Source organism: Ochotona curzoniae, unplaced genomic scaffold (assembly GCF_017591425.1).
Source record: "Ochotona curzoniae isolate NIBS_2020 unplaced genomic scaffold, NIBS_Ocur_1.0 patch336, whole genome shotgun sequence".
NCBI lineage: Eukaryota > Metazoa > Chordata > Mammalia > Lagomorpha > Ochotonidae > Ochotona > Ochotona curzoniae.
Window position 1 is genome coordinate 2,172 of NW_024466902.1, and position 144,179 is coordinate 146,350.

Consider the following 144,179-nt stretch of genomic DNA (forward strand, 5'->3'; position numbering starts at 1 on the left):
CTTGAGTGCAGATGAATCCAAGGCCTCTGAGAGAGGAGTCAGACGCCATGTCAAGCGGTCTTTTATTCATCTGAGTTGGAACTAGTTCAAACACTTGCATGTGTGCCCCCAGATTCCAGTCGCAAATCAGAGGTGACGTGCACACTGCCTGGCATTTGCCGTTGTGCATAAAATGACAGCAAGCCATCATAGGCTGTGCTTTATCTGCTTCAAATGGAACACCTACAAGTCCAAATGGGCCAAATGCAGAGTCTCTTGAGCCTTGTGTGGCTGGGCTATAGAAGGAGGCCCTTTCCTGCTGCTGCTTGGGGAGTGGAGTATGGAAGAAGTTGGTGGAGGAATTTACACACAGCCTCCTGGGAGATCTGTTCACAAGATCTTCCAAGTGTCAGGGAAACACCTCTTTTCTATAACAGGCTTCTAGTTTTACACCTAAGATGAAAAGTTTAGAGGCCGACAGTGTGACACAGGAGGTTAAACCACTGCCTGTGATGCCAGCATCCCATGAGGGAGACAGTTTAAGTTCAGGTTGTTCCATGTCTGATTGACTCTACTAATGTGCCTGGGAAAGTAGTGGAAGGTGGCCCAAGTACTTGGGACATTGCCATTGATGTGGGAGACTAGGATGAAATTCCAAGGCTCTTGGTTTCTGCAAAGCCAGTCTTTGGCTAATGTGGTCATTTGGGGAATGAACCACATGATGGAAGATATCACACTCTCTGTAATTCTGCCTTTTAAAAAGTAAAAAAAAAATCTTTTTAAAAAGCTTTTTAAATTTTGTTTGAAAATCTGAGTTATAGAAGGAAACAGAGAGGGAGAAAGAGAGAAATCTACTATCTGCTGATTCACCCTCCAAATGAGCACAATAGCCAGGGATTGGCTGGTTCAGACATGGAAGCTATCATAACCAGCTTGACATGAACAGGGTTGCAGAGGGGGTGACATGCAATTGAGAAAATAAGAGACAGATACAAGATAAAGACCACAGAAGCGGGCTGCCAGAGGGAAGCCCTCCTTCTCTGAGGAGTGAGACTGACCCAGAAGGCTTGCTACCTCATTCTTCTATTGAAATGCTTGGGGAGTCAAACTGACAAGAATTGATGTGGCACAAACATTGATAGCCACATCTCATAGTGATGTTAGCCAGTGTTTAGTGGTCAGGAAGCAATAGTGTGATTCCTGTAGAGAAGTCAGCATGTGATTGTCTTAAGGATATCCTAAAGCACGTAGTCCTGTGGCCTTGGACCGTTGCCTAACTGCAGACCCTTGTCCGCAGGCCTTGGCTGTGGCCTCAGACTTCTCCCACTCAAAGACCATTGTCCACAGACTTTGACCTTGGTCTCCAGCACCAGTAGTCTGTGAACTCAAGATTCTAGGCACAATCTGCCCTGCTCTTCTTTATCAAGTCATGCTGTTATTTTTTGCAAACTGCTTGCAGGAGAAGCCAGAAGCTTCTCCAGGTCTCCCACCTGGGTCCAAGGTCTTGGGCCACCCTCTGTTACTTTTCCAACCCAGTAGCAGGAAGCTGGATCAGAAATGGAGCAGCCAGGACTAGAACCAGTGGCCATGTGGGATGCCGATGCGGCAGGCAGAGGATTAACATGCTATGTTGCCATGCCAGCTCCAAATAAAAAATAAACCTTAAAAAAAAAGGAGTTTAAACTTTACTCTCTTGCTTAGGATGTCAACAAGTTCTTCGAACTTTGTTTTCTCCCTCTGGGAAAAATTAAAGGGGCTTATCTCCTAGGCTTGTGTAAGCATATAGCAAGGGTCCTAGCACACAACAACAGTCCAGGAAATGAAGATTGTCTCTGTTGAGTCTTGTGTTGCCAGCTGAGGCACCGGCCTTCAGTATCAAAAAGGATGCAGCATGTGTGTCTGTGGTGTATAAAGCCCAATATTGATGCAGTATTTAGTGTTTCTTTGAGTAGTCCTAAGGCTTACAGCACATATAACATGCTCAGGGATCAAAACAGCTTTTTTTTTTTTTTAAAGTTTTGCTTACATTTTTATTGGAGAAGCAGATTTACAGAGAGAAGGAAAGGCAGAGAGAAAGGTTTTCCATCTGCTGGCTTGCTCCCCAAATGGCTGCAATAGCCAGAGCTGAGCAAATCTAAAGTGAGGAGCCAGGAACCTCTTCTGTGTCTCCAATATGGGCACAGGGTCCCAAGAACTTGAACCATGCTCCATAACTTCCCCAGGTCACTAGCATGGAGATGGATGGGAAATGGAGTAGCTGGGACGCGAACTAGCACCTATATGGGATGCTGGCATTTAGAGGTAGAGGATTAACCTATTGAGCCATGGTGACAGCTGAGTTTGGGGGTTTTTGTTTTGTTTGCTTGTTTTTTAATCTGAAATACAAGGTGGGAGTAATTCCTTGTTAGTGTTTGCATTAGAAACATATCCCTTTGGGGCCAATTTCTTACAAAATCTTGAAGCTGATCTGTTTATATCAGTTAGGGACTTATTCCCCTCCTCAAAACTAATTACAGATATCATTTACAACATGCTGTTAAATTATTTTGACTTGCATTAACATTAACTGTAGAGAGGTGATTCCAAAGCTTTTGAAGGCTAATGTTTCCTGAAAAGATTGTCCTTATTAACTGCATCAACAGCTATCTTGCTGTTATTCCTAAAGTCCCAAGGAGGCCAGTTGAATAAGTTGTGGGTTAAAGAGCTCACTGCTAATTTTCTTTTTCTGGTCCTGTCTTCCACATTTAAGTCAATTAAGTGCATAATATTATTTTGCTTTATGCCAAATCAACAGAAAACATCAAGTCTGAGTAATAACACAAACTCTGGGCTCTAAGGAATACGTTCCTCTAAAAAGCTCCCAGTTGATGAGTAGAGGTGGGGAGCATTGTACTGGGGGAATTGCTTAAATCCTTCCATTTAATTCTCAAAACAAACCCGTGAGGTAGGAGTTGTCCTCACTTAGCAGACAAGAAAGCCGAGGCTTGGAGATCTTCACACATTTGGACAAGACCTAGCTCTAAAGGCTGAAATAAAGAATTCAACTCAAAACTCACGCCTTTTCCAGTTTGCTCAGGGAGACAGGAAGCTAGCAACCAATTCTCACATGAAGTTGATTATTATCCAGAAAAAAAATAACCTGCTTGTAAACAAAATCATAATCTACAGTGGGATGCTTGTCCTGCATATTGTCGATGAAAGATTAATACCCTTAAGTTTGAGGAATGACAAATGGAAAAGATAAACAGCTGAACAGAAGAACCAACAGGGAATCCACCAGGATCCAGCAGAGGAGGAGATCTGAAAGACTGAAAATAAGTTATTCATCGTATATGAAGATGATAAGGTCTACTTGTAAACAAGGGAAGCAAGTTGTTGAAACCCTGGGAAAGCAGTAGAAATGGCCCAAGTGCTAGGGGCCTTCACCCCTGAGGCAGAACCTGAAGTAGCTCCTGGCTCCTGACTTTGGCTCAGCCTTATCCCTGTGGTTGTGGCCATGTAGGGAGAACCAACAGATAGAGTAACTCTCTCTCTTTCTGTCTCTCTGTCTTTTAGATAAATAAGCCTTTTTAAAAAATGAATAAGTAAACAAGGGAAGCAAATCAAAACACAGTGGTATTCTGTTTTGTTCCTACCAAAATGGAATAAGTACCTCTGATAAGGTTTGAAGGTGGTAGGCACTGCGGGCTGGTGGTTAAGATGCTCACACCCTGTATTAGAGGACCTGAGTTCCATGCCCTTGCTCAGGGCCTGGCTGCAGCTGCCTGCTAGTGCAGCCCCTAGGAGGCAGCAGCAGGTGGTGGTTCAAGCTTTTGGGTTTCTGCCACCCACGGGAGGGACCTGGATTGAGTTCTTGGCTCCTGGTGTTGGCCCAGCCCCAGCCCCATCCCTCTGGGGCGTCTGGAGAGTGATTCAGTAGGTGGATGCTCTCTGAAAACCTGAAGCTTTCTGCCTCTCAAAAAACACATTCTAAAAAATTGCCAAAAGATTGATGGGAGTAACAAGGAATTCTTTACTATACAGCTGTATTCAAAGTGGCTGCTGATTGGTTACTTTGTCCCCAGCACTGCACTTTCTGGCAATTTTTTTTTTTCTGTAGTTTCATCCCCATGAAGGAAGGGAATGCATCTGCGTTCTTCACCACTGTGTCCCCAGCGACTCAGGTCCGTGATAAGCTTATCGCTGAGGCAGGTGCTGGGTAAACCCAGGAGGAAGGTGTGGTCTCTTTCCTTCAAGGCAATGTGAGATGTGAGAGGTGGGGCCATCATCTGAACCTTTCAGAGATGTCACCAGTTTCTGAATCAAGACATTACAATGGAAAAAAAAAAAAAAGAAAGAAAAGAAATTAACACTGTATATCCTTGGCACATTGGTTGGCTCACAGGAGGAGATAGAGAGCTAAGAATGGCTTTGACAGGTAGCGTTTTTCAATCAGTGTTGACAACACTGGGACACACCAGCTTTCAGCCCCTCTGAGGCAAAATGCTATCAAATAAATAAATAAACTCTATTTTGCTCATTAGTAGATCTGCATGATGAACAATTACGTGGAATTTTATAACATCTTGGATTTCTTCCGTAAAAAAGATTGTGGAAGTTTGTCTTCTTTCTTGTTAAGCAAGGATTTGCTAAATATTCTGGATGTTTTTCCTTTAAAGATGTATTTATTCAGTTGAAAGGCAGAGTTACAGAGAGAGAAGGATGAGGACAGAAAGATCTTCATTCCATAGGATCACTCCCCAAATGGCAGCAATGGCCAGGGCTGGGCTAGTCCAAAGCCAGGAGCCAGGCACTTCCTCCAGATCTCCCACATGGGTGCAGGGCCCAAGCATTTGGCTCATGCTCCACCACTTTCTAGGCACATTAGCAGAAAGATGGATGGAAAGTGGTACAACTGGAACAAGAACTGGTACATATGTGATGCATAAAAAGTCCAAACTGCTATGCCACAATGCCAGCCCCTAAATAACCCTGGATTTGCCTCCTGGCTCACAAAATCTTATTTATGCAAGATCATTGCAGAAAAATGTTTGTTAATGCCTCCTGAAGTTGTGATCTCAGGGCCACCCAGATGTGACTGTTTCTGATGGGGTGAAAGCAAACTCCGGTGGACCAATCAAGTCTCAGGGGAGGCTTTCCACCTGCAGCATGGAAAAGTTTTGGACTTGCAGCAAGGCAATAAGACTTTTCACATTCCCCGGTCATTGTAGCAGGCCATTGCTAGTTTGTGAACATTAAAATTGGCTTAACCTTGAAGGGCAGCATTGAGGTGTAGCACACTAAGTCGTTGCCTGGGATGCCAGCCTCCCTCCTAGACCCTGGTTTGTTCTGCTCCTGACTCAGCTCCCTACCAATGTTCCAAGGCAGGCATGGATGGTAGTCTGAGTGCCTGGACCTCCGTTTTCTATGTAGAAGACTGGAATGAAACTTTAGGCTCCTGGCTTCAGTGCGGACCAGCCGCGGATATTGCAGCTGTTGAAAGGTGAGCCCACAGATGAAAGATCTCTTTCTCTTTCTGTGTCCTTCCCTTTAATTCTATAACTTTGGGTGCCTTGTTAGCACAGTAGGTAGCACATCGGTCTCATAATTCTGTAACTTTGCCTTCCAAAATAAATGAAATAATCTAAAATTAAATATTAAAATGGTTTAACTTTGATTTTGCCTACGATGACCTGCTATCCACTTATCTAGCACTATAGGTCATTGGGCAGATTATATAGTGGAAGTAAAATGACTGACTCCATGTATATCAGCTTCTGGGTCACAATTCCCTTTAAAACCTAAGCTGGATTGAGCCACGCTCTCTTAGAAGCTCAGAACCTTTTCCTACCTCTGCTAGTTCACTAATGCCTGGGCTTGCTTTTTCTGGCATCCTCCTCCCCCACCCCACCCCCTCTGTGCCTCTGAAGTCCTGCGGGCAGCTCTGGCTGCTGATGTGTGCACAGCCCACATTACACTCCTGCAGTGACACCAACACAAACCTTACTGAGGGGCCCTGGGAAATGGAGAGAGAGATTGGTACCATTTAAAATAGAAGTCAGCTTAGGATGGAGGCCTTAACGCTTGCTTGGCCATTGAGAATTCTTTCTTCTTTGCAAAAAAGATCTACTTGTTTATTTGTATTTGAAGGCAGATTTTACAGAGAAGGAGATACACAGAGGCATCTTCCACCCACTTCTTCACTCCCTCAAACAGCTCCAACAGCCAGAGCTGAGCTGATCCAAAGCTGGGGGGGCCAGGAGCTTCTTTCAGGTCTCTTATGTGGATGCAGGAGTCCAAGGATTTGAGACATCTTCAACTGCTTTCCCAGGCCACAAGCAGGGAACTGGGTTGGAAATAGAGTACCCGGGGCATGAACTGGTGCCCACATGGGACGCTGGTCATAAAAAGAAAAGGATCACCGTGATATGCCACAGTGCTGGCTCTTCTTTTGTTTAAAAAACCGTAGTTATTTATTTGAAAACAAGAGCTACAGAGGCAGCAGAGAACACACACACACACACAGACACACACACACAGGGAGAGAATCTTCCTTCGGCTGGTTCACTCTCCAACCGGCTGCAATGTCTGGAGCTAGACTGGTCCAAAGCTAGGAGTCAGGAGCTTCTTTTGGATCTCTCATGTGGGTGCAGAGCTCAAGCACTTGGGCCATCTTTTGTTGCTTTCCCCAGGAACATTAGCATAGAGCTGGATCAGAAGGGAGCAGTGTGCACAGGGCATGCTGGCACTGCAGGCAGTGATATCCTCTTTGCCACAGTGCTGGGCCTCAGGCCATTGAGATTTCTGATGGACTGGCTTTATTCTTAGACTCCCTCTCCATTGTCCCTCTCTTTTCTTGCCTACACTTTGAACTCTTCAGCCATTTTCATGACTTCAAGCCCTGACTCCCCAACCTAGTCTCGAACTTGCAGCTAACAAACTCACAGCATGAGCCATTGTCTTGCTCAGGCCGCTGAACTTCCTGTCTTTCTCTCTGCTTCCAGGCCTGGCTGTAGACATGAATTAGGCCACAAGGCAAGATTGGCTGCAATCAGTGTGTGTTTTTCATGTAAGGTCCAGTACAGTGCCTTGAATACCATAAGCACTCATTGTATGTTGATCGTTCTTTATAAAAGAATTGTTTATATTCATTTTCATTTGAAGGAGAGACATAGAGACAGTCTTCTATTAGTGGGTTCACTTCCCAGATACCCACACAAACCAGGGCTGGGCCAGGCCAAAGCCACAAGTCTGGAACTCCATCCAACCCCATGGGTGGCAGTGACTCAGGAACTTGAGCCATCACCTGTGGCTTCCCAGGGTGCTCATTAACAGGAAGCTGGAACTGGAAGCAGGGCTGGGACTTGAACCCCGGACACTCTAATACAATATGCAGAGAAATCCCAAGCATCTCTCTGCTAATGTGCCTGGGAAATCTGCTGCACCAAGTACTCACCCCATAGTGAGTGTTCTTAAGAGGGTTGAGTAAACTTGTGTGCAGTGCTGGTCCCCTTGTGTAAACTCTGGCTACGGCTGTGTTACTGTGTGGGAAGAAGGTATTGCTGTTAGCATCTTGGGAGTCCTCACTTGTTTTATGCAGAATTATTTTTTCCTTTATGCATGTCTTCATTTCCTCCTTTAATTCTTGGGGTCCCTTGTGACTGAGAATCTCGTGGAAACTCTTTCAATTCCATTGTCTGTGAATCTTTTCTTTTTTAATTTGTTTATTCCCATTGCAAAGTTAGATATACAGAGAGGAGGAGAGACAGAGAGGAAGATCTTCCGTCCAGTGATTCACTCTCCAAGTGACCACAACGGCTGGTGCTGTGCCGATCCGAAGCCAGGAGCCAGGAACCTCCTCTGGGTCTCCCATGCGGGTGCAGGGTCCCAAAGCCTTGGCCCATCCTCGACTGCCTTCTGAGGCCACAAGCAGGGAGCTGGACAAGAAGTGGAGCTGCCAGGATCAGAACCGGCACCCACATGAGATCCCGATGGGCCCGAGGTGAGAACTCCAGCCGCTAGGCCACTGTGCTGGGCCCTGTGAATTGTTTGAACTACCATGGTGCATTTCCTTCTGTCTGCCCTGAAAGTGAGTTCAGAAAGAGGGCACCAACATGAACTCTAGTGGTCAAGAAGGCCCAGAAATGACTCAGCAGTTCTATTCCTGTGAATATATCCGAGAGAATAGGAAGTATGTGTTTACACAAAACTCAGGTATGAATTTTACAGCAGCATTATCCAGTGACACTGAGATTATAACCTAGGTCAGCTTCAGCAGTTTCAGGATTGTTTCTACTCTGTTCTATGACTGCCTCGATGAGAAAATCTGGGTTTCAGAAAAACTGTGTAGATGACTGTAGATTTTTAGGACTGGTGTGTGGCTTCTTAGATATTTTCCAAATCAACAAGTACATATTAAAACCTTCTTTTAGCTATTTTTGTGTGGTTGGAATTTCAAATATGCCCTCTGTTGCTTAAACTAAATTAGAACTGATTATGTAATTATGAGAGGGAATGTTCTTTTGCAGAGTGAATATTCATATTGCGCAGAAAGAGTGGAAAAGCAGCTTCTCTAACGAATGCGTACTTGGAGGACCCTCAAGCGGAGGAGGCGGCTCCACCGGCTTCGCAACAGAAATGCTTGAATGTATTTGGGTCCCCTGGTTACAGAGTTGTTTTGGAAAATCTGAATGCCTTGGTCTTATTCCTGGACAGGGAATGTTCTTATTTATAAAAGTCAACCAGCAGCAGGAAAAGGGGCCTGTTTAGCAGATGCAACATTGTGTCTTTTGTTATAGTGAGATGTTGAAACAAGTTAACAGGACTAAGAGTATGGTCAGAGGTATAATTTGTTACAGGATAAACAGATAAGGCATGATGTTGGTAATGAAAATAAAGACTGTATATTTGGCGAGGTCATTAACTCAACCAGAAAGCAGAAGTGTTCTTAAGGGTTATTATTTTTTCTTTCAGTGTTTTACAGGAACACTGGGCAAGGGAAGTCACAGATGTAAGTTTCTCTTAGGTGATGGTTATTTTTGCAAGGAGAATGTTTTAGTTTAAAAATAGAAGCGAAGAAAGAGAAGCAGATTGGAATCTATAGGAAAACACTGTGGCTGGAGACAGAGGACAACACATGCCCACAACAGCCAGGGCGGGGCAAAGCCAGAGCCAGGGCCAGAGCCAACTTCATCTGGCTCTCCTACGTGGGTGGCCAGGGCCCAGGGACTTCATCATCTACTGCTTCTCAGGGTGCACAGCAGCAGGAAGCTGGATCTGAAGTGGAGGAGCAGGCAATAGGAACAGTCTGGTCTGAGACCTGGGTCTCCCAAGCAGCGAGTTCACCACTGCCCCAAACTCCCTCCCCAAAGTCCTAACTTCTTAGTGCCACAGCAGGTCAGGACCAGTGCCTGGGGTTTTCAGAATGTGGGTTCCTGTGTAGGGTCATGGAGGCAAGGGATGGGGTGGGGGTGTAAAAGCCCGGTGAAGGCGGAGCTGATACAGTTGGTTGCTTGATTCCTGAACTTAAGCTAGCATTCACCTTTAACTGAGATGTGTGTAGGCTGGTTTAGTGGTGCCTTGGAATAAGCATCTGCCTGCAGCACCAGCATCCCATATGGGCCCTGGTTCAAGTCCTGGCTGCTCCACCTCCGCCTTTGTGACCATTTATGGAATGAACCAGCTGATGCAAGAGTTCTTTCTCTGTGTCTCTCTCTCTCTCTCTCTCTCTCTGCAGCTCTTTATTTCCAATAAAAATGAATAGATCTTAAAAAGAACTGAGAGTGGTGGACTGGACCAGGCCTTCAGGAGATACAGCCTGGTATCCAAGGCAATAGCCCTGTACAGCCAGAGACCTGCCGAACCCTGGCCTGGCCCAGCCACCTCCTCAGAGTGCCCAGGTGTCCGACACAGCAAAGGGACAGGTCCATTCCAGAAGCCACACCTTGAGAAGAGCCTTATTCTATTTTCAGAACTGCTGCCAGTAGCTCCATCTTGCTGTTGATTTATGTATTATTCTGTTTATAATTAAGCATTCTGCGCTATTTAAAGACAGAAAAAATTATAGTATTTGAGAAAATAAATCTAATGGAAGTTACCAGTCCTCTCTTCTACCTTGTCCACATCCTGATTCATGTTTTGATGCATCTGATGACACAAGATTAAGCCAGGCCCTTGCTAGGCTGATTAATAAGACTATACTGCCTCTAACTGTACACTGGGTAATCTCCACTACCTGTTAATTAACAGGCTGAGTAGAGGCCTCATTTCCAGTTGTCAGCTTGCAGTAATTGGTTAGTTATATAAGAGGTGATTGAAGCAATGAACCATGAAAACATTCACACATATGGCCATTTGAACTGAAAATGTCTGCCGGTGCATCTTTTGGCTAATATTCTGTTGCAAATTCCCTGGAATTTTGCCTTTTTTTGTTGTTGTTGTTTTTGTTTTTCCAAAATTCCACCAAAAATTGCATCACCCGATCTAGCCAATTTTTCTTTTTAAATTTATTTATCTGATTTGAAAGAGTTAAGGAAAGAGAGACATAGAGAGCTTCCATCCATTGGTTCACTCTCTGAATGGAAGCAATGATCAATGATGAGCCAATCTGAAGCCAGGAACCAGGAGTTTTCTTCAGGTTTTCCCACGTGAGTGCAGCAGCAGCCCTAGAACTAGCATCATCCTCTACTGTTTTCCCAGGCCATCAGCAGGGAGCTGGCTCTGTGACCCTACACAGGAACCCACATTCTGAAAACCCCAGGCACTGGTCCTGACCTGCTGTGGCACTAAGAAGTTAGGACTTTGGGGAGGGAGTTTGGGGCAGTGGTGAACTCGCTGCTTGGGAGACCCAGGTCTCAGACCAGACTGTTCCTATTGCCTGCTTCTCCACTTCAGATCCAGCTTCCTGCTGCTGTGCACCCTGAGAAGCAGTAGATGATGAAGTCCCTGGGCCCTGGCCACCCACGTAGGAGAGCCAGATGAAGTTGGCTCTGGCCCTGGCTCTGGCTTTGCCCCGCCCTGGCTGTTGTGGGCATGTGTAGTCCTCTGTCTGCAGCCTCAGTGTTTTTCTGTAGATTCCAATCTGCTTCTCTTTCTTCGCTTCTGTTTTTAAACTGGATGCTGCAGCTTATTTCAGCCTAATCTGCTTCCCCCACATGTATGTTGAAGGGTATTGCCACCTTGAGCAATCTGGCTTGCCCTCAGCCCTGGCTCTGAGGCTCACCATCAAGAGCTGCAGTCCAACAGGGGAGTTAGTTTTGGGTTATTCAAAGTGGAGCACGAACTTGACACTTAGGAAGCTCTATGTGTACCGAACACCTCCAGGTGTTAGGGATTTTGTTGTTTTTTTTTTTTAACAGTTTCTTCGCCCATACCTAATGTAATACTGCTTTAAAAATAGTACAAAGTCTTCACTGACTTGGTTTTTATAGAAAAGAACTTGTTTTCTGTCTGTGCACACATTTTATGGGCTTACTTGAGTTTCACTTAAATCATTTTATTTCAGTACCTGTACACCCGATGTGAAGTGCTTTGGGAATGTTCCAAATGACTGTTGGTGAATATAAATGACCCTATCCGTTGCAGGAATGCGCAGGGAGAGAAAGCTCTGTGTGCCAATTATTCAGTTAGCTTTGTTGAGAGTATAGAGTACATCTACCGTAATCTATATTGAAGAAAAGTATCAATTAATGTGCCACATTGTAAACTGTGGGAGTTATTTTGTCATGCCTGGAAAATAACTTCCTCTAAGGAGGAGTTCACTTCAACGGAATCTGCACAGCACTGTGAGCAGGAGTAATGGACACTTGACCGGAGCAGACAGCTGGAGGGTTCCCTCAGGGGCAACTTGGTGAGATCAGCCCTCTGCCATCACAAGGATTCCACATCTTCCCCTTTACCTGCAAAGCTACTTTTTCTGCATTTAACAGAGTTCATGATAACAAATATTTATACATTCGAGGTTACATGATAACAGTTTTTGCAACTAGAAAAACAGATTTCCAATATTATACAGTAGCTTCACCTGTTCTTCTTGAAGAGATTGGCACAAAAACCTAACTTTGTGATTTCAAAGTACCAAATATGTGTAGATTGAAAGTTCAAAATCATGGGCCTGGCGGTGTGGCTAAAGCCCTCGCCTTGAATGCGCCCAGATCCCATATGGGTGCCGGTTCTAATCCCAACAGCTCCACTTCCCATCCAGCTCCCTGCTTGTGGCCTGGGAAAGCAGTTGAGGACGGCCCAAAGCCTTGGGACCCTGTACCCGCGTGGGAGACCCGGAAGAGGTTCCTGGATCCTGGCTTCGGATTGGCATATTGCTGTTGTGGTCACTTGGGGAGTGAATCATCGGACGAAAGATCTTCCTCTCTGTCATTCCTCCTCTCTGTATATCTGACTTCGTAATAAAAATAAAAAATAAATCTTAAAAAAAAAGAAAATTGAAATTCATGATTACTAGTATGCAAATACCTAAATTTTTTCAATGTCAGAAAACATGTTAATTTTTAAAAAATTGTTTCTTTTTTTTTTTTTTAAAGAGAGAGAGAGATTTTCTATCTACTGGTTCACTCCCAGATGGCTGCAATGGCCAGCACTGGGCCAAGAGCTAGACGCTCTATCAGGGCTCCAGTGGCAATGTCAGGAGCCTTAGCACTTGGACCATCCTGCTGCTGCTTTTCCCAAGCACATTAGCAGGGAGCTGAGTTGGAAGTGGAGCCGCTGGGACACGAGAAAGTATCACAAGCGGCAGACTTACCCACTACCCTACAATGCCGGCCCCACAATTGCTAGTTTTTCATGAAATGCCTTGAATTTCCAAAAATGACTTCTTGCGGTTTCTCTCAAGGTTCATGCTACACTACATGTCATCTCTGGTTTTTAGTTTAGTTTGGGCAAAGCTGAATTTCCACCTAAAGAAAGAAAGAGCATTTATGTTTAGCTGGGTTATGGCATTACTCTAAAGCTTAGTAAATGTCCCCACTTTCTTCCACAGTAATAATTTAAAAAATGTTCTCAACCCCAACATGTCATCATGGCTTTGATTCCCTGGTGTTCACATCAGTGTGAAAATGTCCCTTAGAGCTGTGTCAGTGGGGAATGGAAGAGAAGAAAGTGTGCAGTGTCTTCACCAGCCTGAAGTCTGACTAGGAAACTGAGAGCGACACACTTGCAGCAGATGCCAGCAAGCATCCCATTTGGGATCAATCGAGAAGGGAAGAAGAGGGACCCACACTGCACCCTGGAGATATGTGGAATTTGAGCTGGCTGGTGATTAAGGGCGACAATTCTGGGGAGGATGAAAAGGCCTGCTCAACATACTAGGGGCAGGATGCATTTAGCTAACAGACTGGGACGGACATTTAGCCTAGTGGTTAAGACACCGGTTAGGACCCTTATTAGAGTGTCCAGGTTGGACACCCAGGTAGAGTGGTTCAATGTGGTTGGGTCCCTGCCACCACAAGGGAAACATACATTCAGTTCCTGGTTTCTGACATCAACCTAGCCCAGTGTAGGTTGTCAGCATCTGGAGAAAGAGCTCCCACACACGAGTTTCCTTTTCCATGTCTCTGTGCATTTGTCTCTCTTTCTGTACCTCTCAAATCAATTGGAAGGAAGCAAGGAAAGAAGAAGGAGAAAAGGAAGGAAGGAAAGGAGGGAAGGAGAGGATGAAAGGAAGAAGGGAGAGATAAAACAGGCCGGAGAGCAGAATTTGGTTTTGTAACCAGAATTTCCTTGTGGTCTTTATCTGAGCTTTCACCAGCTTCTCTGAGTTTTATTTTGACACTGAATTTGACTTTGGCTACCCGGCCCCCCTTTTTTTTTCTCTCTCTATCCAAGAAATCTCCAAGAGACCAAGGGTTTTTTTTTCTGGTGTTCAGTCTCGGATGGTACAACACCAGAAGGTTCTGCAGGGTACCACCCATCGTAATGATAGCCAAGTTCGACCTGGTGCCTCTGAGGTGCGTGATCGGTCAGGACAGGCCAGGGATGCTGAGGAGCACATATCCACCTGAGTGTCCACATTCCTGATGTCAGTGGATTAAAGCAATAGGCTCTCTTTTTGTTTTGTGCCACATATCTAGTGAGGGTAGCTGGGAGTGAGGGGCCAAGCCTTGGTATTGGTCATTATTCACAGACTCAGGCTTATACAGGCACCATTGCTGTTATCTTCAAGACCTGAGGTCTCTCAGCCTAAATCCTCATGCCTGACTCAGGACATCTTCAGTGCCGCAGTAACTTTTCTTTTTTTAATGTGTTAGATCTCTGAGGGATAAAGAATTTCACAAATCTGTTATCTATCATTTTGATGGATTTTATTAGCTTAAGAAGTCACATTGACCAAAATAAAAGAATTTTTTAAAAAAGGAAGTCACGTTGGTCTTCCTTAGGAATCCCTTATAAATTGCTCTGTGGTATGTTGCATTCACACGATCAGGAACCTTGGGTGTGAAGCAGGCAGGACCTTGAGACCCAGAGGGAGACACAGTGTAGCTGAGCAAGGCTAGGGCCAATCAGCACTTCCAGCCAATCCCTGCCACCACCTACCTGTGTGCCTTCTGTAAGTCATGTCATTTCTATGAACAAAGGTTTCCTTCAACTGTAAGGTGAAGAGTTGGTCTGGCTTATCCTTATGGCCTCCTTTTTTTTTTTTTTTTTTAAAATCTTATTTAAAAAAATTTATTTTCTCAGCCCTGAGCATTGGCTCCCTGGCTAAATTGACTCTTCACCCTCTTGCAAGCACCAGAATCCCATACGGCTACTGGTTCATGTCCTGGCTGCTTTACCTCCCATCCAGCTCTCAGTTTATGGCCTAGGAAAGCAGTTGAGGATGTCCCAAAGCCTTGGAATCATGCATCCATGTGGGAGACCCAGAAGGAACGCCTGGCTTCAGCTTGGCTCAGCTCTAGCCATTATGGCCACTTGGGAAGTGAACCAACAGACAGAAGATCTTTGTCTCTTCTCCCCACAAATCTGATCTGTCTTCCCAACAAATATAAACAAACCTTTTTAAAAAGCTTTTTAAAAAATTTATTGTCTTTATTTGAAGGGCAGTTGCACACACACACACACACACACACAGGTGTGAAGAGATGCAAAGAGAGCTTCCAGCCCTCAATTCACTCATCAAATAGTTGCAGTGGCCAGAGCTGGGCCAGGCTGATGCCAGAAGCTTCTCCCAGTCTCCCATGTGGGTGGCAGGCAGCACTTGGGCTGTCCTCCACTGCTTTTCCAGGTATACTGGCAGAGAGCTGGATCAGAAGTAGTGCAACCAGGACTCTAACTAGCATCCATATGGGATGTCAGTGCTACAAGTGGTGGCTAAAGCCACTATGCCACCCCACTGGCCCCACAAATGACATGTAAAGTGAATCTGGGGTGGGGGAAGAACAGCATATCTGACTTCAAAATGCACTGCAAAATTATAATATTTAAAACTGATGTAAGAACAGGCACACAGATCCATGGAACAGAGTAGAGCCCAGAAAGTAATCCATGTATGTAAATAAATTGATTGCTAACTAAGATGTCAAGAACATACATCAGAGAAAGGATAGCTTCAATAGGTGGTATTGAAAAAAATGGCCACATATATGTAAAAGAATGAAATACAATCCCTACCTGTCTCTATAACAAGAATCAACTCATGATGGATCAAAGAGCCAAATGTTAAGATTGGAAATTGAAGCTGTTAGAAGAAAACCTAGAGGAAACACTTCAAGATGTTGGTGTAGGTGATCATTTCTTGGATAAGACCACCAAATCACAGGGCACAAATCAAAACTAGACAAATGGGATTGAATCAAACTCAGAAGCTTCTGCATAGCAGAGGAAATAATCAATAAAGAAACATCTGACAGAATGATAGGAAAGATTTGTAAGGTACTTATCCAATAGAGGATCAATATCTAGAATGTATCAACAACTCAGAAAACTCAACAATAATTTTTAAAATCCAGTTAAGAAATGGTCCAAGCACCCTAATAGACAGTTCTCAGAAAAGGAAATAGAAATGGTCCATAAATATATGAAAATATGTCAAATATCACGTGTCATCAGGGAAAAGCAAATCAAAGCCATGATGACACGGTCAGAATAGCTAATATCTAAAATACAGAAAGCAACAAATGCTGGGTGTAATAAAGGGGAATTCTTATATATTGCAGCAGGAATGCAAATTAGAGCAGTATGCAGGTTTCTTAAAAAAAAAACACCTGGCGCAAGTGGTTAAAGGTATCCCATATGAATTTTCCAGCTCATATTTGGGAACCTGCACAGACAATCCTGGCTTCGGATCGGCATAGTATCGGTATGAATCATCGGACGGAAGATCTTTCTCTCTGTCTCTCCTCTCTGTATATCCGCCTTTCCAATGAAAAAATAATAAAAATAAATCTTAAAAAAAAACACCTAGATATAGACTTGCCATATGATCCAGCAATCCCTAGTGGGTATAAACCCAAAAGTCATGAACTCCAGCAAAAAGATGCCTGCATCACCACATTTACAGCAGCATCTTCACAGTCAAGATGTAGACTCCACCAAGGTGTCCATTATCAGATGAATGGAAAAAAATACGGTACATACACACATGATGAAATGCTCAGCTATAAAAGGAATGAAATCCTGTCATTTGCAGCAAAATTGATGTAAGTGAGGTCTTCATGCTGAGTGAAATAAACCAGACGCAAAAAGACAAACATTTGGCCTAGTCTCCCTTGGATGGGTAAACACAAGTAGATAGATAACAAAGCCTCCATCTGAACACAGCCTGTTGATTGCTAGGGGCTGGAGGGATAAAACGGAGCTCCAATTTATATACATATAGGGGAAGCTGGGTATGGTTCATTCCTTGTGACAAAGCCACAAATATGACATATTAACAGGAGAAATGGGATGAGGGGTATGTTACTGTCTCACGATTTTTGTTTTATAAATTTAAAGCTATTCTTAACTGAAACGTAAAGAACATTTAAAAACATCTCCCCCACCCCCACATACACACACAGAATTCAAGATCTTTTCTTAGGTTTTCATCTTTTAGTTTCTGTAACCTTGCTTTGATAGGGTTTTTTTTGGGGGGGGTTAGTTTTTATTTGTTTATTTTATTCTTCGTGGAAGGAAGCTTGTTTATTTTTCTTTCATGCAAGGGCTTTTAGCCCTTTCCATATCCATACAGATCCACTCTGTTTATTGGCATGGTTCGCTCTATCACTGCCACTAATCCCTGTCTGAAATGGGCCAAGGGGCACTGGGCCAAGGTCAGAGCCACTTTGGCTCCTTCCTCTCCCCCTTTGAGTTCTCCATCCCGTTTACCAAATAGCCCTTAGTCCAGAGAACCGTGCAGCTGCAAACGTACCCTAACTGACCTCCAAACAGGACTGCCTCCTTCAGCACTTTTTCACATTCCCGAAAAGGGCCACTTGGCCTTAAAGATGGGCCATCTTTCATTGAGGCTCAGGGCTTCAGTGCTGTTGGTTCCACAGGAGCCCAGGTGGCCCTGCGTGCCTAGTTTTACACTGCTGGCAGCTGCCCACAGATGAAAAGAAACATTGCTGGGGCTGCCTCTGACTTGCCAGGCACTATAACTTACAGTGCATTCCAATAGAGAAAAAAAAATTTCTATAAATACAGAATCATGCAAAGAATGTTCTGGAACTGGAGTCCCATCTCTAATTTTCAGTCACCGTATCTTCATTGCTATCTAAAGGCAAGAAGCAGCAGCATGGATATGAGATGTGAGTAGAATGAAACTGACTGGAGAGTTCATGAGTAGTGAGCAGGCAGAGGTACACACACACACAACACACACACACACACACACACACACACAGAGTCATGTGCTGGCCATGACATAGCTAGTGGGAGGTGACAGCCTCACAAAGACCTGGAGACTGTTAACCATTGGGCAATCCTTGTAAAGCATGCCTGGGGTCCTGGTCTCCATGGTGCTCTTTCCCTTGGGCCTGCTGAGGGTGCAACTCCTTGTATCTTGCTTGTTCCTACCTGCTCTCCAAGGAGGTGGTTCCAGAACTTGGCTTTGGTTCACATATGGGGACCCTGTCCCCTGTAGCTGCAGTACTGTTGTCAGGCTTTGGGGTGGGATGCTGTTGCTGTGTTTCAGATGCTCTCCAAGGCCTTGTGTGTGTGTGTGTGTGTGTGTGTGTGTGTGTGTGTGTGTACGCGCATGCATGTGTGTGCACACATGCTTGCTGCCACTATCCCTATCCATTGGCTTTGGTGGCTACTCAGGATGCCAAGCATCCTCAAAATGGGTTTCTGAGCTGGTGCTGCAGGTGTTTTAGGCTGAGGGAATGCTTCAGGAACTGGTGACATTCCTGGGGATGGGGAGGATGGTCACTGATGGGAGCTCTGACTGCTGGGAGTCAGGTGTGAACTCAATAGCAGATTGCTTCAGTCTCAAGAAAATCTAGAGAACTTGCATATTTTGCATAGGCTGTGCATACATGTGAAGGGTGTGTGTGTGTGTGTGTGTGTGTGTGTGTGTGTGTGTGACAGAGAGAGAGAGAAAGGAGAGAGAGAGTGAGAGAGAGATTAGAAATAAGATGCTTTCCTGCATTCCTGTTTATTGACTTGGGGGAACATTCCTGAACTAGCCAGCTTGCAAAGCACGAGCCAAGTTCCCCATGCCTTTCCTGGTCCGTGTAGAACTGCATGCAATGCCTGACTGGACATTTGAGTCCCTGCTATGTATGCAGACATTGTCTAGTTTCGATTTCATGGAAATGAATGAATGCCTCTCGAATCTCACTGGAAATAATCCTGTTTGAGCTTCCCTTTTGCCTGCCTCTACTCAAACCTGAAAATCTATGATATTTTATCCTCTTAACCATCCCCGATGCATCTACAGTTCACCTGCCTTTGAACCATTTGGACACACAGAAAATGTGGTGAGTTGAAAGACAGCAGCTTCAGAATTAAACCCAGCTCCAACACTTTGAGGCTCCCTTTCCCATCAACTTACCAGAATAATTTGGGAAAAGAAATCTAGAGCTGAGTGTTTGGTCTTCCTTGTGCTGCTTTTTTTCCTTTTTTTTCCCCCTGCCTTCCTGAAAGTTATCAGGGTCTGCTAGAATTAGAGTGCATTTTTTTCTTGTCAGAGTTGATTTGATTTCTGGTTCCCTTGCCTCCCAGCCCACACTCTGGGAAATGCTGCAGAGGTGGCAGATTGATGGGGAAGGCGTTCAAGTTGCTGTTCCGGACTTGGATGGCAGCAGGCAAGCTGTCTGTTGCCAGAGACATTTAGCAGAGGCACTTGGGGAAATGGGGCTGGGCCTTGACAGGGGAGGGGAGCTGGGAGAAGAGTTCCCTGTGGCACGGGCCTTTTCCCACCCACCATTTTGACCCTAGCGCATGACTGAGTCTGTCCCCAGATGAATAGAGGTGCAGTTCGGGGTTGTTGTCACACTGAGCTTTCGTGTTGTGATGTATTTGCAAGGTGGGTGGGATTCTTTGCTTTTTTTTTTTTTTTTTTTTACTCAGGGGTTTCCTGAGCTGCTTACATGTTTGTGTTTATGTCTTTGATCAAACGTGGGGCTTTTTCAACCATGATTTCCTTAAATGTGTTTCCCTATATTGCATTCTTTTTCCTGCTCCTCCAAGCTATCAGTGACACGAATACTAGACTTCGTCTTGTTATTGCACAGGTACCCTATCTGAGATTCATGGATTTTTTTTTTCCTCCAAGTAATTTATTTCTCTGATTCTCCAATTCTGTTCTTTCAGTTGCTTGTCTTCAACTTCACTAACTTGTTTCATATTCATTCTGCAGTTGACTTCACCCACTGGGGTTTTTATATCAGTTATTATATCTTTCTGTTCTAAAATTCCTGTTTGGCTCTCTATACCTCCCATACATTTGCTGAGATTTCCTATCTTTTCATGGGTTTCAAGAGTGTGTATCTTGACTTCATGGAGCACTTTTACAATAGTGAAGTCTTTGTCAAAGCATTTCAATATTTGTGTCATTGCCTGCATTAGTAACTCTTGGTTATGCTTTTCTCACATCCATTGCAATTTTCAAGATCTTACAGAGGTAGCTTTTGGATTATTTCCTTGATGTTCGAAATGTTATAAGACTTTAAGGTGTTTTTAAAGATTTGTTTATTTATTTGAAAGGCAGAGTTAAAGAGAGAGGGAGAGATCTTCCATCCAGTGATCACTCCCCAAATAGCCACAGAGACCAGAGATGCAATGGTCAAAAACCAGAATCTAGGAGCTGCTTCCCCTGGGAATGCAGATGCCTTAGCACTTGGACAAGCTTTTGTTGCTCTCCCAGGCACATCAGCAGGGAACTGAACTAGAAGTGGAACAGCAAGGACATGAACTGGTGCTCTATGGGATGCCAGCACTAAGGCAGAGGTTTTACCCACTATGCCGAAGTGCCGGGCCTAAGACTCTAAGTTTTTAAAATATTGTGGAAAATGTTAATATATGAGGAGTCTTCAAAATATGCATGGAAATGTGCATTACGTGAAAACTAGATATGAATTTTTTTAAAATACGCACCAAAATAAAAATTTTTCCCCCACTAGATTTTCGAAGTTCCTTTGCATTTATTTTGACAGGCAACCAACCTGATTGGATTCAGGTCTCAAGTTCTGATAAGCCTTTTATGGGTTGTGATTTGTTTTTTGAAATAATTTTTATTTATTTCTTATTTGTTTAATTCTTAAGTTTTTAAGTCTACTCCCACTCACCTTATCAAAAATGTATGCAACAGGGCCAGTGTTCTGGCATAGTGGGTAAAGCCACTGCTTGCAATGCAGACAGCCCAGGTGGACACCATTCATGTCCTAGCTGCTCTATTGTTGATCCAGCTTCATGCCAGTATGCCAGGGAAAGCAGCAAAACATAACCCAAATATTTGTGTCCCTGCTTCCACATGGGAGACTGGAGTGGTGCTTTTGGCTCATGGCTTCAGCCTGGCCTAGTCCTGGCACTGCAGCCATCTAGAGAGTGAACCTGTGGATGGATGATATCTCTCTCTATGTCTCTTCTTCTCTCTCTGTGGAACTCTGACTTTCAAATAAATAATTTAAAAAAAAATGTGCACAACAGCCAGAGCTGGATCAGGCTGAAGCTGGGAGCTGGGAATTCAATCCTGGTCCCCCACATAGTTGGCAAAGACCCAAGTACTAGAGCCGTCAGTGCTGCCCCCTAGCGTGCACAATAGGAGGAAGTAGTATCAGGGAGCAGATTCAGGACTTGAACCCAAGATCTCTAAATACCCAAATGCCCACCCAGTTGCAACTTCAATGTCAGTTCTGTTTTCATAGCCTTGGTTTTCTGTGCTATAAGACTGGCCCTTTGTGACCACTCTGGATAGAAAGCTGCCTGTCCGTGCGGACTAACCATGGCCAGGTCTGAGCCATGTGCAGTTCTAGGGCAAACCCAGTACTTTGGATTGATTTGCTAAGTTGCTCCTTCTCTCCATTTGCCTATTACTCTCCAGTTCCTTGAGGTTCCTGAAGCCCGGGGTTGTCTGGGATTTCATTACTCCATTCTGCCTGCTCTTCCTGTAACTATGCTTGCTTGAGTCCAAGGCCAAGCTGGGGCAGGGAGGAGAGAGAACACAGGCAATGTGGTTTGCCTCATCCTCCTGAGGCCACAGTCTCAGACTGGAGGGGACGCTTCCTTCTGCCCACAGTTTCAGGAGCCTTTAGAAACCTGCTGTGGTCTCTTGGATCTCAGTGGGAATGCCTGGGATGCTAAAATTGAGAGAAGGAAAAGATGGGGGAGGAAATGAAAACAGGGGTTCCCTCCCTGATCCTGAACTCTCAGTGGGGGCCATTGCAGTCCTGAGAGGTGCCTGGGGTATACCAGCAGGACAAACTGGGATGCACTGGCTGCAGGTGCTATAAGTGCTTTGAATTCTGATCTTTCCCAGCTTGCCTGATGTGACGTGCTTTTTAGGTTACTTAGGTACTTGTGCTGAGTCCAGGTGGTTTACACAAGACTGCAAACGAGCAGGTGTGTGAACTGCACCCACCATTCCCGGCTCTCATGACCCCTGGCCACACTCAGGGAGAACCCACCAGCACCTAATGGCCGAGGTCTGCTAACTCTAGCTATGGCTGGATTCAGGAGCACCCTCCACAGCTCTTGTGGCCTGCCTTCCCCTCCTCAAGAGGGAGAAACAATTTCCTTCAGTCATGGCTTTCTGCCCAAGAACAGATGCTCCGAATTAGCTCAGAAGGGCAGCAGGATTGCTCAGTAAATATATTGGATTGGTTTGGGGCTTGTTTCTTCCGGAAAACTTGGGCTCTCACAGAATCAGCACAGCCACATTTCCTGGCGCCTGGCTGAGTGGAAGCCTCGGAGCCTTGTTCTCTCCCACGGGCACACACTCCACCCTGTTCAGGATTCCATTGTCACCAACTCGCCCAGCACTGTGTTGCTGACTTGGACCTTGCAGGGACTCGGCAGCTATGGGCATGTTAGGACTCTTTTAGACACTCTATCAAATATCCATCAAGAAATATCAGCCGGGGCTCACTGTGATGCACCAGGATCCCATCTGGGTGCTTGTGGCCTGGGAAAACAGTAGATTATCTGAGTATTTGGGTCCCTGCCACCCACATGGGAGACTCAGATGGGGTTCTAGGTTCTGGCTTTGGCCTAATCAAGTCCTGGCTATCTGAGGAGTGAACAAGTGAATGGAAGATTTTTCCCTCTTGCAATTCTGTCTTTTAAATAAATAGATCTTAAAAAAAAAGAAAGAAAGAAAGAATGCTGATGACAGCACATTGTTTTTAGTTGGACAATTTCTTCCTGAGCTGTATGAAGTCATTTATAAATGTGAAGACAACCGTTTGTGAAGAAGCGAACTGTTATTCCAAAGTTTAAGACAAAGCCAGCTTTTACACAAGGCAGAATCAGTAACTATCTTTTCTAGGTCATGGATGGTCCTGTTTTGTTTTTCATGCCACTAGCTTTGCTTAGGGCTTATGGTCTTCGTTTTCTACAAGGGAGCTTTAAAAGTTCAAGGAAAATGCACATTCTACAAAACTATGCATGCATTTCAACATTTTTTTTTGCACCAAAATCAACTTGTGCTTTAATTCTGTTTTCCCTGAGTTTTTTCAGGCTTTCGGTATTTTATGCCTAAGTGTAGGTTGGTAGGAAATGGAATATTTTAAAAGATTGATTTAATTTTGTATTATCTTTGAGGGGTGACATCCGGCAATTCTGTTTTATGGCTTAGGAGAATCACTTTCCTTTTTTTCAAGAAACAAGCTATAATGCTGAGATCACAAAGGATAAAAATACCAGGAGGCCTTGCAGTTGTGCACATTGAGATCTTATGGAGTCAGACGCCTGATCTTCTGGCAATAAAAGACTCACCTTTGGGGAAGGAAGACCTCCAACTTCAAAATCGACGCCCCCCTCCACAGGGAAGGTGTTGGACAGGCTTTCACAAAACAACACATGGTTCCTTCCAGTCCTTTGAAATTCAGGCCCCAGGCTGGCATTATGGCACAGCAAGCTAACCCAATGATGGCATCCCGTAGCAGAGCACCTGTCTTTAGTCCTGCCTACTTCCTTTGGACCCATCTCCTTGCTAATCTGCCTGGGAAAGCAACAGAGGATGGCCCAAGTGCTTGGACCCCTGATACTCATGTAGGAAACTCAAATGGTGTTCTAGGTGCCTGGATTCTCTCTGTCACTTAGCCTTTCAAATAATTTCATTAAAAAATATTTAACAACAGAAAATTCCCCTACTATATTGAGAAATACTTGTCTGGTGTGTGTGTGTGTATGTGTATGTGTGTGTGTGTGTGTATGTGTGTGCGTGTGTGTTGGGGGCTAAGCCTCCTTTATGTGAATATCTTAATGGTTTGTGGGGCAGGACCAGACAAATTTCAAAAATAGAGAGGGGTCCCCATCCCTGCTGGGGCTGATAAGCAGGTCTGCTCCATGAGCACTCACTACAAGGTTGCACCTGCTATTTCAGCTCAGGCCTGGCAAAGACAGTATAATCTGACACAGTAGTCTTTTAAGCCAGCCTCTGCCACCCACATGCAAGAAAGTTTGGATGGCAGATAAAACTGGGGATCCATATCTCCACCTGCTGGGAGCTAAAAGGGTGAATTATTAGGACCACTTGATGTTCAAAATACTTGATCAGTGTACTTTAGCAGTTAGGGAATTGTTTGAGGATAAACATTATTATAAAATAGTATTTTCACAATAATATTTAATGTTATTTTTGATGGTGTTTACATAGTTGGTTAGGGTGGGAAGGGTCAAGGGTTAGGGGAAAGATGAGACCATTATTTCCAAATTTTCTTTTTCTTCTTCCTGTATCTGGGGGAAGGAGGAAGATAAGGGGAGAAGCCACACTCAGCCTCCCAACCACTTCAGTACCCAGGGATGGGGAACAGCTACCCGATGTCATCCCAGGGTTCCCAGTGTGGAGCATGCTCCAAGGGTTCTGCTTAAATGGTTTTGATAGTTCTAAAATGCGGCCAATCTCACCACACCAAAGATGAGCAAATTCTTCCAAGGTCCAGTGACTGACATAGTCCACCTTAGAGCCTCCAATCGCATAGATACTTGATGTCAACGCCTGGCTGGTGTAGTTGACCAATTTGTTCTGTCCTTCATCCTTTGCTATGGTATCAGATGTCCTCTGCAGACTCCGATAGACTGTTATATTCTCCATGTATGTCTGTGTATGCCGTCCATTGCTCTATCTGAGCCACTGAAGAGGCCCAGTTCTGACACATGAATTCAAATACAGTGGCCTTGCTGATGGAAGTTCCCCAGAAGTCATTCCTCACCTACAACATACTGGCTTCCCTTTAGGTGGGGCACTAGGAAGCGTGGTGGCTGCATTCATCTCTGTTTTTTCTTAAGATTAGATTTTGGAAAGGCAGCGTTACAGAGAGAGAGAGAGAGAACAAGAATGAGAGAGATCTCTTACCTGCTAGTTCATTCTCAGAATGGTACAATGACCAGAGCTGGCCAGATGGAAAGCCTGAACTCCATCCAGGTCTCCCACATGAGTGCAGGGGCCCATTTTCTGCTGTTTTCCCCAAGTGCATTAGCAGGGAGTTGGTTTGGAAGTGGAGCAGGTAAGACTCACACAAGCCTCGTTTATAATAGCAGACAGTGGCTTAAGCCGCTGTGCCACAATGTTGGGTCCACTTGTGCTACTCTGTTAAATTTCTCTCCATGCCCCTTCCCCCAGGGCTTGTGTGGGCTCTCAGGTGTCACCAGCCACAGGTATTGTGTTGGTTCTCACTGATTTCTTGAAATCGTAGTAGTCTCTTTGCAGACTTCCCTCCGGTTTTAGCCAGTTTGAAGGAGCCCACTGAATCCTGCTGAGATCTGACTGATTTTTTTCTGAGTCACTCAGATTAGAAAGATGGTTATAATCTAGTTATCACAATCTGTCCTCCTTGCCTTATTCCAAGTAAACAGTCTTCTAGGCCAAGCAATTAGAATCATCTGGAGCAGGGGTCAGCAAAGTACGGCTCGCAGGCCAAGGGCAGCCGGGCGCCGCCTGTTTCTGTAAATGAAGCTTCATTGGCACGCAGCCGCGTCTGTTTGTTTTCTTGCTGTCTGTGGCTGCTCCAAGCCACAGCAGGAGGTGAGGCACTACAATCCAAGTGGCCTGTGACATCTCACTATTTGACCCAGGATTGGAAAAAAAAGAAAGAAAAAAGGAAAACCTGGCTTACACTTGAGTTAGAAGGAAACCAGAACGTGTGTACTGCATTGTTCTCATCAAGTTTTATGGGTCTGATGAAACCCTGGGGGAGCTTCAGGTTGCTGTAACTGCTGTAGCACCTACACACACCCACCCGCTGGCAGGTGCCTGTCCTGCTGCTGCATAGCGGGGGAGAGGAGACAGGAGGCCGTAACCCACAAAACCAGGATGTGCATGTGTTCAAAAGCACTTATGCTTCAGGATTGTGGCAGGAAGTTGTTTTCTGGAAAGAATGACTCTGTGGAATGTCTTAGTCTTCCTGCACACATCTAACCCCCTCACCTCCACCTGTCTGACTCTGGGAGATCTTCCTGGGGGAATCTGAGCTTGGTACAGCAAGGCTGATGCTCAACAAATATTGCTTGATGGACTGGGTGGCAGTCAAGTGCTGCCATGGTGCCAGGCACACACCCATGAGTGATCCCTGTCTTATTCCCAGTCACCTCCCTTGCTTTCTTGATACCACCCAAGGGGCTTGTGTTCCTGGTCTAACCATTTGGCCATGACACCTGTAGTCTTTACTGAAGTCAGATAGTCAGGTATTCCCCTGCTGCCTGCGGGAACTTTTGCCTGCCTTCCAGCCTGGCTCAACCACTGCTGTGAAAAGGGATTCAGAGGGTCATGCCTGACTCCTCTTCAAGGCAGTGCTTTGTGTCCCCTGTTGAAGAGAGGGCTCTGAGTTCCTTGCCCCCGCTGCACTGTCCCAGCTGCAAAATGATCAGACGCCGTCACCCTGTGCTGAGGAAGCTGTCCGGATCCACTGAGTGCTTCTTCCCACCAAGAGGCCGCTGCAGCATGACAGCACTACTAAGGACACCGCTGACCTTGGGGAGTCATCTGCCTGAAGTCCTGAATTTTGGGGACTGTAATAGACCAGTGGGCTTAACCTCTGAATGGGGACTAGCATCATGTAACATTGAAGCCACTATGAAACAAGAACCCAGGAGGGCAACTAGAGATTGCCTTTAATTCGAAGCCTTCGGTCAAACAGGGCCCCAGGACCATGGCCATCCTCTGCTTCCTGGAGAGCTGGGCTTTCTCAGGCTTCCTGGATCTCCCTGTGATTGACATGACCCAGATGCCAGCAGGTGCATTTGAGTTGATTGCTGCTTGGTCTGCTGCTGGCCACGGTAGCCTTGCTCTTTTCAACCCCAGTTCCTACCCTCCCAAGCCCCCCTTTCCTTACCACTGCCTGTATTCTCTCATCTCCCACAGGGTCCCCGATGGCACATTGAGCTGCAGCCTTGGGCCGGCCCTGCCCACTCCCTAGATGAAGAAGCCACGAGGTTCCTGAACTACATCAGCACAACACAGGTTGGCTCTGGGGGTCATGTGAGATCCGGTTGGAATTTCTGGCTCCTACTGGTTGATCTTGTGAAAGTAGGGTTGATTGAAAGAGACGTGGGGCAGATCTCAGCAACTCCTGGAGGGACAGCGCAGGGACATAGGGCACTAAGATGCTCCCCTTTTGTTCTGCCTCGCAGGAGAGGGAGGTGTTTTAAGGATTCATCTCAAAGCCTTCTGAGGATCCACTTTAGCAAACTGTTGTGGGAGGCATCAGTTCCCTCCCTGTGAGCAGGCAAGTGAGGGTGTTACCAAGCACAGGCACCACACAGAGGCCTGGGCTTCCACGTGGACCTGGAGGATTTTTGCCTTTTCAAGGTTTGGCTCCAGATGCCAGGCAGCTCGGGGATGTGTCATGTGATAGAGCACAGGAGCCTGTGCAAGCGGAAGAAGTGACTGCTTCCGAAGGCGTATTGTTTCCTTCAAGCACTTTGCAGCCTTCCTGAGTGCCAGTTAATATGAGTGACTTAACCCATCCTGGCAGCTCCTGCCAAGCTACTGGCTGTATTAGGCAGAGACATCCACTAAGTCAGAAGAGTTCATCCTTGGGCTGTCTAATCCCGGGGGAAGGAGAGACAGGCGAGGACATTTAGTCTATGAACTGCGAAGTGCTAGTAGATTAACACCTGCCTTGGAGCTGAGCAGAGGCCACGTTTGTGAAATTGCCCCCACTCCAACCCCAGTGGAGCTGAGAGAGAGGAGAGACAAGTCTGACTTCGTTGGATCTCGCTTTGGCCCCTGGCTTTGGGCATCCTTCCTTCTCACAAATCTCACTGGCAACAAAGCCAACTTTGCCCTCTGGGGAGAGAAAATGTTCCTAGATCTTTAGGTGGCTAATTTGAGGGTAAAAGGAAGTCTTCCTTTTCATATGCAATCAGACAGTCCTAGGATTTTCCTTTTTGTCACCCACAAGTGGAAGTGAAAGCTGGTGTTATTAATTATGGGGTTGGAATAATGAATTGGTCTCTGTGCTTTACATAATTTCATCTTATTTTGTAGCTGCAAATTAATTTGGTGGACTTATACAGACTTAATTAAAATGCTGAAATGTTCATCTTAGTTTGGTTTGGCAAGAAGGAAACATAGCTGGACCTGTTGACTTTGGCTTTAAAAAGCCCTTTAAGGTGTCAGAGGGGTCGGCAACATTATGGCACAATGGGTTAAGAAGCAGACATTTAGGGTATGCATATCTCCCATCTTGGAGTGCTTCGTTTTTGAGACCTGGATATTCTGCTACCAATCCAACTTCCTGCTAGCATGCCTAGAAAGCAGTAGATGATGGCTTAGATGCTTGGGTCCCTGTCATTCACATGGGAGATCCAGATGGAATTCCTGGCTCCTTGTTTCAGGCTGGCCCAGTCCCAGCCATTGCAGGCATTTGGAATATCAACCAGAGGGACAGAAGGTCTCTCTCTCTCTGTTTCTCTCTGTACCTTTCAAGTAAATAAATAAGTAAATAATTTAAAAATAAAAGGCCCCTAATCTCTCTCTCTGTTTCTCTCTCAACCTTTCAAGTAAATAAATAAGTAAATAATTTAAAAATAAAAGGCCCCTAGAGACCCCCCCAAGGAAACCAAGTGGCATCAAGTTTATGAATTGAAGTTGGGGAATATGACTTGTACTCCCTACCTCCCAAATCAGTGTACTGAATGCAAGCCTTCAGATTCCATTTTATATGTTTTTCAGGCCAGTGTTCTAGTCATGATAGAAAGTATACTGGTTTAGAAATTTCTTAAGGCATGAACTGATGGTTTCAGATTCCTCTGAGATCTTTCCCCTTGAGCTGCCGACTGAGAGAGAATTCTTTAGCCACTGCACGGCATCCTCTGATGTGATGTGACAAGATACCACGGCCCGGGTGATTTACCCTGCTTCCCCTACTCTCGCTGTTCTCCTGAAAAGGAAGCATTTGGATTAGTTTCCAAGGTCGCTCTTAGTTCTCTGATCTTGTACTGTGCAGAGAATAGAGAGTTGTTTTTAACTATATACTTTTAAAAAGATCTTTTTGTCTATTTGTGAAACAGAGGAATGGACAGACAAGCCGGCAGACAGACAACCATAAGGTGCCAGGAACTGTGCCAGGTCGTGAGGCTCTTCCTCCCAGAAGCTAGCGTGCCAGTTGTGAGGACAGATCAACGGAAGTATTATTCATTGTTCACTTTGATGAAGGCCTTAATAGACACTTGGTTGGTAGGGCCACTGAAAGGACTTTTTAAAAATGTTTATTTATTTTTATTCAAAAGGCAGATCAGATTTACAGAGGGGAAAGAGAGAAAGATCTCAATCCACTGGTTCATTCCCCAAGTGGCTGCAGTGGCTGGAGCTGAGCTGATCCAAAGCCAGGAACCAGGAGCCTCTTCCAGGTCTGCAACTTCTCTCCCAGGCCATAAGCAGGGAGCTGAATGGGAAACAGGGCAGCTGCCGGGATAGGAACTGGTACCCATATGGGATCCTGATGCTTGCAAGGTGAGAATTTAGTCATTGATCCATTGTGCCAGGCCCTAAAAGGATTTTCTTGAAAAGACTAATGGAAGGTGGAGTGACAGAGAGAGGGCTGGGGAGGAGAGAGAAGAAGAGAAAGAGAAAGTTCCATCCGTTGGTTCAGTCTCCCAAATTCCAGCAATAGTGGAGCTGGACCAGGCTGAAATCAAGAGGTAGAAACTTGCACGTGGGAGTTAGGAACCCCAAAGCTGCCTCCTGCAAGGTGCATTAGCAGAAAGCTGCACGGGAAATGGAGGCAGGGCTCTTTGGTGAGGGATGTGGACGTCCCAAATAATGACTTAATGCAGCACACCAGAACAGTGTCCCCACTGGGATTTTTGTCTTCCACAAAGAGGGTCTTATGATGGGTTTTTAATCATGGGGCCTTTTTAACCAGGGAAAGCACTGTTCTTTGTTCTGCTTCTGGGCTACGAGGAGGCCAGCTGGTAGGAGCCGTCAATAATGATGCTGAGTGGGTCTTAAGCAGAATCTTTGCCTAACCGTTACTTCCTCCCTGCCTCTATGGAATGCAGAGCCTTGGGACTGCTTTTGTGCCTTGTACTTCATTTAGAACTCATCTTGACAGGGAAAGCCTGCAATAATACTCTGAAAAAAAACCTGGTAAAAATCTTAGATCCACTGCTACCTAAAATTTTCACAGTTAGCAAGAATGAGTCATGATGGGTAAGAAAAAAAAACCCTCTGAAGGTACAAAAGCAAATTCCACCCCTGCCTCTTATGCTGTTTTAACAAAACATTATTCTCCTCAACACTGTGTTCCACAAGGCCCCGCATTTGGTACGATTACTGTTGATGTATTTATGCTTCGATTCTGCAGATACTCGCTAGGGACTGGCTTTGTGGCTGGCACTGAGCTGGGCACTGCAGCATCAGACCTGAAGCACACAGGTGCATCTGTATCCCCCAACAGACAGTGAGGGTCAAAGAGTTACATGTTTTAGGAGAGAAGAAAGGCCTGTGGACAGACAGGCCTCTGTCCACTGAGGGGGTATTGGATATGGAGGCACAGGGCCTGGGGTGGTACGGCATCGAACAGCCTTGGGCATGACACTCCTGGAGTCGCACAGGGTACGGTTGGGGTCTTTACAGAAACCCCAAAGGACAAGGGCAGAGTGTGTGTGGGAAGGAAGTTCAGGGTGGGAGGACTGAGTGCCATTGGTTTTCTAACACAGAAGACCAGGATTGCATGGTGGCAGTGTTGTGCGGTTGCTGCTGCCTCCTCTGTGGCCGACACCAAATGGTTAAGCCACAAACACAGGGCTCTGTTCTAAGGAAAGGCTCCAGATTCAGCTTTTTATGGCAACCCCCAAACCATATGCCTTCCGGAAGCATGCCTTGCAGTACAAATGCTTCTTAGCAACACTGGCTCTTTTAAAACCTAAAATATGCGTTAAAATAAACCCAGCTTTCCTATCGACCCTATCTTTCCATCAATCACCTATCTATATCTACCTACCTATCTAATTATCTGCTCATCTATCAATTTAAAAGAACAACCTAAGAACCTAGGCTCTGGAGACTTGCATTATAACTTTACAGTTATAGTTTCTGTTATACCTACTGCTACACACATAAACTTACACACATGCACACACACATTCTAGGATGAAAACAACATAAATATAATCCTGCCTTTAGTGCTGGCTAAAGTATGCGATTATGTTGATCTCAATTGTAGGGATCCTTGCTGAAGTCTGAGATTTTTAAGGGGTCTGGTCCCTTTGCCAGATTCTATTTATGAGATGACAGAAATACTATTTAAGTGTAATAGGATGCAAAATACATTGATAATAAACTGGATCCTTTTAAACAACTAAAAAAATATTTCAGAGCATGCTTTCTTCCCTGAAGTCTACTTTCCTTCCTCCAGGCCACTTTGCTGGAGATGGCTAAAATTATGAGAGGCATTATACAGGCAGGAAGCATAGTTGAGTTGGATCTTAGCTAGAAGTTACTGTCCTCCTTCATTTTGCTTGCATGGGAGTTTATGGAAGCATTAGTAATAAATCTTAACTAGAAAGTTAGAAAATCAATATTTAATTAATTTTTTTGCAGCTGAATTTTATGGAGCCACTCCTAGCTGTTTTCAAAAGCTTATGTCTGTTGATGTGGTGGGTACTAAATGGTTAAAGTGGAAAAATTCTGGTGTGTGTATATGTGCGTTTCTTTGAGCTAAGAGAGGAAGGAGGGATGTTATTGGAGAGATTGAACGGAAAAGAATGTCGCCTCAATAGGTATGTATTTGTGTAAAATGAAATCTGTAGAATAAGAAGAAATGTTTAAAGAACCAGTGTCATCATTAAACATTTATTTATTTTGAGAGAGATAGATCTATCATTCACTGGTTCAATACTCACAGCAGCTGACACTGAGCCAGGCCAAAACTAAAGCCAGGAACTCATTCTGAGTCTCCCATGTGGGTGGCGGGAACCCAAGTACTTGAGCCATCACGTGCTGCCACTTGGGTTGCTCATGAGCAGGGAGCTAGGATCGGGAGTGGGCCGGAACTGGAACCCAGGCACTCAACTTGTAGTCATCCTGAGGCATCTTAACCACCACACCAGACGCCCACCCCAAAGTGTCCTCTTTAATAGAATGAAGCCTGGGATCTCTGGTCTTGGCAGAGCAGGAGTAGCTGGACCTCACAGCCTTGACTCTTGGCCCTTAATACCCACCTGACATTTAGGGGCCTCTGACTACTTGACATTATGGAACCTCTGGCCTTGGCTGAGGGGGTGGATTAACAAAGCTGCAATTTCTGGTGGGAAACTGGTCCTAGCACAGCCTTCTCCTGGTTGCTAAGGCACAGATGAGACCAGGCTGGGATATGTCACAGAAGACCTCCAGTAAACTCCCAAGACTACCTGCTTGCCAATCTCTTGGCACATGCCCATGCCCAGGGCTCAGCCTCACAGAATCAGATTTTGCAGTTCTGCTGGGGGACCTGGGAATCTGCAGTTTACATCTTTCCCAGATGATTTGGAAGCAGGTGAGAGGAGCTGGAGTCAGACTGTGGATGGTGTCTAAATGGACTCATGGCCAAGGCCCTGGGGACATGGCATCCTAACCTGTCCTGCTGTGGGTTCGGAGGGAGAAGTGCACACAGCAGATCAGCATACACCAAAACCCCAGGCCCTGGAGCAGATGGCCTGCCTTCCTGCTGCAAGCAAGGCATGGAACACAGGGCTAACCTAGGAGTCAAAGCCTGAGGTTGTCATCTGTCCACTGGTAGATGAAAAGCATACTGAACTCTGTTTAGTAAATTGAACAACTTGACTTCCCTTGCGTGGGTGGGCAGGCAAGACTTGATTGCCCTGTACCTGCAGGAAAATGGGAGGAGACGAATTAAACAAATGAGTACATGGATGCTCCTTGCTAAATGGATGTTTTCTAGGGCAATGCCTTGAGCAAAAGCCTGATTCCTATGCTCTGATGTTTTTCCTTTGAACAGCATTTGGAGAAAGAGAATGAGACTGGGGTGAAGGAGGACCATGGCCCACTTCTTGAGCTTTGCCCTGAACTGTCCAGCCCTAGCAGAAGCCCCTTTGGTCCCTAAAGAGCAGGTTATAGCAAGAGTCATGCAGGAGCTGTGGGAAGTGTTGTTCTTAGCTTAAAAACATGAGAAATCAGTTAAAGAAAAGGTTTACGTGAAGTCAGAATATCTTGGGAAGGAATTTCCCTGCTCTTATGTTTCCCAGAGATGAAAGCCAGGGACCTCAGCACGCCCTGTGCATCTGGAATGGTCCACAATGCGATAGCAATAGCTGCAGTGTTCAAGAGGCCACACGATGACGGGCAGAGTTTGGAGGATAAGGGGAAATACTGCTTTGCTCAGACGATAACGTCTTGGCTATAGCACTTGCTGTTTTCTTCCGCTCCAGCAGACTCAGCCATGCAGACTGGACCAGTCCCAAACACAAGTCAGCATCGCTTAACGAAGCACATTTGTTTCGTGTGCAGTTGAAATTGGGGCCTTGCTGCTGCTCGACTTAGAGGCACATTCCCTTTGGTTTTCTCATCTCATCAAGAGAAGGGCTTTGGTTTGCTCAGCAAGAGCCTCCCTCCCTGGAACTCCTACCCTTGGAAGAAGCTCATCCAAGCAGTCCGCCTGGCCCAGGGATACTGCCCTGTCAGCAGGGGGCAGCTCATTTCTCTTTAGCCATGAGCAATGACTTCTGGCGAACACTGCCTGCCGGGACCTTGGTGTCTCCACCTTGTCAGCCAGAAATAAGGGATCACCTTGTGAATGTCCTTCTGCCATCTGAGGCCCTGTACTACATGTCTTGCAGAAGGACCACTGCCCTTGATCAGAGCCTTTCAGACAGTCTCATCCTCCAAGAACATCACATAGCCTTGCAAGATCTCACTGATCCCTCTTCCCTCCCATCCCTGTGCCTGGCTTTCCTCTGCTGTCCACCTTGCTGGCATTAGCAGCAGTTAATGTTCCTTTCAACCTCCGTGTGGCTGCTCTAAGGTTACTTAATCATCTTCCATGTAGTTGATATTTCTCCATGCGTTTTACAGCAGTCTGGGGGCTCTCTAGGGAAACGGGAGTAGTTAGCAGGATATAACTCTCCCATGATGATTTCCAGAGATTGGGGAAGCTACAAGTCCCTACCTGCCATTCATCACTCAACATTTTAAATTATCCACATTGATTTCCAATCCTTGCAGATTGCGTGCAATCACATGAGTACCGACAGCCTGGAGGCTGACTTCAGCCCTACCCAGCAGCCCTGGTCAGTGTGTCTTGATGATAGGTTTGGCTTAGCTCGCCAAATCCATAACAAGCAGTGCCGCCTCTACTCCTTAGGGTAAGTTTTTTGTTTGTTTGCATGTGTTGTTTTGTTTTAACAGCAGCAGAAGACATACACTCATGCGGGCAGCCTTGGGATTTTCCAGTAGCACAGGGATGAGTGGCTGCAGTGCAGAGAAGCTGCTGTGTTCCGCCTTCTGCCATCATCCCAGACTGGTCTGTTTGGGAGCTGCAGGCACAGGCTGATACAGTGGCCTCAGCCACTTTTTGTTTTTGTTTTGTTGGTAGTAAGCTGGCAACACGAAGACAGTCCTCTTGGTGAATCCTGTGATCTCTGGCTAAAGCAGGAGTGCCCTCATTTTACAAGAGACAGGATCGTATTCATGAATTCAACTGAGGAAAAAGGAACAAAGAGTGCAAGTTAGCAATTGGATCCACAAGATGAGGGAGTCAAGACATGTGATGGCCACTGCTGCCATTTCTATGTTTTGTGTCAATGGTAAGTGAATGAATAGGAAAAAGGGAAGAGAACATTTTTTTAAAATTTATTAGTTTTATTTTATTTTTAAAGATTTATTTGTTTTTATTTGAACGGCAGATTTACAGAGAGAAATATCTTCCATCTACTGCTTCACTCCCCAAAATAGCTATAACAGCCAGAGCTGAGCTGATCTGAAGTCAAGGGCCAGGAGCATCTTCCCAGTTTCCCACATGGGTGCAGGGTCCCAAGGACTTGGGCTACCCTCTGCTGTTTTCTCAAGACCTAAGCAAGGAGCTGGATCAGGAGTATAGCAGCTGGGACATGAACTGGAGTGCTTGCTGCAAGCAGAGGCTTAGCCTACCATGCCATGGTACCAGCCTCATGGGAGGGAACTCTTATGCAAACCATGTGACTTTGTGAAAACTACTTGAGGAAAAATTGGCATTCAGCCATTCAGGTTGAAAAGGACCTACATGTGCAAATAGATTTGGCGTGCTTTTTGTTAAAGGATGAATACAAAGTACCAAGATGCTTTCACAAAATATTCCAGTGCTTTGTAAACAACCCTGAATTTACAAATGGCATCTGTCTCCACAAAAGGCAGGCGGGAATTTGTTTTTTTTAGAAAACACTGTTCCATAGGCTCTTTGTAGGTGCCTGATGGGTCTCCCAGCTACACCACTGAAGTCCTTTATGTGCAATACTGAGGACTCTTAAAAAAACTGTCATAGGCCAGACCCTCACTTGTGGATTTCATTCTTTCTGTAGTCCACCTGGAGCTCCAGGTGTGGCAACCACCTGCTAGAATGCCAGGTGGTCAGGGTTAGGGGAGACAACTGGGTGATGCGGAGACCCCGAACCCAAGGGTGTAAATGCAAGGAGGGAAGCTGTTGCTGTCAAAGAACAACAAACATTGCCAGCTACTGGGGACTTAAAGAAAACAAAAGATTCAAGTAAGAATTTAAACCTAGCAGAAATATTCTTCTATGGGTTAAGTGAAGATATGTGGGGACATTTGGAAAAATTCCTGGAAGGTACATAGTATGCCAACACTAAGCATGAATTGTCAAATTTCCCTGCACTGGAATTAGTGTGTGCTCTCATTGAATGTCATGAACCTTCTGACATGCTCTCGTACTGACCTGGTGGGACTCGGCACATAGCTGGCACGTGTTTGCTATGGGAAGCCTAGCAGGAGGCAAGGTTGCTGATTGATGTGGGAAGGGAGGGTTGGGTGGAAGGCTTAGCCAGACAGTCAGAATAGAGACCTGGCTGTAGGAACTCGGTCAGTCTGATGGAGGGCTGGGAGCTCTGACAGCAGGGTCTACTTTATGTCCTAATCACAACATCTGCAAGTAACTCCTGAGACTGGTGGTCTAGTACCACGTGCAGATCGGAGGGCTCACTTTGCTCCTCTATTCTTACTTCCTGTGGCTTTTGCAGTTTACTTACTGTTTCATGCTCTGCAATCATTTTTACTTAGAGCGTATAACTGAATACAAATAAAGCTGGGAATGCTTTTTGGGGAAAATACCCTTTAAAATTTTCTTCAAAATATTTATTCAAGAGGCAGAGAGACATAGAAGGAGTTTGGGGAGGAGAGCTCCCACCCACTGGTTCACTTCTCAGGTGCTTTGCGACGGCTGCTGCTGGGCCAGGCTGAAACCAGCAGCTGGGAACTTTCATGTCTCCCAGGTGGCTGGCAAGGGACCTGGTTACTTGAGCCGTCACCTGCTGCCTCCCAGGGCATGCATTAGTAGGAAGCTGGAATCAGGGGACCAGAACTGGAAATCGAACTGGGACCCTATGATTTGGGACATAAGTTTCCAAACTGGCATCTTTAATGCTAAACTGAATGCCTGCCATCAGGGAAATTTTTAAACTTCCTTTTTGGTAGGCCTGGTGGCGTGGCCTAGCGGCTAAAGTCCTTGCCTTGAACATTCCAGGATCCCATATAGGCGCCGGTTCTAATCCCAGCAGCTCCACTTCCCATCCAGCTCCCTGCTTGTGGCCTGGGAAAGCAGTCAAGGACAGCCCAAGGCCTGGGGATCCTGCACCCACGTGGGAGACACGGAAGAAGTTCCTGGCTCCTGGCTTCAGATTGGCATATTGCCGTTGCTCTCACTTGGGGAGTGAATCATCGGACGGAAGATCTTCCTCTCTGTCTCTCCTCCTCTCTGTATATCTGACTTTCCAACAAATAAAATAAATCTTTAAAAAAAATTCCTTTTTGTTTTCCTTAGAGACATTGAATATGATGGTGTTCTAATAAGATTTCAGATGGTCACAAATGAAAAGGTAGTTTGTTATTTTCATTTACATTTTGCCATTCAAAGTCAACATTGGGGAAATAGATGAGAACAGTCAAATCCCATTGGGAAAAGAAATGAACAGATTACAAGTCTCATTATTGCCAAAAAGTTCTGCTTACTTGGAAAGTGGAAACTACAGGAAATATTTCCGATGGCTCCCAAAAGGAGACTTGGAACCGTGGGTGACCATGTTGATTGTGCTAGAAGCCTTAGGCCTGGAGTCCAGATAAGCACCCCCAGAGGGCTTGCACATTGCCGGCAGCATCCCCACTGAGGCTGAGGGAAGAAAGATCCAGCTAAGAATGGCTGGTCCTGAGATGTTGAACAAGACGGGGGAGGGGGGGGTGGTTCCGGCACCTGGTAGTGTTGGGACTGCTGCACATAGGCAGGGAGGGCAGGTGCCAAGTCAGGTGGCCCTGCCCACAGATGGTGTATGCTGCATGCTCCAGGCCAGTGGCAGTAACAGCATGGTCATTACTGCTGAGCCCAGGTATTCCCAGCCAAAATCAGATTGCAACTACAACCAGGTTGAGTTTCCTGGAAAGAGAGAGGGGAGGACTTAGGGACACAGGAGTTAGAAGACAAAGGCTCATGGCCCTACCTTTGGGTTGGCCTTGATTCCTTTTTCCACCCACTGCCTGAAGCAGGTATTAGGTGCACCTGCTATTCTTCATCAGTGCTGAAGCTGATAAATTTCTTTTCAGAGCTTTTTATTGCACAGTTAATGGAAGAGATGGCTCTCTGGCAGTGTGTAATCCAAGGTGGCATACAGCTGAAGATTCCTATCAGATCCTTTTCCATTTTGAAAGGGATAGAACAGACAAATTAAGGTAGGCAGCATCTAGATCGGAGAAGGGGAAAGAGAAAAGAAATAAGGAGAGTCTGGATTCAGGTGATAACCTTGTCTATCTCATGACCTGAGGCAGGACCTCCACATGAGTTTTTGTGAGTATTTGGTGGAAGGGCTGTGGGGGGCGGCGGTGGGGAGGGTGAGGATCACCAAGTTTACTTTTCATGTATTTGGGGGGCAGGAGCAGGCATGGGAAGGAATAGGAGTAAAATACTCAGCCAATGTCAGGGGCCCTCAAAACGTGCAGAGAAAATGCGCATCACACATAAACTCTGAATGAATTCCTAATCTTTTCTGCACCACCATGAACCTATTTTCCCATGAATTTGTTGAAGTCCCCTTGTGCTTCTCACCTGTCATTCAGCTCTGGGATCAGTTGTATCAGTTGATTTCAAGATACACATTCTCCGTATGAGGGAACAGAAGAACTCACAGGAGACACATGGTTAGGTGACAAGAGCCTGCATTTTATACACAACCTTTGGGACTTCCAGTGGCCATGGGTATCTGGAGAACACAGAAGCTCTGGATAGCATTGTACAGTGGTTGAAGGAGGGCGTTGGTGAAGAATCAGGAAATTGTGGCTCCCAGAATTCCCCTTTGGACATATCCTTTGCCCATCACCCTCTGTGGCATTTTGATGTCGTAGTTGCAGAGCTGCTTACGTGATATGTGCCTCTCTGTGCTTTATATGCAAAGAAGGGAAGGTTTTTCTGCCCTCACAAACCCATCTGCCCCCTTCTGAGTGCCACCGTCCCTGTTGAGAACACAGGTGTTAGATGAAATCTTGCTGTTCCTTGTAATGTTATTTAACGAAAATGAATGATGATAAGATATTTCCCACCCATTATTGAGTGTCACTTCTATTTTGAAAAACGGATTCCTCCCCTGCAGTGCGGTTGGCAGTTTACAGATCTGGGTAATTACTTGGCTGGCATCTCTGGCTCCTGGCAGGATGAAGGGGAAGAGTTTTAAAACTCTTTTGCTTCCAGCCCTTGTCTGCAACAGTGAGGGTGAAACATCATCCCTTAGATCTGCTTTGAATTTGTTATTGTTTTTTCTGTAGCATTTACATTAAAAAAGATTTATTTATTTTAAAGACAGATTTTTGAGAGAAAGGAGAGACAGAAAGATTTTTCATCCTAAGGTCCATACCCCAAGTGGCCACAACAGCCAGAGCTGAGCCAGTCTGAAGCTGGAAAACAGGAGCTTCTTCCATGTCTCCTATGTGGGTGCAGGGGCCCAAGGGCTTGAGGCACCCTCTGTTGCTTTCCCAGTCTATATGCATGGAGCTGGATCAGAAGTGGAGCAGCCAGGATAGGAACCAGCATCTATATGGGATGTTGACACCACAGGGCAAAGAATTAGCCTGTGGCACCACTGTGTAGGCTCCTGTTTTTGCAGCACTTAAAATAGCTTTCCTGCACATTTAATTCACAGATGTAAAACACACAGCTCAAGGCTTTTAATCTCTACCAGCAAGGTTAGAACATTTCGTCCTGTCACCCTCCAATGAAAGGCCCCATGCGTATAGCAATCACTCTCAGTGCCCTCCAACCTCATCCTACCCAGGGAAGCACCCTCTCATGCTGCTTTCTGTCCCTTTGGGGTTCCCTGTTCACGTAACAGAAGTGTACCACCTGTGACCTTCGGTGACTCTTGTGTTTCCCTTCTTTCCCTCCACCCACGGTTTACAAGCGTCAGCAGTCCCTGGTGTGGCTACGCCATTGAGTGTTTATCCGCTCAGCAATTGATGGGCTTTTACTTGGTGGCCGGCTTTCAGTGCTAATGGATGCCATCATTAGGTGTTTGCAGTTAAGACCATTCCAAGTTCCAGTAATCTGAAAAAACTGCAATATCTCCACATCCTTTCCGATACTCTCCATTCCGGGTCTTTTTGATGGTAGACATGGTCTACCCTGTGGTCTTTCATCTATATTTCCCTATTAGCCAAGAATCTTGAGCATTTTTTTGTGGTTATCCTATGAGTTCTCGATTCTTGGAGAACATAAAGGCCATGCATCCTAGTCACAGAGGGCTGTTTTTGTTTTTTTTTTTTAAAAATATTTATTTATTTATTGGAAAGTCAGATATACAGAGAGGAGGAGAGACAGAGAGGAAGATCTCCTGTCCGATGATTCACTCCCCAAGTGAGCGCAATGGCCAATGCTATGCCAATCTGAAGCCAGGAGCCAGGAACTTCTTCCGTGTCTCCCACACGGGTGCAGGGTCCCAAAGCCTTGGGCCATCCTTTGATTGCTTTCCCAGGCCACAAGCAGGGAGCTGGATGGGAAGTGGAGCTGCCAGGATTAGAACTGGTGCCCATATGGGATCTGGGTATGCTCAAGGCGAGGACCTTAGCCACTAGGTCATGCCACTGGGCCCAGAGGACTGTTTTTGAAAGAATGACCATGGACTTGAAGCCAGCTGTCCCATCTCTAAGGGGACATGTCATTGCCAGGGGTTCTGTAGGTAATTCAAAGAATGCCTTTGTGCCCTTGGGGAAAGGCACCTTACTCTTAAGAGAACTTCCCTGCCCTCACCAGGAGGTAATCATACAGCCAAGGTGGTATAAATGACAGCCTCTGGGGTTGTTTGGGGCACACCCCACACAACACATAGGGTTGTTGGTTGGTTTTCTCTGAGATTTGAGAAAAGGATGGCCAACATGGCTACCCTGGCACTTTGTTACTACCCTCTCCTTCTGAGAGAAGCAGCTCTCAGATTGTTGCTGCTTTTTCTGTGTTAAGTTCGTTGTGAGGTTACACCCCTGCATTAACATGTGGAATGGTATTTGTATAATTCCCTTGGGGAGGATTACATCATTTTCTCTCCCTGCCCTCTCTCAGTGGCTGAGCAGAGTGGGGAGTGGAGAGACATTGCATAGTGAAGTTTGTCCATATATCAATATGCATACACTGCTTAGCTCTGTCATGAATGAGCTGTAGCGAGAGTTGCTTGTTTCCTCCCAGCATTCATTCTCCCCTTCTTTCTTGGTAACAAAACTCCTGAGGTCAGTGCTACCTTGCTGAGGGCGATGTTCGCTAACCTCCTTGTAGCTTTGGGTGGCCCTTTGACTGGCTGTGAGCGATGAGATGTGAGTAGCGGAAGAGATGTGTGTGACTGCTAAGCCGTGCCCCCCAGGGAAAGGATGTGACCATGGCTTTCCCTTTTGCCTTTCCTGATGACTGGATGCAAACAGGATGGGCCAAAAGGAGTTTGACATCTTCCGTCTTGGCCCAGTGACCTGGCAATCTGTACTTCTTGCTTCTTGGAATCCGAGGTAAAATATTTCTGTGAAGTAAAATGCAGATCATGGCTTCTTTATGGAGTAGGCCTGTTTTGCTACAAATAACAGTTATTTTGTCATAGAGCCCTGGGGCAAAGTGGTTAAGAAACGCTGCTGGGAAGGCCATATGACACTGGAGAGCCCTGGTTCAGGTTCAGGCTCTGTTTCTGATTCTAGCTTGCTGGAGGCAGCAGCCAATGGCTCAGAGACTTGGGTGCCTGCCCCCCAGATCAGAGAGGCCCAGACGGAGTTGCAGGCTCCCAGCTTTGGCCTGGCTCAGGCCTCATTGTTGTAAACATTTCGGGGATGAACCAGTAGAAGCAACATTTCTACCTATCTGTCTTTCTCTTCACTCTTACAGCCTTTCAAATACAGAAGCATTTTATTTTTAAACATTCTAAAAGTCTTTGACATTTTTTTTACTACTTAGCAAGCTTCTTCAGATCCCAAGGCTATGCTGGATTTCTCTCTGTGTTGTCCATCAGAACACCTTCTACATGTAAAATTCTCCATAAATATTTGCTTCAATCCACGAGTAAGTGTGAGAAATGTGTCCCACCACATGCTGGGTCTGGATGGTGTATATATTGCCCGACGGTACCTAAAAGTTCCCTTTCCCTCAGGGTGGACGTGTAGATCTGTCTGGTGTCCTTCATTTCCTGAGCACCAGGGATTCAGAAAAAGGAAAGACCCAAGCAATGTGTTTCCTTCACTGAGCTTCACTGTGGTGTCATTGACAAGTTCCTGCACCACTGGGATGGTAGATAATCAGTCCCTCCAAGCTGCTGTCCCAGCTGCCCCTGCACCCCCAGGTAGAGTGTGGAGAGCACCTGCTTTGAAACTATCTGGATTGGAAAGTCTTGGGGGAGACTCAAGGGAGGAAGCCGTGACAATGGTCTGAACTGCGGGGATTCAGCAGGAGGTGGGAAATAGGGGCAGAATCTCCCAAGCAGAGAAGTGGAAATGGTTGTGAGAGGGTTGCTGGACCTTATGAGGCAAAAGTATTGCAAGCGTGACTGAGTGCTGGGCGAGGTAGGGGACTGGCACACCATGGGATCCTGTGGGAAGGAGGACAGTGAGGCAGGATGAAGGGAGAGGATGCTTCAGATGCAGCTACGGAGGATGCTTCAGTGGAATGTCTCATTGGTGGAGCTTGTTTCAGTTCACTGCAGTCTGGTCAGTGATGGCTCCACCCGAAACATGTGTCTTTCCAAATGATGCAACAGTTTTGAACTGGTAGTGTCCAAGAGAACAAATGTTGTTGCGCCAGGTTCTAGTTTGGCTCATGTGTTGATACTCTGTAGGATTTTGGTCTGCTAAATCAGACATAATTACAGTATTTTGGGCAGAGAAGCCATAATCATCATTTTAAAAAAACTACTCTTTCAGTTAATTTCATGCTTTTCATTCAAATTGGTGCTTTAATCAAAGTGATGATTGCTTACACCATTACATAAAAAATGTTTCGGAGTCACTTCAACAGTTGCAAGTATATGAATTTTGCACAAGATGTGCTACCTACTGGTGCTTAACGAGGATGGATTCATACTTTCTTCTCGTTGTCAGAGTGAATCTCAGTGAGGAACCATGCTTGATCCAGTAGCATCACAGACACTTACCCATTCTCTGTGGCTGTGATTTTCCAAACTGCACTCTGCTCCTTAGAAAATAGCTGTTGTCTTCAAGTCCAATTGTGCACACAGCCCTGTTGCTCTTGCAATGGAGACAAATTACCTCATTAGTAGAATGTACTTCTCTCCAAGAGACTAATCTAGGGGCTTACATTTTTGGCAACTTCTGAGAAAATCTCAAAAGACTACAGGATGCTTTCCATGTTTGTTTCACTATACTGATTTACATTTTTAAAAATCATGCTTTTAAGTGTTTCTACATGTTGGAGCACATGCTCTCTGAACTGTGTTTGACAGATATTTTCTATCCAGCAACTTTGAGCTGTAATGCTTTTTCTGAAGGAAGTTTATTGAACCTGTTCATTAGCTGGCATGGCAAATCCTCTGCCTGCAGTGCCAGCATCCCATATGGGTGCTGGTTCGTATCCCGGCTGCTCCAGTTCTGATCCAGCTCCCTCCTTTGGCCTGGGAAAGCAGTGGAGCATAGCTAAGTCCTTGGGTTCCCGCACTCACCTGGGACACTCAAAAGAAGCTTCTGGCTTTGCCTCAGACCAGTCTATTTCTGGCCATTGCAGCCATTTGGGGAAGTAAACCAGTGGATGGAAAATTTCTTCATCTCTCTGTTTCCCTGCCCCCTCTCTGATTTTCAAGTAAAATAAATAAATCTTTTTTAAAAATAGAAGACTGGTTATGACTAAAAAAATGGCCGTGGGACTGTGATTTCTCCCACCCAATACTTGGCTTTGTTCTGTGATTTTGTGGTTGACTTCCCTCCTCTTTTCTGCAGGCTGGGAAGTGATAGTACCGGCTTTGAGGTGAGCATGGCCAAGAATGGATGTGAAGTGCATCGTTTTGATCCTAGTGTGAAGTCAGCTCACATCCTGGAGAGCCAACGCCTGTGGTATCACCGCTTGTCCATCACCTGGAGGGACCCCCACCCAGCTGTTGCTGTTCAGAAGTCACATGCCAATGCCAGAAAGCTGGGAAGTGTTTTGAATGAATTTGGGCATTACAAGGTGAGATTTCTTTTTCATGTGATTGCATCATCAAACAGTGAACAGACTCTCAAACTGGAGGCCTTTAAATGCAAGCCAAGAGATGCAACACTGATATTGGATAGTTGAATGTCCAGTTTTAGTAGTTACACAACGTTATTTATGGAGTCAAAATTATTTATAAATGTAGAGTTTTGGGACGGACAGAGATTTAAATGGATTTAAGGTAATACTAACTGGCTGTTGAGTAATGCTGAGGTCTTATCCCAGACTGGGCTAAGAAGACTAAGAAACCCGCTGTTGGCATAGACTGCAGAATACCACTTTCTTTTGTCAGTTGACTTGAAATGTCCAGATATAGTAAAAATTTATGTCAGCCTTAAAATACCAAAAGCAAAAATAAAAACAAAAGCAAAAAAACAACTGATCAGACATGGCTTGTGTATACTATTTCTCTCTTGTAACATATTTCTCTCGATATTGAGCCTCTACATGTTTACAATGCACAAAACATAGGTAGCTCTGATGAAAACATAAAGTTGAATGGGCATTATGAATGCTATAATTCTATTATGTTTATGAATGAAGGGGGCTAACAAGGCTCAACACCTTTAGGCTTCAAAAACGTGTGTTAGAAGTTTTGTTCTTGATGCAGTGATGTGAGAGGTGGGGTGAACCTGTAAGCGGTGACTCCTAGTGAAAGGCCCTCGGGAGGGATGCAGGCAGCTCGTGGGGTCCTGAGCATGCCCAAGTCACTGTCCCCTTCTGGTATGAAATGTGTCTGTGCCTTCCACTCATGCTCCTGTTGCTGTGATGCCGCGGTGAGATGCTGAACTGACAGGGTCACCTGATCTTGCATGCACTGTGAACCTGTAAACAGTGCCTCCCCAATCCTGCCCTTTAAAAGGTGGGGGAGGGGAGAAGCCTTGCTCCTGAGAGCAAGGACAAATGGACTAACATAGATGTTAGATTTCTACAAACTGTGACTCACTAACGAAGGAAGTTCATGCTCTTAAAAAAAAAATGTCATTTAATTATTTGAGAGAGAGTGCACTCCCAGATGTTAATTCACTCTCCAATGGCATCATTCAGGGACCCAAAGCTGGGAGCCTTGAAGTCAATTCAGATAGACGACAGGGACCCAGCTAGGTGAGCCACCACCTGCTGCTTCCCAGGGTCTGCATAGAGCAAGAAGCTGCAATCAGAAAGAAGATATTGAGCCCAGGCATCTTCACTGCCCCGGGCCAAACGCCCACCCCAAAAAGCTCAACCTTTGAGCTGCGTTCCCTGAAAACAAGTTTTACGATAGCACAACCAAGCCAAACGTAGTTAGGTAAGTGTAGTAGTTCCTGGGGAGATTCCCAGTGCTGTTGGTTTTACAGCTGATTTCCCTTGGGGATGGTCTGCCATGATCTGATAGCTGATTTCCCTTGGGGATGGTCTGTCACTGCTAGCCAGCGATACTGTGTGATTCAGGGCAGGTCAGAATGTGTGTTTCTGTCTGAGATGCAGTATGCATGGCCCTGAATTTTAAACTTGAGCTGGTTTCTTGATCTTCAGTAAGAGGGCTTTTCCCTGGCCTTGTTCTTTCGCCTCCTGCTCCTCCTCTTCTTCCTTTTTGGTAGAACTCCCTCTAATTAGTCAGCTGAGGTTTCTTCAAGAACAGCTTCAAAGAATGCACTGTTCTTTTAACAGGCTGTACACTATTGAGTGGTGTTTCGTGTTGCTGCAGGGAATAGCCAGCATTTAATAGTTAGGAGCCTTAATGAAACACACATAGGAATTTGGGAGTAAAAATTTCTGAGCAGAACCTCTTTTTTTTCACATGCTAATGATTTTTATAACCCTAGGTGGGGAAAAGCAGCAGTGTTTTTTCAGAACCTTGTTTTCCATCTCTGCCACCTGTCATCTTTGTAGATGGGTTTCTTACGGCTGAAACTCATACGTCTGTTTGCCAAGTTTGTCCATTCCCGATGATTTTCAAAAGCTTTGCTTAGTCTTTGTGTTCTGGTAGGAGGACTCCTGCGGCTTCTCCTTCGTGCTCTTTGCATCTAAGCCCTCTCAAAGAAAGACAGTAGGGGGAAAAAAGAAGTTAAATGCAACACCAGTTTTGTTCCTTTCAATAATGTTTTAGCAAAAGATGTGGTGAGGGTAAGGATAAACAAAGATTTTGTGAAAGTGATCTGTGGTGTCATCTACTGAACCACGTGTGCTAAGGAAAATGTGTCCCCGGATAGCAAGCTGTGAGCCTGCATTGTGCTTGTGTAGCTCCCTGGGAAGTGCAGTGGACAAAAACCTTGATGCTGAGGATAAAGCAGTAAGTCTTTTGCAACAATGATCCCTAAACAAGGAGAAGTGCTTTGCAGGATTGCTTATATTGCTCTGGCCACTTGTTTTTGTTAGCTACCTTTTGTTCTGGCTCACAGTGCTGGGAGTGCATTGGCTTCTGGGGGCAGTAGGGGGCATTTTTGAAGAATACATGGGACCCTGATGTTTCAAAGAGGGTTCGTTTTTTCGGGGTTGGGGAGGATGCTTTAGAACAAATAGCACTCATTGGATAACTTCCATTATGAATTTGCTTCTAGGAGCTACAAGGTGCCAAGTCAAGGGCAGTTTTGCTTGGGGCCCCATAGCAAACATGGTCTGTTTTCATTTCTTCTGCATGTGTATGCACACCAGTAAATAAGATGTGACTGTGATGGGGAAGCAAGGAGAAAAAAAGTCACATTTAAAAATGTCAGTGCTTTAGTCTGGCCTCCTTCACTCATTCCTCCTGGAAGTGACAATAAAAGCATTTGTTGCTGTGATTTTGTGTGACTTTGAAAGATCTCAGGTAGTTTTATAATTTCCATCTTGGACTATGATTTTTTTTCTTCTTCCTTTTCACTATACCTGCATTCCAGCCACGCAAGCAAAATGGGACAAAAATGAAAGGCGCTGTTCTGAGTTAGTGACAGAAAGATGCATGTGGCTTTCGGCCTGCCTTTAAAACTCTTTGCTAATTTTAACTTGAGACTATAAATCACCAAGTCTCGCTGAAGCCCAGGCGGGGGGGACAGCTGCATCAGCAGTACTATGTGGACCACAGCCCAGTCTGTCAGGATATGAAATCACCTGCATCCAGCCGTCCTGTAAATGATCCAGCGTTGACTTCCTGCTGAAGTGGTTGTGGCTGTTCACTTAGCATCTTTCTAGAATGACTTTGAAAATATCGAGTCTGAAGTTTGTGCTTCTAGTCACAGTGATGGATGCTTCCCGCCACCCCTGCTCCCACATCCATAGTCAGGTTCACCTTAATGATACAGGCTGGATGGTTGTCAGTCCTCACCATGCTGTGGATCACAGGAGCCACAGGGTTGTCAGGGCTTTGCCTCTGTAAACTCACCCATGTAGATTTGAAGCAAGGATCCCCTGGCTAGCTTTGGGCACTAAGGAAATCACTGAGCCCCTCTGGCATTCCACTCAGTTGAATTGTCCCTAAATGGAGTGCCAAATGTTGCCTGAATCACAGATTGCTTTTTGAGAATTAGCTCTAAGAAAAGGGTGTCAGTCTCCAGCCTGGTATGAATTAGTTCTTCAATTGTTGCCAAAAATTCTAGCTTAGGACCTTTTTTTTTTTAACTTAATGTCTTAGAAAATATTGGGGTTTGAACATTTTTCTTTCTTTCTTTCTTTCTTTCTTTCTCTGTTTTCGAGAAAGATCCAACAGAGTTTTTTCTGGAAATTGCTAACCACACTCAATTCAGTCCAGAGTTTTCAGTGAAAGTGAGGGGCAGAGGTTGTCCTGGACAGCGAGTGCCGCCCGGGACCACTGTGGCCTTGCTTGGGACTACGTGGAAAGTCAACTCTGCAGTGTACAGTTGAAGAACATGGTTGAGAATCAAGTGGGGAGGGGGGTCAGCTCACAGCAGGTGGGAAAGACAGTGTATGCCATTCAGTTCTAGGTTGGAACTCTGTCCCTACCGGAGGCAAGGAAGTGTTGGGGACAGCAACTCCACGTCCCCTAAGAGGACCACGTTTCTGCCTGCCTGCGCTGGGTACTCATCACTAATTCAAGATCTTGGGGGGTTTTGTTCTGTGCTGGCTGCAGAGGATATGGACTTTGAAATTAAGCTGCAAACGATCCTTCTTTCTTTGTCATTTTGCTTATCAAATTGGCAAGCATGAGCAAAAGATACTGCTCTGTATTGAATGTTTGTTAGGAATAAAACTCGGCTTTAGAAATAAAAATGAAATGTTCTATGTTTCAAGAAAATTTGACCACAGATTTTTGTTATGTTGCCTTTTGTTCCTAGAAGTATTTTTTTTTTTTGGCCTTAAATTCTGTTTTTTTATATTAGCTTTGCAACGCCTGCTCTCTCTTTTAAGGTTTTTTGTTTTTTTTTTTTAACTGGAAAGACAGACTTACAGATAGGATGGACAGAGAGAAAGATGATCCATCTTCTGCTTCACTCTCCAAGTGACTGCAACAGCCAGAGCTGAACAGATCTGAAGCCAGGAGCCCGGAGTTCCTTCCAGGTCTCCAAGGCTTTGGGCCATTCTCTACTGCTTTCCAGGGCACAAGCAGGGAGCAGCAGGGACAAGTGGAGCAGCCGGGAAACAAAACAGTCTGCATGTAGGATCCTGGCGCTTGAAGGGGGAGGATTAAGCCAGTTGAGCCACTGAGCCAGGCCCATAGAAAATTTTTACTCAAGAGAGAGAGAGAGAAGGCTCTTGTAGATTTCTTTGCTCCCTGGGTGCTCCTAACAGTAGGGCTGAGCCAAGGGGAATTCAGGAACTAGAATGTCAACCCCCAGGGGCAGGTAGGGACCCAAGCAATTACACACCATCGTCTGCTCCCTCCCAGTGTGTGCATTAGCAGAAAGCTGGTGGAGTTGCCAGGAACTCAAACCAGGCGTTCCAATATGGAATGTGGGTGTCCCAGGAGTAGCTCAGTCCACTTTAACACAATGCCTGCCTGCCATTAGAATTTCATCTTTCAGTTTGACAAATTTTCAGACAGAATATTTTTGAAATCATACGAAGAGCTTCCATATGTTTCTTACTGAGATTCACCAATTGTTAATATTTCATCACATTTGCTTTCCTGGTCTCTATACACGTATACACAAAAGGCAAGGAATTTGGCCACTGGGCAACCACGCCTTGCACACACCTGGATCCCATATGAGTGCCAGTTCTAATCCCAGCAGCCCTGCTTCCCATCCAGCTCCCAGCTTGTGGCCTGGGAAAGCAGTCTAGGGCAGCCCAAAGCCTTGGGACCCTGCACCTGTGTGAGAGACCTGGAGGAGGCTCTGGGCTCTTTGCTTTGGCTCAGCTCAGCTCAGCTCCAGCCATTGCAGCTACTTGGGGAGTGAATCAGCAAATGGAAGATCTTTCTCTCTGTCTCTCCTCTTCTCTGTATATCTGATTTTCCAATTTAAAAAAATAGTAAATATTTTTTTAAAGAAACATGGGGAAAATAGAAATAAAACAAGTCTGTGTACAAAATTTTTTGAAATCTATGTGTAGTTTTTCCAATGGGCTTTTTGCTATATATTCATATGTGTGCATAGTACAAATTAAGATAACTAAAATGGGAGGAATGGAGAAATTCTTATGTAATACATTCATCTAAACACACAAATTTAACTCATTTTATATGTTGTTATTGCAAATGTGCTTGAACTAGTTGCTTATATTGAGCTATCACGGCCCAAGAGCAGACAACATGGTTAATGCAGAAGCAGCAGAAATCTTGTTATTGAAATTCAAGGAAAAATAAAGTTGTCCAGTGTCAACATTTTACAAGATTGCATTACAGCTCTGCAAAAGAGAGAAAAAGGCCCCAGCATGGTAGCATAGTAGCTAAAGTCCTTGCCTCGGCACGCACCGGGATCCCATATGGGTGCCTGGTCGTGTCCTGGTAGCACCGCTTCCCATCCAGCTCCCAGCTTCTGGCCTGGGAAAGCAGTCAAGGACAGCCCAAAGCCTTGGGACCTTGCACTTGCATGGGAAACCTGGAATACCCGGCTTCAGATAGGCTCATGGCTTCAGATTGGTGCAGCTGCAGCTGTTGCAACCACTTGGGGAGTGAATCAGCGGATGGAAGATTTTCCTCTCTGTCTCTCCTCTCTATATACCTGCTTTAGCAATAAAAAATGAAACAGATCTCTAAGAAAGAGTAAGAGAAAAAGAGAGAAGCTTTTGATTCTGAGATACTTAGAGATTTATATGCAGTTGCGAGAAGTGGCACAGAGCTGTCCCTGTAGCCAGCTGTCACACCCAGGATCCTGACATTGGGACAGTTTCAGATGCAAGAACCTTTCCAAGACCGTCAGGGACATGTCACCCACATCTCTTCACCTTCCTCCCGGTCCCCTGGTAACCTAGCCATGTGCCATGATCTCAATAAAACTGCCAATAAGTAATTTTTTTACTTATAGACAAAGAGAAGCTGTATCTAGAGTTCATATTGGATTTACAAATAGAAGTAGCCAAATCCTGGCAAAGGTTTAGAAAGGGGGTTAATGAACCCTTTTGTAAAACAGTAACAAGAGCAAAATGGCATTATGGTGTGAATGAATAGATAAATGGGCACAATGGACTCTCCAGAAATAAATCCAAATGCATATACACTTTATGTATAGTAAAATTAGCATCTGAACAAGGGGAAAAAGATATTTCAACAAAATGATGTAGACAAATGGGTATTTATAAAAAAAATTGATCCCTGATTTGTGCCTTTAGCCAAAAAATCAATCAAAAATGCTTTTTTTTTTAAACCAAAACCAGAAAAATGCTAGGGCAAAAAAAATTTTTTAAGTAAGACTGGAGTTAGGAAGCCATTAAAAAAATTTTAATTTGATTACACATAAAATTCTGGCACAAAATTACCAAAAACAAAATTTAAAGAAATTTAAAAACGGAAAATAATTATGACTCATTTCATAAGCAAATAATTCATTCCCCGGTACAAAAGGGATTTAGCAAATAAATAAGGGAAAGACCTACAACTTGATTGAGAATTGGATAAACAGATTAGTAGAAAAACCAGCGCAGAGAGAAAGGACAGGTGGATGGTTCACAGTTAAAAGCACTACTTAATTAGGAGAAATGAAAATACTCTTAGAAAATGAAACTACACAAAGAAATTTTCATTCATTGGGTTATTAAAAATGAGAAGTAAGAGGAACATAAACTGGCATAATTCTGCAGGGCTGTTGGCAAGATCTACCACATTGCCAGTGCTATGTCCAGTGAGTCTACTTCTATCAATTCACCAGTCCTGTTCCTGTTTGTCTTATTTTTGCAACATTGTGTGTACAGTTTAAGTAGTCCTTATCCACAATTTTCAGAAATGTTTTAGATTTAGGATTTTTTAAAATTTGAGAATATTTGCTTGAAAATATGTATACATACACATGTACATAAATATATTTGGGGATAAGACCCAAGTCTAAATGTGAAATTCATTCATTTTTTTACACGTACTTTGTATACATAATGTAAAGTTAGCTTTGTACATTTTTGAGATTATTTTATGCATGAAACGAGAAGTTTCGTGATGTGGATTTTTCCATTTAGGGTGTATGTGAATTCCAAAGCTTCAGACTTTGGAGCATTCTGTATTAGGAATGTCCCAGTTAGGCATGCTCATCCCATAGTAGCAGAGGGTTAAAAAAGAATCTACATATGTACCATTGTGAAAGTGATTAAATGAATCACTATGTGTTTTTCCATGGACAATTCATAATATCCCATGAAAAAAAGGACAACATAAACCTTTTTATACTGGTGTGGGCCAAATTTCCGAGCGAAATTTTTAAGAAAGGAAAGTTAACAATGTAAAGCAATTGTTAAACAATTTAGACAAAAAAAAAAAAAAAGAACTAAGGCTTGTACTACTTGATTTCAGGCATAATATAACTGATATCAGTGAAGATACTATGTGCTGAAGATAGACATAGGGACCTGTGGGACAATGGGCTTCCATTTCAAAGCAGCTGCTGTGGTCTTGGAGGCACGTCTCCCACAGAGAATAGTATAAAAGTTCATTTAGGTTTCTTTCCCAAAGCAAGGTGCGTGTCTTTTTGTGGGAGGCAATCTCACCTTGCAGAACTGCTGTTTAATGGTGAAGGTGCCATGGTTTTACACAATATGCTAGTGGTCATAGCACTATCATGAGTCATTCCCAGGGCTGACTTGTCTGAAACACAAAGCTCAGTGGACCCCAAAGATAGACCAGTTGGGAAGATGATTCCAGAACTGAACTCAGCAGTAGGCAACCGTGTCTTGTTTACTATGCTTTTTGTTCCTTAATAACAGTGAGGGTTACCTTGCAGCACAGTTCCTTGGCACTTCTTAGTGTTTTCAGGCTGTCCCATGTTTAGTAGATGGGGCAACAACAGATAAGAAAGTCCATCTGCAGAGAGGAGAGGGAGTCGCTGCATGGAGTTGCAGCTGGTGATTTCTTGGCTGTGTTTTCCACCTTCGTCTTCCTGGAGAGGCTGCGTATGAACAATATTCTGTATAAACTGTACCACTCAGTGGTTCTCAGATTCCAGCATCAGGGTGGGGGAAACGCCAGGCAACACACCCAAACAATAGGGACAACACGCCACAAGCAAAGAATGCCAACCACAAGGGCAGCTTGATTGAAATGTCAACGTGCCCCCACAGATTCCAAGTGAGCTGGTATGGCATGGAGCCCAGACACCTACATCTTCAATTCCATCCTACTCAGAGTGGTCCTGTGAGGACACTTACTGTGCAGGAAGGACTCCGTCTTCCATCTGCAAACCCCCACCCTCCACTGTGTGTGCAGTGACATAGTCAGGTGGTCTAGAGCATCCTCCTTGCCTGCTCATCATACTGTTAAGTTCTCCGTGCCTCAGTTTCCTCCTGGTGTAAAGTGTGTGATATGAATCCCTGGCATAGGTGAAGAAACTCACATTAGCCCCTGGTACCCACAAGGAATTCTTGTGCTCCTATCTCGTGGAGAACCATGGCCACCGCTTCCTGGAGATTTCCAAAGGGCCCCGCCTTCATGCAGAAGGGGAAGATTCACATATGGAGCAGATTAGCCTCCAGGAAGCTGGTGTTTTGTTTTGCTTGGTTGCTGTGTTGCAGGAATTGGAGGGACTGGTCTCAATCCTGCCATTCTGAGCATATCTGGGGAGCTGGGAGCCGAGTGAGTTCTCAGGGGGCAGGTGGATGTTGGGACCAGGTGCTAGGAGATGGTGCTGGATTTCCCTTGGTGTCTCCTCCTTCCTCAGGGGCTCAGTGGGTCCACAGAGGAATGCCATGTTCATTGGTACGCAGCTAGGCTGGTCGGGTCTTGTGGTTCCCCAATTCCTATAAGCATGTTTAGTCAAGAGGTTAATGCTTTTGCACAGAAAAGGTCCTGAGAACCCACAGTCCAAAGAACGGAGCCTCTGAAGTCACACTCAGGCTGGCCGCTTCTGCCAGGAGCTCAGACCTGTCAGGCTTGCCTCTAGTGTCTCTCTCACACACACACACACACTCTTGCTGCAGGCTACACATGGCTTGGGAAAAGGTGATCAGGTTTGTGTACAGACTGAAAATAAACCCCAATTTGTTTTCCAGCCAGTGGAAAATGCCAGGAAAGGAAGATTTCATTTGCCTTTTTTTTCCAGCTAAAAACATAAAGACCTCAAAAAATTTTTTCCTAGCACAGAGTGGCGTTCAACGGCTTTGCAATTAAAATGATAATGAAACATTTCTTACAAGAAGTTCTCTTTCAAATCAGTGCGATGGGTTCACAGCACACCATTACAGGGAGTTATGTAAAGCAGTCTCTCTGTTCCAAGTTTTATTTTCAGATTTAATTTATTCCAGATTCGGCAGGAAAAAATCGTCCATGTGACAAGCCTGTGAACAGATGTCAATTTAGTTTTATAGCACAAGCCTACACTTCAGAGTCAAAAAAGAGAGGTGATTTTTTTTGTGCCTGCTGTTTATTACATGCCATGGCTTCACTGCACTACACCCGGAGGGTGGCTGATGAATAGCCTGTGGGCATGCAGCTTTTCCTGCTCTCATCTTCTGCAGTGGCAGGTGTAAGCCTTATTTCACACTACATTTGCAGATTGAAAGGGGTGCTGGCGAGAGCAAAGGCGACACAGAATGGGTTCATCTCTTTTAATATCCCCTATGCCAAAGGATACATTATACAGTGTTATGAGCGCTATATATGAGATAAAAACAAAATTGAGAATTATCTCATCAGATAGAATTACCTCTTTCTTTAAAATGTTCTGTGGTGCTGGTGGCTAACATAGAATAACTCTGTCTGCTAAATATCATGTCAAATTCAACCAAAAAAAAAAAAAGACAGCGAGAGAGAGAGAGAAATCGGGCCTGGCATGGTAGCCTAGTGGCTAGGATCTTCACTTTCCACACGCCCGGGATCCCATATGGGCACCGGTTCTAATCCCAGCAGCCCCACTTCCCATCCAGCTCCCTGCTAGTGGCCTGGGAAAGCAGTCAAGGACAGCCCAAGGCCTTGGGATCCTGCACCCACATGGGAGACCCGGAAGCAGCTCCTGGCTTTGGCTCAATTCAGCTCCAGCCATTGTGGCCACTTGGGGAGTCAACGGACAGAAAATCTTTTCTGTCTCTCCTCCTCCTCTCTATATATTTGACTTTCCAGTAAAAAGAAAAAGTGAGAAATCTTCAATTTTCGTTATTCAGGGCCTGTTTCCTTACATTCATATAATCTTTATCAGCTTAAATAATGTATTTCTGTTCACTTCCTCTTCTACCTGTCCTTCTGTCTATCTGTTCTTCCATCTAGCCATCCAAAAAATATTGGTGAAGCATCGTCTGTGTGCAAGATCCAATGCTTAAGTAACAAAGATACAGAAATAAATAAGCTCTTTGTTAATTTTCCTCAAGCTTTTTATTTACTCACTTAACCATTTTTTAAAGATTATTCAAATATTTAATTTTTTTTGAAAGGCAAAGTGATCGAGAGAGACAGAAGTAGAGAGAGAGAATTCCATCTGTTGATTCTCTCCCTAAATGTCCATAGCAGCTAGATCAGGGCCAGGGTGAAGCCAGGAGCCAGCATCTGGGTCTCCTACACGGGAGCAGGGACCCAAGCACCTGGGCCATCTTTGGCTGTCTTTCCAGGTGCATCAGCAGGAAGCTGAACTAGAAGTAGTAGAACAGCTGGGACTTGAACCAGTAATCCAGTATGGGATGCAGCATGGCAGGAAGGCGGCAGAACCCAATGCACCAAAACAGTGCTAACTTAAAAAAATTATATATATAAGATACTATTATATATTATATATTAGTATATATAATACTAGTTTATATATGTGTATGTATATATACTATTAGAAAGTTAGACATACAGATAGGAGGAGAGAGGGAGGAAGATCTTTTGTCTGTTGATTCACTGCCCAACCAGCCGCAATGGCCGAAGTTGAGCTGAGCTGAAGCCAGGAGCCAGGAGCCAGGAGTTTCTTCCAGGTCTCCTATGTGGGTGCAGGGTCCCAAGGCTTTGGGCCGTGCTCAACTGCTTTCCCAGGCTACTAGCAGGGAGCTGGATGGGAAACGTGTCTGCTAGGACATGAACTGGCATCCATATGGGGTCCTGGCATGTGCAAGGCAAGGACTTCAGCCACTAGGCTATCATGCCAGGCTCTAAATTAACCATTTTTAAGTACTCAGGTTATTAATGCTGAGTGCATTCACATTTTTGTGCATCTGTCTCTGGAACTTATTCCTCTTGTAAAACTGAAACCCGGTAACCACTGAGTAGTAAGTCTCCATGCTCCTCTTCTCTGGGAACCTTGAACCTACATTCTGTCTGTGATCCTACCCGTTCCAGGTGTCTTGCAGATGTTTTGTCCTTTTGTGTCAGACTTGTTTTGCTTACCCTAATGTTTCCAAGGTTCATTCATGTTGTAGCAAGTATAAGAATTTTCTTCCTTTAAAAAAAATTTTATTCATTTTTATTGGAAAGGCAGATTTACAGAGGGAAGGAGACAAAGAGAAAGGTCCTCCGTCTGCTGGTTGACTCCCCAAATACCACAACAGCCAGAGCTGAGTAGATCTGAAGTCAGGAGCCAGGTGCCTCTTCCAGATCTTCCATTTGGGTACAGGGGCCCAAGGACTTGGGCCATCCTCCACTACTTTCCCAGGCTATCAGCAGGGAGCTGGATCAGAAGTGGAGCAGTCACTATGAAATTCAGATGAGACCGCACTTTGTGTAACAATATCCAGAATTTCTAACTTTGGAAGCTTTGATAAATAACTGTTATCATTTTTATTTTATTAGCCTTGTGCAGATGTATCTTAAATCTAGTTCACTGTTTTGGGGAAATGTAATTTCTCAGTGGGGGTTTTTATAGGACACTGCTTATGACATGCTATATAGTATTTGAGGATAAGCTGCAGGCAGGTGCTCAGAAAAAATCCTTCTTTCCCCATGTTGTGATTATCACCCCAAGTCCTCCACTTGGTGATATGAATATCTCTGAAGCATAAGTGGCATAGTGTGAAAATTATTAAATTTTCAAACTAAAATAAGCGTATTTTAAAAAAAAAGAAGTGGAGTAGTCAGGACACAGACTGGCACATGTATGGGATTCTAGTACTTGAAGATGAAGGCTTAGCCTGTTAAGCCATGGCTCTGCCCCAATTTCCTTCCTTTTCATGGCTGACCCATGTGTATGTACCATCTTTCATTTATCCATTCCTCTGTCAGTGGACACTGCAACTACTTCTGCTCTATTACACTGGGTGCTCCAGCCAGCAGAGCCAGTAAATTGGACACGGAGAGGGTCTGGGGATGAAGCACCGACAGACCAGTGATGGTGGAAGTCTCTCTGAAGCCTCCCTTTATTATTCCTTATATACTCTTTCCCCCAAGCCCTTTAACCGAACAATAGGATGCCAATGAGTCCCATTAGACCAGGTGCTTTTAGCTGCAAGCCCATTTCCTGTAGGTGCTCTGCTTAAGGAGTTCTAATCAACTCCTTAGCCCACTAACAACTGGGGAATAATAGTCCTGTGAACAAATATCTCTTCCAGACATGGCTTTCTTTTGGATACAGAAGTAGAATTGTGGTTCTTATGTTAATCCTTTTTTTTTTTTAGCTTTTTGAGAACCCACCATGTAGTTTTCCGTCTTAGGTGCATCAGTTCATATTTCCATAAACAAGTCTGTTAAGATTAAAGACAGCTACAAAGACAGAAATATGATCTTGTAATGAGTATGACAAAGAAGACGTACTTACAGTGAACTTTATTGCACAGTGAGTAAGCCACTGCTTGGAACACCCATATCCCACATTGGAGTACTGGTTTGAGTCCCAGCCGGTCCACCTTTGACCCAAAGTTTTGCCAATGCCCAACCTGGGAGAAAGCAGAAGATGGCCTGAGTACTTGGGCCCTTGACACCCGAATGGAAGACCTGGATAGAATTCTAGGCTCTTGCTTGGTTCAGCCTTGGCTGTTGTGCGTACTCGGGGGAGTGAAGTAGCAGATAGAACAACTCTACTTATATGTCTTCTTGTTGCTCTGCCTTTCAAATAGATGAAAATAAATAAGTGAACATTACAAAAAAAGAAAGATGTTGGAAACTCTGTTTTTTAAAGATGAAAAATAGAGTATGCAAAGGGATGTTTACCAGGGAAATCCCACTTAACCTCTTTTGTTCTAATGTTCCCAATGCTTCATGCATAGTGTTTTGTAGGTAGATGGGTGGGTGGATGAGCCATCAGAGCTCATGCCCAAGCCTTCATCCTCAACATCGTCCCATCTTTTCCGCCACTCTGCATTTGTGTCATGGAGCAAGTGCCTGGGTTACCAGCTTGCTCTTCTTTTTATTTCATTTTATGACACAGTTTCATAGGCTCTGGGATTCCCCCAAATCCTCCCCCCCCCATATTGAATTCCTCTATATTGTTACAGTAGTACAGGTAGTACAGATCATAACCAGTCATGATTCCTTCATTGCGGGCATGGACCATGCAGAGAGTCCAGCATCTTATTGTCCAGACAAATTCAACAGTTTCATTGGGAGACCATCCTTGGTTTGAAAGTAGAGCTGGCAGGATATCATCCCCACCAATGAGATACCACTACACAACTTCAACAACAGGAAGAAACATGGAAATTAACAGCATTGTGAAGTTAATGAACATGATATTGGGTGTACCAGCTTGCTCTTGATTGTCTCTTGCTGATCTCTGGAAAGGTTAAGGAAGACCCTCTCACAGGAATGTTCTGTCTCCTTCTGTGTCTGATTCAGGGCTCAGAGACTGGCAACACTTCCTTCACACATGTTCCCGCCTCTTCCCTGGGTCGAGGGTGGGGTAGGATGGGAAGGGCTGAAGGCAGAGGTAAGATCAACAGACAGTGGTGTCAGGAAGTGGATAGTCGGCAAGAAAACCTTCTTTTTGTTATTAGAACATTGTCTCCATTGTCTAAAAAATGTTGTTCTATAAAAATAATGACAAGACTTTGTGCTGATTTTCTCATTTGGCTTCAATCAGCTATGTGCTACTCATAGCTGTTCTAAATGGAAATTTCCTTCTGGAATTTTTCCATGAGAATTTTAGGTATTTTAACTATAGAGATATTATATTTGGAGACTTAAACTTCCTTTTTCTTGATTTTATAAAAGGAAGCTGTGGTTCCCCCAAATAATCAAAACAGTTTTTGCTTGTTCCAATTTTTAATTTTGCTAGGAATTGAGGTAAAGGATGAGGCTGGACACACAAATATTTGGCACCGTATATAATTTTTTTCTGGGGCTTCATATGGTTCCTGTAGGCTTGATGTTTGCACGAGAGGTCAAGGTGGATGATATTGGCAGAAAGCTGGTTTTAGGGTGGGTAGCAAGTATTGGCCATAGAACCCAGTGAGAGAGCTGCTGGCTCTTAACAAATGATGTGACCAACTCCACCCACTCCTGTTAATTGTGTAAGTTGCACAGATGAATTAAGCTCTGGGAGTCACATTACATGTTTTTCTATAAAATAAGCATAATAACACACATCTATATAAGACTCTCAAGGGAATTAAAACAAAAAAAGACTATAAAGAATCTAGAACAGTGCTTGGTCAGCTGCTTCCCAGATGGGAGCTTTTTATTAAACACTTAAATGCTGGATTGAACTGAATTGTTTTAGAGAAACATTCAAATGCTGTGGATGTGGAATTATGATGTGGATGATTTGGCATATTTTATTGCTCTTTCTTTTTTTAAGCATTTATTTTGATTTGAAAGGCAGATTTACAGAGACAAGGAGAGACACAGGCTTTAAAAAAAACATTTATTTACTTTTATTGGAAAGGCAGATCTGATTTACAGAGAGAGGAAGAGGCAGAGAGAAAGATCTTCTGTCCTCTGGCTCATTCCCCAAATGTCTGCAATGGCTGGAACTGAGCTGATCCGAAGCCAGGGGCCAGGAGCCAGGAACCAAGAGACAGAACCTCTTCCTGGTCTCCCACATGGGTGCAGAGTCCCAAGGCTTTGGGCTATCCTCCACTGTTCTCCCAGGCCACAAGCAGGGGTGCTAAATGGGAAGTGGAGTAAACAGGCTATGAACCTGCATCCATATGGGATCTCAGCATTTGCAAGATGATGATTTAGCCATTGAACCATCACACCAGGCAGACAGAGAGATCTTTGTCTGCTGGATCATTTACCAAATGGCTATATTGGCCTCTAAAGCCAGAAGCCAGGAGCCTCTTCCAGGTGTCCTACATAGGTGCAGAGTCCCACAGACTGGAACCATCCTCCACAGCTTTGACAGTACATAAGCTGACAGCTGGATTGGAAATGGAGCTGGTTGCTGGTGCCACAGATGAAGGCTTAGCCTACTATGTCATGGTGCCAGCACCTTATTGTTCTTTCTTATGGGGAACTTCTATGAGATCAACCATGTACTCTATAACATGTTAAAGACAATGTTATTCTGGATTGGATTTTGGAAGTTTGCAGAATAGCAGCCCTGTGAATCTGATGTCCTAACACCCCTTCAATGTCCTTGGGTCCCAGCTTTCTACACCACTGGTTCACTCTCCAGATGGATGCAATATGGAGGATTTGGCTAAGTCAAAGGCAAGAACCTGCAACTGTACCCAGAGCTCCCATGTGAGTGATGGCCCCAAGCACTTACAGCATCATCCATTGCTTTCCCAAGCACATTAGCAGGAAACCAAAGTGGAAGTGGAGCAGCAGGGACTCAAAGCAGCACTCCTATGGATGTCAGTGTTGCAGGTGGCAGCTTAACCTGATATACTGGTCCCAAAAGATGAAAGTTCAAGCCAGGGCCATTGGATTAAGCCATTATCTGCAATGCCAGCATCCCATACGGACACCACTTTGAGTCTTGATTGTCCCATGTCCAATTCAGCTTCCTGTTGATGCACCCGAGAAAGCAGCTGAAGATGGTCCCAGGTCATTTGGCCCCTGCACCTATATAGAATACCTGGAGAAATTTCCCAGCTTCTAACTTAACTGGCCCAGCTGCAAAAATTATGGCCATTTGAGGGGTAAACCAGGAGATGAAAGATCTTTCTCTTGAGGAGAATCAAGATGATGGAATAGGGTAAGGATATGTTTAAATGGATGGAAAAACATTTAATCAGGATGAAGCAGAGAGGACACATTCCAGGAAATAGGAGAGGACAGAACAACAGCAGAGGGGTACCTGGAGACTGACAGACACGGGAAAGCAGCAGACACAACGGTGTGGTGTTGCAGTGACTGATACTCCAGCAGCATTCAGCAAACAGCAATCTGAACTCCACCAGCAGCCGGAACTCCAACAGCAACCAGGTGGGAAGAGACTTTCACTAGGAGCTTGGGAGGTGAACCCAGATAAAGAACTGTCCGTCCTGCTGGTCCGTTTGATTTGACCAGGAACAGACGCAGAACAGCAGATCCCAGACAGGCAGTGCGAGAACAGGGTGGATTTCACAGCCCAGTCTGCCCCCTAGAGCCGAATTGGGCGCCATTTTGCATGAAGAGGCAAGGGCAAGGGAAAGGACTGAGCATACACTGAGCTGGGAGTGAGCTCATTCCTGATTCAGGAAACTGCAGCAACGTGGCATTCTATGGGTTCCACCCAAGACAGGTCTGGGTAGCCCTCAGACCTGACGGCCAGCAGATCAAGAACTCTAGTAGTGGTATGTCAGGTGCCATTTTGTACACTGTGGCAATAGCTTTAGGACTGCAGGGGATAACAGTGAACTGCGCATGTGCTGATCTCATGAGAACTGGCTGAGTTCAGCGAATTGCACTGGTCCCACAGGAAAATAATACCAACTGTGGCATTGTATGGGTCAAAATAGGTCCATGTGGCACCCAGACCTAAGGTCCAACAGGTTCCAACAAGATCAGCGCCACCAACAACCTAACTAGATAGGACACCTGGTGTCTCTCTAATCCTGGGACCTGCTCCAATCAGAAGTGGGAGAAAGGTTGCAGAGATAACGGTTCAGCCTCATCACGGTATCACAGAGCGGTAAGCCACGAGCTGGGGCTGTGGAGACCATGGTGGAAATCTGACATAAGAACCCAGACCTGGAACTTGCTGAAGGTTGTGGCACAAGTGGCTGCAAGCAAAAAGTTGTGTGCCAACTGCAATAAGTAAAATAAAACTGTAGACCTGTGGGTAACACAGCTTAGAAACCTGCCCCAAGGAGAAAACTGCTAACCAGAAATGCAATGACCAAGAGCAAAAGAAGAGACAAAGGCACAATGAATATTACCGAAAACTCCCCTGCAAAGGAGCAAAACCCTTTGCCAACCTCAGAGTTAACTGAGGAAGACATCAAGAAAATGGGACATACAGAATTCATAAAACTCATTTTAAAGCTTCTGATAAAAAATGAGAAACACATACAAGAGTTCAAAGAATTTAAGGAAGCAATAAAGCAAATCAAGGCTGATATATCAGAAATTAAGAACACAGTAGAGCAAATTAAAAGTACAGTGGAGAGTCTCCAAAATAGAATGAAGCAAGCAGAAGAAAGAATCTCAGAGTTGGAAGATATTTCCTGTCATCAGGGGGAAACAAACAAAAAGCTGGAAGCAGAGCTAGATCAGGCCAAAAAAAGTATTCAAGAACTGAAAGATACTATTAAGAGGCCAAATATAAGAGTTATGGGAGTCCCAGAAGGTGCAGAAAGAGAAGCTGAGTTTGCAAATGTATTTAATGAAATAATCAAGGAAAATTTCCCTAATCTAGAGAAAGAATTGGGAAACAAGATCCAGGAGGGGCACAGAACAGGCCTGATCAAAAGCGATCTTCACCAAGACACATGGTCATCAAGCTCTCTTCAATTGAACATAAGGAAAAGATCCTTAAATGTGCACATGAAAAAAAAATTAATTGACATATAAAGGAATGCCAATTAAGCTCACAGGAGATCTCTCACAGGAAACTTTACAGGCAAGAAGAGAATGGAGTGACAAATTCCAGATTCTAAAAGAAAAAAATTGTTGGCCTAGGATAGCATATCCAGCAAAACTTTCTTTTGACTTTGAACATGAAATAAAAATATTCCAGAGTAAAGAGAAGCTAAAAGAATTTGCCTCTTCCAAATCTGCCCTACAAATGATACTTCAAGATGTTCTCTTGACAGAGAAGAGGAATAGCACCCAACAAAACCAAAGGCAAATGGGAAGAACATCCCAGTAAAATGACAACAGTAGACTAAACCAATGAACAACCCATTCCTAAAATGACAGGACCAAAGTATTATCCATACATGTAAATGGCTTAAGTTAAATCAAACGTCATAGATTAATAGACTGGATTTAAAAAACAAAACAACATCTATTTATTGTCTAGAAGAGACACACTTCACCAACAAAAATCAGCGGAAACTATATCACATGAATTTTGTTGTTTTCTGTTGGTTTCATCTCTTCAAAACACTTTCTTCTGATTAAATCATTCAATGACTCGTAGATCATACAGCAGCATCATTTTATTTAAAAAGGTTTTTGATTTTCATCTCTCCAGCTATATGTTAGGCATTTAGTAGCATGTTATTTAACTTCATGGTGTTGTTATTTTCTTTTTTCTCCTTGATGTTGATTTTGCTTTGTGGCTTTTCATCTAAGGGAATGTACAGTAGCTGTGTAATGAAGACTGTCATATCTAGTAACATGTCATTTAACTTCATGGCATTGTAAATTTCTATTTTTCTTTTTATTGTTGATTTTGTATTATGACTTTTCATTTAAGGGGATGTACAGTAGCTGTAAAATGGAGACTAACATCCAGATGTGAGGATACAATGTAGTATGCATTTCTACTTCCAGACAAAGATGGACTTGCAATGAAACTGTGTGCTATATCTTGACAATAGGATTCTGGACTCTCTGCCATTGTCCATGCCCGCAATGATGGACATATGACTGAATATGAAGAACTATATTTTAGTACTGCTATAGCAGTACGGGGGGGGAGGGAATTGGGGAAGGGATAAGGGAAATGCCAGGAGCCTATGGAACTGTATCATAAAATGATAATAATAATAATAAAATGTCAAAAAAGAGAAAGATCTCTCTCTCATGCACTCATACACACACACACACACAAATGAGTCTTTCAAATTAAAAAAAATTTTTTTTTAAATCACCACACTAAGGTATCTGGGGCCTTCAGAAAGTTTGTGGCAAGTTCATATTAGGAAAAACTGCATGGATTTCAAACTCTTTTGCACCAGAATTAACTTGTTTTCCATGAACATTTTGCAGCACATTGTCTCTATGACATACCGTGTGTGTGTGTGATACACTATTGTATCTGTCTGTCCTGTACACACTATCATAGGTTCTTTGTTTCTAGAGCAGTGCACAGCCTAGCATCTGGCCTATGGAAAATGTACATCAACATACACTGGAAGCCCAGAGATGGCTTTATTTCACATTGTCAATGAGTCTCTTTCTGAAATGATGATAACAGGGAATGATGATAATATGGTGTTGTTGTATAGCCTGCCATAATGGTATCCCATATGGAGCCAGTTTCAGTCCCTGCTTTTCCACTTCCTGTGAATGCACTTGGTAAAGCAGTGGAGGATGTCCAGAGTTCTTGGATCCTGTACCCACATTGGAGACCTGGAAGAAGCTCCTGGTTCCTGGTTTTGGTCTCTCCTAGCCCTGGTTGTTGCAGCCATTTGGTGGAATGAACCAGCAGATGGGAGATTTCTCTCTCTCTTCTCTCTCTCTCTCTCTCTCTCTGCCTCTTCTTTTTCTCTGTAACTCTGCCTTTCAAATAAATAAAACAAATCTTAAACACACATACGCACACATTCAATGGTGCTAGCAAGATTTGTTCATGTTGGGTGAGCATCCTGGGGCCTTAGCCCCTTGTATGGATCACTGTCTCTTTTGTGGAACATCATGAAAAGCCAGTATCTGTAACCTAATTATGTGAGCAAGGGACAACTATTTATACACATGCAACATAAAGTCACAACAAAGGCCACGTGTACCAAGCTACAGGGCTAAGCAGCACTGAGTACTTCCGCCTTCCCATTATTAATAGGTTGCCACTTGTCATTTATTTTTTTCTTATATTTGCCCTTGGTGCCAGATAATTAGTTAGAATGTAGGCTTAAGAGACACTGATGAGTTTTGTCATGTGGGAAATTACTTTGATTCAGCGTAGCACCCACCCTCACTGGGAAGGCAGCCATCCACAGGTTCTGGATCACAGAGTCAGGTGACATGGTTTGTTGCATCAATTAAAAGCCTACCATAGGAGGAAAGGGAGGGAGGTGGGATAAATTAGTGTACTCCAGGGCGGGCAGAAACCCCCCCCCACACACACACACCTGCATCAGCCTCTGACCCTTCCTCCCTCCCCTCTCCTTCGCTCATCAGCTTTCCCTGGTGAGGGTGTGATGGCTAGTGTCAGAGCAGACGCTAAGAGCAAAGAAATTTGATTGGAGAGACACAGAGCCAAAAATTTCTGCTCACTACTATAAGCTTACCAGTTAGCCTATGAACCGCTGTGGATTTTACCTGGTAGAGTATCCGAAAAAAGACTGGGTGTCACCCATGCGAGACCAATAGAAGACCTCACGAACAGCAAGTGACTCATACACTTCATACATGGCGAATGAGTCATTCTTATGTGCAATACAAAGAAGAGAGGAGGGTAAGAGAGAGCACGAGAGGGCAGGCACACTGCCATCCACTGGTTCACTCTCCAAAGCCTGCAACAGCAAGAACTGGCCTTGCTAAAGTTAGGAACCAGAATCAAACCCCAGTATTCCAATACTGGACGTGGGCATCTGAACCAGTGTCTTAACCACCAGACCAAATGCCTATCTGATGTATAATTCATGTTTTCTATCCATTTCTATGCTTAATACACATATGTACTATTTTAATTATACCTAATATGTTTTGTAAGTTACTAATGTAGCCATACCAAATATATATTGCAAATTTCACACATGTCATTTGCTTTTCCAACATCCATAGGAGAATTAGATGTTCTCAAATAAAATAGTAAATGCACATTGCCATTTTGAGACAAAAATTGTTAAGATTTTTGTTGGTCAACTTTGTTTTCATAATTAGTCCCGGGTGGGGGCATCTTATCATGGGCCAAATGCCCACTCTCTTTGTTTCCATTTTTAAAAAACAAGAGCACATATAAGAATCTGTCCACTTATAGTTCAACTTTTTTCTAACTCATTTGCAGAGAATATTATTTTGGTGTATTTCTAAGCCCAATAGTGTTCAAGAAAGTGCTTTTATGACCAGTAGGAATATTTTTTCCTTGTGGTTAGCTCTAGTTAGTTGAGACTTGTTCTTCAGCTAGTGATTATCATTTCAGATGTGCTATTAGAGATTCTGTGTAAGATATATAAAATATGTATTCTCAGGCATAGTGCGAATGGGTTGTTAAATTTCGCAGAAAGTTAAACTCACCAAATCTCTGGTTACCCCCTCTTTAACTGTTATCTCAGTTTCTTGCTTCATTTCTAGGTTTAACACAAACTTGTTTGAAGGGGGAAAGTGTCAAGATAAAGTTCAACCATTTCTGCCTTCTTTGGAAGAAGAGGGACTGTGTAGAGAAATCAAAGGCATTCACAGTGAGATTAACAGAAGGAGTATATCACTTGCTGGCCAGGGAGCTTACAGAATGTCCTTCAATCAATTAACAAGCTAGAAATTCAAGACTCAGCATGCCTGTGAAACCATTACCCTGGCTTAAAATAACCAAAAGTAGAAAGGAGAGAAAGTGGGCCAGAACTGCTGTATTTAAACATTAGGAAACAAACCTGTAGGGACAGGTGTTAAATGCCGGGGTGAGGACACTGCTTGGGACGCGGGCTTGACTTCCTATACCAGAGCAAGAGCCTGGGTTTGAGTCCTGGCTTTCCTCCAGATTCTTACTTCTTGCTAAAGTGCACCCCGGGAGACAGGAGAGGGTCCTTGCCACCCACGTGGGAAATACAGGTGGAGTTCCTGCCTCCTGGTTTCAGCTCAGCTCAGCCATGATTGTTATAACCATTGAGAGAGTAAGTCAGAGATGGACGTTGCTTGTCTCTGTCCTTCAATCTCTCAACAAAATAATTTGTTAAACAGGAAACAAATATGCACTATACCATCAATGGTATTTCCAATTCATCTCTCCAGGACAGTTAACAAACATCTCTTTCTCTTGATTGGACCTATAACAGGCAAAAGGGAAAGAAAATATATCATGTGAAGCAAGCCCAACATAATTCTTTTGCTTCTTCATGCTTTCTGTTATCACAGATATTCCTTCTTGAATGTTCAGAGGAAATTCAGAATAATTTTGGATGGCTTGGCTCAGTCTAAAATATTCCTATTCATACTTTTGACAAGTTAAAAGAGTCTTTTAAATCATTTTCAAGCATTTATTTGAGTGGGTAGAGAAAGAGATGAAGCAGTTCGCATCTGCTGGTTCACTTTCCAAATGCCTACAACAGCCAGGACGTAACTGGGGCAAAAGTCAGGAACCAGAATTCACTTTAGGTCTCCCATGTGGATTGGGCATGAGCCCGGTGACGTAAGCTATCACCACTGCCTTCCAAGGTTCACATGCGCAGGGAACTGGAGTGAATAGACCAAGCTGAGAGAGGAAGACAGCCCCTGCCAAACACCTGCTCCTAAGAGAAATGTCTTTAATCAAGGAAAATCCATTTATCTCTAAGAGGCTCCACAGTTAGGAATCAAAACGAAGAATAAGATTTCACGGATAGGAGAACCTCCCATCCTAGCAGCAGAATGTTAATTTATTGGAACAGCAAGATATATGAAATGAGCTTTAGCTTCCTATTTCATTTCCCTGACAGAGATTCCTTTACTATAACTCAAACTGCATTTTCTAAGACGCTTTCCCATTTAGAGTGAATTTACAACCGTGGACATAATATCAGGTAGCAATTTCCAAGAAATTATTGGACGGCCAAGGATAAATGAATCCTGTTCCCCCAAGCAACCACTTGGAGAGGCACAATATCCCCCAATGCTCCTGAAATGCAGTTTAAAGATTCTACTAGTTTTGGTTCCAGCTTCCTCTGAAAATGGAAATGGCTTTTATTTCTTGAAATTATTCTGTTTTATAATGAAGTCTGGGCCCTTTCCAGCTCCCTTCTCTGGAATGTGATTGCTGTGTAACACAGATCTCCATCCTTTGATCTCAGCATGTGTGGCTGGAGGAGGAATGACTGCCCTGGAAATAAAATCAAATTGGGTTGATAGAAATTGGGATCCAGAGATGGGAAAAGAGAGCAGACAGTTCCAGCCATTTGTTAGGTTTCATGAAACAAACTGCGTGGGGTTTTCTGACCCACTTAGTTTTTTGTGATTCTTTTTAAGCTGATGTATTAAGCTTTTGGTAGAAAACACTTTAAATAGAAAGCCTCCTGGATTTGATGCGATTCTTTCAGTAGGCTCTGTATGCCATCTCTTTCTATGGTGTCAGCTCTGAGATTGCCATCCTATCTCATCTGCCACTCTTGTTTTATCTTTTGTCTTCCTCCATGTTCTTTCTGCCCTAATTTGGTTTGTCTTAAAATGATTTTTGTCCCTAGGCAGATGGTAGATACCACTGGTGGGTGGAACTTTCAGGGCTCAGATCTCAGGACACTCTGGGAAATCCCTGCAGATGGAACAGGTGCCTGTAACCTTTCAGAAGTATAGGACCTGGTAGCTGACACCACCTCCTCACCACAGAGAGCAATCCCACAAATCCAGTGGCCTTCTGGAAGTGCCCCAATGGAGATATCTCTTCTGTGTGTTTTGCTGGTGTATTCCTTTGCGTTGATTATTAGCTTATTTAAATATTTTTGACAGAGTAACAAAGAGATCTTCCATATGCTAGTGCGCTCCTCAAATGGCCCAAGCATCTGGGGCTGGATCAGGCTCCATCCAGGTCTCCCATGTGAGTGGCAGGGACCCAGGTTCTTGGGCCATTCTCTGTTGGATACATTGGCAAGGGAGCTGGATCAGAAGTGGAGCAAATAGGACTTGACCTGGCACTTGGGATGTGAACACCATCATCTCAAGGAGAGGCTTAAACTGCAAGACTACCCCACCCCCATCCCCAATTAGCTTGTCTTTGAAAAAAAAAAAACAATCTCCTCCAGGAAACAGAACTGTTCCTGTTGGTGCATGACTAGCGAATGCCTGCGCTCCTACTGGTTCGTCATACACTTGTTTCATTGCGCTTGGCAAAGAGAATGATTGTTGGCAGAGATGGAGATGGGACATGTTTTGCATGCAGTTTGGTCTACATACTATAAAATGACACTTTGGCTATTCAGAGGGCATCTGACAGTGACTGTGGTGGTGAGTGGGACAGCAGAGCAGAAATGAACAGTTGAGTGCCATGTGCCTTCTGGGCCATGGCTGTAGAGGTTGTGGATGTACCCTCGCAGGATCTTGTATACGTCCCTGTGCCCTCCAGCTGTAGGTAGTTGACCATACAGTGCTATCCAATACTTCCATGAAGCAGAAGAGAGACTGGCTTTTTTTTTTATTAGTCATAGCTTGTTTTTTCTGGGTAATATTGAGTATCATGTAGGTATTCTGTAAATACATTGAGAAGACAGTTGTGAATGAATCAGGAGTTGAACCAGGGACTAGGAGTCAGTGCTGAAGGTCCCTGCACTCCAAGTCATCAGGAATGCTAAACATTTATACAAGGGTTATACAATGGACAAAATATTTGCAAATGTCTGCACAAAATTTGTGCCATTATATAGTGCACTCAGTGCCTGAGAACAGAGGTGGAAAAATTTGTTTTTCTTGGGCAGCCAGGGAGTCCAGGATGGGTGGTTGACATGTCAAATAGCTCTTGGAAATTACATATGAGTTTATCAAAGGAAGAAGGGTAAGAAGTTCAGCATGGCTGACACAAGCCTAAACTGTGGAGGCAGCCAGGACATGAGGCCAGAAGGAAGGGGTGGATCTAGGTTGGGAGGATTTGCAGTTCATCTGTAGCTATAGCGAACTGGCAGAGGCTTTTAAGCCAAAGACTTTAATAATTAGGCTAACATTTGATAGATAATTCTGGAAATATTGTAGAAACTGGACAACTCAAGGCTAAAATCTCTGAAGAGAGTAGTTTATTAAAACCATTGGGTGAACAAACATTCAAAAACTGGTCCTAGTCAGTATTGGGGCTAATCAGCCCTATTACTTTAGCAATATCTGGCACACCTGCTAAGCATTATTGAAATATAAAATGTGTGCAGGCATGAGGAATTTTACTTTTGGTTTTAAAAAAAATTTGTATGAGAGACAAAGAGAGAACTCCAAATTATTAAAACTCCAACAATTTAAGAATGAATACTCATCCTCTAAGTATCACAGGTTCTGAGACTTGCTTTCGATGGATGTGAACTGTTTTTTTTTTTTTTCCTTTCTATGAAGAGAACGGGACTGTGTCCTATTCTCCACAAACAGTGGAAGCTATTTCTATGCTATCAGCAGTTGATTATTTTCCTTTAGGCATCTTACGAATACAAGTGTGGATAACTCTGGATAAATATTTGATATTTACTATGGATTGTGAACTTGCAGCTGCCTTTGAGGGCAGATTTGGAAACCACCCCTTAGAAAACTGAGATTTGATTTTTAATATAGGCTGAATATAGTTTTTGTTTGTTTAAAAAACAGACTCAGGACTCTGTTTTGCTGGTCGGTCCCTGTGAGTTATTTTTCAAGTTCAACCACTTCTCTGGGTAAACACTTCCTGTGTGTAGATCCACAATGCCTTTCCTAGTTCATCATGGTCCATTTTTTGGAAACAAGAAGTTTAAAATGCCCTCCAGTGAAAACATCTGGGAGTGCTCCTCAACGTGAGTTCATTAATGCAATATTCAATGACTAAGGTTACGTGACCATATTGGGTGACTGCACCTCAGAGCTGCGGCGGGTTGCTCTTCCTCCCCTTGTGTAGTCAGGACAATCAGAGCACATTTATCTCCTTGGAGACTCTGATGGAACACACTAGTGAAGGATCTTTAGAAATTTACACAGCTGGGAGAGTCACTTGCTAATGTTCAGTCTTGTAAGAGGCATGGCTTTCCACGAAGCTCATATCATCCAGTAGAGAAGCTGGGAGGAGACAATTTCCCTTCTCTTTAGCACCTTGCTGCCTGAAAACTATCAGCTGAAGCCACTTTGGGGCCTGAAGTGTAGAGCTAACATGGCATTCAGGGCCGTGTTTGTGGTTGCAGATGAACAAATGACTGGCTGCTGATCTCCCTAAGTGCACACTGGGGAAGCTGCACAATACCCTTTGTTTCTATTGAGAAAGTGCCTTTTGGAAAACTCCTCTAGCTCCTGAGATAACTGCTGAAGCTCCCCTGGCATCAGCAATTCTTTTAAAGAAGGAAGATAAATAAGAAGATGGAGGATTCTGGGAACTTCAATTAAGCTGCTATAAATCCACTGCCACTGAAATCAAGCAAGAAGATGAAATCCTGGCATGACAAGCCATAAAACTTTGATGATCACCTCCTCTCTCTCTGCTCTGGGCCAACACACACACTTTAAACACATCCATTATACATATTGATCTCTGTGATTCAGCTAGAAGCGTGAGTTTCTGGATCGCTTTCTAAAGGATAACCATTTACTCTCCACATGTCTATTCATATCAAAGCACACAGTCATCCTACTAGTTTCTCTGTTCTGGGACTGGAGCACAGGAAGGTTGTGGGACAATGGGAAAGGTTAAATCTCAACAGGAGGCCTCTGAAAACTTAACAGTGGCTGGAACAGCATCTCTCTGCACTGCCTCTTCCCTCCTCTGCACCTTCACTCTCTTGCCCTCTACCTCCTTGTGCTCCACGAATGAATCTCTGATGGCATCTGCTCTTTAGATGATAGCTTTGATGCTGCACCCCTTCCTTTCTTTTGAGTCTGCAATTGTTCCTTCTTGTACATTCTAAGAGTGTCAGATCTGAACCAGTGGATGCTGTGAAATGTGAAAGAACAGGACAATTTCTAAGTTCTTACCAATATGAAAACACAATGGTAGTTGGGTCTTATAAGAGGTTGGCTAATGTTGTCACATAGCTCCATGCAGGTCACATTGTGTGTGTATGTGTGTGTGTGTGTGTGTTTTGAGGGTAGTAATCTTCATTACTGTGGAATTAAAAGGTCCCAGGAAGAGAAGCTCAAACTGCTGGTATATATGTCTCTAGAATGTTCAAGTCAAGATGTGCAATTGAATTTTGCCTGAAACATAAGCAATTGCTGGTTAGCATTAACCAGATGGCCTTTTTAAGTGAAAGAAACAACTGAAAGTTCCACCAGAAACAGATTCCAAAATTATATGTACTGTTTGAGTGCCATTATTTTGTAAAATAAATATAATACTACAATAATGTAACCAGAATGCTAATTGCAATTTCCATTTGGGCCTGGAATATTGAACAACTTTTGTTTTTCCACCTGCTTTTTAGTATCCTCATGTTAACAATCGCCATGGCTCGCTTTTATAAACACACACTTACCACATTTTTCCTGCTCTGTGGAATGGAGAGACTTGGGATGGGATTGGACCATCACATATTTGTTTCTTGGTACAACAAGTTTGAGTCATTTTTTTTTTCTTTTTGGCAATGTAACTTGTGTTATGATGTCTTCCGTAGAACTGGCCATTTCCAATGGGACCTGAACCTGAATTTAGGATTAGAAGGGGGATGGACTATTGGGAGGAAACCCCTCAGAAGCAGCAATGCAGGCTTTGTAGCAGTTGCTCCAGCTTCCACATATGCAAATGATCATTTCCTACTATAATGTGATTGCTTTCACACAAATGGAACTTTATTAACCATGAGTCACAAAGAAAGTGTCCCACCCCTAAATTATGCCATATGGTTATAGAGAAGCTCTGGAATTAATGTGAATGGCAATGCAACTATTGTATCCAAATGGCATGGATCAGGCTCAGCATGGTAACCTAGCAGATAAAGTCCTTACCTTGCATGTGCCAGGATCAAATATGGGTGCCAGTTTGTGTCCCAGCAGCCCAGCTTCCCATCCAGTTCCCTACTTGTGGCCTGGGAAAGCAGTCGAGGACAGCACAAAGCCTTGGGACCCTGGCACCCATGTGGGAGGCCAGGAGGAAGTTCCTGGCTCTTGGCTCCTGACTCCTGGCTTCAGATTGGCACAGCGCCAGCCGTTGTGCTCACGTGGGGAGTGAGTCATTGGACAGAAGATCTTCCTCTCTGTCTCTCCTACTTTCTGTATACATAACTTTGCAATAAAAATAGATAAATCTTCAAAAAAGAAGAATTGTATATCTAAGGCAAATGTTAGGGACTTTTAAAAATATCTAGTGAGAGTCAATGAAAGATTATATCTATAAGACATTATCCAAACCTCTTTTTTTTTCTGAAGATGAGGTTTTTAAATTGATCTACAGTGAGTATCTAGCACATTTTCTGGGTATCACATGGATTATTTGTGTATATGACATTCAGGTCCTGATATTTTTGGTTTATGAAGCTCTCCTTTCCTACTCCAATTGCTACCTAATCTAAATAGGAAGTTCAAAACTCCCACTGCTTAGATTTTTTTCTTGCATATTTTTGCTTTCTGGCTTTGGGCCTTACATCTGATTCTAGTTTGTTTCCCTTAATCCCTTCTTTTCTACTGAGCAGGGCATTGATTAGAAGCAGGGTTGACCCACTCACGAAGTTAGTGGAACTTAGGCTTGTTGTCTCACACTTAAATGGGCCACAAGACCCTCTGAGACTTAAATTTAGTTCTGTGCTATGTGTTTAAACTTCTGCATCTTATTTTTTTAAAATGAGCTCTCAAATTAAATGAACTCTGGGATCCATAAACCATGGATCTTCCTCAATTATAAGTTGCATTGATTTTTGATAGATCCAGTGTGTTTAACTTAAAATTGTCTAAAGTGAATATTATCTTGGACACATTATGAAGCCAAGACTATCTTTGTTTTCTTGTTCCACTTGAAGTTCTGACAGCATTTTCCTCTGTTTTTCTCAGGAAAAACCATCCATGTTTTCATTTACAGTATATAGACCTGTACAATCCGTTGGCTGGTCAAAATAACATTGATACCTAGCTTTAAAAGTATATTCTGGAATTCCAAATGTATAAAAGAGATGAAGATGAGAGCAAACTTCCTAAACAGGCCTCAAGAATAGTGTAGGAAGAAGAGACGAAATAAGCCAAGGATGTAGAATAAGAGCAGCAAACCTGGGATTAGAGAGCACCGTACCAATTCAAGAATGCCCTAAAACTGTGAAAGTTGGGATGGGAACTTCACCTTTCAGAGGACTCTTGCCATGTCTTCACAGAAAGTTTCATGTTGCACTGTCACTGTATCTTCACACAGAGTTTCAACTCTGAATAGCTTTTTTCAATAGAGACACCTTTCAAAAAGTAGCTAAGAATACTAGATTATGTTAAATGAATTTGAAATTAGGTGAGTTGCACATGAAAAATGAAAGCAACAGCGGCTTAACCCTTGAAGAGTTAGCTTCCTCTCCCATGAAAGAAGTTTCAAGAAAAGGAGTATACATCTTGTAGGGAGACTCCAGATTAGGCTACAGGGACCCAAGCTCCATCTAGGTTCTTCCTCCTTTACCAACCATTAGGATGTAATCCTTCTTCTCATGGTCTAGTATTGTTGGTGGGATGTCAACTCTGACATCTTCATCCCAGGCAAAGAGCTGGTGAAAGCATAAAATCCAACCCTTTCTTTGAAGGAAAAATCTTAGAAATCGCACATGACAGTTGACTTTTAGCTTACTGTTCTGATTTTAGTCACCTGGCAAGACAGCCCCAGAATGACTAGAAAATAGAGTCTCTTATCTATTAGATAAAAGCATTAGAGTCAGCTGGAAATTAGAGTCATGTTGTTGAGGAGAGGGAAGGGTGTTAGTGCAGGCAACAGCTCTGCCATACCACATTTGCCCATACTCAAAACAATGATACAGGTTGCTGCTTTTTCTCATTTAAAAAATCAGCGATCTCAGTGCACTTCATGGGATCTGAATCTTTATTAATGTACCAGCTGGTATTGATCAGAAGTAAATTTAGAAAATGCCAGATTGTGCTTTTCTAGGTCCTTCTGTTGTGAAGAGGTTCTTGGCAGACAAAGGTATTAGGAGAAGGAAGGAAATGTGCTCCTCTCTAAAATATCAGTGATCTACTGAAGGTGACCATGTGGTTTGTCATGGAGTCCCAAGAAGAGTGAAGTGTAGGACTGGAGGGGTACTTCAGTTGCATTTGCGTGTGTGTGTGTGTGTGTGTGTGTGTGTGTGTGTGTGTGTAGACTGAGCAGAAGAGTGGTGGAACCTTTGTCACATTATGTTGATTATGTTATAATCTTGAGCATCTCATTTGGCCTTATTTTTTTTTTAAAGATTTATTGTATTTTTATTGGAAAGTCAGACATAAAGAGAGGAATAAAGACAGAGAGGAAGATTTTCTGTCCATTGACTCACTGCCCAAGTGGCTGCAACAGCCGGAGCTGCATCAATCCGAAGCCAGGAGCCAGGAGCTTCTTCCAGGTCTCCCACACAGGTGCAGGGTCCCAAGGCTTTGGGCCGTCCTCAACTGCTTTCCCAGGGCACAAACAGGGAACTGGATGGGAAGTGAAGTTGCTGGGACATGAATTGACGCCCTTATGAGATCATGGCACCTTCAGGCAAGGACTTTAGGTGCTAGGCTGCTGCACTGAACCCTCATTTGGCCTTATCTTTACAATGAGGAAGTTGAAACAGATGTACAAAATCTCTACTGGACCGGGTGTGGTAGCCTAGCAGCTAAAATCAAGGTATAAGAGAATACAAATTTATTAATTTATTTTTCTTATTTGACAGCAAAGGAGAGAGAGAGAAAAATCTTCCATTTACTGGTCACAATGATCGGAGCTGGGTCAGGCCAAAACCAGGAACCAGGAGCTTTTCCAGGTCTCCCACACGAGTTGCAGGAGTCCAGGCACTTACACCATCTTCCACTGCTTTTCCCAAAGCATTAGCAGGAAACTGGATCAGAAGTGGAGCAGCTGGGCCATGAGTCGGCCCCTCTATGTGATACTGGCATTATAAGCAGTAGCTTTACCCATTATGCCACATGTCAGCTCAGAGAATACACATTGAATTAATGAAATTAGGAAATCAGTGCATAATACAAATGAGAAATTCAGCAAGGAGATAGAGAATTTAAAAAAAAATCAAGGGCCCGGTGCGGTGGCGCAAGTGGTTAAGGTCCTCGCCTTGCACGCCCGGGATCCCATATGGGCCGGTTCTAATCCCGGCAGCCCCGCTTCCCTTCCAGTTCCTTGCCTGTGGCCTGGGAAAGCAGTTGAGGACGGCCCAAAGCTTTGGGACCCTGCACCCGCGTGGGAGACCCGGAAGAGGCTCCTGGCTTCGGATCGGCATAGTATCAGCTGTTGTGCTCACTTGGGGAGTGAATCATCGGACAGAAGATCTTCCTCTCTGTCTCTCCTCTCTGTAAATCCGCCTTTCCAATAAACAAAATAATAAAAATAAATCTTAAAAAAAAATCAAATAGAAATCTATGAAGAACTTAGTAAATCCAATAGCTTTAATGATCGACTAGATAAAACCAAAGAAAGAATAATTAAACTTTAAGAGTGGTCTTTTGAAGTACGTCATTAGAAAACAAAAGAACAAAGGGAATGAAGACATTGTCTGAAACATTTTCGACACCACTGAATTAAATAATACATTTATTCTGGGAATTCCTGAAGGAGTTAAGGCTGTACAACCTATATAGTGAAGGAATAGTTGAAAATTCCCCCACTCTGGAGAAAGATACGGACATCTCAGTACAAAAGACTAATGAGACTACAAATAGACATGGCCAAGAATGATCCTCACCACACACATAAAAGCTGAGCTCTCAAAAGTACAGCACAAAGAGAGAATTTTTAAATCTGTAATATGAAAGCACGAAGCCACTTTTAAGGAAATCTCCATTAGATTAGCAATATAATTTTAAGAATTATTTATTTGGAAGGTGGAAGAGAGAGAGAGAGAGAGAGAGAGAGCAAGAGATTGCTTTCCCGTCTGTTTAGTCCCTCCCCAAATGGCTGCAATGACTGGGGCTGGATCCGGCTGACAACAGGAGCCAGGGCCTTCATCTAGACCTCCAACATGGGTGGCAAGAATTCAAGCAGTTGGATCATTTCCCGATGTCTTCCCAGGACCAGGCTTGGAGCTGGACTGCAAGTGATGCAATCAGAACACACCATCCCTCACACGGGATGCCAGCTTCACAGGAAGTGGCTTAACATGCTGTACCACATTGCCATCCCCTAGAATATTTTTTCTGACAGAAACCATATATGCCAGGAGGAAATGAAATATTTCCAAGTTATTTTAAAAGTTATTTCATTTTTATCATAAAGTCAAATATACAGAGAGGAGGAGAGACACAGAGGAACATCTTCCATCCAATAATTTACTCCCCAAGTGACCACAACAGCTGGTGCTGTGTCAATCTGAAGTTAGGATACAGGAACTTCTTCCAGTTCTCTCACACGGGTGCAGGGTCCCAAGACTTTGAACCATCCTCAATTGCTTTCCAAGGCCACAAGCAGGGAGCTGGATGGGAAGCAGGGCTGCCAGGATTAGAACCAGCATCCATATGGGGTCATGGTGCATCCAAGACAAGGACTTTTAGCCACTAGGTCACTGTGCTGGGCCCTTCAAGTTTTTTTTAAAGAATACAACTCTCAACCAAAAATACTATATTCAGTAAAGGTGTTACTCACAAATGAAAGAGAAATACTTTCCAAGCTGAGCAAAATTTGGAGGAATTGTTTACCAGCAAATTGACCTTACAGAAGATGTTTAAGGGAGTCTTGAAAACAGAAACAAAGAAAACAATCAGCAGCTCTGTGAAGACATGTAAAATTACAATACCCTTTAGAAAAAGAGAAGGTATGTAAAATAAAGTAGAAAGAAAACAAATTTTAAATAGTGAAGGGCAAAAGTTTGATCTGCTAATTAAGAAAAAAGCTAGTGTTGCCTGCATCTCATACCAGCATGTGGAGCTTCTGGTTCTGCCTCTGCTGATTCTAGTTTCATCCTGAAAGCAGCAGGCAATGGCTCAGCCCCTTGGGTCCCTACCGCCCACATGGGAAACCTGGATTGAGTTCCTGGCTTCAGTGTGTCCCAGCCCCAGCTGGCAGTGCACTGCCAAATGGAAGATTTTGCCTCTGTGCCCTGACACATCATCTCTCCCTCTCAAACAAACTAAATAAACAAAACTTCTCAAAATTAAGTGAAAATGGTAGCAGGATACAGAACAGAGAGGGACAAGACACCGAGGCTTTCAGCAGGAAGCAGCTTTGATTCAGGCCCACAAAGAGCCTGCAGCATAGCACAGAATTGTCTTGTTTCCCCTTAGTAAACAACTCTACTTCCCCTCTACATATTTGGTTGTATGCGGTCTGATTGGATACTTCAGAGCCAGAGGATGACTTACAGAATGTTCGCAGGGTTGCATGTGCAGGTCTCGCCCACAGATTCCTCTAGTACCCCATTGCCGGAGGCGGTGAACTGCTGCCCGGCTGCCCAGCCTCCCGGTGCACCAGAGACAAACAGACGGGCAGGGGTTCTGTCCAGCAGATTTATTTAGGAAGAACAGATTCTTAATTAGGGTAATGGATAGCCTCAGGTCAGGAATTTCAGGAATTCCAGGAGGGAGAAACTAGGAGCCAATCACTAGGAGCACGACTGAGGAAGCTACCCCCCATAGGCCGGAGTAGGTGAGCGAAATGGCCCTGGCCAATCAGTCTTTTGGAAACAACTTGACCCCTGCCCTGGTTCACGCCCAGGGCTCTGTCCTTGGCCACCATCTTGCTCACCACATGTAACCCAGTGACCTTGACTGTTAGTTGCCATCTTGTTGACTTAGTGACCTCTTTGCCCCTGAGCCCCACAACATGTATGCATGTTGATAGAGCCATGCTGTTGTATTTGTTCCTTTCCCAGAAAGCCCATTACTACAGCTACCCCCTTTGTCAGTTCCTCTTCATAGGTTTACTTCATTTCTTAATATAATTATATCATTACTTATCAATCAATAATAACTTTGAATGCAAACAATCTAAATTCCCTAATTTAGAAATGTAGGCAGAATGAATGGATAAAAACAGAACATCCAACATTATGTTGTCAACAAGAAGTACTTCGGGGCTGGCACTGTGGTGGAGCAGGTAACGTTGCTGCCTGCCTGTTGGCTTTCCTTATGCATGTAGGTTGGAGATGTGGCTACTCCACTTTGAGTTCAGTTTCCTGCCAAAGCACCTGGGAAAAGCAGAAGATGGCCCAACTACTTGAACCTCTGCACCATGTGGGAGAACTGCAAGCAGCTCCAGCCCCTGGCTTCCTCCTGAGGAGTGAACCAGCACATGGAAAATCTTTATCCTTCTCTCTCTTTATTTTTTTAAAGTTTTACATCTGAAAAAGATTTTATTTATTTTTATTGAAAAGAGAGGAAGAGATACTCCCCAAATTGGCATGATGACTGGAGCTGATCTGATTTTGAGCCTGGAACTTCCTCGTGGTGCAGGGTCCCAAGACTTTGGGCCATCCTCTACTGCTTTCCCAGGCCACAAACAGGGAGAGGGATTGAAAGTGGAGCAATTGTGGCTCAAGCCAGAGTCCGTATGGGCTCCCAGGACTGAAGGCAGAGGCTTGTCTTTCTATGGCATTACACAGACCGCTGTATATATAACTCTGTCAAATAAGTAAATAAATCTTAGAAGAAAGAGAGAAAGAAAAGAAAGAAAGAAATGCATCTCACTAGAAAAGACACATAGAGACCAAAAGCAGAAGGATGGGGGGAAAATGTCATGTAAGCAGAACTGAAAAATGAACAGGAGTTGCTATTCTTATATTGGACACAATAGATTTTAGACAAAAATGGTCAATATATAATGGCTAAAGGGTCAATTAAACATGAAAATATAATGTTAAATGTACCTGCAGCTAGTGCCAGAGCACCCAATTTTACTTTAGAATATTATCAGTCCTTTTGGAAGAGTCAAGGTCTGATAAAATGATAGTGGGGGACTTCAACACCCCGGTTTCAATAATGACATATAATCTGCATGAACTAAATCAATGAAGAAATCTCAAAGTTAGACCATATTATGTGAGATACCAAATGGACCTCACAAACATTGACAGAATATTCCAGCACATGACACATTTTCTGGGATAAACTATATATTAGGCTACAGTACAAGCCTCAACAATTTTTTTTTAACTGAAGTCATAGCATACATCCTTGCTTGATAATAATGGAATGAAACAAGAAATTAACAACAAAAAGAAATTCCAAAGATTACTCAAATATGTGGGGGACTGAAGAACCTGCTTCTGCATGAATGAGTCACTGAAGAAATCAAAAGAAAATTTAAAATTCCTTGTTACTGATGTAAACAGAAATGCAACACACAAAGACTTGAAAGATATACAGAAATACTACTGAAAGGAAAGTCTATAGCAATATGTACCTACTTAAAAATTACAGAAGTATGAAGTAAATAACCCAGCCATAGTTTTCAAGGATATGTACATATATATAAACAAGAACCAACTGGATTGAAAAACAGAATAAAAGAGATTATTTTTTAAAATGCCAGAGCAGAAAGAAATAAAATAGAAAATAATAAGCTATACAAAAGACCAATAAAATGAAATCAAGATTAATGGGTCTTTGAAAAGATAAACTAGGGCCTGGCGGCATGGCTTAGTAGCTAAAGACCTCGCCTTGAATGCCCTGGGATCCCATATGGGCGCCGGTTCTAATCCCGACAGCTCCGCTTCCCATCCAGCTCCCTACTTGTGGCCTGGGAAAGCAGTTGAGGACGGCCCAAAGCTTTGGAACCCTGCACCCGCATGGAGACCCGGAAGAGGCTCCTGGCTTTGGACCGGCATGGCATCGGCCATTGCGGCTCACTTGGGGAATGAATCATCGGACGGAAGATCTTCCTCTCTGTCTCTCCTCCTCTCTGTATATCTGACTTTCCAATAAATAAATAAATCTTTAAAAAAAAAAGATAAACTAAATTGATAAACTTGTCACTAGAGTAACTCAGGGGAAAAATAAAACTCAAATAAATAGTATCTGTGACAAAAAGTGAGATATTGCAACTGATACCATAGAAACACACAGGGCTATTAGGAACAAGTATACACCAACAAATTGAAAAACTTGGAGAAAAAGCATTGATATTTTATTTTGTTTTGTTTTATTGTATTGTATTGTATTGTATTGTATTTTACCAAAAATGAACCACTAAGACACAGGAAAACCTGAGCAGAACAATAACAGGTCGTGCAATTAACTCAGTAATCAAAATTCTCCAAGAAAACAAGAGGCCATGACGAAATTTGCTTTACAATCAAATATTATTAACCTTCTACGGAAAACCAACAGCAATTCTTTGCAAATTAATCCAAAAAATTGAAAGTGAGGGCACACTTCCAAACTCAGTCTACAAGGCTAGCATTTGATGATAGAGATGTCTTATAGCTACACTTGGAAATGGTGACAAGCCACTTGCCTTGTGTGACTGTTGGGCATGTGGAATGTAGCAGAGCTTTTCTAGTTTTCATTTTGTATGATTTTGGCAGTCTCTATAATTTTAATTTTATGTAATTTGAGTTTATATGGCCACACATGGTCACACAAATGAGACATCACAGTTTCAAACCATTCCTAAATGTTCTTTTGCTTTTAATTGGCACAGTTCACTGTCTTAGACACACTGAATACAGTAGAAAACTGAATGCCACTTGCATGATTATGTATTGATAGTATGTATGTGTTGAATCATTCTTTTGTTTTATCAACTAACAGAAAATATTTGAAATGGGAACTTTGTAGTTTAATGCCAATGAAGTATTCCTCAAGAGAAACCCAATCTTTATTTCCAAGCCCTATCCAGTACTTGTGGTCAGTTGTGCCTTCTCAGGTGATTGGACCCCTTTAGATCCTGGTGGTAAGTACTTTTTAATAACCTTCAAACTCAAAGTATTAAAGAAAATTATCTTCCATCAGTACTTGAAGGGAAATTTGACTCTCCTGTTGGTAGAAAGAGAAGATGAGTTGGAGAAATTTTTGGTGTTCCACCAAAAGAAATGCAATAAATGAAAAACATGGGCAGAGAAATTCATGACACTTTGAAGAAAAGCTAAGCTCTATATTAATTGGAGCTTAGCATTTACAGAATGTTGCAAATCAAGGCCCCAACACAACTGTGCCAAATGGGATGGAGAACTTCACAGCTGTTTCACACCTTATATCCACCGTTGGCTCCTATATGTTTTCATGGATGTAGTCTGTAGCAAACTGACCACAGAGGTGGAAGAGGAAAGAAGAGGTCAGGCCCAATATATTTCTGAGGCAAAATGGGCAGCACTTATTGTCTGATGGGATTTTACGCCTTCTGTGATCAAGGAATTCTGATAAGAACTTGATGGCCCAAGGGAAGTTATGTCCCCATCCTGAAGCAGCTTACAGACTGGATAAGAGAATTAACACATATAAATGAATGAAAACCGTGGCTATCTGCTTCTCTAGATGACTTATAGGATCTGTATATCGAGGACTTCAGGGTAACCCTGGAAGATCTAAAGAACTGGGAATGCTACATTCACATCTTTATGGCTTTAAGACTGGAAAACTGATTTATCTGGGGTGATGCTAAGATCTGAAATAAGACTAGGCTAGGTGATGAAGATAATCCTTATATATATATATATTTAAACAGCATTTTTCAGTTTGTTCATGTGCACACATTCCCCCTGAAGCCTCTAAATGTTTCCTGTCTCCTCTTCTGGTTTCTACCGCCTTATCCCACTCACTGCTGAGTTTCATAAATGTTCACTCCCAGGACAAAAGCTCTTCTTGCTTAGGTGTCAGGACATATCATAACCACCCGCTGGAAAAAAAAAAATCCTAAAGAACCAAATGAGTTTATGACCCTCTAAGTTAGTGCTGGTTTTGCATTTGGGCTTGAATCTCATTGCTGTCCCCATAATACTTTGGTATTGACGCAGTCTCATCATTTAAAGGCGAAGATTAACCCATTGAGCTTCAAGAATATGTCTTCCTGAAGAACATTTTGTTTGGACACTTAGTTGGTTATTTTCTGATACCCATAAGAATAATTTATATGTCTTTTATGTCCTATGTCTTTCTAGAAATGCTTTAGGATGCTTGTAGAAATACAATTAGGACAGGAAAGTAAAAGATCTGTTTGATGTAACTTTAAGACGGTAGCTATTTTTCCAGCTTATGGCTGGAGCTGTCCTTGGTGCTGCTGTTGCCTTTCTGGCTGAATCAGCCCTGGGCAGCTTTCTTGCTACTGTCACAGTAGCTGCTCCACCAGTATCCAAGAGCCTTTTGACTTCATGTCACCAGCTCCCCCAGTACAGGTGTCTGTCTTGAGCTTCAAGGGCTGCTACACACATTCCTTCTCCCAACCCAGCAGCCCCAGGTAGGGTTCTCTGGCACACACTAAAGTCTGTAAATGTTTGTCCTCATTTCCTTTCAAATTCATTTGCAGTGTTGCCTCCTGCAGGGGTTCATTCTGTGAGATGATTACCACACAGAAAAATATTTTCTTTTCTTATTAGCTCAGAATTGATCTACATTAGCTTAGAGTGACCCTTCATATTTCTTATAACGCGCAGGGCAAGCCTCGTCTCTCTTTGCCAAGAGGGAGCAAAAATCTTATGTTGTTTGTTACATTTCTGTCAGTTGGCAGTGGTAATTGAACCTGTGTTAGAATGTTTAAAGTCTAAAGCTCTCAAAGAGGCTTTAAATCTTCCTGTTCATTTAAGAAATATTATTTTGTTCTTTTTTTTTTACAAGAAGATCCTGTTTATAATGCATTTAACTTCTAGCTTTATAGGTGCAGATAAATCTTTCCTTAAATAGATTTGACATATAAAAGCCTAAATTTATTTTATCATCAAATAACAACTTTTTACAATTAAGCTCAAAAGCAGGAAGAAGTTGTATTGATGCAGTTATTTTGAAATGATGAATATTGACCCATACAGTAATTAATATAGCTTGATTTGTTAGAGTGGTCAGTAAAATTCAGTTCTCAAAAATATTCATACATAGGGCCTGCATGGCAGTCTAATAGCTAAAGTCCTCGCCTTGCATGCACTGATATCCTATATGGATGCTGGTTCATGTCCTGGCTGCTCTGCTCTCTATCCAACTCCTTGCTTGTTGCCTGGGAAAGCAGTAAAGGACAACCCAAGGCCTTGGGATCTTGCACCCATTTTGGAAACTTGGAAAAAGCTCCTGGCTCCTAGCTTTGCATCAGCTCAGTTCCCGCCATGGAGTCCACTTGAGGAGTGAAGCTTTTTCTGTCCTCTCTGTCTCTCTTTCTCTCTGTAAAACTAACTTTCCAATAAAAATAAATAAATCTTTAAAAAAAATTAATATGTAACCAGATGATATGACCAAATTTTTGTTCTTTAATTTAAATTATGTGCTCAATCACAAAACTCAGTTTCTCTACTCCTTTTCAGGCCTCTTTTACAACATGTGAATTGCATGTATAAATAAAGGGTTTATGGTGTGAGATCCTGGCCCAAACAAGTCAAGTGATACCGAAGCAAGCAATTGTACTTACAGGATGTAAAATCTGAACAGGAAATACCTTATTCTTACTTAGTTGATTGCTAAGCCAGATGGTTAATACTCAAAGGTAATGCTGTTGTTTATGTAACTCTGGCTCTTAAAGATTTTGATGAACAGAATCATGACTAATTAGCATTACAATTCATGATATCGACCTATTTTAAGCTTTGTGCAAGGGGCAAAATTGTAGTACAGTAGGTTAAGCTGTCACTTGCAACACTGGCATCCCATATTACAATGCCAGTTCATATCCGATTACTCTGAGACTGATCCAGTCTCCTGTTAATGTAGCTGGGAAGGCAGAAGCTGACAGCCCTGATACCTGGACCCCTGCAAGCCATGAGAGAGACTGGGATGGAGTTTCTAACCCAGGCCATATGGGGAGTGAACCAGCAGCTGGAGAAGTTCTCTCCCTCTCTCTGCCTTTCTGTTCATTGATTAATGAAGACTTTAAAAAATCATTTTCTTACACATTTTCTTAGCCCAAAAAAGTTGGTTCTGTGTCTCAAGAGCTCAACTTGCCAGCTGTGCCTATTTTTTGACTCTGTTGATCTACTTCTGAGGATTTAAGATTTATCTATAAGTTTGTTAATCACATCAGTTTTGTAACTGTTCCTTTGGCCAGAAATCCCAAATGTCCACCAGAAGTTCAATCATTATAAGAGCTGTTTTAAAAAGTTAGCTGATAGAAGCTTTCAAAATAGGAGAGCTGCCTTTTCAAATGCAGTCTTTGGACAGAATTCTGAGTATATGTGAGAAATCAAAAGGGAGCTACTCTTGTTGAAGTGAAAAATCTGGAAGCATAGCCACCTCTTGCCTGTGCTGGGACCCTCACTCACTTCTGTTGCATTCTTGTGGCAGCCTGAAGGACCCTCTTTGGGTTAGTATGCTAGGTGAAAACTTTTTGCCATGTAAAGAGGTGCGTGATCTCTTGCGTTAAACAGCAAACTGGGGGGCAAATGCTTGGTGTAGCAGTAACGTTGTTGCATCCAATGTTGGAATGTCTGGTTAGAGTTCTGGTTCCTCTGGTCAAAGCTTCTTACTAAGGTGTTTAAGAAAGCAACAGATTTTAACTCAAGTACTTGGGTTCCTACCACTTACGTGGGAGATTCGAATTGAATTCTAGGCTCTTGGCTTTGGTCTGCTTCAGTCCTTGCTATTATTATTGATATTTGGGGAGTTAAGCAATGGATAAAATGTTAATCTATCTTTCTGTCTCTCTCCTTGTCTTTGTTTTTCTGCCTTTCAAGTCAAATAAAAATAAATTGGGCTTGCGGGTTCTGAGGTCTGAGAATTTCTTCTGTCCACAGCGATCAAGCAGGGGATGGGTCTCGGACAGCTCCGTGCAGGCTAAGGACCATGGCTCCACCCACCGCCGCCATGTTGGTGGGCAGAGTCCAGGTAAGTCTGGGCAGAGGCATGGGTGTCTGAATCTCCCGTCACGTGGCTGTGACTCGGAAAATCTGCACCAATCCAGGCTTCCTGCTGACGATCCTAGCTTCCTGTCCACTACTGGCATGCAGAGGGTAAATCCTGAGCTTGTGGGCAGCCAGAGTACCAACAGTGCTGTCTGGCAACAAGCTCTGGGGAGTTGGGGGTGTGGAATTACTGCTTAGGGATATCCATAGTTAAGGCCACTGTACGTGTAGGTGGGGAATGAATCCTAAGGAACACCCAATGACAGGGCCACTGTACTTACAGGTAACTAAGGGGACTAAGATTAAGTGGTTTGAAGGAGAGAGACCAGAAGATCTGTGTGGGTCAGACTCATGCACCAGCCCACAAGGGAGTCCTGGTTGATCACCACATGCCAGTCCACGTGAAAGCTAGGGCTGAGAGCCTGTCTAGCAGGGCTAGATCCCAGTACCAGACTGAATGTTGGAACAAGGGACAGGTCACATCAGGCAAGGTCAAGACACCAACCAGCATGTGAGAAAACCAGGTCCTGGGGTAGATTCTGTGGGAGATATGCAGGCCAAGCCCTGTGGAAATAGAAGTCCCATTGGTTAGCTCAAGCGTTGGGGTGGTAGTGGGCTGAGCTAGGAGTGATCATGGAACCTGCCAATACTCACGGGTACTGGGACTGCAAACATTCTGTGCAGGTCCAGGATGCAGCACCTGCATGTGCATCCTAACACAGGGTGTGAAACAGGCTGGGTTGCAGCATTCACCAGCACGTACAAGGCCAGACTAAGGGGCAGACTAAGCTGAGCAAAGGCTCATCCATTGTCATATATGAGATATGAGTGAGGGATTGGACTGAGAGGGGGACTTGGGAAACTCCCCTAGTGGGTCATAGCTCCTGGTGGTGAGCATGTTGTCCAAGATTGGGGGTCAGCAGGCTGGGAAAGATAGCTCCAACTGTTGACTAATGTGCGGGTTGGTTTTGGGAGGGGATAGACCGTGCAGGGCTGAGCAAACCTTAGGTCACCAGCAAGTGCAGAAACCAGGATAGAGCTCAGGTCATGCGGGGCTAGGCTGTCACACCTACTGGTTTGCATGAGTCAGGGATGGGAACAGATTGAGCAAGATCAGGTTCCAGCAACCACAACAAGAGTTGGGACTGGGCACTGGCCATGTCAGGCCAGGCTACACCATCCAAGGGAAAAGGCCAAGACAGGTGAGGGACTACGCCAAGCAGGGTGAGAGCCATCACTGGCTCGTGCAAGATCTATGACTAGGGAGCTAAGGGTATACCTTGGCTGGGTTGTGGTTCCCACTGGTGAGTGCAAGGCCCAGAGTGGGGGCTGCTGTCTGGTCTGGACATGGCTGCAGTGTTCCTCAGCACAAGTGTGGGCTGGGTCTGGGGCATACCAGACTGGGCTAGACTCCAGCACCAACTGGTGCTTGTGAGAACCAGGGTAGGTGTAGGATGGGCTGGACTAGGTCTCTGCCTCTACTAAGTCATGTGTGAGCTGTGTCTGAGTGTGGAGCAGGGTTGACTGGGCTATAACAGTAAAAAAAAAAAAAAACCAGAATGGGAGAAGACTGGTCAGGAAAGACCACTCTTCCTGCTAGGACAGGAGGTGGACTAAGTAGGACTTACCCAAGGACCCACCAATGGTGCATTGGGAGAAGTTCTGATGGAGGAGCTTGGGAAACTCCTCTGTTGGGACGCAGTCCCTGCAGGTAAGCACAAGAACCATGATTGGGAGGCGCCCATACCAGGCCAGATAATGGAACCCAGCAGCATACATTTGGCACAGGTCAGGGGTGAACCAGGCCAAGCAGTTCATATCACCCACTGGAGAATCTAAGCACCAGAATGGAGTGTGGGTCAGGCCAGATTGGGCCACAGCACAATCCACTTCACAAGGGCCAGGACTTGGGGTTGGCTGGACTGGATGAGGCTGTAGCCCTGGGTGGGCCATGCTGGCCAGGCTACAGTACCCACTGAGGCAGACCATGGCAGATTGGGCCACATCACCCAAGTGGGCATGGGAGGGGGCAAGCCCAATGAGAAGGCTGTAGTGGGCTCCCCTGCTGAACCACCATTCCCACTGGTGAGCATGAGAGCTGGGAGGGGGCAGATCAGGCTAGGCAGGGCTACAACATTGGTTGGCTTCATGTGAGTTGAACCAGGAGAAAACCAGGCTGGGTTGACTGTTCCTGCTGATGCATGCATAAGCCAGAGTGGGTTGGTTGGGCTTTGCTGCAGCATCAGCTGGTAGATGCTGTCATGGGGCAAATTCTGTTAAGTGAAACTGCAGAACCACCTGGAGAGTGTAAGATTCAGAAGTGGGAGTGAGCCAATTAGGGAACTAATGGGCACCTCTCCCTTGGGTTGTCACTCTGACTGGTAAGAACCAGGACTGGAACAGGCATGGCTAGACAGAGTGGAACCCACCAGCATAAGTGTGGGCTGGATAGTGGGGTTAGTTAGGTTGAACTAGGCTTCAATGCCCATTGGCATGTATGAGAACTGAATGGGATATGGGACAGACTGGACCAGTCTGCTGTACATACTGGCAAGCACGGGAACTAGGGCAGGGAGCAGGCCTGATGGGGGTTATTGTGGATTACCCTGCTAGGCTACTATTCCCACTGGTTAGTGTGAGAGCCAGGTGTGTGGTAGGATTGGAATGGGCTGCAACACCCATTGGTTTGTGTAGAAGACAGGGCTGGAGACAGAACTAACCCAGCAATTTCAACTTCCAGTATGTGCATAAGCTGATTGTGGTGATGGACCGTGCCAGACCCTGTAATGGCAAGCACACACTCAGGTCTTGGGATCACCTCAGACGCAGTTTCTTTTGGGGATTCCCCCCAGTTGAATCGCTGGACTCAGAACCCCAACCATAGAAAGAATTACAGGTTCCATGGTCTGACTGTGGAGTGCATGTATCAGAGCTGGGCCTCCTTGGTGGACAGCATATCCAGGTGCACATGGAGGGTATGGCAGTACATTGGAGTCTTCAGAAATCACCTGGTATCATAACAGAGGTTGGGGGACAAAACAAATTGATCAACTACACCACCAAGTGTTGGCAGTGAGCATCTGGGCAAACAGAGACTCTAAGGTAGACTGTGTCAATCAGTGGATTCTGGAGAGATTTCATCGTGCTTGGAGTGGCAAGATCAGCAGTAATTCAGAACTGTTGAACTATTAAAACCTCTTGAGCAGGACCCTTGGAGCATGCCCCACATCAGGGACCCTGGGGTGGTGTCAGGTGGCTGTCTTCCATCCCAGGATACAGAGGCGTTTGGGAGGCTGGATGTGGCTTCTCCCCTTATCTCCCCTTTCCCCAGATACAAGAAGGAAAGAAGAGAGAATGTGGAAATAATGGTCTCACCCACCTTCCTGTAGCCCTTGACCCTTATATCCTAATCAACTATGTAAAAATCATCAAAAATAAAGATCATTATTTAAAAAAAATAATTTAAAAAAATCAGGCTTGAGGGTGACATCACCAAGATAGATGACTAGGGGTGTCTATGTACTTCCTGAACAATGAAGACCCAAACAAGGAAGAAGCAGTGACTCAGGCATGCTTGAGACAGAGCTGGAGTACCATGGAAGGCAGCAGAGACTTTGCAGAGGATGGAGACGCACCGACCTTATAAAGAAAAGAAGTAAGCACCGAGTATCTGTTGTTTTCTCTTTTGAAATCAACACTGAACGAAGAAGGACTTTGCTTGGTGGTGCAGGTAAACAGGATACCTCAGGCTGACCTCAAGCACTTGGACCATTTTCTATTACCTTCTGAGGTACTTTAGCAGGAAGCAGAACCAGAAGTGGAACACCTGGGATTGAAGCAACTCTCTATTAGCATTAAATTGGTGGTTTAACCCACTGTGACACAATGTCAGCTCTTCTTTGTTCTTTTTGTCTCCATGATATGTACCCTGATGTAAGTGGAATGTTGACATCACCAACAATTTTAATGCATTTGAGTCTCTGTCTTCTTTACATATAATGATTCTTTTTAAAGATTTATTTGTTTTTATTGGAAAGTCAGATATACAGAGAGGAGGAGAGGCAGAGAGGAAGATCTTCCATCCGATGATTTACTTCCCAAGTGACCAGGAGCCAGGAGCTCTTTTGGGTCTCCCATGCGGGTGCAGGATCCCAAGGCTTTGGGCTGTCCTCGACTGCTTTCCCGGACCACAAGCAGGGAGCTGGATGGAAAGCGGGGATGCCGGGATTAGAACCGGCGCCCATATGGGATCCTGGCGTGTGCAAGGCGAGCACTTTAACCACTACACTATCGTGCATACAATGATGTTTATTTTAAATAAATGATGTTTATTTTAAATAACTGAGTGTTCCAATGTTGGATGGATAAATATTTACATCATCATTGTCTCATATTAACTTGATCCTTTGTTCATTATGCAGTGATCTTTGTTGTTTTATATGGCTTTTGAATCAAATTGTCTACTCTAACCACTCCTCCTTGCTTTAAGCATTTATTGGAAAGGAAGATTTACATATAAAAGGAGAGACAGAGAGAAAGATCTTGCATCCACTTGTTCACTCCCCCAAATGACTGAAACAGCCAGAGCTGAGCTAATCCAAAGCTACAAGCTGTTTCCTATGAGTCTCCCACGTGGTCACAGGGTCCAAAGGCATTGGATTATCTTAGACTGTTTTCCCAGGCCACAAGCTGGGAGCTGGATAGGAAGTGGAGCAGCCGGGACACAAACCCACACCCACATGGGATCCCAGTGCTTGCAGGGGGAGGATTAGCCAATTGAACCATAATGCTGGATACCCATTCATTCGCTTTCAGTCTTTGTACATCTGTACTGGTGAGGTGAGTTTTGTTTAGTTGTCTATTCAGCCACTGTACTTCCAGAAAGAAAGAAAAAGACAGAGAGAGAAAGGGAGCAGGGGTGGGGGGGGGGAGGAGAAAGGCAGAAGGAAGGAAGGGTGGGTGAGTTACAGACAGGAAAGACTGAGAGAGATCTTCCATCTGCTGGTTCACTACCTAAATGGCTGCAAAGGCCAGAGCTGAGCTGATCTGAAGCCAGGAGCCAGGAGTTTTCTCTGGATTTCCCACATGGGTACAGGCACCCAAGAACTTGACCATTAACCACTACTTTTCCAGGCAAAAGCAGGGAGCTGGATGGGAAATGGGGCAGCCAGGACACAAGCCAGTGGACTTCTACATGCAGAATATATTTGCTGTGATTGCATCTAAGAATTTAGTTCTCGGCCAGTTATTCTTACCTCCTGTTTATTTATAAATATGCTTGGAAAAATAAATAGACTCTCCAATATTTAACCAGTGTAGTTTTTTAGGTCAGTTGTAAACTGATTAATGCTTTGATTCATTCATCACATTGAACATATACCCATAAGCCACAGTGAAAAATCAATCTGTAAGAAACCTAAAAAATTCGTGGCTGTAGGATTTGATACAGCAAATACTGATTTTTGAGTTTGGGATATTTTTTGTACCATTTAGAACATTCTATGAGATTTCAATTAAATATTTCCTTTGGCAGCTTAATTACCCTTCATCCAGGAATATTCTGCTTAAGACTGCCAAAATTAAATAAAACCATGGAAGTGCCATTGCAAGTGAGATAGAAAAAAACAGTGAATTAATTATGTTGTATGCAATTCACAAGAACGATTTTAGTCTGGTGTGTGTTCATTGGAATCTGCCTTGGCTCAGTTTATTTTTAAAGAAAGATTTTTGTGGATTTTTTTGCTTTGATTTTGGGACTCTTGAACCAAAGGACTGGTCTACAGATAGCTCGTCTGAGTATTCTTGGAGTTGTTACCATAACTCTTCTTTGATAGACTGCAGGGGCCATCTAGGAGAGTAACTATCCCCTATGTGATCTCACGACTTTGGGCAAACTCACACTCCTGCACTAATTATGTGTTCACCCCATGAACTTTCTCTTCTTTGAAATCACACAAGGGCTGTTGCCATTGTACTTATGTTGCAGCCTTGCATGGGAACTGCTCCAACCAACGTGCACTGAGAAGAAGGGCCGGCTGGGCAGGACCGGCCTCGTGTTTATCCTGCTCCTTCTAAACAAGTAACGATGTTTTCATTTTCGTGGGCCTTGGTGCTAGTGACTTTAGGAGGCAGCTTTCGCGACGGCGGTTAAGGTCCTGCGGTTGCCTCCACGGACCACAACCTAGGCTCCAAGGCCGCCGGGCTCTTTTCACCCTGGTCCTCCCACTCTGTGGATGCTGTTGGCTTCCTTCCGTGTGGGAAAATAATGCCTTCTGAAAAGCACTCTGTAAATGTAAAGTGATGTTTCACGATACTCTACTCGCTGACTTCTGTCCACTGGCCAAATAGCGTCTGATTGTCCATACTCAAAACTTCCTCGGGACTCTGAATTACCATTCTCCTTGCTGCTTACTGGGGAGGCCACATCACATCGTGGTTAGGAACAGGGGTACTGGCAACGGTGTTCTGGTTCTACCACACAAGGAAGGCAAGGGGTCGGTTACAACTGAGTCTGTTTTCTGTAAACGCTAATCAAGGGACACTAACATAACCACCCTCGCAGGACTGTCGAGAGGATTAGATGGGTATTGTAAGGGAAAACACTTAACAGAGTATCAAGCATCGGTAAGTGCTTGGGAAGGATTAGCTTTCCTGGGTTTCTGAGGGAATGTAGACTTCTGCGATTGTAATGCATTGTGTTTAAAACCAGCCCAAAGCAGCTGATTTTCACAGTTAAATCGCAGCTTAGTTTTCCTCCCCTCCTACAGTCTTTCCTGTATTCCATCTCACCTAGGCTGAGGACACATGCAAAGGGAACTTCAGTAAGTTCATAGAAAGTGGAATGGAAAGATTATTTTGGTGCAAAAATGTTTTGAAATCCAGGCACGGTTTCTTCATCACATGCATTTTTCATGAACTTTTTGAAGACTCCTCTTATTCATTAAATGAGCAGATGGTGTTGCTTTTCTCCATTTGAAAGAAATCATGGCATAATAAACTTTTTTACAAGCCCAATATTCAGATACTTAAGAACTGTTTCATTGGCTTCCAATCCTTGCATTTGGGGTAGGAGGGGATAAGGTTTGTGAGGAGGCCCCTATGGGCAATAGCCCTCCGTGAATCCCTCCCTGTGGCCACCATGCTGTCATGGCTGTGTCACTTGAAGCAGCAGATAGATTGTGGACTCTGTGACATATATGACACAGTTTCTATTTCTTGGATATCCATTCCCACTGGGCCCAAAGCAAGCAACTATTATGATTTCTGCCTGGCATTCTGCCATTTGTCTATGTAGCAGTCAGAGTGGAATGAGGTTAGACATTCAAGTCAGAAACAACTTCCTGAATATTATCTCCAACTCTACAATCTTACAAGTTTTGCTTCTTTGTGGAGATGGTTACAGTGTGAGGCTCCTGATTTCAAGGTGGCATTATCAGTGATTTGTCAAATCCACTCATATCATCTCATTGTTTTGTTACAGATTGATGTGCTCAAGGCAGATCTGGAAAGTGCAGAATGGAAGGTTCTGGAAAATCTCATTCTGGAAAATGTCATTGAACAGATTGGCCAGCTCATCTTTGAGATCCATCTCCACTGGCCCGGGTTTGAGGTTAGTGGCACTGACAGCAGTGTCGTGCGGTTCTGGTACAGTCTCCTCAAAGAGTTAGAACAAAAGGATTTCAAGCTTTTTCACAGTTACAAAGACTTAACTAAACCTCAGCTATTCCTGAAGAAAGAGATCTTCAATGCAAGTAGCTGCTATACTCTAAGCTGGGTGAATACAAGATGGGGATAGCATGCAGGTCCACGTCGAGAATGCTGGGGAATATTCTCAGAACGGAACACACCCACAACTCTCAGCACAGATTTATGTATTTACTAGACTGTTATCTGCTCAAGCAGGGACCATGTTACAGTCTTTGTGGTATAGGAGCCTGGTACTTGACATGTGGCAAAGGTACCCTCAATATACCAAGGGATGAACCATCAGCTCCCTCCCACCTGCACCCTGCTCCCTCCACCACCATTGTCCAGACCCAAGCCCTTTGCCATCTGCCTCAAATCATGTTTCTTTACAAGATGAGAAGTTTATTCCGGATGATTTTCAAAATCTCATTTTGAATAACTTGCCTAAGTAGTATAAAAATATCCAAATTATTTTATCAATTTAGTATTTCACTTTTGCATTTTCTCTATGTCTTGACAGGGTGTTGAAAACAGAATATTGATTGTGTTAGACTTTTTTCTTTTCCCCATTTGTTTTTCTTTAACCCCTTTCTGCCCTCAGACCTTCCCCAGGCTGGCTTTTTGCTTCTTGTAATCATTTGAAACCATCATATATCTAGTGAGAACCCAGAAGATATTATCACTAGCTTGGATTCAAGAGCATAAGACTTTCTGAGTTAGTTGTGATGACTTTCAAAAATATAGGTGAGGTTTTTATTTTGAAACCTATCATACATTAATGAAAGCTGTGCGGCTGCGAGGGCCAGCCCAAGTAAGTATGGCTGGCAATGGCTTCAGTCGCTTCAGTGTATGGAACTATTTTAAATGAGCAGCAGGATTCCTGCAAACTCTAAAGAGGTTCATACTTTCAGGCTGTCCTAAGGAAAGCCAACTTTGGATTATATCAAGTAATTTTTCATAAGCATTTCATATCCTGAAGCATATGCATCAAAGTATGAGGAATGTGCCGATCATTAATGTCCAGTCTGGTTGGTGTTGAGATATGCACCCACAACCGTATCAAGACCTCTAACTCAGGGAACTGAAGATGGATGACATTACAGAAAGTCTCCTTTGTATAAGGCAAGGAAACCACTTATTTCAGACAGTGGTGCAGAACATCAACCTTATCACACTATATATGAGGCAAGAGTCGATGTACTGGTAAAAAAGAAAAAAATAATAAATCACAAACACTGCCACCCACACCCACCTACCAGGCAGCCTGTTCTAAAACTGTCCTTCATTTCCTTCAGGGGTTGTTTGAAATTTATGGTGAATATTCTGATGGTTGCTATGGTTTCCCTGCCTCTAGATTTGGTATGTCTATCAGGTAGGTCAAGGCCTGTTAACCTCAGCACAATTGCCTTTGGGGCTGTATTACTCTATGCTGGGAGGAGGAGGCTGTTCTGTGCATTGTAGAATGTTTAGCAGCATCCGCTGGGCTCCCCAACAAGGTAACAAAGGAACCTCACCGTGTCCTCTATGCATTCCCACGTTAGGGGCAGTCACCCACTGCAGAGATGGACAAGTGTAGGCCATGGGAAGGGGACCAGGCTACACAGCCTGGGGTGTTTGCTTATTAATAGTGAGCAAAACACAACCCATCACTGCCATAAACACAAAAGTAACAGACCAGCAAAATCAGGACTTGCCCTTTTCTGAGAGTTCACTATGCGCCAGCACTTTGCATAGGTTACTGCTAGTTCTACAAGAACTCAAGGAGGAAGCAGAGAACCTTGAGCAGTTACCTTACTCAGATTCAACTAGCTGACAGTGGAATGTGAATTTATACTTCCGTTTTCCAGACCCTTTCAAATGCTGCCTCCATGGCCTTCACCACATATAAAATTCTTTCATTTATTGGTCTTGCTTAGTTAAAGGAAGAAAAACCTACAAATATACTTAGACCAGACCTAGATATCTGTTAGAATGACGATAGTGCAGATATGCCTCACATTGAATCATTAACCTAATTAAAACATGACAGTACTTTAAAAAGTTCATGAAAAAATACAGATCAGTTTATTTTGCTGTAAAAATGTTTGAAATTCATGCATAATTTTGTTTGTGTTTGTACAGTACACATTTTCCATGTACGTTTTGAAGAATCCTTGTGTGCTGCCAAATGGAGCCTTCCTGAACACACATGGGGACTGAGAGACTTGTGTGGCAGGACCTGAGGCTTCCGGGAAAGTTCTTGTGAGGCCCAGAAAGGACTCTCGCTCTGGCTCATCCTGGTGCTGGCACTTTGCTCTCAGTTTTGAGAAAGGACACGGTCACTTGAAATTGCAGTGTCATCCTCCTTTGCTTTAAATCAGTCAAACCTGTAGATAAATAAGTCTAGAAGGGAATATTTGTGACACACAGCTCCTTAATAAACTCTGAACAGAGAAGTGCTTATGCATGATTCTGGAAAAATGCACTTAATAATATTCTTGAACATGCCTTCTTTATTTGAAATACAGAATATGAAAGATTCAGAAACTGCCTTTTTTAAGAACACACTGAGGTCACAATCAATGCAAAACAATGCTCTTTTTTTTGTCGTGCAGACTTTCACTTGACGTGTTCAAATGAAGAGAGCAAAAGAAAAGTGAGTTAGTTTCCATTACAATTGACTGGAAGTCCAATATTTACATCGTGGTAGAACAAAAAGAAATTCATGAATTTACAACGTTTTGTTCAAATCAGTTATTCAATATAAGCATTTCTGCCTTGACCGTAAAATCTTTTAGTAAATACAGTATAAGATTTGCATCTCTTAGCATTATGTGTTTACATTTAACAAAGGTTAAATTAATAGAAGCCAGGCTCTGTATGTTTTTTGCCAGCTTAAAAATGAAGGCCATATTTAAACAGAGTGTTCTTCCTGACAATTCAACAGTCCCTCCAAGTTCAGTGAACACAATTATTCTTTCCTGAGGGAGACAAATTTATGCTTGTTTTTCAAGCAATAATATAATTTCTTTTGTATCAGCCAATTGTTGATACTTTGTAAATTCAATATAAATTTAATCTTGCACTGAAATGTCTTCTTTTCCATATGATGACTTTATACTTAGATGAAATCATAACTTAAAGATTCAATACATCGTCACAGCTGCCTAAGTTAAGGGATGTCTGGAATCTTTTTCTGTCCATAAGAAAAGTAAACCAAGCTGCTTCAGGTGCTGCCCTACTTTATGGCTAGAACTATGTGGTAAGTGCTCATTCTCAATACTTTAAACCAAATGCATTCTAAAACCAGCAACTTCATATCATTACATGAGTTCACTTTTTCTTATGGGTTTTTATGAGACTTTCTGAGGTAACACAGCACTTGAGGGAATCAGCTGGAATTCTGATCCCGACTATTTTGGTGGAGAAGCCAGGTTTGCACAGGAGTGCTGGTTTAGCCAGATGGCCGAGGGGATGAGTCGAGTGTCAGAGTGGTAGCTAAGAATGAAGGATTGTTTGCTTGAGAATTGCTGAGATAGACATGAAGTGTTCTCACCAAAGAGAAAAAGAGATGACAAGCATGTGAGGTCATGGATATACTAATGAGCTCCAGCCATTCTATTTTACAGGTACATATATCCAAATGCCGTGTTATATATCATAAATATTTACAAATCCCATTTATCAACTTTAAAAAGCCCATAAAACTTTGCATAATTTATACTGAAACAAAATACTAGTAAACTAAGATGGTTGGTAGGTAGTGGGAGTCTTGAGTCGCCTAGGGGCTTCCTTCCACCTGAGCCCCTATCACAGAACACCCAATCTCCGCTTAAGTGGTGAGCTGAAGGTTACTGAAAGGTACCGAAAGCACAGCAGGTGCTTGGCTTCTGTTCTAACTGATCTGTCCTCTGCCTTACCTGTTATTGGAAGTTTTTAATATCACCCAGGTGAGCATGTGCAGGAAACTATTGAAAGTTTGTACAAAATGGAAACATTTTTCTGGTGCCAGAGAAGTTTTAAATATATGCAAATGTGCATTCAACGAAAGTCCAAATGGGCTCTATGATATTCATGAGAAACCACATTTTTGTATCATAACAAATAAGTAGGTTATGATCCATACAAGAAAATATTTCTCAAGGATTGATGTCAGATCAAACCTCATTTGCTCAGGGATCCCCTGTTTAAGGACCATGCATTCCCTGTCTTTGAATGAATGTATCTGTTTGGGTCATGTCTTGCATCTTTCCCAGTAGACTGGAAGCCCTCTGAGTGTAAGCACTTGGTCTGCAGCCTTAATGCCTAGTGTGGAACTTGATAGATAAAACGTGCTCAGTAATATAAGGTTGAATATAAATGTTAGAGGTTATCTCTTGTAGAAATTTCCTGTAAAATCATTCATCATTTGTTATCAAATTTTTTTGGCATTAAAATCACTTTGGAATTTAGAAGGACTACTGTTTTTCATTTTGTTGACTTACCTTTGGAAGTCTTTCAACCTGTTTATTGCATTGTATATCGTATTCCCTGTCCTGAATAAAGGATGCTAATCTGGAGATCCTGCTGACTTTGCGGACCTGAGAGCTGTGCGACAATCAAATTGAAATCTCATTTATTATCAGACAATATGTAAGTCCTGGGATATGAAACCTCAGCGTTCCTTTCTCGTTCTTTATTGTCCCTTCGTCATACCAGTTTCCAATTCCAATTGACTTGTACAGTCAGGCTAGTGTGGAGAAAATTTTTTTTTCAGTTTAGAAAAGAAGGGAGGTATCATGACATGAGGCTATTCCTACCAAGGAGTAGGGCTGGAATGTCTCAAAAAATGATTTGCTACATCGTTATACAACATAATGGGTAAAAAGCAAAAACAAGGTAAGAAAAGGTGATATAGTCTCAATATTGGAATGTAAGCCAATGTAATTTGTGGGCACAGAAAAGTGATGGGGCCTGGTGTAATGACTCAATGGCTAAATCCTCATGTTGAAAGCACTGGGATTCCATCTATATCGGCACTGGTTTGTGTCCTGGCTGCTCCACTTTCAATCCCTCTCCCTGCTTACAGCCTGGGAAAGCAGTCAAGCGAGGCCCATAAGACTTGGGACCCTGCACAAGTGTGGGAGACCTGGAAGAAGCTCCTAGCTTCAGACAGACTCAACTCTGGCTATTGTACCCATTTAGGGAGTGAATCAGCAGTGAAGAATTTTGTCTCTCCTTCTTACTATAAATCTAACCTGCCTTTCCAATAAAAATTTTTAAAAATTAACGAAAAAATGACAGGATCCTGACTACAATGACAAGGGTTCTGAGAATGTCTTCAGGTTCAGGTTATTTCACTAAAGGCACAGAGATGACACAAATCAGATCGCTTCATGACATGCAATGAAGTGGCGTTATTAGAGGTGAGCACCAAAGGACAAAAGGAATAAGACCATCACCATTCTCCTGCTCAACAGCTGCGTTGCACACACCAAGCATCCCCTTTCTCAGCCTGTTTTCCTTATTTTGGGTTAAGGGATTATTTAATTCCTAAAATGTCTCTTTCCTTGAAAAAAATCTCACCATTTTGCTTTTTGTGATTAGGCAAAGGCAGTAATAGGATAAGTTCTTGGTTTGAGTGCTGCCATGGTCTGAAGTTTCCCATGCAAAGCCAGGAAGGCAAAGCCCTTAGGAACAGTAGGAAAGTGCTTATGAAAGGAGGCGAGGCCAAGCGTTTTGTCCTCAAACCCTGTGAGGACAAAGCAAGGTGTCACCTTTGAAGCCGAAGGCAGACTCTCTCCAAAAACTCCATCTGCCCGTGCCGCTAGCTTGGACTCCTGGGCCTCCGGAGTTTATAAATGACCCAGTCTAGGGGGTTTTGTTAGAGCAGCCTCAGTAGACCAAAGGGAAGAAAAGAGGTCTCAGGATAAATTCACAAGCTAAATGACAGACTGAAGCAGAAGAAAAAGCCCCCTACTAGGTGAATCCATTACGCTGCTTTTGCTCATGTGTTCTAGGATTAAGTACCTTTTGTGACCACCCTCGTAAACTCACATGGTTCTAATCTCAGAAAGCAGCTTTCACAGATTTTATCAGTTTACATTCTCATATTTCTAGGATATCTTAACAGCATGGCAATGCACTAGGTATAACTCTTTAAAGAGACCCTTCCACATGTTTGCATGTGTGTGTGTGTGTAGGTGTGGCTGAAATGTTCAAAAAAGTTTTTTCAGTCTCAGCCCAGAGGGAGCCTAGAATGAGAGGTAGAGTAGGAACCCAGACAGCAGTAGCCTACATGTTGTACATGCATTCCCTGCCTGCTGTATTTGAGGTTCTTGAATCTGTGCGATACCAATTCAAAGCAGAGAGTGCAAGAAAGGGAGGGTCTATCTAAAGAGACTACATGTTCAGACATGAATGCAGGCAGCTGCAGGAAGAAAGGCGTGTGCCATGAGGAGATTGTGCATGACAGGGAGCACCCCAGGTCAGTCACCTTTAGTGTGTGGGGGTGACACTTTAATTGAATATGCTAATAGAGTGGAGTCTGGGAAACATTCATTGTGTGTGATGTCTTTTGGGAGTTCCATGGAATCCTACATGACGCTAGTGCATATATATGCTCATCCCTCATCATCTTCAGCGTTGTGGAGGTGGCTCAGGTGCATCATGGGAAGCAGGTGTGCTGACTGGCATGCATGGGGGCTGGAGAGAAACCGGAGATAACTTCCCAGTTTTCCTCTGACTTTTGTGGGCAACCTCTTAGCTTGTTCTCTTTCTGGTTGTCCTAGTTCACTAGGATTTCCTGTCATGATGACAGAGGAGACAGGATAGGTTCTTAACAAGCAGGTGGAGAGGGAAAAGGGGCCCCAGGAATAAGTGAGTGCCTGGAATCACTGGCTGAGGCGACACCAGCCACAGGCCCCATCCCCCATGTGTGAGTACTCATCAACTTCACAAAATGAATCCCTCCAGCTTTGACCTGAGTGGCAACATACTATGCAGTAAAAGGGTTCCTCAAGTGCTAATGGGGTTAGGCCTTATTAACATATATAGAACCAGGGAAAGCTCACTTCTTAAAGATATGTAAAAACCCCTACACACCACCTCTGGTTTGGTCATCCTTACTGGGGACCCCTCCTGGCACTGCTGAGGGCTCTTATGCTTAATAAACTTTTCCCACACTTCCTTCTCCATATGTCTAAATCCTTGCGGATGCAAGACGAAGAACCTGGCACATACAAATTTGTAGCATTTCAGAGAATTTGACAGAAAGGAAAATCTTCCATGGTTGGAGACTCAGAGCCCCACAGATAGGGCCTGATGTTGGGGCAGAAGGAATGAGGCCGAAACAACTGCAGCAAAGTGGGACTAACAATTCCCCAATCACCAGCACGTAGAAATGGCTCTGTCACAGCTGACTGTAGATTCATTTCTGGAGAAATTAAAATGCTACGCCTGTTGAAGGAGTTGAATTTATTCCAATCACATGGTGAGCAATGCTGAATGGTAGAGAAACAAATCATTTATTCTGTTCTCGCACCACAATTAATGCAGACTTCCATGACCTTGAAAGGTGTGGGGATTCCCACTGCCAGCAGCAAGCCTTGCCGCAGCCGATGCTGGTTGTGTTGTGGGCTAGGTTGGGGCTAATTTTTCCTTTTTAGGCATAGGCACAAATACAACTTACTAAGTGATCAACTTTATTAAGAAGGTGAGGAAATCATATACACCTGAGTCATGTTCAGGAACACAGTGGGCCAGGAGGGAAAGGGGTAGAGAGGGTTTTTTTTTTTTCTGCCTGCCTTGTCTAAGTCCCTGGAAAGAGGGTGCCCCTCATTAGTATGGGCTTCTGTGGTGTCCAAGGAGGAGTGGCAACAGGACTGAGCCCCCCTCACGTCCCAGTTAAAAGGATCTATCAGCTTGACAGGTGAGTGGATAGGATTCCACAGGGCAGCGCAAGTGTGACCACCAATTCTAGGTTGGCTGCCCACCTATCCCTTACCAGTCGCTCGTCCTCTACCACAGATCAGTTCTGACATTACATAAAAGAGACAGCCTTGGGCTTGCAGGTTGAGGGTTCAACCCACAAGCCAGCCCCCCTCCCTCACCTCACTTCAGAGGCAAGTTACAAGCTCCAGATCTTTATGTGTATCTCTGTCCCACCAGCTATACACTGGTTTCCATGACCCTCTCCCTGAATTGGATTCATTTGCTTAAGCATCACGTTGAACTCAGAAAAATGTGTTTATTGATTTACGTCAAAGAAGGGCTACAGATGCAGGCATGCCAAGCTTTCATGCCATTTTGCATACACAGCCCTCTGGACTTGCACCTGTTCAGCTGTCCTAGGCTACCTACATCTCTGACCCTTGCCTGTCCCTTTTGGACTTTAGAGTAACACAGGCATGACACTGGTGACCATCTTAACCTCAGCCTTTCTCCTCTCCCAGCAAGCTGCAGAGTGAGACTGAAAACTGCAACCTTTAATTCTGCCCTCTAATCCTGCCACGGCAGCAACCAGTCATTTCCTTAGCATAGAAGATACATCCTTTAGAAAACTCAAGGATTTCAGGAGTTACATACCAGGAAATGGGGAGGAAGAGTAAGTATTTATTAGTCATAAAAACACAAACTGAGAAACTAAGATTAAAAAAAATTAAGCTCATAAAAATTACAGGGAAGGATATGGTCTGTTCTGGGGTAAAGTTAATATACACGGGGATTTTCAGCCCCAAGAATTTGAGGTTAACAGAAAAACAAACTTAAAGTATACTACACATTGCTTAAAACAATTAAAGGTATAAAATACAATAAAAACCATAAGAAAATGACACTATGAGATAGAAAAAATATAAATACATCTTGTAGCAAGAGTAACCAGAATAGGTTTAACAGATTAAACAAATGAATAGATTTAAAATTAGACATAGCTGAAAAGACTTAAGTGAAATGGAAGGTAGCAATGAAAAAATTACCTGAAATAGGATATAGGAAAAAAGAATATTCAGTTGTTGGAGAACTAAGAATATTTGGAATGATTTAGGCATCTAAATCTACCATGCACGAGATCAAATATTTTGATGAAAATTTAAGTGACTTTCTTGAGACAGGTTGCAAGTTACCTGCCAGATTTCAAAGATTTAGAATGAAAACATAAAATATTAAATTTTAAGGTAACTGAATGCACAGTGAAATAAATTCTGGATATCATAGTCAATAAAAATACATTATTAAAACAAATCCCCTTTTTGTGTTTAGTGTTTGCAATTTAAAATAACATAAATGACACATATTGGATAGCAATGTCTTAGAACATAGATGTCAGAGATCTAGGCTTGCTAGAAGCTGGAGAATAGGGAGCTAAAACATGCATCTGAAGACAGCTCTTGCAGCTACAGGAGACTGTAAAACCAAAGCTGGTGTCTCTTCCACTTACTGTCACTCCAAAGGAAGCCACTCTAAGGGTCTTCGCTGCATGTCTTGCTGCTTCATTATTAAATTGTAAGTAAAATTGCCATGTTTAGGTTTGAAAAATTTTCTAAAGCTATTAAAGTAACTATGAATATGGAATCCACAACATAGGTTAACAAGCATGCACACACATATGTACTTCTCAGTAGCTAAATTTTTCTGACCCTACGTGCTTCCAAGTCTAGAGCATTGCCAAATGCCCACACTAACTCTGGGAGCCTACCTCACTTGTTCTCATCCTAATGCAACTTTGCTGAAAGTGATGACGGCGATTTGGGAGGTCTGAGTTGGGATCAAGACTTCAGCATCTTTAAAACTTCTGTGATTTGTTGCACTGAGTTTATTCAGTTTATTTACTCACTTGCCAAATAAGTGTCTTCATAACACGACTTCTCAGGTAGCTGCTACGATAGATTTCTCCTGCTGGTTCTTCTTTCTCATTGTCTATAATGCAGTTCATCAATTACTTTATGCCCCACCAAGAATGAATGAATGCTTCTCATTAAACTGTGAGACAGATTTTATCCACTGCTCTACTGAGAAGCATCATGAAAAATACGCATCTTTGATAAAATGCGGAGTCAATATTCTCAGGTCTCACGCTGAGATCCACATTTAATACTGCTGATGGTTATTGTGACCTGCATGCCACTTCACACTGCCCTCCTCAACTAACCACCACCTTCTCCTAGTTCTGCCTCTTAGGGTGACAGGTGGATGACTGTCAGGCTATTTTACTGTCAGGGTTTCCTTCCGGGTTATCTGTAAACATGGTAAGGGTACCAGCCTGCACCACTAAGGATCTTCAAGAATGACTCAATTATGTTTTTAATTTAGAAATGTCATTCCTGCTTTTTTCAATTTAAAAATTGGCTCCTCATTCAGAGTGAAATATTCACTTGATTCAATCTTTCACCAAAACACTATCTTTATTCTAACTCTTGGAAGCAAGTCTGTCCTGGGTGTGGTAAATGGGAAAGTGAGGACAATGAGCCAGACGCAAGTCCAGAAATAATATCCTCCACAAATGTATTCTTTCTAGAAAAATACTCCCTTTGTTTAATTACTGTAAAGTGGGGCAGAATCATGAGTAAATATGAAAAAGATGAAATTTAATTTGCATGCTCTGAGGACACTGGTCTGTAATATTTAATTGTAAGAAACCCAACAGTATGCAACAGTACGCTATACACACTGCTAGACATCATTTATCTTCATGATTCATTTAAATCTGCAAATGGTAGAGAGTATTGCAACAGACCCAAAACTAAAAAGAGACTGCAAGGTGAACATCTGGAAAAACTTTCTACAAAATGGCTTTATTTTAAAAAATATGATCTTTTCAAAAAAAAAAACAGGCTTTTATATTTATATACAGTTACTTAGTTTAGAAACAGTCAAAAATACAATAACTTCAGATTAAGAAATTAAGGTTTGTAACATACAATACTGATGGCAAACAAGACAGTTTAAATAATTTTTTTCTGTCCCATCGTGTTTCAATAATTCACATTTATTAGACCCAGTGCTTGTGGGACTAAAGGAAAAGTCTTGTCTGGTTCCTTCCCACCCGAGAACCTTGTCACTTTCCTAGTGCTGTGTGGGTAATGCGTTTGTGATTCTTTGAGTGTCTCTGTGTCAAAAAACGCACTCCTCCATGTTTATTTCTTCTTTTTCCTCTCTTGTAGCTCATTGATATGTAATTGCAGGTACTGTTCATATACACCAGGCCTTTTGAAACTTTGATTTTTAAAATTGGAAGCATTCTTAAGGCAAGGAACATGCATGGTAGGATAGCACAGAAATATGCATGCTAGGACAGACCTTATTCCTCTGTTTAACAACACTCAACATGATTTTGATGACCTAGCCAGCAGTCTGAGCAGCTTCCAAGAAATCTTACCATGGTAACATGGTACGGAAATATTTCAAAACACATTCAAACACCGAATGTAAACTTGCAATGAAATAGGAGAAAGGGTTTGTCCAAACTGAAGTGCTATTAGCTAATTCTATTCATGAAGCTATTTTGATTTTTCATAATCTCAAATTCTGAAACTTTTTTGCCATGGTCACTTGCTTTTCAAATGGGACCCTTAGCATCTTCCTAGAGTTCTAACTCTGCCATATGTACTTAACAAGTAAAATCAGAATAGTTTAAAGATAAAATATGACTTCAAAGAAATCACAAGCTGATGTTTTGGACTTTGCCCATAGAATCTATTCTTTCATGGAGATTTCAACAGTAATGTCGGTAAAGCAATGACACGGGATCCAATTCTGCAAGCTCCTACTGCTAGTGAATATAAATAAAATTCAAAGTCTTGGCTCCTTTGCTCCAGTTCCATCTTCTGAAACAATATAAGTGTCTGTTTATATATTTATAGAACTATATCTACACTGATCAGGAAGGAACTCAAGAAAAACTTTGTACTTTTAAATTTTACAGTTTAATAACTGGAAGAATGCTGCAGAAAATATTAGTGATTTATAATTTAAAACATATGACATATGTCATCAAAAATAGCTGAACTCAAGCCAAATGACTTGACCCACTGAAAATAACAGCAAGAGCAATGGCAGGTGGTTCAACTCTTGTGTCTCATTTCTATTAAATTCCATCATCCCTGTTTGTTACTGCCCTTTTAGTATACAGTACCTTTTTGAGTCATTAACTATACTGTCTCCCCTATACTGCCAAATCCACTAGGAGTTCTTTCTTGAGCCCACAGGGATCCCTTTAGTATATCATGAGAATAATCTTTAAACTGACCGCTAACAACAACTATCCGTCAAATACAAATGGTCATTTTCTGTATAAAAAAACTGCAAAACAAAACAAAGCCGTTAATGAATTTTAAGAGGCAAATTTACAGTTTCTTTTTTTGTTTTTGCAAGTAATGGTTCAATTCCATAAGGCATGTAAGAAAGATATCATTTGCAAATCAGGTTGTCATCCAACATATATAATAATATGAACGGATTTAAATATAACATTGGATCAAAAATGATCCTAGACAATTGAAGGGCTGATTTTCTTAATCCCACAATTTTATTAAACCATCCCACCCGCAGGTTATGACCTTAGATGTTTCATGAGGATGCCACACCGCACCTATACACACTTTATCATGAGCTTTAAACCGACTATAGAGCTTTGTGGTCTTCCAATCCCAAATGTTTAATTTTCCATTTCCATCTCCTGAAATCACATAGCTGCAATTGAAAGAAAAACACATTTCAAATCATTCACATACCAACTGGGTGAAGAACAAAAGTATTTTATCTTTTTACCTTAACATAAAATATTACCAATATGAATGTATAATACTCTGAGGATCACAAGGAGCCTGACACTTGAACTCCCATCACAACAAATTTCACCAATGAACTTCGGACCTAACTACAGAAAACTTTTTAACTAGGAAGACTGCAAGTCTCAGGGTCCACAAGGAATGGGTTATCACATTTACTTTCCAGTCAGAAACAGAATAGAGGAATCAATTTCATATATCTGGTGAATATGTTAGACCCACTCTACCCTTGCAGAATCTACTACATTCATAAATGTTCTGGTTTCCTGATCTTCTGAATACATCTAGAACTGAATCAGAGGTAGGAAATTAAGGGCCAATTACTGGCCTATACAGACAAAATTACACGGATATTGACACCACTTTAGCTTACAACTTAACTAAGCCTGGGAGAGTAAAAGTAGCATTTTACTCTTGGCAAGATTGTAGCTAAACAGGTCCTGGCCTAGTAGTCTAGTGACTAATGTCCTCGCCTGGCATGTGCCAGGATCTCATATGGGCATCAGTTGCTGTCCTGGCAGCCCCACTTCCCATCCAGCTCCCTGCTTGTGGCCTGGGAAAGCTGTCGAGGACGGCCCAAAAGCTTTGGGACCCTGCTCCCACGTGGGAGACCTGGAAGAGGCTCCTGGCTTCAGATCACTCAGTTCTGGTCGTTGCAGCCACTTGGGAGTTAATCAACGGAAGGGAAATCTTCCTCTCTGTATATATGACTTTCCAAAAAAAAAAGACTGCAGCTATACAAGCCCAATGTGACAGAGAACTAACTATTCACAAGCTGGTTTTAAGGTCTCAGCACTGACAGGCTGCAGTCAAGTTTACTTTCACATTGTAGAGCTGATGCTTGTGGCATTTAACCACACCAACACAGTGATTACAGTACAGCTAAACTTGTTTAGAAAAGCAGAGAAGAAAATAAGGCACTGGGGACAGGGACAAGGATTTATTAAGTGGTTAAAGGGCACAAACCTACAGATATACTGAAGTAAGAACTTGAAATCAAAATGTAATTTTATAAATTGTTCTTACCTTTACACCTGACATTTTGACAAATTATATAGTTCTCATATGTGGAAGTGATTTGTGAAGTACTACTTTTACAACAATTGTTTACAATCTGACTTACCTCATATCTGGAGAAAAGTCCACCTGACAAGCATAGCCTGCTACCATGTGGCCCTTAAAAATTTTTTTCTTATTTAATCTAAATCTGTTCTGTGCTCCAAAAATTAAGATTTGGTTGTCCATTGATTGGCACGCTAGCCACTTCCCTGTAATTCAGTAAAAGAGAGATTTTAGAGAAAACATTGAAAAACTTAAAAACAATTTTTTATTGGAAACAAATTCATTGTTTGCTTGGAACTACTCTATAAAACTAAAAAGTACACTTACCACACTGCCTGTAAAATGCTAAGAAATACCGTCCCGTTAAAGAGGCATTCGACCTCTGAAGTATCAGATTGACTCATATGACCCTATATCAGCAAACACGTTCCACACAAAAGCTTTTTAATGAAATAAGAAAATACAGCAATTCCAAGCTTGGTGTTCATAAAAATGAAACAGAAATTTATGAAATGAAACCAACTTCTAATATGTGTAAACAACAGGACTATCATGGGAACGAGACCTCTTTGTGGCAATTATGAAATAAGGGAAGGTTAATACAGACGAGAGAAACTAGGATTATTAAATTATTAAAACTATAAAAAAAAGAGATGAGATTAAAAAGGTTACAGTAGCTGTGTTTTCAAGGTCACCCTACTTTTTCTCTCCCCAGGACTCATGGAAGCCCCAGAGCCTAATGCACTTTCTACTTGCATCCTACAGCCTGGCACACATCCCTAAGGACACGACCCTCCAAAGCCTCAGAGGGCCACCAGTGGCCTTGCTGAACAGGGACACAGTATTTGTAACAGATAGACACACAGTTATAAAGGCTATAATACAAAGTGATCCTTAAATAGGATACAGTTAGGTTACTATTCTCATACAAATCATAGAGCAGTTGACACCTGTCACCAATCTGCCTGCAGAAAAAGGCCCAGAAGGACCAGCTAATTCCTGTATCCTTTTCCTTACTCCACACTGGTGTGCAGAGTGAACTATGGCTTCAGTGATGCTTCCTAAATATCAGATCCTCTGCTTTAACACTCCCATGAGCACCTATGATTTCTTGTCAGTACAATGTCAGTTTCTCTGTAGCACAAATCGTCTCATACTTAAAAGGCAATGATTACTGTGCAGGAGACGGTATTAAAGAGATCGATCTTGCTCATTTTATTTCTTCATAGCAAAATCTTTTTTATGGTAAATTGCTAAGGTATTCTCATTATGGAGAATCAGATGAAAATTTCCTACCCTTTGAAAGAGAAGAGCTCATAATAAATAATGATATATTGAACCTAATTGTGTTGGAAGGGGAATCATAAAAAGAAAAATGACTTTCAGAGAGAAATCTTTAGATGCTTATTCATTGTTGGCTATAAATCATTCTTTTATTTTTATTTCAAACAAATAAACAGAGTAGATAAGGTGACTCACAGATGAAAGCCACAAGTATTTCTAACATATAAAAGGTTTCCTTGTTACAAGCGTGGTACTGTGAAAATCTTGCTCTACAAGGGAATGGCCAAATTTCTCATGAATAAAGAAAAGCATCGTGTTTCAGAGGCTCAGTTAAGAACATTTTGTATTACTAACTCACCGTTTGGAGACAAAGTCACTGCAGGCATTGAATGCATACTGGGTTCTGCTATATACTTGAAATCCACAGGAATGTCCCTAAAAATTAAAATAGCCCTATCAGAACAAGTCATTTAAAACAGCAACATTAGAAGAACAATCTCTGAAATAGAGATAATATTCAAATGAGAGCAAATGACTAAAATTACATATTTCATAAACCTTTCAAGAAAATTCCTGGGGGAGGGTAAAAAAAAATCACAAAATCACTGCATATTGCTTATTATAAACCGATTCCACAAATGAATTCCTGTCATACTTTTAGTAGTGTCAGTGAGTTTTGTTCTCTATAGATTCAAACTTTGGTCTTTATGGTAAAATATATACATATACATCTATATGTGATACTAAAAGTTCTTTCATAATGAACTCATCTAATAATGTACCACGGTAGGCAGACACAAGGTGTCTGAGGCAAGCCCATAGGGAAGTGTCATTTGCCTGTCAGTCACTTGAGTCACTTCTCACTACTCTGCAGGCAGGTTACAGAGCTAACAAGCCTTCGGCAATGTGCGTGGATGGCAGGCCTGGCTGGAGGGACCTAGGAGCTGTTCTAGCTCACCCAGAAATAATGACTCAGGCCAGGGAGATCAAGCGCTTGGGACCTGGACTATTTTGTGGTTGACACGTGTAAAGCATTTCAAGTATGCTCAGTTACAGCAGACAGTACTCAAAACACCCAACCCAAAAAACAAAACACAGAAATGTAAAATCAGTCACCTAAATAGAGAATGACTAACACTTCCAAGTACTTTTTCATTTTCAATATTCTCTGCGGCAAAAATTCTTTAGTCATTACGAAAGGAGTTTTAGTCTTCATACTTCTCAGGAGACCAGGAAGGTTTTTACAGAGTAATGTGTGGGAAATGCAATTTGATGGGTAAATCAGAATATGAAGCAGCAATTCCAGTTTCAAACTCTGGTTCCAGATCCAGGATTCTGGCTAACTGGACAAGAATAATACCTTTCCAGGATGGCTCAATGGCTAAACCCTCACCTTGTAAGCACTGGGATCCTGTACGGGTGCTGGTTCATTTCCCAGCTGCTCTGCTTCTCACCTAGCTCCTTGCTTATGAGCTGGAAAAGCAATGGAGGCTGGCCCAAGCCTGTGGGTCCCAGCACCCACATGGGAGACCCAGAAGAAGCTCCTGGCTCCTGGCTTCTGGCTTTGGATCAGCTCAGTTCCGACCATTGCAGCTACTTGGGGAGTGAACCAGCAGATGGAAGATCTTTCTCTGTCTCTCCTCTCTGTAAATCTTATCTGTCTTTATTAAAAAAGCAAACAACAACAATAAAAAACCTAACTAAACTAAAATTTTTCCTTCATGTGAAGATTTTCTCTATCCACTTCTCTGTCCAATCAGAAGAATCAAATGATTGGAAAGCACTTTTCTCAGACTCTTGTGTAGGAGGAATTTTCAGATGTAAGTTGGAGCAACACTACCGTTTGTCAGATGTCTGCTTAAATAAATAAGTCACAAAGAATTGACATTCAGAAATATCCTAATCTATTGAAAAAGTATCCCATTCTAAAAGAGATTAATGTCTCCTCCCTTCTCCTATTTACTCTTAGTGGCTAATAATCTCACATTTTAAAACAGAATTTTCTAAATCAAATTGACCATAGTCAAAATTCATGTTAATCAAGGCTTTCCTAAAATAAAAGAAAAAAATACAAATGGTCCCCTTATTTCAAGGAATCCTGGAGCTGTACAAAAAATGAATCTGAATTACCTGCTGACTTCATTATTTCTAGTAAAAAACTCTGCCTTAGCTTAGTAACAGTTAATGAACTGAACACTGTATTTGAATTAGATACTACAGTTCAGTGTAAGCAGCTCATATCTGGCAAGCAAGTTTCAATTTGCAAATAATTTCATCAAAAATCCTGAATAACTAAAGTCTAAAACTTTAACTAATTAATTTTACATGAAAGGAAAAAAGAGAAAGACAGAGACAGATATTCATTTTGCATTCGCTGCTTCAGCCCCAACAGGCAGGCTAGGCCAAGCCAAGGCCAGGGGTCCAAAACTTAATCTGTGTCTTTCTTGTGGGCAGTAAGGAGCCAAGTGCTTGAACCATCACCTACAAGGTGTACTGAAATCAAAGTATAGGTGGGATTCAAACACAGGCATTCTGTTGTAGAATACAGGTGTCCCAAGTAGCACTTTGACTTGAAATTCTAAACAGTAGTATTAACCTCTGTAAAAGCCTCTTAAAAATATTTCACCAAAATAAACACCTTGAGGAAAAAAATGTTTGTAAATGTCTTATGCATTGAAACAATGAAAATGCCCAGAGGCTGATTTGCTTTCTTTGATTTTCCATTAGAAAGCCACAGTAGTCTTTGTATAGTATTGTTCAACAAAGCCAGGTTTCCTACGGGGTGTTGTTTTCCATCATGTAGGGTGACTACGCTATGCCTACGAGCACCCAGGCTGACTCTTCCACCGGCTGGGGTCAGCCCTCGGGGAGGAGGTCCAGTTCTGCCGTCCTCTCCCCATCAGCTCCCGCACCACTAGTGCTTGCCTGCAGGGATGGCTGTATGCAGTGAAGCACATTTCTATGGCTCTTAACTTGTCTTGGTAGCAGCAGTCATTCACGTTTTTATTGCTTTCTCACTAATCAAGCCAAAAGAAGTCATCTCCTTTCCCTACGAGTCCCTTCATTCTCTAACTACCCATCCATTTGACTCAAAAATTGAAGCCTTGTAATAAAGCCTTGATTCCTCATTTGGTTTTTAAATTTAGGTATTTTTTAACGTTAGGTGAACTACTTAACCTTAGCTTCCCTACATTAAAAAATGAAAATAGGGCCCGGTGTGGTGGCTTAGCCTAGCAGCTAAAGTCCTGGCCTTGAATGCACCAGGATCCCATATGGGCGCCAGTTCTAATCTTAGCAGCCCCGCTTCCCATCCAGCTCTCTGCTTCTGGTCTGCGAAAGTAGTTGAGGATGGCCCAAAGCCTTGGGATCCTGAGCCTGCATGGGAGATCCAGCAGAGCTCCTGATTCCTGGCTTTGGATTGGCACAGCATCGGCCATTGTGGTCATTTTGGGAGTGAATCATTGGACGGAAGATATTTCTCTCTGTCTCCTCCTCTCCATATATATATCTGACTTTTCAATAAAAATAAACAAATCTTTAAAAAAAATGAATGCAGATATCTCTTAATATTGCTTGGTACAGTGAATCAAAGAGTTGATATGGAATGCTTGCTGCAGAGATTGGCATATTGAAATTATTCCATAAATGTGACATTACTGATCACTGCAACAACAATGACTTCTTTAGATACTCAATGCATGTGCCACGTTCACAAACTGTGGTGTTGACTGACAGTGTTCTTCTGGACCAAGAACTTCTTAAAGAAAGGAATAAGCAAGCACTCCAAATTTGGAACAAGTTGTGTGAAAACAGGGGACAGTGATACGTGACAGACAAGAAGCCCCAATCTCATGTGAGGATTGTTCAAAAAGGCTCTGATGGTGCATGCTAGAATGAAACTTAAAAGTTATTAGCATTTGTAACAAAACAGTATTGTGATTTTCCGAAAGTATTTAAGGTCTGAACGGGGCAAAACAGCAGCAAAATTTTTAAAAATACCTTGGACTAAATTTAACCAAGAATGTGGGGGATCTCTGATGAAAATCACAAAACATTAAAGAAATAGAAGATACCAAAAACTGGAAAAACTTTCCATACTTGTGGAATGGTAGAATTAATGTTATCAAAAAGTCCACACTACTGAAAAGTAGTTTACAAATTCAACGTGAGTCTCTTCAGAAACAGAAAAAAATTAAGCTAAAACTTCATATGGGAACACAAGAGACCCCTAAATAGTTAAACCAATCTTACACAACAAAAGAAAGCTGGAGGCATCAAATACCAGATTTCAAGATGTGCTACAGGTAAGTTGTAACCAAAACAGCCTGGTAATGGCTCAAAAAATAGAAATGAAGATCAAATGAATAGAATAGAAACCCCAGAAATGAAGCCATACATACACAGCCAACTAATTTCTATCAAGCAAACCAAAGACAATCCCAGGAGAATGATCTCTTCAAGAAATGCTGCTGGTAAAGTTACATCTATGTGTGCGGCACGGTGGGAAGCAAGGACGTGAGGGAAGTGTGGCTGTCTTCTTGGAGCTGTACCTATGGAATGCATGGAATCTTTTCTCCTTATATTAACAAAAAATATAAGCATTGTGAGAGAGCGATTATGGCTCAAGTCCAGAATTATCTAGACACCCTTGTGTGAGACCTCAGAACTCCTATGCGTATTCCCAGCTCCTGGTTTTGGTGTAGCCTAGTCTGGGCCTGTGTAAGCATTTAGAGTGAATCAGAAATGGGTGCTCTCTTCATGTCTCTTTAAATTTTAAAAAAAAAAATTAAATGAGAATTTAAGCTTAAAAAGTATCATTTTGTTAAGATAAGCAAAGCATGTCTATGTATATTTATTTTCAGAATATTATGTAAATGGTCTAATTTGGCAAATATACACCTTGGTTCACTATTAGATTCTCTTCAAGAAACATTATTTCCAAAGTACGAGAAATCATTGTTATAATGCAAAATCAAGCCTTGGACCTTCAAGTTGATAATCTATTAAGACAATATTTAAGGTATAGTTAACTTTCCATTAACTGAGGTTATATGACAGTGACGGTGAGTGGGGAAGAAACTACATCTAAATTATATTAAATGTTTAATTACCTAAATTGTCCTAGGGAATCAGTTTAGAGGAAACCACTGGTCCTGGTTCAAGGTTTCACATTTCTTCCTTTTTTTTTTTCTTTTCTTTTCAAATTATTTACTTAGCTTTCTGAAAGTCAGAGTTATATAGAAGGAAGGAAGGAGAGGGACACAGAGACAGATCTTTAGTTTGCTAGTTCACTCTCCAACAGACTGCAAAAACTAGGCTGAAGTTTCAGGAGCCTGGAACTCTATCCGGGTCTCCCACAAGGACAGCAGGGACCCAAAGTGCTTTGGCCATCCTCTGTTCTTTCCCAGGCACATCAGCAAGGAGCTGGATTAGAACCGGAGCAGCCAGACTCAAACCTGTGTCCATATGGGAAGCCAGTGCTGAAGGCAGTCACTTAAAGCCCCTTCCCTTTTCTTGTTAAAACAGAACATCTTCTGGTAGTGGGAAGATGAACACTCCAGCCTTTGAATGGCTGTAACTGTGCTTGAGCTGTTTCACAACTGATTATAAAAACAAACAGAGTTTCCCCCAAACATTGTTTAACAAACATTCCTATGCATTTCATTATAACTAAGTTGTACATGATTTATGATATTTAATAAAACTAGCTCTAATACTTCCTATTGAAAAAGGTTTTCTGTTTCCCTCTACAAAAGCAAAATTAACCAATTTATTCTGATTCTATTTTACAAGGAAATCATTTGTGTAAGGATGATAATATTGAACAAATTTTAGTACTGAATAATCACAAAGCAGACATTTTAAGAGATATCTCAGTAGTTTCTTTGTATTAGTTCTGAGGCAAAATATTAGGCCTTATCCCTAGCATAACCAACAACATCTATACATCATGGTTTGTAACTTCGCTTTGCAAAGATGGGTAAAACAATGAATGGAACAAAGCATAAGGCAAGTCAAAGGACATATCCTTTGGAAAGATTATTTAGACTATGAAGATTATCGAAATACTAAGAGTTTATTTCTGTATGTAGTTAAACTGCTTTTTAAAAAAGATTCATTATTTAAGAGTCCAAGTTAGAGAGAGAGAGAAAAAGAGAAGCCAGGAAACAAACTGACATCCATGTGGGATGCCTATGTTGCAAGCTTAGGTTTTTATAGTCTACGTCACAATGCTAGTCCCTGCTTAAATTGTTAAAACTGATCGAGTGGACCACAGTTGCAAAAATATTCGAGATTTGATTTGAACACTGATGACCAGTTTTGCCTTAGCTACAAACTTTTAAACCACTTGTTTTATAAAAAGTCAGTTTTTCTCCTGATGGAAACTCACCATTCCCAAACTCGGAGGCTCTTATCATCAGAGGTACTAACAAATCTCCTATTTTCATCAACGAAAACAATGGTGTTGACAGCCCCCAAATGCCGATCATACTCCTGCACAATTTCTCCACTTCGGATGTCCCACTGTAAATCAGACAAGCACAAAGGTAAAGGCAGCTATCGAGCAGATCCACACATTCTGGGATGAGGACAGGGAGAAGGTCCCATCATGCTTTTATGGATGCCAATGCTTTTCACCAAGCACACAGCACCAGCAGTCCCTCAGTGTTCCTTATTGCATCCCCCGACACAGTGAAGTCCTGAAATTTTAGTAAAATACAGTAAAGATACTTACTTGCACAATCTTTTTATCAGACATCCCAGCCACAAAGAGATTTTGCTTATCCTCATCAGGATTGAATTTGACACAATAGGGTACTTTTCGGTTTGTAAATCTTGATATACACTGTCCTAAAACCAAAGATTCAAATTAAATAGATAAAAATAAACTTGACCATTTAACAAAGACTGTGGGATTAAGACCTAGAGGTCATTTGCTTAACTGATTTGGAGGAAAGTCAGTTTGCTCCAATTATGATTGCCTTCTCATTATTATAAACTACACTGTTTTTTTTCTCCAAATTTTTAATAATTAAAAATAATTATTCTAACTGTAGAAGAGATCAGTCACATTTCCACTTACACAATGAAATCCTGCAAGCAATAAAACACAAACTACTGATCTAAGCCACAGGAGAGATTATAAGGGTGATTGCATTCACAGGAAGTTTAGGAACAGGCAAAATGAATTCATGATGACTTCATGATGTCAGACGTGGTTCTGGTTACCAGGAGTGGGTACAGACAGGAAAAGCATCTAAGAAACTCATATGAAGTACTGGAAATATTCTGTATGTTGACCTTTGTGGGAAACAGCTGCATACAAATGATTACTATATATAACTTTTACTGAATATTTATGAACTTTATATATTTTATACTTGCTACAAGATAAGCAAAATGAACCAAAGTATTTAATCATGCTATCAGGGAAACATCTGTGCAAGGGTGAAGATACAGGGCAACTTTCAGTATTAGATAAACATAAAGCAGAATTTTAAGTTATATCAACAATTCTAAGACTAGGTCTTAGGTTCAGTTCCTAGCATCAACAATGTAGTGAATAGTGAATGCAAGCATATAATATATATATATATGCCTATTTATATAAACTATATATATATATAGTTTGAAAACTTGGTTTGATACCAACACTGTCACTTACTATGTGACTCTAGAAAAGTTACTTATTTAAGACTCAGTTTCTTCATCTGTACCGTACTCATAGTGCTTTCATTGAAGTATATTAGAATTGAAGGGCAGGTGCCTGGCCTTGTGGCTTACACTCTCACATTGCATTGTTGGAAGATCTGGATTTGATATCCAGCTCCTTCTCCTAACTCCAGCTTCCTACTGATGCGGTTTGGGTAGCCTAAGTGACTGAGTTCTAGGCAATTGCCTTTGTGCCCAGCTAGGGGCTGTTGCGGACATTTGGGAAGGAAACAAGTAATACAGGTGAATCTTCTCTCTGAACAAACAAACAACTGAATGAAACATTACATATTAACACTTAGCATCATGTAACATAAGCACTAAGTATTAATAAATGCTAGCTATTATTACTACACTTAAAAGACAGCTTTATAATTACATAGAATTTTAAAAGCCACAACATATGGTTGCAATTATTATGGATGCAAATACATAAACCAATGGGCCCACAGGAATTTACATTGACATTTTAATCTATTTGACCAATTAAATTTAATTTTGTTCTTGTGACATTCATTGTGTTTCTATAAATGTAACACACTGTGCCAGGTAATATAGGGGAACAAAAAGATAAATTAGATGACTAGAGAAGATTAAAAAAAAATTTGCATTATGAATGGTATGTGGCCAAAACAAAGCATAACTGAGTTTCTTAATATACCACTACATTTTGTGATAGGAACTGACAGCCAACAGTGGGAGCATCTGCAACTGTAGGAGGCCTCACCTTGCAGCCCACCCCATGACTGCAGGTGTGGATGCCACGTTAAGATAAGCAGGCATTAGTGCTGTGTAAAGGGAGCTCTTACCCGTCTCCGTGTCCCAGAGCTTCAGATACCTGTCATAGGCTGCGCTGAGGAACTGTGTCCCTGCAGTATTGAAGCAGATGTCCCTCACAGCCTTACTGTGCCCTGCGGGGAGAGCCAACAGGAAGGGCGGTGAGTGAAGGCTTTCACCTGTTCTTAGAACACAAATACCACACAGAGCAACAGCGTTCAAGAGTGGTTGCTAAATCAGCTGTGAGTCACGAGCAGTGGAGGCCCAGAGCCTGTACTACTGACTTCAAACCCACTATGTGTGGGCCTTGGAACGTGGGTGTTTTTTTCCTTTCAAGAAGCTCCTCTGGTGATTCGGATGCATAATGCTTTGGTAAGAACCAAGACAAAAGGTCTAATTATTATTATTATTATTTTTAGTTTGCCATGGCAAACTCTTAAAATGTAGCACATAACTGATGACTAACCAATTACTGCCAATGAAAGAAATGACTACTAGAATTCTGGAGGTTCATTCTGAGACCACTCACCAGGATGGAAGTGAAAAAGTGACTTAACCTCAAGCTTTGGAAATTGTAGCCCATGTACAATAATTATATACTTCTGTGGCCACAAACCACATTCCCTAGAAACTGATTCAGAATCTTGGAGACAGTGTTTCTGGAAAGTGTCTCAGCATCTATTTTGTTTGATAATAAACTAATTCAAAGGAAGTGATTATATTTTACTTGAAAGTCTGTCATGTAGATTTATACAAATAAAACATGGCTAAACAACAGAGGAAATTTTCCCATTTTAAAAAATCATTCCCATCATATTCGAGATACATACAGTTCTGTGAAATGTGTACTGCATAACTTCTAAACCCCGCACACCAGCCTGGAGCGACCATCACCGCCGCCATGACCACCATCACAGATGAACTCAAGTCAGGGGATATATGCTGTGGCAATCAGGCATTCTTTTCTACTGCAGGAGTCCTAATTAGCGCTTCTCTTATTTTCCTGCTCTACTGAGAAATTTCTATTACATGGCAACAGAAGAGCACCAAATCCACTGCAGCTGCTAGAAGCTTCTGCCAATCTTCCCTAGGCTGCTGTGGCACCTTGGGCAGGTTTTATTTTATGCACTGCAGCCCCATAATCATAACACAGCACTCAGAAAAGACTCCTACACTAATCTAAAAACACTGAAACCCACGCAGAATGTGAATGTGGTACAGCTCACGTTTGCAGTGTGTAAGGAGCCTTCACATGGAATTGGACAGATGGCACACCTCTCACAAAGGCTACATGTGGCAAAGCAGCCCTCCTTTGGCCACTGTCTCTTCTTCCAGGTGTTCTCTTAGGCTTACGCTTCTTGACTTCCACTACCAGTAATCAGCACCAACATCTGCCTATCTAACTGCTTACTGGACATTCTCACCTGCATATTCCAAAGGCAATTCCAATTCCTGTAACGAAAGAGCAGGTTCCCTTTCGGTGGATTGTGTCATTCTACAGCTAGCCACCTGGGTGTCACCCTAGATTTCTGCCACATTCCTCTCACTCACAGTCCATATTCATCACATTGACTTTAACACTTAGTAGTTGCTTTCTTCTCTATCTCTGCTGTCTTGGCCACTGGAATATTGGGGCTGTTTAATGAATTCATTTTCCTTCCCACAGGCTTGCCCTACCAGAGAGCTTCCCTACTACCAGGTGATCTTTGCAAACACCAAGTCAAGTTGCTTTCCTGTAGGGGGCTGTTGAATGGCTTGTCAGTGCTTCTAGGATGGAGCCTCAACTCCTGATTACTGTTACACAAGCAAGGCCCTTCATACTCTGGTTTCCTACAACGGCTTTTTCCATTTTTGCCTCTGCCCATCCTAAAGCCATCCGACAGGCTTCTGCTTTTTACTTCCCACTTATTTGTCTATGTGGGGAAGCTTAGTTCTCCTTTCAGACTCAACTACAATCCGTGAGGACTCTCCTTTACATGAGTGTAGCCAATTACTGCCAATGGTGTTACTGTACTTCTAACAAGCCTTCCCCAAAAGATTTATACATGGAGAGAGAAAAATATTACCAATAAATGTTCGCAGACAGCGGCGGTCTCCATAAACCTCCCACAGCTGAGGAAGAAAAGAAACAACACACACACAAGGAAATGTTAAATTTAGTAAAGGTTTTTCAGTTAGTAGCAACAGTTAAATGCTGCCTATGTGTGTGCAACAGTCTGTGTGAGCACAAGGGATTTAATCAGTAAATACTGGATGGCACTATCAGTTTGTACCGTACTGTTTGGAACACACATACAGGCACACAGCTCGCTTTAAACTGAAAGAATTTTAAAGAGCTTCATATCCAAATGATGCAAAGATATTCATATCCATGTATCAAAAGGACTTAACCATGAATGGAGCAAATTCAGGTGCTTTTCATACTCTTATGATTTTCTATGTATGTTTCCATGATGTAAAGTTACTGCAACACATTACATTTTGATACTGAAAGTCTGACTTTTTCTGAGGGAACACATAAAAGTTACATTAAAATAATGATCTAGATGGAAATAAGAGGCTTGTGATTCTCATTGTACCTAAGTGAATGAACACAACAGCTTCAAAACTAGTACAATATTTTTTTTTTTTTGGTAAATTATCCGGGAGTTGGATACTAGCACAATTCTTGCCAGCCTCCAATCCAGTCCTTAATAGCAATGAAAATTTTGTTCTCTAAAAATAGAAAGCATTTCCTGGGCACTCAGCATCAACAAGATCATCTCCATTCCAGTAACAAGCTGGGCAAGGACCTCTGAGATCCGCTCCCCTGTCTGGGGACTGTAGTAATCATTTTCTGCCTGATTTTACACTCCAACAACCACATAAGTATTAGTTTCCAGCATACGTCGTGCTGATTCATTCCATTCCCTCACCTCAAAAGCACTTCATTTATGTCCCTTTTACTTTATTAAGGCTCCCACTGAGGTATACTCCTTCTTTGAAATCAGAAGAGCATCTACATGCCCTTATAATGACCATAAACATCATAATGAACCCTAAGAGGAGGGACAGTGCCTTAATAATATTTTTATTCTCAGCTCATATATAATGTGTATTTAATACATCTTTACAGAAATGAATTAAACTTGAATTTGATGTGTTTTTAGCTAGTCAAAGAGAAGACCATATTTTCAACAGTATAAAGTAAAAGGGAATAAGAACTTTTTACTTCAAATTCTGATTTAAAGGATTAGAGACAGTTGCCTAAATGGTCGTGTTCAACAAAAGCTGTTTTTATATATTGCTAATATATGTCAAGTATTTATAAAAGATAAAACTTTAATGATTCAACTTCTCAAGCCCCAGGACTACCACAGGATTGGTATTTACTGAACTATCATAATGATCTAGACTTAGATTACACAAAACAGGTAAGAATCAGCCTTAGCAATTTCAGATGCTCCTCACAGCTTTTGTCATACCCAAGCTGACAGCCACTGGCCACCACACACTCTGCAGCTGACCAGGGTCCGAGTCAGGGGCTTCCCAGGATCAAAGAAAACAGGACAAGGTCCTGGGGCATTTCTGCTACTCGATGTCTACTGACATGCAGAAGAAAAAGAATGAACTACATTGCTTATTCTTTAAAAATGGGCTTTCTATCACACGGCCTCTCTACCTCAGAAGGTTCTGAGGGACAAATAAACTGTTACAAATCCCAAACCTCTATTAGAAATGCAATATCGGGGATTAAATATTTATGTGCCTAACCCCAAAGGGCCTGGGTTACCACCTAATCAGTAGTCTTAGCTTTAGAAAGGAAAGAGCCAATTGGACCACATAGCCATATTTGAATGTATGTGTTTGGAATCCATTCATAAATTGTTATATTCATTAGGCCTACAAGAAAATAATTAGTCTCTAATTGCCTAACAAACCCAAATTTATTTCTAATTAAGCAAACAGATCTTAACCAATCCGACAGATTTATGACACTCTTATTGCTACAGAAAGCTCACCTTAATTTTACAGTCCATGGAGCAAGACAACAACAAATGGCCCGAGAGAGGAAACAATCTGACTGCACTGACGCCCTATTAAAAAGGTGTTACAGTTATCAGAAACATTCTAAACATCAGCGAAAATGAAACAAACAAGACAGCACAGATAAAACACTGTAAGTTGCTATCCAAAAATCATGCGTGCCCCAGAATAGCCCTCATTAGTATTCCCACAGTAGGCTTTCTTGACACTAAGCTTCACAAGATTTTCTTTTTTCAACCTTTCACATTGACTTCCTCACCCAAGAGAATTATGAGTCAAACAAACTGTTAATCCCCTCTCCCCTACTTTGCCTTTGTTTGCTTAGTCCCTTTGTTCTTTGCAAAGAGCTGGAAATGGTCAGTTATGATAGTGCAGATGCAGAATATCAACATGCAAAGCTTTGCTGTATGCTGTCCCTTGCACACACCATAGTTTATACACTGGGGAGAATATCATCTGTGAAATGTGACTACTCCAAGAGTTAATGCAAACTGAATGAACCTAAGCAGCAGACTTGGTGCTAGTATCGGTGCATTACCCACTGACTTGCTGCCCAGCAGACAGTAGAGTAAGTAATAGTGCAGAAAGGACTGGGCTAATGTAAAGTGGGCAGGAAACCACATCACGAATGCTTCCATCATGGCCAAGACAGATGGCCCTGAAGAACAGTTAGTTCCTTGTGACTATGATGCGTGCGTACTCCCACAGCTTAACACAGATCTATCATCAAGTTGATTTCTCCACTCTGTCTTAACTTGTCTGCATTTTCACCAGAATTTTCCATACCAATAGCTGAAATTTCACATAAATGTCACTTTGGTGATATGACAGCAATCAAGCAACCAACTTGCCTACCTTTGTGTGTCCAGACCATACATGAATCTGCTTCTTTGGAAGATAACACTTCTCGGGTGGCACACTTGACCGCAGATTTACACCAACATCCTGAGGTATGTGAAGATAGGATCTGCCTTGATAGTCGTACATTTCCTTAACTGAAACCAGAGAGCAAAGGTTAGCATGTGAACAAGGACAAGCCAGAGCCTTGAAACCGACATTCTCAAAATGGCAACAGATATTGAATGTATGGCAGTACTACCCTGGTGATGTTAACATCAAGATATAGCTAAACCTTTGGCCTGAAACCACTACTACCGTTACAAGGATAGGTAGCATTTTTGAATTCCTAGGTCCCCAGCAAGTATCAGACCTTTAGATCTGAGCTATACTATTTCTACTCACACATTTTAATGATTAAAAGATTCAAAAACTTCACTGTAGTATAATTATAGCATAAGAAGAAAAGATAAAGAATCAGAAGCAAAACAGGGTAAGAAGGGAGTTAAAACAAAAAACAACAACAATCGTTCTCCCTTCTTTCTCCCTCTTTCTTATTCTGGTTCTTTTTATTCCTCTTCCTATTTTCACCACAAGGTTTACAATAATCATTTGTAGGAATTGAATGGCAGTATAGTTAAGCACTTAGCAGCATGCATGGTAGAGTAAATAATCAATAAAGGTTGGCTGTTACTGTTATGGTTACAAACACCACAGCACTGGAAATTCTTCGGAGTAAAACTAGAACTTACAAAACCAAATTCAGCCTCATCAATCCTAAATATTTGACACTGTATAATATCTTGATAATAAACATTATTAGTGCTACACTAGTCTTTACAGTTTCAGATAACTACATAATTTCCAAACATAACCAATCATTAACAAACAAGAATAGTCTAGAATATTTATAACTTATTTTGGTTAATACGCATTTCCTTCCACGACCCAAAATAAGCATAAACACGCTAATTACTAATCTATTTGCATGAAAAACCACCTTTAAAAATTTTTAACTTTATAATTATTATACTGGGAACTTACAAAATACACACACAAACACCCCCCAATTGCTGCTTCACTTCTCCAAACGGCCACAACAGCTGGAATAGGCTAGGTGAAAACCAGGAGTCTGGAACTCTTTCTGGGACTCCCACGCAGGTGGCAGGGACTGAAACATTGAGCCATCACCTGCTGCCTTCCAGGGTACATGTTACTAAGAAGCTGCAATCAGGGGCAAAGCCAGGATTTAATCCCAGGCATTCCGATCTGGCTTGTGGCTGTACCAAGCAGCACCTTTTTTTAAAAAATAAGATTTATTTTACTTTCAGCTGGGCCAGGCTAAAGCCAAGAGGAGCTTCTTCTGGGTGTCCTACATGGGTATAAAGACCCAAGCACTTTCATCATTTTCTGCTGCTTTCCTAGGTACATTAGCAGGGAGCTGGATCAGAAGTAGAGGTCTCAAACTGGTTTCAAACTGGCTCCCCCTGTAGGATCCTGGCACTGCAGGTGGGAGCTTAACTTGCCATGCCAAAGTGCTGGCCTATCAAACAGCATTGTTAACCACTGTGCCAAATGCCAGCTCCTAAATTTATTCTTACACTTTAGTAACAGCTATGAATTAAAAGATACTTGAATATTTGGCTTGTGTTAAAAACAACTGCTATGATTGGGTCACCGTTAATACACCAAAAGGAGACAATTTTATCTTAGGAAGGAGTAGACTGCATATTATTCAAATTCTTCTTTATCAACCATTTTTTAGAACACATTAATAGCTCCCACAGTTATCTTTGGTTATCACTACTCATCACATTTTCTCTCCTTTCGTATACACGGAAGACTGCTCTAATTTCTATGGGATGTAAAGTGTCTGACACAATTATTGTTAGTCTAATGATGTTACAGCAGCTGACAGCAAGGGCAGCTGATATACGAACAGAGAACAGGATAAACATGAACACCTCCATGAAGACGGAGAAAGGGGAAACACATTACCGTGCAAGATTGTCTTCTCCTCCCCGGGTTTCTCATCCTCCTGCTTGCCTTTTTTCTGCCTCTTTGCTGTGATTTCATCCAACTCCTTCTGCTCTTCCTAAGGTAATTAAGGAGTGAACTGTAACATGATTGTCTGAGAACTCTATCATGCCCGAAGTTGGTTATAAATTCTTAATAATGAGCTCCACAGTTGGGTGAAGCAATACCGCAAGTGTATCTTCAAGGGTAACAAGCTCAAGTGTTCTACAGAGGTTGCTGGCCTCTGCTACCATTTACAAGTGGAGTTAAACACGCAGAAAAGGATACCGGAACCTTCTGAAAATAAACACATTATGCTAATGATCCAAATGGAAGGACTAGGCAAGTAAAAAATCTAGTACCAGAAAGGAAACTGAATTTTAGCACTCAGTTCTGTTCTTCAGTAAGTGGCTTTTACATAGCCAGTCTGAAAGTTTGTGACAGAACTATTTTTTGTTTTTTAGAAAATGCAAAGATGGGTATTATGTATTAAATTTATATAATATGTCAAACGATGAGTTCTAAATATAAGTATATAAAGCAGCACATGCATATAAAGACATACAGCTGTAAGTCACAGCTAGACTGCTAGCCTCAAGAGACTAGGATTCTCTTCCTCTTGTCCATGGCTGCATTCCTGGGACACAGAAGGAAGGACAGCTGGCTCAGAGTGTGATTACATAGGTGGGAAAGGAAACGGGAAACCTCTGTAATTTGATTTTATAAACTAGAAGTATTATTTTCCTTTTTTTTTTTTAAAGATTTACTATTTTTATTTGAAAAGCAGAGTTGGTGAACAGAAGAGATACAGAGGGAGAGAGAAAGAGACACAGAGATAGATTTTCCACCCATTGTTAATTTTCCACATGCTCACAATGGACAGAGCAGAGCTGGGGACATAGGGACCTTGAAGTGGCACAGTAAGCTAAGCCTCTGCCTGCAATGCCAGCATTTCATATGGCTACTAGATTGTGTCCCGGCTGCTTCACTTCCACTCCAGCTTCCTGTTCAAGCCCTGGGAAAGCAGCAGAGGTTGGCTTATGTGCTTGGGCTCCTGCATCCACATGGGAGACCTGGAAGAAGCTTTTGGGCTCCTGACTGCAGACAGGTCCAGATTCTGGCCACTGTGGCCATTTGGGGAGTGAACCAATGGATGGAAAATCTCTTTCTCTCTGTAACACTGCCTTTCACATAAAAAATTTAAAAATATATATATATGTATAGCTACAACTTGCCAAAAATTTAATTAGCAAATAAACTCACTGTCAAGATCAGTTTAAGAGAAAGACTGTTTCTTATGTTACTATCTGAATGCTGGAAGCTGAAGAGCATTATCAAGGTATTATATTCTATTTTAATGTGTTATAGTCCCAAAGAAAATAAATCAGAGAAGGTAAATAAGATCCCAAAGGAGAATAAAGAATGTTGCTGTGTTTTCTCAGTCTATCATGTCAGGGTAGAGACATTTTGATGAGTCATTTGGTTTTCCACAGAAATATCAAGTTTATTAATGTACATACCCTTCGAAGAGATACTGCATAGAGCTTATTTGGCAAAGAAACATATAAAAGCGTACCTCTGAGGGTTTGGCAACATCTTTTTCATCCACATATTTTGCCCATGGTCCCAAGAAACCATCAATATTAGATGCATCGTTTTCTTTGAACTTTTTCCTTTTTTCTGTTTTCTTCTGACCAGTTTCAAACACAGTTAAACCTACATTGACAACAAAACAGCACAAGTGGGTATATTTCTAGAAAAATATCAGCATATATAGTTTATATGGTTAAAAAAAGAAAAGTGGTCTTCAAGTGACCAGAGTTACTTAAAGCATAAAAACAAACAAAACCTTCCAATTCAGCCACAAAGTCCAGCTCAGGCTACAAAAAAAAAAAAAAAAAAAAAAAGAGAAAGAGACTCCCCTTCTGAGAAGAGAAGCTTTCCATCACTGCAAAATTACACGTCCTGGTGGGTCTCAGGACGGGGCGTCTCATGCCTGGATCCCGGACGGCCGCCATGGGCACATGGTGAGCCGTCCTCCCCGGGCCTGCTGGGTTTCGGGGGCCGCTTCCTTCGGGGTGAGTAGACCGAGGGGGGGAGGCCTCCGGGACTGGGCAGGTCCGGGGCCCCCCGCCGCCTTCATGGGGCGGTGAATGGGATTTGGGAGGGGCGCGACCTTGGGCCTGGGTTATTTAAACCTCCAGCTGCATCCTGGCAGCTGGTGGGTCTCAGGACGGGGCGTCTCATGCCTGGATCCCGGACGGCCGCCATGGGCACATGGTGAGCCGTCCTCCCCGGGCCTGCTGGGTTTCGGGGCCGCTTCCTTCGGGGTGAGTAGACCGAGGGGGGGAGGCCTCCGGGACTGGGCAGGTCCGGGGCCCACCCGCCGCCTTCATGGGGCGGTGAATGGGATTTGGGAGGGGCGCGACCTTGGGCCTGGGTTATTTAAACCTCCAGCTGCCTCCTGGCAGCTGGTGGGTCTCAGGACGGGGCGTCTCATGCCTGGATCCCGGACGGCCGCCATGGGCACATGGTGAGCCGTCCTCCCCGGGCCTGCTGGGTTTCGGGGGCCGCTTCCTTCGGGGTGAGTAGACCGAGGGGGGGAGGCCTCCGGGACTGGGCAGGTCCGGGGCCCACCCGCCGCCTTCATGGGGCGGTGAATGGGATTTGGGAGGGGCGCGACCTTGGGCCTGGGTTATTTAAACCTCCAGCTGCCTCCTGGCAGCTGGTGGGTCTCAGGACGGGGCGTCTCATGCCTGGATCCCGGACGGCCGCCATGGGCACATGGTGAGCCGTCCTCCCCGGGCCTGCTGGGTTTCGGGGGCCGCTTCCTTCGGGGTGAGTAGACCGAGGGGGGGAGGCCTCCGGGACTGGGCAGGTCCGGGGCCCACCCGCCGCCTTCATGGGGCGGTGAATGGGATTTGGGAGGGGCGCGACCTTGGGCCTGGGTTATTTAAACCTCCAGCTGCCTCCTGGCAGCTGGTGGGTCTCAGGACGGGGCGTCTCATGCCTGGATCCCGGACGGCCGCCATGGGCACATGGTGAGCCGTCCTCCCCGGCCTGCTGGGTTTCGGGGGCCGCTTCCTTCGGGGTGAGTAGACCGAGGGGGGGAGGCCTCCGGGACTGGGCAGGTCCGGGGCCCACCCGCCGCCTTCATGGGGCGGTGAATGGGATTTGGGAGGGGCGCGACCTTGGGCCTGGGTTATTTAAACCTCCAGCTGCCTCCTGGCAGCTGGTGGGTCTCAGGACGGGGCGTCTCATGCCTGGATCCCGGACGGCCGCCATGGGCACATGGTGAGCCGTCCTCCCCGGGCCTGCTGGGTTTCGGGGGCCGCTTCCTTCGGGGTGAGTAGACCGAGGGGGGAGGCCTCCGGGACTGGGCAGGTCCGGGGCCCACCCGCCGCCTTCATGGGGCGGTGAATGGGATTTGGGAGGGGCGCGACCTTGGGCCTGGGTTATTTAAACCTCCAGCTGCATCCTGGCAGCTGGTGGGTCTCAGGACGGGGCGTCTCATGCCTGGATCCCGGACGGCCGCCATGGGCACATGGTGAGCCGTCCTCCCCGGCCTGCTGGGTTTCGGGGGCCGCTTCCTTCGGGGTGAGTAGACCGAGGGGGGAGGCCTCCGGGACTGGGCAGGTCCGGGGCCCACCCGCCGCCTTCATGGGGCGGTGAATGGGATTTGGGAGGGGCGCGACCTTGGGCCTGGGTTATTTAAACCTCCAGCTGCCTCCTGGCAGCTGGTGGGTCTCAGGACGGGGCGTCTCATGCCTGGATCCCGGACGGCCACCATGGGCACATGGTGAGCCGTCCTCCCCGGGCGGCCAGTGCGCCATTGGTGCCAGGCTCCGCCTGCTGGCCGCCCGGCTGGTGAGCTCTGGGGATTTGGTTCTTTGAGTTGCTGCTTAATTAGCTCCAGGTTGAACCCATTGTGCTTCTTGGACCTGAAAGAGGCAGTAACTCTTCCTTAGCAAAACTTGTAATCACTAATAATTCTGAGCACCAAATACCAGTCATGCAGAAGCTATGGCTTGGGGCTTGCCCTGCACAAGTAGCTCCAACAGTTGGCCAATGTGTCAACTGGTAATGGAACAGAGTAGATTAGGCACGACTGAGCAAACCTTAGCCCACAAGTAAAACTAGAAACCAGGAGGGAGCAGAGGTCATGCCGAGCTAGGCTCTTGTACCTGCTGGTCTGTGGGAGCCTGGGACGCTAAGCCACAGTGTCTAAGGCAGAGTTCGGGACAGGGGAGGGGTTGTGCCAAGCTGAGTCAGAGCATCCATTGGCAGGCATGTGATCTATGCCTGGGAACGGACCCGGTTGGGGAGCAAAGGGGACAACCCTAGCTGGGCTGAGGTTCCCACCAAGAGGCGCGTGGCCTGGAAGGGGGCTGCGTTCTGATCTGGAAACAGTTGTAGTCTCCCTTGGCACAAGTGTGGACTGGATTGGATGCACCGAACTGGGCCGGACCCCGACTCCCCCTGGTGTTCTGGAGGACCAGGGCAGATGTGGGATGGACTAGGCAGGGTCTCAAACCCCTACTGAGCCATGTGTGAGCCATACGTGGGTATGGACAAACCATGGCTGGGCTGGAACATCCAACAGCAAGAACCAGATTGGGTTGAAGGCCAGTCAGGAAAAGCCACAGTTCCTGCTATGACAGGAGGTGGACTGAGTAGGGCTGGCTCATGGACCCACTGGTAAGCGTGAAACCTGGCATTGGGAGAGGTTCTGATGGAGGAGCCTGGGCAACTCCTCTGGCAGGACACAGACCCAGCAGGTAAACGCAAGAAACATGATAGGAAACAGCCCAGAAAAGGCCATGGAAACCTACCCACTGGCATACAGTTGGCAGACGTGGGGGCAAGACCAGGCTGAATCTGTCCACATCATCCACTGGCAAATCCAGGCACCAGTGTGGGTCGACCCAGGGTCGGTCGCAACAAAGACTAGTGCACATTATGGAATGCCGAGGTGAGGTTGCCTGTACCAGAAGGGACCGCAGCGCCCAACCAGCCTGAGAACAAGCAAGGAAGTGGGCAGAGCTGGCAGGGGAATAAGGGAGGGTTCCTTTGCTGGACAGCTACTTCCGCAGGAGAGCATGGGCTGGGATGGGGCAGACCAGACTAGGCAGAGCTACCACACCTGTGCGCCTCATGTGGACTAGATCAGGGAAAAGCCAGGCTGGGCGGATTATTCCTACTGGTGCAAACAAAATTAAAGTGGGCGAGGTTTGTTTGGGCAGCATCAACTGGAATCTGGGAGTGGGAGAGGTTTGGGAGGGAAATAGTGGGCTCATCCCTCTTGGGTTACCACTTCCACGGGAGGACATAAAACTAAGACAGCGGCTGGGGTGGAATGGGATGTGGGACAGACTGGATTACTGCTACACTTACTGGCAAACCAGGGTAGGGGGTGGGCCTGGTTGGGGTTATTGTGGGTCGCTCCAACCTAGGCTACAGCTCCCACTGGTTTATGTGAGGGCCAAGTATGTGCTGGGCAGAACCAGACTGGACTGCAACACCCATTGGCTCCAGTGGAAGACGGGAGTGAAAACAGAACCAACCCAGGAATTGCAACCACCAGCTGATTGGAGCGATGGACGGTGCCAGGCCCTGTACTTGTTAGCACATACAAGAAGTTTCTTTGGAGATCTTCCTAATCTAAATGCTGGACTCAGAACCATAACAAAGAAAAGAGAGAAGACAGAACGGGTCAACCAACCATCTAAGCTATGATGGACTATGTCAATCAGTGGATTTTTCAAAGACCTCATAGTGCTTGGAGCGGCAAGATTGACAGCGATTCATAACTGTTGCAATATCAAAACCACTTGAGCAAGAACCTCAGAGCATGCCCTACACCCGGGACTTGGGGAGGGTGGGAAATTGGGTCGGCCTTCTCCCTTAATACCCCCCTTTTAAACATGAAGGTAACAATATGGAAAACATATTAGTATTATCCACTTTCCTGTAGCCCTTGAACCTTCTTACCCTAATTAACTATGTAAAGAATGTCAAAATAAAATTTATTAAAAAAAAAAAAAAAAAAAAAAAAATTACACGTCCTAATAAACTTAATGAAAAGATATGCTATTCTATAATGGTGCAAACATTTTAATGAATCCAAAAACTGTATCAGTGGATTTTTGCCAATTTTTGAAAGAAATCCAGAAACTCAGTATTGCTAAGCTGTGATAAAGCTACCTTTGAAAGCAAGAATAAACTGTAATTTATCATTTAAAAACTAAATTATACCTCACTAGGAAAGCAACAACATAAATTTAAAAAGCTTCCATAGGAATCTGGTATTTGTTCCAACTGATTCTAATTTACACTTGACCTCTAACATCATCAATTTTAACAGTTAAATAGAAACCAGCAAGGTGGATGTTTCTGGCTGAGACTATGATTTGGTTAGTAGGAGAAGGTATGCTATGAGTCATTAAAATTGGTAAAAACAAAGGTTTTTTAAGCGGCACAGTTAAAAATTAACTAAAAATCAGCTACATATGAACATGATTTCCAGTGGCTTAGCTTAAAAAAAAGTATAACTATATTACTATATAATTGAAATCAGTCTCCTTTAGGCTATGTGTTATAACAAAAGCTTGTTTAAATCCTGTTCTAACAATAATCTAGATCAGACTCAGAAGGCAGCTTGATGATGCCAGGGTCTACTAGCATGAAGTTGTAAGGGTTCTGTGATAATGCTGCATTTTTCTAAGACAGCATTTTATGGATTTTATGTGACAAGTTACCATTCACACTATAGTGCTTTATCTTGTTATAGTAGGCCAAAATGAGTAAAAACATAAGCTTCTTTTTACATCTCATATTTAAACGCAGTTTTCAAAGCAGCTCTTCAAAGAGAATCTTCAAGGAGAAGCACAATGACAATTTTCAATTAGGTTAAGATGCAGCTTGACAATGGTGTTGAGAAGTCACCTGTCAAATTTTACCATACATTAACTATGATTATTGGATGACTTCTAAAGGGCTGGCACAATGGTGAGCAAACAAAACAATCAAAAAAGATACATATCACTATTTTCTTACTTTTTTGTGTGTTATGTGTTTCTTTTTAAGTTTATTACTACTATATTATTTTCCATGATACACTTTTGTAGGTAACACCAACATTTTCATTATTAGGTTGCACAGGTATTAAGTGTCAAAACTAAGCTTCAGATTATGTATAAACTGTATTGTTCTAAACTATATTGTCTCAACTAAAAAAAACAACAATAACAAGATGTGGGCATTTAGTCTACTAGTTAAGATGCTGGTTAGGATCCCCCCTGCATTCCACGCTGGAATACTTAGTTCAACACTCAATTCTGGCACCTGACTCTTAACGCTTCCTCTTAAAGCAGGCCCTAGGAGGTAATGCTGACGGCTGAGTCTGTGCTGCCCATGTAGATACTGGCTTGCCCAGGTTCTGTTGTGGTGGGCATTTGGGGAGTGAACCTGAGCACGGGAGCATGTTCTCTCAAACCTGCCTCTGTCAAATAATTAAACAAAAATAAAATGACAATAAATCAAGAGCTAACTAGGTTTTCCTACTATTGCTATGAAATACTTACAGGATTGTAAGTGTTTGACATTAAATATTTCAAATGAATTACCTTGATTTTTTTCAGCTTCTTCTACAGAACCAATATACTTGGTAGTCACTTGATGATTATCTAATGAAGGGTCCAATGCATAACCTGAAAGGAAAAGTGTGCAAATTATGAAATCCACTTTGCCATTTACAACTCATTTTAAGAACACTCATTTCACATTTTCCTTTCCAGAGGGAATTTTTAACTTGGACTAATCCTTCTTTTCTGGGCTCTGTTTCTATGTAAGACAACTAATCCAAATCTTAGGCTGGACTATGAATGACTCAGCAGAACAAGAAGTTACCTTATAGGATGAAGCTGCCATTTTGACATTACACTACCAAGAGTCTATCTGACCAAGACAACAAATCTTAAGCAGCCTGAGAGCCTAGGAACACCTTATATATTTGGAAACTATTTCTTTTTTCTTTTGGGCAACGCATATTTAAGGGTTAACTTGGTCAGATTATGTATGTAAACTAAATAAAGAAATAAGGTTAAATAATCACAAAATGCCATTCTCAGCCCAATGTGATAGCCCGGTAGATAAATCCTCACCTTACACACACTGGGATAACACATGTGTGGCCAGTTTGTGTCCTGGGTGCTCCATTTCCCTCCCAGCTCCTTGTTTGTGGCCTGGGAAAACAGTGGAGAATAGCCCAAGGCTTTGGGACCCTGCAACTGTGTGGGAGATGCAGAAGAAGCTCCTGGCTTTGGATCAACTCAGCTCTGGTCGCTGTGGCCACTTGGGGAGTGAACCAGTGAATGGAAGATCTTTAATGATCACTCCTCTCTGTTAGTTTGCCTTTCCAAGAAAATTAATTAAAAAAAAGAAAATGCCATTCTTAACATGGAGAGCTTTCCTTCTCAATCTTAAATAATAATGTACTTCATAAGTCTGTTTGTAAATTAGGTACATAAGGCTATCTGACAGCACCTGAACTCAATCTTTCAACCAGTTGTACAGTATGTAGCTCCACAGAAATAAGGTCCTTAGTGCTGCTAGTTTTGTTATTTGCTCCGATGTCCTGCAAAGACTGATGGGTTCAAGGTGTGGCCCTATGGTGCTATCAGGAGAGAGTGGAGCCAAATAAAGATCTCAGGAGAAGGGTTTGGCAGGAGGTCATTGGGGCTGCATCCCAGAAGGTCACTGTTCCAAGCGTTGGTGTAAAGCCAGGGTTGGTCCAGCTACATTTGGCTTTCTGTCTCACAATGCTATCCTACCTGTAGTTGCTCCACCAGTCATTTTATATGTCAGACAGGGGAGCTGCCCTACATCGAGCTGTGAACCTACACACCCATGAGCGTAGCTTAAATAAACCTCTTTTCATAGATAGCTTTTCTCAGGTACTTATTACAGTGATAAAATGCTGACTACTATAAATGGTCTGTGGGAACTTAAAGTCAACCTCAATTAACTCAAAGTAGTTTCCCTTTAAGTGAGCATGCTAGTATAATAAATGTCTGGCATAATCAGTATTAATATTCATGAAAGCTCCAACACTAATCAGTTTGTGGCCCACAGCTCATATGAACAATTAACTAAATAATAAAAAGTACCAGCCTATATTTTTAAAGGGTACATCCCAGTGGATGTATTCGGCCTTTTTATTTTTCAGCCAAGATTAAAGATTCTTCCTCTGTGGATCAAAAAATGATTTGTCATGAAACATACTTTTCTTTTTTTTTTTTTTTTTTTAAAGATTTATTTTTATTATTTTTTATTGGAAAGGCGGATATACAGAGAGGAGAGACAGAGAGGAAGATCTTCCGTCCGATGATTCACTCCCCAAGTGAGCCGCAACGGGCCGATACTATGCCGATCCGAAGCCAGGAGCCTCTTCCGGGTCTCCCACGCGGGTGCAGGGTCCCAAAGCTTTGGGCCGTCCTCGACTGCTTTCCCAGGCCACAGGCAGGGAGCTGGAAGGGAAGCGGGGCTGCCGGGATTAGAACCGGCGCCCATATGGGATCCCGGGCGTGCAAGGCGAGGACTTAACCACTTGCGCCACCGCGCCGGGCCCATGAAACATACTTTTCAAACAAGCTGAAGATTTAAGTGCTCAACTCACCCTTGAGACATACTAGACTAACCACCTATGAGCTATTAGCTCATTTGCATATCCTTTTTTCCCCATAATTAAAATCTGTTTTAGAGGAGATGGCTTGGTGACAGAAAAGCAGTTTTGAGACAGAATCTGAAATCACTGGTACAAATCTCATGAGTTTTTACTTTTTACTTCTTTGACTACAGAACAGTGTTCTGCACGTGAACTTTTTGGATGAGATTTTTAATAAGGTTCTTATAAATTCAGACCAACAAACCCTAAATGAAAAATTCCCACTTCAGGGCCTGGCACGTTGGCTCGATTATCTAACCCTCCATTTTCAATTGCTGGCATCATACATGGGCATTCGTTTATGTCCTGGCTGCTCCACTTCCCATCCAGCTCCCTGCTTGTGGCCTGGGAAAAGGAGTTGAGGATGGACTAAAGCCTTGGGATCGGGCACCTGCGTGAAAGACCCAGAAGAGGCCCCTGGCTCCTCCTGAAGGGAAATGATGGGTATACACAGGACCAGGTTTGACGTGCTGAAGACGTGGCGAAGGAGGCAGAGGAAGAGATATTCCGTGGTCCTTTCTGCCTCTGTCTGGTTTCTCCTTTGCTTATAGGGAAAAGTCTTGCTGCCACCAGCCCACTGCTACCTTCCACTCCTAGTGACTATTTTCTTTATACAAATAACAGAAGTTAAATATTTAGCCATGAACCTTACTACACATTAGCCAAGGATGAAACCAGGCCCAACTCAAACACTAGAGAATTTCAGCCAAATTAGTTTTTTATTATCCTATATTTCAAGTAAATGAATGTGCTTTTTAGTTCTTAAATAATTTTTACCTATATTTCAAAGCTTATTTTTTCATTTTTATCTTTTTGATGGTGTAATGCCTATATTTTCCCTTTTTGGTAGTTTCACTAGAAATGATTGTGATAACAATTTAATTATTAAAACCTTAAGATTGTTAATTCTAATATTCCAAGAAGTAAAAGAGACGAGACTATAAATGATCTGCAAAGTAATACTCTCAACTATATGGAAAGACTTTCAAACTTTCCAGTAGTCAAAAAAATCATGACTGAAATAGAGATCACTGATTCACAATCAATAAAAGGAAAAACAATCATAATGATCTTGAATAAAAATAAAGAGAACTTTTATACATGACGGTGGCAAAAGAAGCCTGGGAAAATTTTTAGAAACCAATTTGGTAATATATAATAAAAATTTTAGGATACATTCTTTGATCTACTTTTGGAGATTAATTTTTAGAAAATATCTTAAAGACTGTGCAATGTTATATAGAGAAATATTTACTATGATATTTTGAAAGGTATGACAGAGAAGTCCGCAAACACATCGTGAATGAGAGCCAAGCACAAAACTGCAGGATAAGTGAATGAGACGACATGGTAGGTAAGACTATCTCAACTTCTTATCTGCAGGTAGACTCTATGATAAGCTAAAGGCATTATACCATATGAATTTCCCAGAAGTAATCTGCTGAGATTATAACAATACAACATTTTAAAATGGGGAGAAAAAAAGATCAGTTTGTGCCACAACCACAAAGTAATATCACAGAGTGATGAACTGACTACATATGCCTTGTCATTTATTTCTCACAGCTAACACTAGCACAAAAGGCTTGCTCCCTGGTACTTTGCCAATGAGGAAACATTTTCTATATGCAACAAAAAACAAGACAAGTAGACAGCAAGTTGGCATGGAAATCACAATCTGAAAGGAGGCAGGAACTTTCTATGAGAAAAATATAATACTCAAAAATAACAGAAGGTAGAGCCAGTGTGATGGCACAACTAGCTAATCTTCCACTGACAATCACCGGTATCCCATTTGGCCACCGAATAGTGCCCAGGCCGCTTCACTCCTGATCCAGCTCCCGTTTGTGGCTTGGGAAAAGCAGTCCAGGTCCTTGGGCTGCTGAACCCACATGGATAACTCAGAAGAAGCTCCTGGCTACAGATTGGCTCAGCTCTGGGTGCTACTGCCATTTGGGGAGTGAATAAATGGATTGAAGATCTTTGTCTCCTCAGTAAATATGATCTGCCTTTCCAACAAAAATAAATAAATCTTAACAAAATAAAATAATATAAGTTATACTTGCTAAATACAATACTTGGTGATTGAGAAAAAGGAATGTTAAAGCTGGGCCTGGTTAGTACTTCGATGGGAGAAAAAGGAATGTTAAAGCTGAAGTTATTCACTTATTTAAACAAACTGCTCTCAGTTTTTTGGTTTTTTAATTTTTTTTTTTGGCAAAGTCAGCTATACGGAGAGGAGGAGAGACAGAGAGGAAGATCTTCTGTCTGTTGATTCACTCTCCAAGTGACCGAGCCATGAACTTCTTCCAGGGTTCCCACATGAATGCAGGGTCCCAAGGCTCTGGGCTTTCCACTATTGCTTTCCAAGGCCACAAGCAGGAGCTGGATGGGAAGCAGGGCTGCTGGGATAGAAACAGTGCGCAGAGGGGATCCTGGCATGTGCAAAGGCGGAGACATTCCATTATCGTTTCCTGTCTCTCTTTTTTTAAACTGGTCACTTTCCTTATTCTGAGTGCCCCGATATACTATAGAATCATATTTATTTCTTTTGTCTTTAGCTCATTACTTCCTCCTGGTGGGAAAGGCAAAAGACCCCAGCCACTTTATTTATTTTTAAAGATTTACTTATTTTGGGCCTGGCACTACAGCCTAGTGGCCGGGATCCCATAAGGGCGCTTGTTCTGATCTCAACAGCCTGCTTCCCATGCAGCTCCCTGTTTGTGGCCTGAGAAAGCAGTCAAGTATGACTCAAGGCTTTGGGATGCTGCACCTGTGTGGGAGACACAGAACAGGCTCCTGGCTTTGGGATTGGTTCAGCTCCAGCCCTTGTGAGCACTTGCGGAGTGAGCTGGTAGACGAAAGATCTTTCTCTTTGTCTCTCCTCTGCTCTGTATATGTAACTGTCTAGTAGAAATAAATGTTTATTTATTTCTATTTATTTATTTGCTTATTTATTTATTTATATTGGAAAGGCAGTTTACCAGAGAGAAGGAAAGATAAAGAAGATCCTCCATCTGCTGGTTCATTTCCCAAGTGATCACAGCGGCCAGCACTGAGCTGATCTGAAGCTAGCAGCCAGGAGCTTCATCTGGGTCTCCCACGTAGGTGCAGTGGCCCAAGGACCTGGGCCATCCTTTGTTGTTTTCCCAGGTCACAAGCAAGGAGCTGGATGGGATGTGGAGCAGCTGGAATCCATATGAGATACAGTGCTTGAAAGTGGAGGAGCAGGGTCTAGCGCTGTGGTGCAGTGGCTAAGGTCCTCCTCGCCTTGCACGCCCGGGATCCCATATGGGCGCCGGTTCTAATCCCGGCAGCCCCGCTTCCCTTCCAGCTCCCTGCCTGTGGCCTGGGAAAGCAGTCGAGGACGGCCCAAAGCTTTGGGACCTTGCACCCGCGTAGGAGACCCAGAAGAGGCTCCTGGCTTCGGATCGGCATAGCATCGGCCGTTGTGGTCACTTGGGGAGTGAATCAATGGACGGAAGATCTTCCTCTCTGTCTCTCCTCTCTGTATATCCGCCTTTCCAATAAAAAATAATAATAATAATAAAAATAAATCTTTAAAAAAAAAAAGTGGAGGAGCAGCCTGTTAAGCCTCCAAACCAGACCTAAAACAACTGGATAGTTTCAGATGTGTGTCCTTGCTATAAGGTAGTCTAAGAAAAAAAAAAGTAATTATCAGTAAAAACTTTTGATGCTTTGTTTTAAAGAAGATGTAAAACTTCATGTTGTTGTTTAAGGCTCTTCTAAAGCTTTGAAGAAAGTAAGCAGTCTTTAAAGGTCTATTTTACCAAAGGCTAGAATACAATAAATTTACAATGCACCAGTTCAGATTTATGTGGGATCTCTTATATAAACAATGGGTACAATGCATTTGTAACTATTCTGACTAGAATTATTACTTCTTTCTTTTTTTTTTTAAAGATTTATTTAATTTTTATTGGAAAGTCAGATATACTCAGAAGAGACACAGAGAAGGTCTTCCATCTGCTGATTCACTCCCCAAGTAGCTGCAATGTCAGAAGCTAAGCCAATCCTAAGCCAGGAGCCCAAATTCTTGTCCGGGTCTCCCAAACAGGTGCAGGGTCCCAAGGCTTTGGGCCATAGTCCACTGCTTTCCCAGGCCAAAAGCAGGGAGCTGGATGGGAACCAGGGTCACCGGGATGAGAACCAGTGCCCATGTGGGATCTTGGTGCATACAAGGTGAGGACTTTAGCTGCTATGCTACTACGCGGGGCCCTGAACTTCTTTCTTTAAAGATTTACTTATTTTAAATGAAAGGTAGAGTTTTAGAGAGAAGGAGAAACAGAAGGATAAAGGGAGGGAGTCAAGAGGAGAGAGAAAGAGAAAATACAAGAGACAGATCTTCCATCTGCTGGTGCACGTTCCAGTTGGCAGCAATGGCCTGGTCCAAGCCTAAGCCTGGAGCCAGAGCCTCATTCAGGCCTCCCATTAAATGAAAAGAGGCTCAAATACTTTAGGCACCTCCTGTTACTTTTTTCTAGGGGCATAGCAGGCATCTGAATAGGAAGTGGAGCAGCCATAATGCCAACCTGCTCCCATATGAAATAGTGGCATTATATTCAGTGGCTTAACCAGCTAGGTCATTGAATTCTTTTGAGTGGTATAGAGTATAAGCTAAGACTTGGCACACTGCAAGTATAAGATAAGCTTACTATGGTGAAATATGAGATTAATTAAAAAGGTTATAAAATAGAATTTAAAGGTAATTTTACTTTGGTGCAAAAATTTTAAATTCATGCAGTTTTTAATACGCATTTTTTCATAAACTTTCTGAAAACTCCTTGAAAAGATTTCAAAATTTTCTCCTACTATATCCCTGCATGATATAATGTAACAATTGTTTTTACAACCAGTTTCTATACTCTTTAAACAATCTCACCATTCATAGAATATAAGACTTGCACAATGAATTTGTGCTTATTCTATTTCCTGATACCACTTAGTGATTAACAGAAACTGGATCTGAGAAACAGAGCAGCATTAACTAGCATACAGTAAGATTTAAAAACAAATGCAATTTCTTAACACTATTCTTTCCTTTACAACTTTAGTAGTATATAATGGATACTTGATAGCAAGTGATCATTTTGAACTACAATAACAAAGGACATTTTGTGTTTAAGATTACAGTCTTTCCAATACTCAGAAATTAGTGAATTTAAGATGATACCTAACAATACTCATTCATCTTCTCAGTTGTGTAACTGTTTCCAGATGTACTTAAACTTTCTGAAGGTATCTAAATTAATAATTTCTAAAAGTCATAAGACACACACATACACACATTCTTCTAGTAAGGCCAAAGTTGAAACTGTTTAAATCTCTTACCATATGTGGCAAAAGTTCTTCTCTGCTGTTCAAACATAAAGTCATTGATATGAGCTGGTTCAGCATATCCAGAAAGCATATTTCTAGGGGCAGCCATTTGCTGTGTTCTAAAGGGATTTTCTGGTCCAAACTATAAGGTTATAGGGAAAAGAAGGAAAAGTAGTTTTGAATATGTGAAACTCAGAATTACTAAAATCATGCTACAATATAGTTTCAACTCAAACTCACCAGGACCTGATTAGTCTATGTGAAAACATGCTGATATATGGGGTACAGTGTGGATGGTCAATGGCTGACTGGCCCTGTCTATCGGCCTCTGGGACAGAAGGGGAGGAGCCCAGACCACCCAAGTCTTTACATGGTCTTGATTTCAAGAACTCAGCAAGCTGTGAGATGTCAACACCTTAACCATTGTACCAAATACCTGCCCTACTAATTCTATTGCTTAAAGAAAAATTCTCAGGGTTAAAGAATCATAACTTCTATACAAACACAGATCCTATATTAAAGTTAAGTTTATTTTATATATGGTGCTACTCCCAAAACAACCTTAAAATGGAAATGTGCTATGTCTCATGAATATTTAAGCTGAGAAACAAAATCTCTCAGTGCCATGAGAGACTGGGCAGGGCAGGGTCCATCTTCTTCAGGCTTGCCTTTACTGCCTGGCTACTGGCTGCTACTGGAGCTGATCATTAAATGTCATTCAGCAGGACTCAGCTCTTCCCAATTACTCAAAATATATTTCTTAGATGTTTCTGGTCCCTGTGAATACAGTTTTCAATTTTGGAATACCGAAAAGCAAAACAAAACATATAACAATATACAAAACTGATTTCTAAATAATACCTTTGAAATCTTGGTAGTCAGTTAAATCTGAGAGTAAATTTGCATGCAAGTAATTAAAAAAATTTGGTTATATGTAAGTAAATGTATAAATATATAACATTCACATACATATAAGTGAATGTATAATATATTCAAGTTAATTCCTTATGAATATTTAACAGTTTTAGTCAAAACAATATTAGAACACCACAGTTAATTACAACCATAATCTCCCCATAGAAAACACATATTTGACAGGAAATGTTTGTAAATCATATATCTGATTATATATAATTATAATATTTATATCTGAAGTATATAAAGAACTCAAGCAACTCAACTCCAAGAAATGACTACATAAAATGGGCTAAGGACCTGAACAGATACTTCACAAAAGGCATACAAACAGCTAATAGACATTTTAAAAAAACTGTTCAAGCTTCAGAAATCATCCACAAAATTAAAATTAAAACCACAGTGAGGTATCATTTTATGTCTCTTAGAATGCTATTATCAAAAAGAGGAAAGCTAAGTTTCAGCAAGGACGTGAGGAAAGGGAATCCTTGCATACTGTTAATGGGAATGCAAATTAGTACAGTTACTGTGGAAAACGATATGAAGCTCCCAGTAAATTGAAAACAGAACCACTGTAGGATCCCACAATCCCACTATTGACTATATATTCATAGGAAATGAAATTAGTATACAAAACAGCTAACTGTACTATCTTATTCATTGTAGTATTATTCACAAAAGTCAAGCTATGGAATCAAACTGAAGTGTCTTCAACAGGTGAATGGATAAAGAAAATGTGTGTGTGTGTGTATACATAGATATACATAAAGTAGAGTGGGTACCATTCAGTTTTAAAGGAAATCTTGTCATTTGTGACAAGGGCAAACCTATATCTAGAAGATATTATAAGTGAAATAAGCCAGGTACAGAAAGATAAATAATGCATGACTTCCCTGACACATGCAATCTAAAAACGATGAAAATGAAGCAGGGAATAGAACTGTGATTACCAGCAGCTAGCAGGTGAAGGGGATGCTGGTCAAAGCAGATGAAATTACAATTGGAAAGGAGAACCACATTTCAGATACTGCACAAAACACAGGCTACAATTAACCAACACGTCTAACACTGTATTCTTAAAAAAAAAAAAAAACAGGAAAAATAATTTGAAAGGCAGAGACAGAGAGCTAGAGAAAGATAGAAAGATAAGTGCTGTCTAACCCGCAAAGGCCCACCCTGGGCCTAGACTGAAGTCAGGAACTCAATCCAGATCTCCCTGGTTGCAGAAAGAACCCTATTACTTGAGCTGTCACCGAATCCTCCCTGGTTCTACACTGAGGAGAAGCTGGCATCAAGGCACAGCCAGGATTTGAACCCTGGTACTCTGGTATGGACCAGGGGCATCTTAATTTCTAGGCCAAATGACTGCTCCCAAGTACTATATTTTTCAAAATCACTGAAAGATTTTAAATATTCTCTCCAAAAATAAGTGTGTACGATAATCCATGTTAATTAGCTCAACCATTCCAAATGTATACATACTTCAAAATAACATGCTATATGTGACGAATATTTACAATTTTTGCCAATTTAAGAATGTAACTTTAGGTTTGGGCCTTGGGGTTGGGGGCAACTGCTGCTCCCTGCAGTGTGGCGGCTGTGGGGGGTGCCCAATGCTGGGGACTCAAGCCAAAGACACTGCCGGAAGGCAGTGAATGAGTCCTTGGCCTTGGGCCAGTGCACCAAGTGGTGCCAGGCTTTGCCTGCTGGCCGCCTAGTTGTGAACTCTGGGGTTTTTAAGATATGTAGTTGCTGCCTGGGGACACCCATGAATAAGGCCAGTTTTAGTGTAGGTGAGAAGTGAATTTTGGATGATTCACAGTGACAGGGTCATGAAAGTTTCAGGCATGCGTGGGGACTGAGACCTGGTGGTTTGGAGGGAAGTATCCAGAAGATAATTTGGGTTAGACTGATTCACCAGCCCAATTAGGAATCCAGAGATGGGCTGTTAGCATAGAACATCACTGATGGCCACACACCAGTCCACACCAAAGCTATGGATGGGGGCCTGTTTGGCAGGGTTAGGTACCATTGCCCAACTGGGTGGTGGAGTGGTCACATTTGGCAGGGTCAAGACACTATCCAGCATGCAAGAGAACTTGGTCTGGGGGTAGACTCTGTGGGGTTGTGTGGGCCCAACCCTGTGGAAATACAAGTCCCCCTGGTTAGCTCACAAGCTGGGGTTACGATGGACTAAGCTAGGTGTGACCATGGCACCTGCCATCACTCACAGGTAAAGGAACTCACAACAGTCTGGGCAGGTCAAGGCAGCAGCACCCAAATGTGCATCCTAAAACAGGATGTGGGGTGGGCTGGGCTGCAACTGGAAGGGGGCAGAATGGGCAGGGCCGAGCAAACCTTAACTCACAAGAAACAACAGAAATCAGGTTGGAGCACAGGTCATGCCAAGTAGGCCCTTGCACCTACTGATCTGTGTGAGCCAGGGACGCTAAGCCACAGCATCTAAGGCAGGGGCCAGGACAGGTGAGGGGCTATGCCAAGCTGAATCAGAGCAACCAGTGGCCTGAGCGTGAACTAAGGCTCGGAATAGGCCCGCTTGGGGAGCTTAGGGAACACCTTAGCTGGGTTGAGTTTCCCACCAAGGAGCGCATGGGCTGGAATGGGTGCTGCATTCTAACCAGGATACAGTTGTGGTCTCCGCTGGCACAAGTGTGGACTGGGACTGAAAGCACCAAACCAGCCGACACTCCAGCACCATCTTGTGCTCTGGTGGACCAGGGTAGATGTGAGACAAACTAGGCTAGGCTTCAGCCCTTACTTTACCATGTGTGAGCTGTATGTGGGTATGGACGAGTCATGGCTGGGTTGAAACATCCAACAGTAAGAACCAGATTCAGTTGAAGGCCAGTCAGGAAAAGCCACCATTCCTGCTAGGATAGGAGGTGAACTGAGTAGGGCTGGCTCATGGACCCACTGGTATGCATGAAATCTGGCACTGGGAGAGGTTCTGATGGAGGAGCCTGGACAACTTCTCTGGCAGGACACAGTCCCTGCAGGTAAGTGCAAGAAGCACAATAGGAAACAGCCCAGAACAGGCTATGGAAATTATCCCACTGGCATACACATGGCATGGGTTGGGGGCAGACCAGGCTGAACCTGTTCACATCACCCGCTGGTGAATCCGAGCACCAGAACAGAGTGTGGGTCGGGCCAGGTTCGGTTGTGACAAATACCAGTACACATTAAGGAATGCCAAGGTGAGATGAGCTGTACCAGATGTGGTTGCAGCACCCAAACAGCACATGTGAAAATCGGGGGGAGCAAAGCCGATAGAGGAATGTGTGTTTCCCTGCTGGACAACTACTTCCATTGGAAAGCGTGAGTCGGGATGGAGGCAGACCAGACTAGGCAGGGCTATAATACCTGTGGGCCTCATGTGAGCTAGATAAGGGAAGGGCCAGGATGGGTTGACTGTCCTGACTGGTGCAAGCATAAATTAGAGTGGGTGAGGGTTGGTTGGGCTTAGCTGCAGCATCAGCTGGCAGAGGCTGGCACTGGGAGCTAATTCTGTCAAGTCAAATGCCAGAACCACCTGGAGAGTACATAATCTGGGGGTGGGAGTGGCCTAGTAGGGAGATAGTGGGCACCTCCCTTGGGGTTACCACTCTCACTGGACAGCACAAAAACCAGGACAGGGGCAGGGGTGGCTAGACAGAAAGGCACCTGCCAGTAAGTGTGTGGGCTGAATAGTAGGTTGGTTGGGTTGAACTAGGCTTCAATGCCCATTGACATGTACGAGAGCTAAATGGGATGTGGGACAGACTGGACAAGCCTGCAGTATATACTGGCAAGCATGGGAACCAGGGTAGGGGGCAGGCCTGGTGGGGGTTATGGGGAGTTGCCCCAACTAGGCTGCAGCTCCCATTGGTTTGTGTGAGGACCGAGTATGAAGTGGGTAGGATCAAGCTGGACTACAACACCCATTGGTTCATGAGGAAGACAGGGCTGGAAGCAGAACGGACCCAGCAATCGCAACGTCCAGCCTGTGAATGAGCTGATTGGTGTGGCGGACGGTGTTGGACCCTGTACTAGCAAACTCATGCAAGAATCAGGTCTGGGAACATCTCAGATGAAGTTTCTTTGGAGATCCCTTCAACTGAACTGCTGATCTCAGAACCCCAACCATGAAGAGACTATGTCAGCCAGTGGACTCTGAATAGGTTTCATTGCGATTGGAACGGCGAGATTGGCAGCAATCCAGAACTGTTGAACTATCAAAACTGCTTGAGCAGGACCCTTGGAGCGTGCCTCACATTGGGGACCTGGGATGGGTGGGAGGCTGGGTGGGGCTTTTCCCTTTGTTTCTCCCCTGACCCCAGATACAGGGAAAAAATAATATTAGTGTGGAAACAATGGTATTATCCACTTTCCCCCTGTATCCTTTGACCCTCTGTACCCTAATCAACAAAGTAAAATTATTAAAAAAAATAATAATTAAAAAAAAGGATGCAATAAAAAAAGAAGGTAAACTTAAAAATTATTTCAGATCACAAAACTCAAAGAACATAAGATGTTCCAGAGGGAAGGAGGTTAAGTATCATCATGGCTTTCAACTGAGTGAAGCAGGGATTTAATTACAGA

At 43.1% G+C, this 144,179-nt stretch overlaps 2 protein-coding genes across 2 annotated transcripts in view; one reads left to right on the top strand and one right to left on the bottom strand.

Moving 5' to 3' along the window:
• Nucleotides 1–26,908: 26,908 nt before the first annotated feature.
• On the top strand, nucleotides 26,909–93,271 carry LOC121167126 (methyltransferase-like protein 24; the record flags this gene model as incomplete). The annotated part of the gene is made up of 4 exons (XM_040996511.1): nucleotides 26,909–27,007; nucleotides 34,214–34,353; nucleotides 43,646–43,874; nucleotides 92,932–93,271. Coding segments are annotated over 4 exons (783 nt in total), but the record flags the coding sequence as incomplete, so codon positions are not given.
• A 12,112-nt stretch (nucleotides 93,272–105,383) lies between these two features.
• The window catches only part of LOC121167118 (pre-mRNA-processing factor 17), a 53,336-nt gene continuing 14,540 nt past the window's right edge, over nucleotides 105,384–144,179 (bottom strand). Inside the window, exons 3-15 of the mRNA XM_040996498.1 lie at nucleotides 138,675–138,804; nucleotides 131,224–131,307; nucleotides 125,175–125,314; nucleotides 123,581–123,677; nucleotides 121,601–121,740; nucleotides 120,721–120,795; nucleotides 118,786–118,831; nucleotides 116,752–116,853; nucleotides 114,966–115,081; nucleotides 114,621–114,754; nucleotides 108,588–108,664; nucleotides 107,007–107,151; nucleotides 105,384–105,785 (exon numbers count right to left, since the gene is read on the bottom strand). Coding sequence (XP_040852432.1) covers nucleotides 105,608–105,785; nucleotides 107,007–107,151; nucleotides 108,588–108,664; nucleotides 114,621–114,754; nucleotides 114,966–115,081; nucleotides 116,752–116,853; nucleotides 118,786–118,831; nucleotides 120,721–120,795; nucleotides 121,601–121,740; nucleotides 123,581–123,677; nucleotides 125,175–125,314; nucleotides 131,224–131,307; nucleotides 138,675–138,804 — 1,464 coding nt within the window. The 3' untranslated portion in view covers nucleotides 105,384–105,607. The remainder of the gene's footprint in view (nucleotides 105,786–107,006; nucleotides 107,152–108,587; nucleotides 108,665–114,620; nucleotides 114,755–114,965; nucleotides 115,082–116,751; nucleotides 116,854–118,785; nucleotides 118,832–120,720; nucleotides 120,796–121,600; nucleotides 121,741–123,580; nucleotides 123,678–125,174; nucleotides 125,315–131,223; nucleotides 131,308–138,674; nucleotides 138,805–144,179) is intronic.